At 40.3% G+C, this 144,179-nt stretch overlaps 2 protein-coding genes across 2 annotated transcripts; one reads left to right on the top strand and one right to left on the bottom strand.

Moving 5' to 3' along the window:
• The first annotated feature begins 36,445 nt into the window (after positions 1-36,445).
• On the top strand, positions 36,446-136,688 carry CHRNA7 (cholinergic receptor nicotinic alpha 7 subunit). Its single transcript, XM_037835321.1, is given in 12 exon segments — positions 36,446-36,517; positions 36,520-36,556; positions 36,559-36,594; positions 36,763-36,902; positions 85,779-85,823; positions 94,961-95,070; positions 122,275-122,354; positions 126,460-126,627; positions 127,202-127,396; positions 128,385-128,471; positions 130,657-130,766; positions 135,566-136,688. Coding segments are annotated over 12 exon segments (1,599 nt in total). The 3' UTR covers positions 136,085-136,688.
• LOC119533239 (thymosin beta-4-like) lies at positions 51,650-51,892 on the bottom strand. The gene has a single exon (XM_037835322.1). The coding sequence runs from the start codon at positions 51,837-51,839 to the stop codon at positions 51,705-51,707; it is 135 nt and encodes a 44-aa protein (XP_037691250.1). The 5' UTR covers positions 51,840-51,892; the 3' UTR covers positions 51,650-51,704.
• Positions 136,689-144,179: the final 7,491 nt, after the last annotated feature.

The following is a 144,179-nucleotide window of genomic DNA, read 5'->3' as shown; positions in this document are numbered from 1 at the left end:
GAGCTAGAGTCCCATGAATGAAGGGAAGGCTGGGTCCCCTTGGGGAAGGATTCCATTACACTGCCCAAAATTTATACAGGTAATCTTCCTCCCAACCTTCCCCCAAGAGACTTATGGCCTTTTACCAGGTAACTGTGCATTAGGTAAAAGGAAATGATCAGATATTTTGGGGATTATTAGACACTGGCTCAGAAGTGACATTAATTCCATGTCATTGTGGCCCACCAGTTAGAATTGGGGTTTATTTAGACAAAGTGATCACTGGAATTTCAACTCAGGTCCATCTCACAGTGGGTGCACTGTGGCCCTGGACCCTCTCTTTGATTGTTTCTCTAGTGCCAGAATGCATAATTGGACTAGACATACTCAGTAAGTGCCAGAATCCCTCCATTGGTTTCCTGACTTGTGGAATGAAGGCTATTATAGTAGGAAAGGCCAAGTGGAAGCCACTAGAACTGCCCCTACATAGAAAAATAGTAAATCAAAAGCAATGACTGATTCCAGGAAGATGGCAGAGACTAGGGCTAACATCAAGGACTTGAAGTATGCAGGGGTGGTGACTCCTGCCACATCCCCATTCAACTCTCCTATTTGGCCTGTGCAGAAAACAGATGGGTCTTGGAGGATGACAGTGGATTATTGTAAATTTAACCAGGTGGTGACTCCAATTGCAGCTGCTGTCCCAGATGTGGTATCATTGCTTGAGCAAATCAACACATCCCTTGGTACCTGGTATGCAGCTATTGATCTGGCAAATGCTTTTTTTCTCAATGGAGAAATTGTCCTACCTCAGGAGTATATCAACTCTCCATCTCTATGTCATAATCTTGTCTGCAGGGAACTTGATCATTTTTCCCTCCCACAAGACATCACACTGGTCCATTACATTGATGATATCATGTTGATTGGACCTAGCGAGCAAGAAGTAGCAACTACTCTAGATTTATTGGTAAGGCATTTGCATGTCAGAGTATGAGGTACAAATCCAACAAAAATACAGGAGTCTTCCACATCAGTGAAATTTTAGGTGTTCAGTGGTCTGGGGCATGTTGAGATATCCCTTCTAAGGTGCAGGATAAGCTGTTGCATCTGGCCCCACCAGCAACCAAAAAAGAGACACAATTCCTCTACAGATTTTGAAGACAACATATTCCTTATTTGGGTGTGCTACTCCAGCCCATTTGCTGAGTTACCAGAAAAGCTACTATTTTGAGTGGAGATGGAGTAGGCTTTGCAGCAGTTCCAGACTACTGTGTAAGCTACTTTTCCATTTGGGCCATATGATCTAGCAGATCCAACAATGTTGGAAGTGTCAGTGGCAAATACAGGTGCTATAGGGAGCCTTTGACAGGCCCCTATAGGAGAATCACAACACAGACCCTTAGGATTTTGGAGCAAAGTAATGCCATCCTGTGCAAATACATACTCTCCTTTTGAGAAACAGCTTTTGGCCTGCTACCGGGCCTTAGTAGAGACTGAACACTTAGCCATGGGCCACCAAGTTACCATCGGAACTGAATTACCTATCATGAACTGGGTGTTGTCTGACCACAAAGCCGTGAAGTAGGGTGTGCACAGCAGCACTCCATCATCATAAGATGAAAATGGTATACATGAGGTACGGCTTGAGTGGTCCTGAAGGCACAAGTAAGTTACAAAAGGAAGCAGCCCAATTGTCCATGGCCCCCATGGAGTTCCTTACAATCAGTTGACTGAGGAAGAGAAAATTTGGGCCTGCATGGTAAGAGGTATACTACCTGAAAGGGGACAGCTACAGCATTGCAGCCCCTTTCTGGGACAGCCATAAAGGACAGTGGTGAAGAGAAATCCTCCCAGTGGGCAGGACTTCGAGCAGTGCACCTGGTTGTTCATTTTGCTTGGAAGGAGAAATGGCCAGAGTGCATTTGTAAACTGACTCATGGGCTGTCACCAATGGTTTTGCTGGATGGTCAGGGACATAGAGGAATATGATTGGAAAATTGGTGACAAAGAGGTCTGGGAAAGAGGTATGTGGAAAGACCTTTTGAGTGGGGAAAAAAACCATGAAGATATTTGTATCTCACATGAATGTTCATCAGAGGGTGATTTCAGCACAGGAAGATTTTAATAACCAAGTGGATAATATGACCAGTTGGCATCTTTCCCCACTTAGGCCTGTCATTGCCCAATGGGGTCATGAACAAAGTGGTCATGGTGGTAGGGATGGAGGTTATGCCTGGGCTCAGCAACATGGACTTCCACTCACCAAGGCTGAACTAGCCACAGTCACTGCTGAGTGCCCAATCTGCCAGCAGCAGAGACCCTCACTCAGTCCCTGATATGGCACCATTTCCCGAGGTGATAAGCCTGCTACCTGGTGGCAGGTTGGTTACGTTGCACCACTTCCATCATGAGAGAGACAGTATTTTGTTCTAACTGGAATAGTTAGACTGCAAATGGGTTTTCCTTCCCTGCCTACAATGCTTCTGCCAAAACCACCATCCATGGACTTACAGAATGTCTTGTTTACTTTCATGGTATTCCACACAGAATTGCTTCTGATAGAGGAAACCACTTTAAGAAAATGAAGTATAGGAATGGGAACATGCTTATGGAATTCACTGCACTTACCATGTAACCCATCACCCATTCAAAGCAGCTGAATTGATAGAGTGGTGGAATGGCCTTTTTCCCATGCATGTCTTTATTTTATTACTCATCCAACCATACACTGCATAAAGGGGGCATCAGATACAAAGTTTTTTACAATCACATGGTCACAAGATCAAAGTTATATAGTTATACAATCATCAACAAAGATCAAGCTTACTGGGTTACAATTCAACAATTTCACGTATTTCCTTCTGGCTATTCTAATACACTAGAAAGTAAAATGAAATAGCTATATAATGATTCAGTAGTCATAATCATTTTTTAAATCCTAACTTCTCAATTACATTTCCTTCTTCTCATTTGATCATTCACTCAATCTTCAGGGATATCTGGGCAATGACCATTCTACCTTCTTCATACTGAAAAGGGATGTCAGCATTATGAGGTAGCTGAATGAAACTGGTTGATGTTTTAGGAGAGACTGGTACCTCTGGGTTTCAGGGCTTATCTGGCATAGGATCAATCTGGAGGCCTAAAGTTTCTGAAAAAACAAAAACTTACTATGTAAGACTTTTATAGAGTATTAGATAGAGCTCAGGGTATTCTTTAGGGTTTCCAGGTATACTGCTGGTTGTGGCTTGGCATACTATGGCAATTTGCAATATCTGGCTGAATCTTGCTAACAGCAACCTCCATAATGACCTCTCAACTCTATTTGAAATCTTTTTAGCCACTGAAACTTTATTTCATTTCATTTATTTTCCACCTTTTGGTCAAGAAAACATTCTCAATCCCAAGATGTCAGGGCCAGGCTCATCCCTGGGAGTCATGTCCCACTTTGCCAGACAGACTTACACTCCTGGACATCATGTCCCACAGGGGGGAGGGGGCAGTTACTGAGTTTATTTGCAGTTTGGCTTAGAGAGAAAGGTGACAAATAAATAGTTTCTCTGGGGGTAATCATAAAGGTATAATTATAAGTAGGCTTAGCTTCACCATTACAGAAATAAGTTCCAAAAGGACATGCCTCAAGATCAAGGACTAGGCTTATTAAATTGGGAGTCCCTAATGCTTGACAGAATATCAGGAATTTCCCAGGTGGGGAAGTTTAATAGTTCCACATTTTCCCCCAGTCCCTCAAAGAACTTTGCAAATACTTTTTATTTTCTGCCCCAAATACTCTGGAATGTATCAGCATATTACATTAAGCTATACAGAATAACAAGCTCTCAGTCCCTGTTCTAGGTTCCACATATTTAGGTTGTTTAAATAAACCAACCAGGCAGGTTAAGTTAGGGTGCTACAGAAAATTTAAATTTTGGACAAAATATACTTCTCTTGCTCTTTTCCCACACAGAAGATGAAGTTTTAAAATACAGACTATGTCATCCTTTACCTTGTATCTGATTTACCTTAGTCCTAACCAGACCAGCTTCCTTCATTTCTCTAATTTAAGTCCGATCTCTTTTCCAGCTTCTTTAACAAGTTGCTGTATAGAGTGATGTGACTTTCAGAACTGCAGAAACCTAACTCTGAGTCTCAGGTTTCACACACATACCCAAAATTCCAGGGAACTACCAGTTATACACAAAGAACAGAGTATCTCAGAATTTAGAAATAACAACTAAAACTCAGGAATAAATGTGACAGCTAGAAGAACTTATAATCTAGACCCTAATTTTCTTATAAGCCTTTTCTAAATGAGACCATACAATATTTATCCTTTTGTTTCTGGCTTGTTTCGTTCAACATAATGTCCTCAATTTCATTCACCTCACTGCATGCCTCACGACTTCATGGAATGGCCTTTTGAAGACTCAGTTAAGACACTGACTAGATGGTGATAACTTGCAGGATTGGAGCAATGTTCTCCAGGAGGCTGTGTATACTCTAAATCAGTGTCCACTCTATAGTGATTTTTATTCTAAAGCCAGAATTCACAAGTCCAGGAATCAAGGGGCAGAAATGGAAGTAGTACCACTCACTGTCACTCCTAGTGACCCACTAGAAAAATTTTTGCTTCCTGTCCCTGCAACCTTAAGCTCTGATGGTCTACAGGCTAAGTTCCAAAAGGAAGAGTGCTTCCACCAGGAGACACAACAATGATTCCATTGAGCTGGAAGATTGCCACTGCCCACTTAGGGCTTCTCACAACTCTGATTCAACAAGCAAAGGAGGGAACTACTGTATTGGCTTGGATGATTGATCCTATCAAGGGGAAATAGAAGTGCAACTACACGATGGAGGTAAAGAAGAGTTTTCCTGGAATTCAGGAGTTCCCCTAGGGCATCTCTTAGAACTAGCATGCCTGTGATTAAAGTCAATGGAAAATTGAAACAACCCATCCAGGTGGAACTACCAATGGCTCAGAAACTTCAGGAATAAAGGTTTGGGTCACCCCACTAGGCAAAGAATCATGGCCAGTTGAGGTGCTTGCTGAGGGTAAAGGGATTATGGAATGGGTAGTGAAAGAAGGTAGTGATAAATAGGAGCTCTGTCCGTGTGACCAGTAACAGAAATGAGAACTTGTAATGGTTGTGAATATTTCTTCCTTGTTTTGTTGTATGTTTGTTTGTGCATAAAGGAAATATCATTGTTTTCTTCTTCATCTTATCCCCTTATCATATGACATGTTGTACTAGCTTCATGTTGTAGTAATTATGTCATAGGATATCAAGTTTAAAAGTGGATATTACCCAAGGGCTTGTACCTTTTTCTGGGGAGAGTTAGTACATTTCTGTTTATACTGCAGGACAGTTGAGTATTGTTAGGTGAAAATACATCTGTTATTATTTTTATTTAGAGATTAATTATGGTTTGAGGAGACGTTTATTGGTGCCAAGTTGACAGGAGTGGACTGTGATGTTTAAGTTCATATTTCAATTTGGCCAGGTTTTGGTGACTAGTTGTTTTGTCAAGCAAGTACTGGCCCAATTTTTACTGTGAGGACAATCTGTGGACTTTAATAATCAATTAGTTGTTTGTATTTATGGCTGATTATATCTACATTCAACTGAGGAGACTGCCTTCAACAATGAGAGAAGTCTCATCCAATCACTTGACAGTTTTAAAAATGGAGAAATGATTTCATCAGTCAGAAGAGAGAATTTCCATCTCTACTTTTGCCAGCCAGCTTCTCAGAAATTCATTGAAAACTTTCATTGGAATTCCCAGCTTGCAACCTGCCTATGGAATTTGGGTTTGCACATCCCCACAATCATGTGAGACAATTATTATAAAAATCTCACAGTATTTACAGATATTCCTGTAAATTTACAGATATCTTCTGTTTCCCTAGAGAACCCTGATTAAGTGGTTAAGGGACATTTCATCTTATAATAAAACATTACATGGGACATTTTCCTTAAGCTGTTTTCTATATTTATATTGCTTAAACAATAAAAAGTGTTCAAAATTTTGATGAGGAAATAAGGACCTTTATAGTTGTATCACAACTGGGAATTTACCACATTAGGACACTGACTAAAATAAATACTAAAGATGTATATCCACAATAATAATAAACATAGAATGAAGGCAAGGGAAATAAGAAGAAATATGTTGATAAAGTTAGCTAAATATTAACTTTATAAATTATATTGTTAATTTTAAGTAAATAGTAAGTGTAAAAGGTAACATTTTTAGTTCCAGTTCCAGCTAATATTCTTATCCCACTGAATTAAACTATAAAATGTGAACAGAATGCACAAGTGGCAATTTGAAAACTTGGAAAAGGAATTATCAGGAGGCACATCAGAAAGAAATACCAGATCAGTACTCCCAAGCTGTCAGGGAGTTTATCATTTTTTTCCTTTGATATCCTCTAGCCCAAACCCATCACAGTCAGAAAATCAGAAGTGAGCACTGTGGTGCAGAAAGGGAGAGATCAAAATGTGGTTCTGGTACAAGGATCAGAAAGAAAAGCTCAGAGAGAGTAGTGGAAATACACATTTTTTTCCCTTTTATCTATAGCTGCAGCTCTACAAGGACAGAATCAATCTCAATTTTATTTTCTTCTTTTCCTCCACTGCTTGGGCCTTGTTTGTCATGGAATTGTGGAACTTGGCGGTTTCCAGAAAAGCAATGAAAAAGGGAATTGCAGGGAACCAGGAAGTACTGGGGAGATAGCAGAGAGACAACTCATAGAAGGGACTTTATAAAGCTTTTTATGAAGTCCTTGACTCACCTCCAACTTACACATGAATGGATCTGATCCTAACCAGCATTCTAAAGGCTTTGAAAACTGAGCTAACCAATGTAATTATGCCCAGGTCCCAGGCTGATCACTGGGTGTCATAGATGCAGATCAGATCTTAATAGCACTGTAAAGGCTTGGAAAACTAAACTGATATTAAAACCACAGCTGAGAGAAGGCTAAAACACAAATACCAACGTTCTCTATAGGAGTAAACAAGACCCAAAGTCTTATCACGTAATTCAAATTGTGTCATACACAATACAAAATTATTCAGCATATGAAGAAGTACAAAAAGTCAACTCTTAGAAAAGACAATCAACAGACATCGATGATGAGATCACATAGATGTTGGAATTATCTGACAAATTTTGAAGTGCATATTGAAACCTGTCTGAATGAGCAATCATGACAACTCTTGGAACAAAAATTAAGATAAAAGCCTTGGCAAATAAATAGAAGACACAAAGAGGAACAACCAAATGGAAGTTTTAGAACTGAAAAATATAACTGGAATTAACAAAAAAAACTTGGAATGACTTTGTTCCAATTTGCTAATGCTGCCATTAAGCAAAATATCAGAAATGGAATGGCTTTTATAAAGGGGGTTTATTTTGTTACAAAGTTACAGTGTTAAGGCCATAAAGTGTCTAAGGTAAGGCATCAACAATTGGGTACCTTCACTGGAGGATGGCCAATGGTGTCCGGAAAACCTTTGTTAGCTGTGAAGGCATGTGGCTGGTGTCTGCTCCAAGTTCTGGTTTCAAAATGGCTTTCTCCCAGAATGTTACTCTCTAGGCTGCAGCTCCTCCAAAATGTCACTCTTAGTTGCTATTGGGGTGTTTGTCCTCTCTTAACTTCTCCACAGCAAAAGTCTGCTTCCAAAGGCCATCTCCAAAATGTCTCTGTAAGCTGCAACTCCTCTCTCAGCTCCTGTGTATTCTTCAAAGTGTCCCTCTTGGCTGTAGCAAGCTCGCTCCTTCTGTCTGAGCTTATGTAGTGCCCTAGTAAACTAATCAAGGCCCAGGCTGAATGGGTAGGGCCACACCTCCATGGAAATTATCTAATAAGAGTTATCACCTATAGTTGAGTGGGTCATATCTCCATGGAAACACTCAATCAAAGAATTACAACCCAATCAACACTAATATGTGTGCCCACAAAAGATTGCATCAAAGATAATAGCATTTGGGGGGACATAATACATTCAAACTGGCACATTCCACCCCCTGGACCCTGAAATGCCATGGTCTTTCCATATACAAAATACATTCATCCCATCACAATATTACAAAAACTTAAATCATTTCAGTAACAATAAGTAAGTACAAGATCCCATTGAAATCAGTTACAGATGTGGTCGGTCCCAAGGCATAATTCCTCTCTAGTTGTGGACTTGTGAAACTTAAAACAAGTTATCTCCTGCCAATATACAAAGGAGGGGCAGTCATAGGGTAAACATTTCCATTTCCATAAGGAGAAACTGAAAGGAAAACAGGGTTTAAGGGACCAAAACAATTCCTAAAATCTGCAGGGTGAACTCCATTAGATTGCAAAGTCTGAGAGTCATGTATAGAATGATGTTGCATCCTTGGGGCTTGGGAGAGCCAGAGTCTAACCATTCCTAGTGGCCTTTGTGGCAGCCCTTTTCTCTCCAAATGCAGGGGTGAGTGCTCCAACATATCCACACATTGGGGAGACCACTTTCTTCTTGGCCCCATCCTCAGCCCAACATTGGGGTGTCACCTGGACTCTGCCTTTCTGGGGCAAAAGCCTTCCTGTCTCTGAACAGTAGGGTGGTGGCCAGGATCTCCCCAGTCCCTGGGGGATGTGCTCCACCCTCTCTGGGGCCTGGGGTAGCAGCACTCTTCCTGAACATTGAGGCAGAAGGCCTGTGCTCTGCCTCTGGGGCAAACTCACCTTTCCCATGTGCGTGGGCCACTATGCTCTCCCAGTCTGAGACCTCTTGACTCCAGACCTCAACCTCCATGGCTCTGTCTTTGAAGAAGCTTTTCCTTCAATTTGTCCCTTTTCTGTGTCTCCAGTCCAGGCCTGCAGTGTCTCCATATAAATAGAGCTCGCAAAAATCTTGTTGGCTTGGCTTGAAGTACATAGGGATCAAAACCATCAGACCACAGGAGTTTCCACAAATCACTTCTGGATAACTCCATCTCCCATCTTGGCTTGTACTGAAATGGCAGTCAGATTCCATGCTTGTTTAAATCCTCAAGTGGGACTGTAGCCTCTGGGGTTTTACTTTCTGGAAGTCCAGAATCTTCCAAATCATCAATTTTTGGTTTATTTGTACTTGAGTGTTCATTTCTCAGCTTATCTCTGTTCTGTCAATTTCACTATAAGCTGCACATAGAAACCAGGCTACATCCTCCACACATAGTCTGCAGATCTCCTCAGCTAAGTAGCCCAGCTGTTCACCTTCCATCCAACACCAGGATACAATTTTGCCAAATTCTCCACCACTTTAAAACAAGGATCACCTTCCTTCCAGTTGACAATGGTAAATCCATCATTTCTGCTCAAGTCCTCTTCAGAAGTATCCTTAGAGTCCATATTCCCACAAACAGTCTCTTCAAAGCAATCTAGGCATTTTCTCTCAAGCTCCTCACAATTCTTCCAGAATCTTCTCCTTATCCATTTAAAAAGCCATTCCAACATATTTGGTATTTGCAAATATAGCAGCACCCACTTCTCAGGTACCAAAATCTGTTCTAGTTTGCTAATGCTGCTGTTAAGCAAAATACCAGAAATGGATTGGCTTTTATAAAGGGGGTTTATTTGACTATGAAGTTAAGGCCATAAAATTTCCAAGGTAAGGGGTTACCTTCACTGGAGGATGGCCAATGGCATCCAGAAAACCTCTGTTAGCTGAGAAAGCACATGGCTGGTATCTGCTCCAGAGTTCTGGTTTCAAAATGGCTTTCTCCTAGGATGTTCCTCTCTAGGCTGCAGTTCCTCAAAAATGTCACTATTCATTACTCTTGGGGCATTTGACCTTTCTTAGCTTCTCTGCAGCAAAAGGCTGCTTTCAAAGGCCATCTCCAAAATGTCTCTGTAAGCTGCAGTTCTTCTCTCAGCTCCTGTGCACTCTTCAAAGTGTCCCTCTTAGCTGTAGCAAGCTTGCTCCTTCTGTCTGAGCTTATATAGTCCTCCAGTAAACTAATCAAGGTCCATGCTGAATGGGTGTGGCCACACCTCCATGGAAATTATCTAATCAGAGTCATCACCTACAGTTGGGTGGGTCGCATCTCCATGGAAACACTCAAAGAATTACAATCTAATTAACACTAATATGTCTGCCCACACAAGATTGCATCAAAGATAATGGCATTTTTGGGGACATAATACATTCAAGCCAGCACAGATTCCATAGCAGAATAGAGATGACAGAGGAAAGAGTCATTGAACTTGAAGATATAACAATAGAAATAATACAATCTTAACCATAAAAAATAAAAAGATTGAAAAATGAACAGAATCTAAGAGATCAGTTGGGTAATAACAAAAAGTCTAACTTATATCAACAGAGTCCAAGAAAGAGAGGAGAAAGAGGGTGGTATTGAAAAATATTTGAATAAATAATGAGTTAAAACTTTCTGAATTTGGCAAAAATAATAAACTATAGATTCAAGAAGCTCAGCAAGGATAAATTCAAAGAAATCCATGAGACATAGCATAACCAAACTTGAGTAAATAACAAAATCAAAAAAAAGTCCTGAAAACAACCACAGAAAAATGAAACATAACTTGTAAGGAAACAATTTTTTGAATGACAGAAGATTTCTGTTCAGAAACCACAGAGGCCAAGGAAATGACAATATTTTTTAAATACTGAAATGAAAGAACCAGCAATACAGAATTCTTTATGCAATGAAAGCATTTTTTAAAAATAGAAGGGTGTCAAAAATAGCCTTTTTTCCCCTGTTAGCAAATTATGTTTTCACTGGGTATAGGATTATTGAATTACAGTTCCTTTATTTCAGTAGATGTCAGATGATCCTTCTTAGAGGTACCATTTAAGATAGGAGCAATTCACTATGTATAATATACCGCAATTAAAAAACAAAAAACAAAAATATATACTAGCAGATACTTTTGTGGAAATATACAAGCTCTTTCTAAAACTTATATGTAAAGAAAATCCCAGGAGAAAGGACATGTACCTAAAATATGCAAAGGATCCTTAAAACCCAACAATAAGAAAAGTAATGACCAAATTTTAAAATTGCAAAAGATGTGAACAGACACATCACCAAAGGAGATATATGGATGGCAAATGAGCACATGAAAATATGCTCAGAAACATATGTCACTAGGGAATTGAAAAATAAAACAACAATGAGATACCACTACATGCCTAATAGAATGACTAAAATCCAAACCACTAACAACACCAAAGCCTGTTGAAGTTGTGGAGCAACAGAAACTCTCATTCATTGCTGGTGGGAATGCAAAATGGCAAGCCAATTTGGAACACTGACAGTTTCTTACAAAGCTAAGCAGGCTTACCGTATGATCTACCAACCACAGTCCTAGATATTGATCCAAATGAGTTGATAACTGATATCCACTTGAAAATCTCCAGATGAACATTTGTATCATCTTTATTTATAATTGCCCCAAACTGGAAGCAACCAAGATGTCCTATAGGTGAATGGATGGATAAACAAACTGTGGGACATTCAGCAGCAATAGACTTATACAGCAATAAGAAGAAATGAGCTGTCAGGCCATGAAAAGCCATAAAGTAGCCTTGAATTCATACTGCTTAGTGAAAGAAGCCAGACTGAAAAGGCTACATATTGTATGATTCCAAATCTGACATATTGGAATGGAAAAACTAAAGACAGTAAGAAAATCAGCAGTTGCCAGGAGCTCCAGGGGTGGGTGGGGGGAGGGGAGGAAGGGAAAGATGAACAGGTGGAGATGGGGGGTTCTTAGGTCAGTGAAACTATTCTGCCAATATGATAATAGTGCATAATTTATGTTATGCATTTACCAAAACCCACAGTACTGCATAATGCAGAGAGTGAACCCTAATGTAAATGATGCACTTTATTAATAACAATGTGTCAATATTGGTTCAACAATTATACAGATGTACCATAGTAATACAAAAAGTTAATAATTAGGTAAAACTGTTGGTGGGGAGGTGAGTATATAGAACTCTCTGCCCTTTCATTGTGATTTTTCTATAAATAGAAAAGTTCCCTAAAAATAAAGCCTATTAATAAAAAAATCTAACAAAGAATGTTTTATGACGTGTGAAAATTAAATGAAATTCAAATTTCTGTGTTCATAAGTATTTTTGGAGCTTCTCCAAAAGAAAAAAAAAGGAAATGGTATGTTTAAAATAAAAAGATAAATGTTCCAGTTTGGATGTATTATGTCCCCCAAAATGCCATTATCTTTGATGTAATTTTGTGGGGGCAGATGTATTAGTGTTGATGAGGTTGGAACCTATTGGTTCAGTGTTTCCATGGAGATGTGACTCAGTCAACTGTGGGTGAGACCTTTCATTGGATTATTTCCATGGAGGTGCCCCACCCATTCAGGGTGGGTGTTTATTGGATCACTGCAGTACTTTAAAAAGAGCCACGCAGGCCCAGACTCAGAGCAACTGAGAGTGACACTTTGAAGAGGAGCTGCAGCTAAGAGAGGACAAATGCCACAAGAGCAACATTTTGGAGAATGCCATTTTGAAACACAACCTGGGAGCAAGCAGAGGCTAGCCATGTGCCTTCCCAGCTAACAGATGTTTTCTGGATGCCAATGGCCTTTTTCCAGTGAAGGTACCCTATTGTGGATGCCTTACCTTGGACACTTTATGACCTTAAGACTGTAACTGTGTAACCAAATAAATCTCCTTTATAAAAGCCCATCCATTTCTGGTGTTTTGCATAATTGCAGCATTAGCAAACCAGAATGGTAAGCATAGGGGAAATTTTAAAATACTGACTAAAACAGCAGCAATGAAATAATATCAAAACAATAACAATAATGCTTAATTTCAGGGATAAATAGGCAAGAAAGAAACAAAACTTTCAATAATAATAACATGTAATATTAAAAGAGTGCAATCATTTTAAAAGTTTCCTAAGCTCCTTGTATTTAGTCGGAGAAGGGTACAGATAATGCTCAGTTTTAGAATTTGTAATGTTAAATATTTATTTTTAAATGTTAAGGGTAGGAAAATTAACTGCTTCAAACCATGAAGGAGTAAATGGCACCAGACAAGGTATATCATCATAAACAACCATAAAACTGGATAAGCTACATCATGCAACTGTTTTTAGGTGATGGAAAACAGGAAGTGTGGGACTGTGATCCCAGGAGAGAAACACAAACATGAGCTCTGTTCTCACCTTTTCTTTATGCGTGGGGTAACTTTTGGGACCTTGGAATGGGGAGACAGAGCTGAAGTAGAGGAAAGTGGTGTTGCAGAGGTGAGGAGACAGAGATGGGGTTTCTAGGCTACAGAATGTGGTTGGAATTTGTGTCAACATACCTAAGATGAGGAAGAAATGATGCAGTGGGTGGTGGTATAGAAATTTGTTTGTGAGTTAATTATGGATCTTTGGCCAAGTACTGGGATACTTGTGCACAGTAGAAGCTCCACAAGGCCTAAGAGAGATTGCCTGCTGTGGGGATAAAACCTGAACACTAATGCCAAGTGTTGCCCTGTGCTGAGTAATGTTGGTATTCTGGACCAGGTAGAGAGATCTTGCTGAGTACCATGGCTATCCAGTTGAGATCCCAGAAAAGCCAAGACTTAGGAACAAGGGCAAGACCATAGAGTAAGGGCAAGACCCCAGACCAAGGTCACAACCAAAATATATACACCAAGTGAATAATAAAACCAAACTGAACAGGATCAGAACAATCACCCACTAATAACTGCTTGCCTGAACAAAACACAATACCCTTTAAAAGACTCACTACAATGCACCATCTGCAGTTTCCATCATAAAACAAAAAGTGACTAGACACATGGAGAAGCAGAAAAATGTGACCCATAATTAAGGGGGGAAATGCAGTCAATAGAAACAGAATCTGGTGGGGCCCAAATATTGGCATTAACAAACAAGGACTTCAAAGTAATTATTTTGAGTTCCTTCTAAAATATAATGAAAAACATGGTCAGAATGAGTGATAATATGGAGAACCTCAGTAGTGAAATTGAAAAGCATAAAATAGAGCTTAAAATTTAGAGCTTAAAATTGTAATATTTGATATGAAAAATTCACTGGATAAAGTAAACACCAGATTGGAACCTTCAGAGAAAAGGATTATGGAATGTAAGGACAGATGAATAGAAATTATACAATCTGAAGAACAGAAAGAAAAAATTGAAAAAAATGGACAGAGCCTCAGTAATATATGAAACAAAATCAAGAAGCCTAACATATATTCAATTGGAGTTCTAGAAGAAAAGGAGAGAGAGAATGGGTAGAAAATATTTTTTAAGTGGACTTTTCCCCAAATTTAGTAAAAAATATAAACTTGAAGATCCATTAAGTTCAGCAAATCCCAAGTAAGATGAAAAAAAGAGAACCATATCTAGATACAGCATATTTATACATATGAAAAACAAAATTGAAAAAATTATAAAAGCAGCCAGAATTGAAAAGGTGCATTACATTTTTGAGGGGGGGGGGGGAATGGCAAAAAATGAACATCAGCTGATTTCTTACTGGAAACAGTGGAAGGTAAATAACAATGGAACAATGCATATAAAGTGCTTAAAAATCCTAACAATCCAGAATTTAATACCCAACAAAACAACCAGGAATTAAAATGTAATAGTATATACAAATTTGATTAACAAAAACAAGGCATTAAATGAAGAATAGAAATACAAACAAACAAAACAAACAAACACACAAAAAAACAGATTGGACTTCCAATTTCCACCCTGACATGTAAAGAGGTTGTAAGTCATCACTTCCATCATCAAAAAAGAAAAAAGCTGAAGAAACTGAAAATCAACAACTCTTCTTAGACCCATAATTGAGGTCACAGGGCACACCGCTATCCATAGAACTGGAGAGACAGGCAAATACAGAGAATCACAACTTACTGGAAGCAGAAGCTACCACTGGAATCAGCAACTGGTAAGAACACAGAAGATAACTGCCTAATTGTTAGAGATTGAGCATGGACTATCATGTGAGACACAAACAAAGCTCAGTATTGGGGAGGTTCCTCACTTTCACTAGTTTTACCTCCAGAAGTTTCTCATAGAATAAATCAGAGAGAAATGTCCTGTGCTTCCAGCAAGGAGAGGGTGAAAAGAAACTATTTTGAAATATGCCTAGTGTGTACTGTTCTCCTTACCAAAGGAGTGTCACAAAGGGAAACTACTTTTCTAGAGATGAACTGATGTGGGAGTAGGGAATCATTGACTCCATTCCTGTCTAGCTTTTGATGAGGGGGAAGGGAAATATACAACTCCAGTCCTCTCTAGACATTCTGCCTCACTTTATGTGGGGGAGCACAGTAACAGCAAAACACTGAGAACTGATAATAATAACATGGAGTGCTTTCTCCCTCCCATTGTCACCACATCAACAGAAATCCTACATAATAACAGGATTCTGATAATATTCCTTTTCTTGTGTCTACTTTGATATCAATATAGCCACACTAGCTTTTTATGCTTATTGTTTGCATGGTGTACCTTTTTTATTATAATATTTTACTTTTAATAGGTCTTCAAAGTATAACTTGGAGATAGCATACATTTGGAAATGTATGCAGAAAGAACATACATTGAGCTAAAAGAACATAAATGTGGGCTAAAAGACAACATAATCTGATGAGACAAAACAAACATGAGAATGAGATTAAGAAATGACAGAGATTTTGGAGTTATCATACCAGGAATTTAAAATAAGTATGACCATTAGGCTAAGGTATATAATGGGAAAAGTGGACAACATAAAGAACAAATGAGTAATGTAATCAGAGAGATGGAAACTCTAAGAAAGAATCAAAAGGAAATTCTAGAAACAAACTAACATGCACTAACAGAAATGAAGTATGCCTTTGATAAGCTCAGCAGCAGACTACACATGGCCAAGAAAACAATCCAAGATCTTGAAGATAAGTCAATTGAAACTTCTCAAACTGAAAGGCAGAGAGGAAAAAGAATTAAAAAAACAGAACAGACTATCCAAGAATTGTGGGACAAATTTAAAAAGGTGTAAAATACATGTAATGGAATATAAAAAGTAGAAGACAGAGAGAATGGAAAAGAAATATTTAAAATATTTGCAATGGTTCAGGATTTTCTAAAATTATTGACAGGCACCAAAGCACAAAATCAGAAATCTCAGAGCACACCAAAAGGTTAAATACCAAAAAATCTACACCTAGGCATATCATATTCAAACTTCAAAAACTGGTTGGACAACTAGAAAGCATAAAGCCAAATGATAGCCATAAGCCTAAAGAAACAATTATGCTAAATGTAAATGGGCTAAACATTCCAAATAATATCCAAGATATTAAGAATAGACAGAAAGCAATTTCCAAATGTATGCTATCTCCAAGTTATACTTTAAAGACCTGTTAAAAGTAAAATATATAAAAAAAAGATACACCATGCAAACAATAAGCATAAAAAGTTAGTGTGGCTATACTGATATCAAAGTAGACTCAAGAAAAGGAGTATTATCAGAATTCAAGAGGAATATCCCATAATGCTAAAAGTGTCAATTCTTGAGCAAGTCATAACAAACATTAATGTGTATTTACTTAATAACAAGGATTCAAAATGTGTGAAACAAAAATTGACAGAATTAGACAGAGAAGTAGAATAATCAGCAATAAAATCCTTTTTTCAAAATTTAAAAAAACCTGTAAGGATATTGTGCCAGTTTGGGTATATTATGACCCCCAAAGCCATATTCTTTAATGCAATCTTGTGTGGGCAGACATATTAGGGTTGTTAGGTTTGAATCTTTTGATTGAGTGTTTCCATGGAGATGTGACTCAGTCAACTGTGGGTGAAACATTTGATTAAATTATTTCTGTAGAGATATGGACTCCACCCATTGAGGTGGGTCTTGATTTAATCACTGGTGTCCTATAAAAGAGCTGACAAACAGAAGGAGCTCAGAGCAGCTTAGAGGGACATTTTGGAAAGAAGTTAAGAGCTGACACTGACACTGGCACTTGGAGATGCTTGGAGACACTTGGAGATGCTAGCTCAGAATTTGCTCAGGAGAAACTAAGAGAGGACTCCCAGATGGTTAGATGCACAGGAGCTGGAGAGGCTAAGATGGACACGGACATTTTGCAAAATGCCATTTTGAAGTGCAACCTGGGAGCAAAGAAACACAACCTGGTAGCAGATGCCAGCCATATCCCTTTCCTGCTAACAGAGTTGTTCTGGATGCCATTGGCCTTTCTTCAGTGAAGGTATGCTATTGTTGATGCCTTGGTTTGGACACTTTTATGGCCTTTGGACTGTAACTTTGTAACCAAATAAACCCCCTTTATAAAAGCTAATCTATTTGCATAACAGCAGCATTAGAAAACCTGAACAGATATAGAATTTATGAACAACCTTATGAACTCACTTGCTTAAGGGACACTTATAAGAACTCCACCCAACAACTGGAGAATGCATTTTCTTTACAATTGCACATGGGATATTCACCAATATAGAACATTTACCATATAGTAGGTCAAAAAATAAGTCAAACGCAGTCAAGGATTGAAATCATGCTTAGCATATGCACTGAACACAGAGGAATTAAATTAGAAATCTATAGAAGTAATGTATCTAGAAAAGCCACAAATATTAGGAAATGAGACAACACACTTTGAAGTAAACTATTAGACAAAGAAGACATCACAGGGATATTAAATATTTTGAACTGCAGATAATGTACATAGAACATAACTAAATTAGTGGGAGGCAACTAACTAAGGTAATACTTAGAGGACATTTTTATTTTTAATGCTTACATTTGAAGGGAATAAATATCTCAACTCAATTATCTCAGTTTATACCTCATTTATTGTGTAAAAGGTGAGCAAATTAAATCCAAATTTGAAGGAAATAATGGAAATAATAAATCTAAGAGGAGAAATGAATGAAGTAAAAATAAAAAGGAGTTGAAAAAATTAGCACAGCCAAATGTTGATTCTTGGAAAGACTAATGTGGATAAATCTTATAAAAAGTAAACAGTAATAAAAAAATGAAAACACAAATTACTGGAAAGAAGAATGAAGATGAAAAATATCACTACCTGCCCTACAAACACAAACACAGGGCAATAGAGAAATATAATAAGCAATTTATGCCAAAAAAAACCAATAACTTAGGTGAGACAAATTCCTTGAAAAATGCAACTTAGAAACTTATCCAAGAAGAAACTCTGAATTGTAATATATAATAAAATTTGAGTTTATATACTTTTAAAAACCTTCCCACAAAGAAAATCCTGGGCACAGATAGTTTCAGTAGGCAGTGTCAGCAAACATTTAAGGAAGAAATAATATAAATCTTGCACAAACTCTTTCAGAAAATAGATGAGGAGGAAGATTTTCCCAATTTATTTTATAAGTACCTCACAATTCTACCAAAATTAGACTATAAAATTATAAGAAAATCATGTTACAAAGCAATATTGTAGATACATTGGATATAGATGAAAAACTCCTTAACAATCTACTGACAAATCAAATCCTGCATTAATGAGATCCATGATCAAATGAATCTGCAGTTTGATGTCTTTCATCGGTATTGAAAAGTTCCCAGAATTTCTCCTGTGAGTGTGACTTTAGTGTCCCCCTACTCTGCCCCAGCATTCCCTCTCCTCTTCTACTTGGATAATAGACACATGAAAGTTAAACCCGATGTTTGTATTCTCCATTTCTGTTTCTTTCTCTTCTGTATTTGTCCACTTTTTGTCCTTCCTTGCTTCAGTCTGTTTTCTTTTGCCTTATCTTCTAGTTCATTAAGTTCATTCTTAATGTGTGTCCCATCTGCTATTAACTCCATCCATTTATACATTCTTCTCTGTCTTTTTATTTTTTGTTTGCTGTTTAAATATGAAATTCCTGGGTGTTGTTCTTGTGTTTTGGTCTTGCTCAGTGTTCTTTGAGCTTTCTGGATTTGTGATTTGTTTGTCATTAATTCTGGAAATTTCTCAACTATTTTTACTTCAAATATTTTTCTGTTTTTGGTGTGTAGCCTTCACAAATGTTTTTTTTTCCCCCTCTTCCAGTGGTATAGCTTTTTCTCTCCTGCCTTCTATTCCCTTCCCTGGCTGTAGCATTTCCAATCTATTTTCAGGAATCTTTGTTGACTATGATTTATTTTCTTAGGTGAGATAGGAAGACTGAAGCAGGCTGGAGAGAGGTGATAGTCCCTTCCTATTGCTGGGATAAAGTTTCAGTATTGCCCTCTGTTAAAGGCCTCCCTGGACAGTAGGCCTTTTGGGGGAAAGGGGTCTGAGAAGGATCCCCAATAGCTACTCTTTCCTTCCTTCTCTCAGGACCACATGGGACTATTTCCTGATCTTCATCTTGAGAACCTGATATCCTGGAGGGGAAGCACACATAAATGTTGGGGACCCTTTAAGAATGCAACCCCCAGGAGTTGCCCACTTTCAAGCTAGTCTTCACTCATGAAATTTCATGAAAATTACTAGTTCAGTAAATATTCCTACTAGCATATGGCATCCAGCAGTTTCTGCTCCAGCTAAACAAATCCCAATTTGTGTATATCTCTAGTAGTGCATGACTTTCAGATATTGGGGAGCAGTTTGCTGTATAATCTCAGTTATTTTTGATAGGTCCAAGAAAAGTCACAGATTTTCAGTCTGCCCAGCTTTTCCTTATTGTAAGGACAGAGGTGATAACTATCAAGCTCTTTAAAGGTAGGAGATGAGATGAAAGCAAAAGTCACTATTGAGTGAATTCTTAGTCTAGGGTTATTTTTTCAGTTCTACAATTTCATTTGATTCTTTTTACAGTTTTAATTTTCCACTAATATCTTGATTTTGTCTTTAATTTCTTTTGAATATATTAATTACAGTCATTTTAAGTCTATGATTGTTAATTCCACCCTCTTCAGCTCCACTGACAGTCCGTTTCTATTGACTACTCATTGCCCCTGGTTGTTTTTAACTGGTCTTGTCTCCTCATGTTCCTGGTTACTTTTTTTAAATAAACTTTTTATTTTAGAGTAAGTTTAGATTTACAGAAAATTTGCAAAGCTAGTATAGCAAGTTCCTAAATACCCCTCACCCAATTTCCCTAGTGTTAACATTTTACATTACCAAGGCACAATTGTCATAAAAGGAATTAATATTGGTATATTACTGTGAATTAAACACTACACTGTATTCAGATTTCACCACTTTTACCCTAATATTTTATTCTCTTCTAGGATATCATCCAGGAGACTAAATTATATTTAGTTTTCTTTTCTCCTTAACCTCCTCTGGTCTCTGACAGTTCTTAAACTTTCCTTATTGTTGTTGGCCTTGACAGATTTGAGGAGTGCTGGCCACCTATTAATACAATGGTGCTTGGTTACTATTTATTATATCTGCATTATATTTGAAAAACTGTTAGTAAAAATAATTGGAGGCTTATAATGATAATATCATCCTTTATAAAGGATTTACATTTGCCTCTGCCCAGAACCCGAGAGCAGTAGTAATCTGGATGCATTTCGATCTAATTTCCAAGATTGAGATGATTCAAAGCTGAGTGGCATCCCCCGGGAGGTCCTGTCCTGTGAATCACACTTATTTCTATGGTTCAGCCAATACAAATGCTAGCCTTCTGCTCTTGTTTGGCCTTCCATTAATTCCTGTCTTTCTAGCCCCCATAAGGCTGTCAGGTCAATCTCTCCAGTTATGTCTTCTGTCAATGGTAGATACCACCAGGGAACAACTACTAACTGTGGTATTAGGTTTCCTGAGTCTCTGTCCTTTTGTGGAACCCTGTCCTCACTGGATGCTGTCTTGTTGTTCTGTCTTGTTGTTCACTATCTTTTTTAACTCTCTGACATCTTTAAACAGAATTTTCAAAACCAAATTTATTGAGTAATAACTTACATATAATAAAATACAGTAAAGTTTGAATCCTCATGGCAACTGTATAAATTCTTTATAAGCACAATTAGAATATGAAATATTTCCATCACCACAAAAGTGCCCTTATGCTCCTTTAAACTCAACAAATCCCTCAGCTCCTGACAGTACTGATCTGCTTCCTTTCACTGAAGATTGTTTTTACCTTTACTAGAATTTCACAGAAATGAGATCATACAGGATATATGCTTTGGGTATGACTTCTTTTATAAGCATAATATCAAACAGATTTTTAAGACACATTTTAAACAATTTTTTCTAGTTCTTAAGGGGAGAGTTTTTTTTTGAATTATCAATTCTGCCATTACAAGAACTGAAAGTTCCTTGCTTCTTTCCACATCCATAGGAAATTTGGGATCAGATCATAAAGCTTGACAACATAATCTTTTAGTATTTTGATTATTTATAATTTATATGTTATTGATAATTGATAATTTATATATTAACCAGTCCACCAAGGTGGCAGAATAAGATGTTTCAGGGTGCTCTTCTCCTACAGAATCTTTGAATATGTACCAAAATCTGGCAAAGTCATCTTTTTAAAAAGTCCAGAAAAGAGCTTGGGTTGGCAGCAACTTGGAAAATGCTGAATTAAGAAAACGAACCTGTAGAAACTGTAGAAGAAGTCTGTCACCCCTTTACTGGCCCCTCCTCCAATCCCTCTCTGGCACTGTGTGGAGACAGCCTGTACTCCCATTGCAGGTCTCTGGTTACTTCCAGGGGGAGAGAAGAAACCTTTATGCACAAGTGGGGTGCCTGCTTGTTGGTGCCAATCTATTGTATGTCATCCTGAACCAGGAACCAGGAAAGTCCTCTCAGTCTCACCCTCCCAGAACTTGTACTGCAGCTTGCAGACAGTTAAATCAATGTAAGAAACAATTTAAGTGTCAGTGGCCTGGAGCAAAGGATTATCTGCTTTAAGTCATGCAGTAGAGCACTTAAGAGAGGGAACAAGTTTATTTCATAAGGAGTAGAGGGGGCATTCAACTTCCTGTAAATAGCAGAATTCCTAAAGTCATGAGCAACCACAAGCACAGGATAAGATGCAGGCTCACAAAAGACAGAGAGGAACCTGCACTTCACACTTGCCTCAGGCTGATCTTTTGATAGGAGAGCTAAAATCTGAAGAACACTAGTCAAAACAGAGACAATTTGCAAAGAGTATGAAAGGCATTTTTGTGCCACAGTTTGTTGTTCTTAGGTCCTGGGCCTTAAGAAAATCTCTGTCATAGCACTAGCTGTATACAAGTGTAAGGAACAGACAGCTCAAGGACTAAATCCCAGAGTTAACACTTTAAAGTATTAAAAAAGTGCAGTGTGAAACAAAAGATTACAAGACAAACAGAGAAACAGGAAATGATAGCTTATCCAAAGGACAAAAGGTAAAAATACAGAAACCATGAATGAAGAAGATGAGACTTTTGGCATATTGGACTACCTTTAAAAAATGATCTGTAATATACCCAAGGAGATAAAGGAAAGCACAGAGAAAGAACTATAGGCTATCAGGAAAACAATGAAGGAACAATAGAGATTAACAATAAAGAGATATAAATTTTAAAAGGGAATCAAATAGAAATCCTAGAGTTGAAGACCACAATAAAAAAATGAAAAATTCCATTAGAAGGTTTCAAGAGCAGATTTGAGCTGGCAGAACAAAGAATAAGTGACCTTGAGAACAATAAAATTGAAATGATTGAGGCTGAGGAACAGAAACAAAAAAGAGTTTTTAGAAAAGGAAAAAGTGCCTAAGAGACCTGTAGGGCACCATCAAGTGTGTCAATTTGCACATTATGGGAGTCCCAGATGAAGAAAGAGAGAAAGAGGCAGAAGGATTATTCAAAAGAAAAAATGCCAGCAAGAGAGTTCTGAAAGATGAAAGAAGAAAGAAACATGTTATGTACAAAGGAGTCTCAATAAGATTAAGTTCCATTTCTCATAAGCAATCATGGGGGCAAGAAGGCTATGGAATGAAATAGTTAAAGTGATGGAAGAAAACAGTTGTTAACCAAGAATTTTATATCCAGTGAGACTGTCCTTCAAAAATAAGGAGGAGATTAAGACATTCCCCGATAAACAAAATCTGAGGGAGTTTATCACCACTAGAACTGCCCTACAAGGAATACTAAAGGAAGGCCTCCACACTGAAAGGAAAGGACATTAGACAGTGAATTGAAGCAGCATAAATAAGAACTCTGGTTATGGTAAATGTATGGGTAATTATAAACTTCAATGTTATTTTATTGTATTTTTTGCCTTGTAACTCCACTTTATAATTCTTACCAATTATAAAATGTGAATTAATAAAAAGTAATGATAAATCTATGGTTTTGATATACATGTATAGGATATAATTTGTAACAAGGAAAACAAAAATTGGGGGGACAGAGCAGTATAGGATATATGTATAATTATGTTATTGAAGTTAAGCTGTAAAGTCAAATATGATTTTTACAGATTTAGGATGTTAAATTTAAGCCCCATTTTAAATACAATGTAAATATATGAAAAACAAATATAAAAGAAATGACAAGGGAAGAAAAATGGTACAGCATAAAAAAAAGTCAAATAAATATGAAAGTAGGAATTCAGGGAGGAAATTAGGGACAAAAAGTGAACGATAAGATTTATTTCTACTTCAAAGTGTGATACTGTGATATTTAGGCACTAAAGCAGGGCTAGCAGTTCTTTTCTCCTTTCATGTTGGGTTATTTTAACTGATAAAGGTAATATTTGTAGTTAAGATGTATATAACCTAATGTTAACTTTGTGGTCTCAAGTGTTTAGCTAGCAAGCAGATTCCTTAGTAGTCCAAATCTATTGCTGAAGTGTGTACTCTGAGGCATATATCTTGATGTTTAAAAGAAGTCTTTAATGACTTGAGTTTCATCTTAGAGGATCTACTTTTTAAACCTGCCATCCCCTGTAGTTAACAACTCTGCAGGTACTATGTTGAAAAATCAGCTCAATGGGAGCAAATATCCACAGAGCTTGTTTCCCAAAGAAAAACTTTGCTTAGAGTAGCACAATTATAAGACTGCCTGTGCTGTTGTAAAGCAGTGAAGAGACTCAGCTGAGACTGTGAGTGGAAATGTAGTGCCAAAATCCTGTTCTGCTTTAAAGAGGTAGCAACAAATACCAGTGTATAAAAAGAAAGGTTGTATGGAAAAAAAAAAATGACTTAAAAAGACCAAATAGCAAAATGGCAGAATAAAGTCCTGTATTATCAGTACTTACTTTAAATGTAAATGTATTAAACACTCCAGTCAAAAGGCAGAGTGTCAGAATTCATGACCAAGTGTGACCCAACCATATACTGTTTAGAAGAGTCTCACCTTAAATTCAAAAACATATGTATGTTGAAAAGGAAAAGGTGGGAAAATATGCCATACCAATAGTAAAGAAAAGTGAGAGAGGGTACCTATACTAATATCAGATAAAATAGACTTTATGTCAAAAAATGTTCCAAAGAACAGAGAAGTCACTATATTCAGATAAAAGGGTCAACTCAACAAGGAGACATAACAATTATAAATCTATATGCACTTATCAACAGAGCCCCACATATATGAAGAAAATATTGAGAGATATGAAGGGAGAAATAAATGGTTATACATTAATAGTAGGAGACATCAATATACCACTTTCATTAGTGGACAGAATATGTAGACAGAAGTTACATAAGGAAATGGAAAACTAGAATAATGTAAACCATCTAGACCTAACAGATAAATATAGGTCCATACATTTCACTCACTGCAGCAGAATTACACATTCTGCTGTGTATGTTAGGTCATAAAACAAGTCTAAATAATTTTAAAATATTGAAATCATACCATGTGTCTTCTCTGAACTCAATAGAATGAAATTATAAATCAATAACTGAGTGAGAACTGGGAAATTCAAAGATACACAAAATTAAACAAGACACTTTTAAACAATTGGTTAAAGAAGAATTCACAATGGAAATGAAGCAAATAAAAACAAATGCACAACATACCAAGACTTATGGGATGCAGCAAAGGCCATGCTGAGAGGACAATTTTTATCTCTAAATGCGTAAATTAAAAAACAACACAAGTCTCTTTTCAGAGACCTAACTCCACAACTGAGGGATCTAGGAAAAGATGAGCAAACTTAACTGAAGCCAAGCAGAAGAAGGAAATAACAAAGTTTTGAGCAGAGATAATTGAAACAGAATTAAAAAACAATAGACAGAACCAATAAAAGCAAAATTTGGTGCTTTGAAAAGATCAATAAAATTGGTAAACCTTTAGTTAAATTGACACAATTAAAAAGAGAGAGGATGCATATAGCTAAAATCAGTAATGAAAGGGGGAACATTGCTACCAACCCCAAAGGAATAAAAAAGATTATAAAAGGATACTGTGAGCAACTGTATGCCAACAAATTAGATAACCTTGATAAACTGGACAAGTTCTTAGAAACACACAAACTACCTCCACTGAATGAAGAAGAAATAGAAGATCTTCATAGACCAATAACAAGTAAAGAGAATGTATTAGTAATAAAAAACCTCCCAACACAGAAAAGTCCAGGACCAGATGCTTCACTGGTAACTTTTTACAAACATTCCAAAAGAATTAATACCAATCCTGCTCAAATTCTTCCAAATGATTGAAGAGGGGCCATTCCCTAACTCCTTCTATGAGGCTATCACCCTAACACTAAAGCCAGATAAAGATACACAAGAAAAGACTACAGATCAATATCCTGATGAATGTAGATGCAAAAATCCTCATCAAAATACTAGCAAACTGTATCCAACAGTGCATTAAAATAATTATAAACCATGATCAAGTGGGATTTTTCTAGCTTATGCAAGGGTGGTTCAACATAAGAAAATCAAAGTAATACAGCTCTTTAATAGTACAAAGGAAAGAAACACATGATCATTGCAATTAATACAGAAATGTCATTTTAGAAAATCCAACACTCCTTGATAAACCACTTGAACACTAGGAAGAGAAGGGACTTTCCTCAATAAGATAAAGGCATATATGAAAATCCCATAGCTAATATCAACACCATAATGTAAATCCTAGTTAATGCAATAAGAGAGGAAAAAGAAATGAAAGACATACCAAATAGAAAGATTGAAATAACGCTGTCTTTGTTGTCGGATAACGTGATTTTCTGTGTAGTAAATGTCAAAGAATATGCAAAAAAAAAAAATCTTCAAAAACTTTTGAAACAAATGAGTAAGGATAGCATGGGTGCAGATGAAAAATCAATACACCATCAATGAACTGAAATTTATAATTCAAAAAAAGTTATGCTACTTCCAATAGTACCCCAAAAATGAAATACTAAGGTGTATATGTAACAAAATATACACAGAATCCACATGTTGAAAATTACAAAAATGATGAAAGAAATCACAGAATATGTAAATAAGTGAAGAAATACTTCTTATTCATGGCTTTGAAGAATCAGTATTCTTAAGATGCAAATTCTTCCCAAGCTGTTCTATAGATTCGACACAATACTAATCAAAATCTCAGCAAATTATTTTGTATGTATCAACAAAGTGATTCTAAAGTTCATATGGAAAGGCAAAAGAGCTAAAATAGCCAATACAATACTGAAGAAGGAAAACATAATTTAATAATGTGCATACCCAATTTTAAGATTTATGTAAGATACAATAATCAAGACAGTGTGTCTTTGGCAAAAGACTGGATGCATAGATCGATAGAACAGAATAGAGGGCTCATAAATAGATCACACAAATATATTCAACTTTGACAAGTGAGCAAAGGTAGAATCATGGTAGAATTCAGGGGAGGATGGAGGGTCTTTTCAACAAATGATTCTGGAACAATTTGGTATCCATATACAGACAAATGAACCTATACACAGACCTTACACATTAAAGAGAAAATGACTTAAAATAGATCATAGTCTTAAATTTAATATGGAAAATGATAAAACTTCTAGAAGATAACATAGGAGAAAATCTGCATGACCTTTGGTTTGGTGATGATATTTCAGATACAATACCAAAAGAATTTTCTGTGGAAGAAAAATATTGGTATGTTGAGCAATATTTTAAAAATTTGCTTGTCAAAAGACGATTGATAAGAGAATGAAAAGACAAATAACTGACAAGGAGAAAAAATTTGCTAATCACATATCTGATAAAGGATATGTATCCAAAAAAGGAAAAGAAGTCTTATAATTTAATAATAAAAAACCAAACAACTCAATTAATAAATGGGCAAAAGATGTAAACAAAAGAAAATATACAGATGGGAAATAAGCATATAATAAGATGCTCAACATTGTTTTTCACTCAGGAAAATTTAATTAAAACAATAATGAGATACTACTAGTAGGATGGCATAAATCAAAAACAATAAAACAAACAAACAAAAACCTGGCAACAATAATTGTTGGCAATAATGTGAATGTAAAGCAACATGAATTCTTATTGATTGTGAGTAGGGATGCAAAATCTTACAGCCATATTGTATATATAATATAGTCATATAATCTAGCAATCAAGTCTCTAGTGTTTAGACAACCTATTTGAAACCTTATGTCCACATAAAAACCTGTATGTAAACATTTATAGCAAATTTATAAATCACCAAAAACTGGAAGCAAACAAAGATGTCCTAAATAGGTGAAGGGCAAAGAAATTATGCTACATCCATATACAATGGACTACTATTCAGCAGTAAAAAGGAATGATCTATCAAGCCATGCAAAAGTATGGAGGAAGAATGCATATTGTAAGGTGAAAGAAGCCAGTTTGAAAGGGCTAAATACTGTATGATTCCATTTGTATGACATTTTGGAAAAGTCAAAACTCTAAGGTTGATAAATGGATGAGTGGTTGCCAGAGATTTGGGAAGTTGGGGTGAATAAGTGATGTACAGGGAGTTTATAGGGCAGAGAAACTTAATTGTATAATACTTTAATAATATATATGCAACACTATGCATTTGTCAAAACCCATTGGACTTTACAGAAAACAAATTGAATCTCAATGGATGCAGACTTAAAAAAAAAAAACACATCATTTACAAGGCCAGGGGATCCCATGGTGAAATAAAGAACGGGATAAAAGAATCTAACTGCATTATGAATGTGAGAAATGGTCTCAGTGAAGGGGGTGGGGGTAAAGGTGCTGAACTAAGTAACTTTGGGAATGAGTGGAAACTGTAAGACCAAATAGACCTACACAAAACTCATTCTATTTATACTTTCATATCAAGGTAGAGGTCAACAATTCTGAAATCTTAATACATTTATACTGCAGTTGAACAACTAAGTAAGTACATGCCAGATGGTGGGAACCAGGTTTCTCCTTATTGGAGTGAGAGAAGGCTTGAAGAGTACATATGGTGCTAGATTAGAGCTTGAGAATTCAGTATAAACTCATGTTTTGCTTAATATGGATATAGATGGATCTATATAGAATTATTTTTAGATATGTATATATACATGGGTTAGTAAACACAGACATCTTTTTCCTCTGTTAACATGAGAGGGCCTAGAAGCAACCTCTTTCCAGTAACAAAAAGCAAACCCAGCCCATATCTTCATTTCTGAATACCATTTTTCAATAAAAGGAGTGTGCCAGTTTGGATGTATTGTGTCCCCCCAAATGCCATTATCTTTGATGTAATCTTGTGTGGGCAGACCTATCAGTGTTAATTAGATTATAATTCTAAGTAATGGAGATGTGCCCCACCCAACTGTGGGTGATGACTCTGATTGGATAATTTCCATGGAGGTGTTGGCCCGTCCATTCAGGGTGGGTCTGAATTAAATTACTGGAGCACTATATAAGATCAGACAGAAGGAGCAAGCTGCTACAGCCAAGAGGGACACTTTGAAGAAAGCACAGGAGTTGCAGATGAGAGATAGTTTGAAGACTGCCATAGAAAGCAGACTCTTGCTCCGGAGAAGCTAAGAGAGGACAGATACCCCAAGTGCAACTAAGAGTGACATTTTTGAGGAACTGGAGCCTAGAGAGGAATGTCCTGAGAGAAAGCCATTCTGAAACCAGAACTTTGGAGCTGACACCAGCCACATGCCTTCCCAGCTAACAGGTTTTCCGGACACCATTGGCCGTCCTCCAGTGAAGGTACCCAATTGCTGATTTGTTACCTTGGACACTTTATGGCCTTCAGACTGTAACTGTGTAACCAAATAAACCTCCTTTTATAAAAGCCAATCCATCTCTGGTGTTTTGCATTCTGGCAGCATTAGTAAACTAGAATAAGGAGACAGGGATCCTTGGAGAAATTTCTGATTCTAATGTTGTAGCAGGAAACCTACAAGATGAGCTGGAGGTTGAAAACTAATGACAGAAAGTAAGGAAGTGCTTAAAAAAAACAAACCTACATATATGGTGATATGTCAAAAGGCAACAGGAGCCAGCTGAAAGAGCTCCCAATGACCAAAGCCGAAAAAATGTGAGCAGGAAAATAAAATAAAATAATGTAGTATTGAATTGTATTCCAAATTATAAAATAAATATCTGTGTGCCCATGATGATATAAATAAATGATCTAATAAATAACTAAAGAGTCAAATCTGTGCAGAAGAATTTCAAATAATTTATGTAGATACTCTATCCTTAAGGAGATGGTGCTTAACTCCCTACTCTTTGTGTGCTGCACAGAGTGACTTTCTTCCAAAAACTACGGTATGGAAAGAGAGAAATAAAGAGCAACATTAAAGTGGAGAAATCTGACAAGCACTACTTCAAACCAGGTGATTAAGGTGAAAATCAACAATAAGTCATATTGATGGTATGTACCCTTGGAACAATGTGATGTCTTCCCAAAACCCATAAAGCCTATCTAATCATGAGAAAAGCATCAGACAAATCTGATTTGACAGATGTACTGCGAAATACCTGATCAGTATTCCTCAAAACTGTCTTGGTCATCAAAACAAGGAAAGTTTGAGAAAATATCACAGTCAAGAAGAACATAAGGAGATATGATTAGTTAATGTAATGTATCCTGGATGAAACCCTGGAAGAGAAAAAGAAAATTAGAAAAAAACCTAAGGTAATATGAATAAAATATGAACTTCAGTTGCTAGTAATGCCTCAATGTATTTCATTTGTTGTGAAAAATGTACCATATTAAGGTTAAATGTTAACAATAGTGGATATGGGTATTGACTATATAGAGACTGTTCTGGTTTCCTAAAGTGGCTGTTAAGAAAAATACCAGAAATGTACTGGCTTATATAAATCCCCTTATATAAAGGGGATTTATTAGGTTACAAATTTACAGTTCTAAGGCCATAAAAGTGTCCAAACTAAGACATCAATAAGAGGATACCTTCGCTGAAGAAAGGCTGATGGCATCTGGAAAACCTCTGTTAGCTGGGAAGGCACATGGCTGGCATCTGCTGGTCTTTGCTGCTGGGTTGTGTTTCAGAATGGCTTTCTCCAAAATGTCTCTGGGCTTTTGTATTAGCTCCTCTCTCTGAGCTCCTGTAAATCCTTGCTTCTTTCTTCCAAGGCATTTCTCTCTAAACATCTGGGGTTCCACACTTAGCTTCTCCAGGACAAACTCTGGGTCTCATCTCTTAGCTTAGCATCTCCAAACATCTTTCTGTCTGCATCTCCAAGTGCCTGGGTCTGTCAGCTCTTAGCTTCTCCTGGGGGTAAACTCTGGATTACATATCTTAGCTTCTCTCCAAAATGTCTCTCTTAGCTTCTCTGAGCTCTTTCTCTCCAGGATCTCTCTTAAATGACTCCAGCAAACTAATCAAGACCCATCCTGAATGGAAAGGCTCACACCTCCATGGAAATAATTTAATCAAAGTCTTACCTACAGTTGGTTAGGTCACATGTCCATGGAAACAACCTAATCAAAAGGTTCCACCCTAATCAAAGGACTAATAATTCTGTCCCCACAAAATTGCATTAAAATACATGGCTTTTGTGGCAGACATAATAGATTCAAATCAGCACCAAGACTTTTGCACTGTCTTCCCAACTTTTATGAAAGTCTAAAGTTATGCTATATTTAAAAATTTGTTTAAAGACTCAACAAAAATAGTATATGCTACTGTAGGTTTTTAAGGGATATACTTGATCAAATTATGACAGTTTTCCTCTAATACTAGCTTGTTTGATTTTTAATCTTGGATGGGCATTGAAATTTATTGAGTATATATTTTATTCAATGGATACTGACATAGCAATATTTTCTCATAGTCGGTTAATGTGGTGAATTATTGATGAGCATTTTTACCTTCCTTTTGTATTACTTTTTAATCATGAATTTTTTACTTTATGGATTTGCTTTGCTAATTTTAAATGTGATTTTTGCATTTAATTCTATAAGTTGCATTTCATGTAATTTTTCTTTCTCATGGAATATACTAGCTTTAATACTTTGGTCAAATTGATCTATTAGACAAGAAGAAAATTAAAAATTAATGAGATAAGTATTTAACCTAAGATGTTAGAATAGAAATAAAATAAACTGAAAGAACATAGGCAGGAGAGAATTAGTAAAGATAAGATTTGAATTTAACAAAAATAATCAAACATTTAGTAAAGTGGATTGACAAAATGTATGTTTATTTAAAAGACTAATAAAATAATCAAGAAAAAATAAAAGAAGATACAAAAACTATTAAAAATGAAGAGTGGGAACCTTTTGTAAATATTTCATTTGCTTAAGAAGAAGGTTATTTGTTAATCATTGGATGAATATGATTTTTAAAATGCTCATTATGTCAAATTCATTAAGACTATTTTATCAATCTTCAGTATACTTTGTAATTTTTTCTAGTTGGCTATATATATATATTAGGGATTTTGTGGGTTTATAGAATAATCATGCATAAAATAAGGGTTCCTATATACCACCATATTATTGAAACCTTGCATTGGTGTGGAACATTTGTTACAATTGATGACAGCACATTTTTATAATTGTAATATTAACTGTAGTTCATGGTATAACTTGGGGTTCACTGTCTAGTGTAGTTCCATGGATTTTTTTTTAATTTTTTATTCTGTTACTATGTATACAATCTAACTTTTCCCCTTTTAACCACATTCAGATATACATTTCAGTGCTGTTAATTACATTCACAATGTTGTGCTACTGTAACCACCATCTATTAAGAAAACATTTCCATTATTCCAAATAGGAACTCTATACATTTTAAGCCTTAACTTCTGATTCCCTATCCTCACCTCATCCCCTGGTAATCAATATTCTAGATTCTGGCTCCATAATTTAGCTTATTCTAATTATTTCACATCAGTGAGATCATACAATAGTTGTCCTTTTGTGTCTTTATTTTTGTAGTGGGAGATTTTCCCTGACACCTGACCTTGGAATCTTGCCAGAACCAGAAATATCCTCCTTGATTACAAGTTTTCCCCTCCCAAATTCTGCTTATTATTTCTTAACAGTTATTGATAGTTTATATAAGCTTATCATTCTTTCTCCAATGCTTCTTACTACCCAGGTTTTCCTTCTGTGTTAAATTTCCTTCTGCCTGAAGTACAAATTTTAGTTGTTTTAGTGACTGTTTGTGAATGATGCTATCTCTCAGTCTTTATTAGTCTGAAAATGCATATATGTCACCATCCATCTCAAGCAATAATTTGGCTGACAGTATCACTGAGCACTTTGAGGCTAATCACCCACTTTTGGGGGCTGCCGTCATTGCTTGTGAGTAGTCTGCTGTCAGTAGGTTTTCTGTCGCTCTTGAGATCTGCTTTGTGTCTTTGCTGTTTTCCATTTCCCAAGCTTTACTATCTAATTATGAATGTTTCACTTGCTTACCATGTTTGTTACTTATTGAGCATCCTCACTTTGAAAGTTACATTTATTTTTCAATTCAGAAAATTTCTTAGACATTTCTTTTTAAATAATTCCTCTTTCTCTATTAACAGTTTCTAGAACTCCTGTTAGATGAATTCTCATTCTATCCTTCTTGTCCCTTAAACTTTTATCTGTCCTGTTTTCTGGGTAACTTTTACAGCTCTCTCTGTCAGAGTACTAATTTTCTCTTTATCATTATCTAACTTTCTCTTTAAGAAATTTGCTAAGTTTCCTGTTTTAATTAGCATAGGTTTTATTTTCTAGATGTTCTGTGTCTTCATTTACCTATTTGTGTGTTTTATTTCCTCTGTGTTTTTTCTCTTCTATGCTGTCAATTTCTAATTTTGGTCCTTCTTGGAGTAGATACTGCTCATCCTTTGTTTTCTCTTTCTGGTTCAGATAGGAAGACTGTATTTTACAGCTTCTCTTACACTGAGATTGGAACAAAGTGAGTGAATGTGGATAGAAGTGATACAATCCACTTGAAGCCTGACCATAACATATCCAGGCACATTCCTGTTTGCTCTTTTTCCCTTCAAGTTGCTTAAATGTGGAGACTTCTGCAGAGGGCTTAGGTTAGACTATCCCTTCTCAACTCAAGAAGACAGTGGATCCACTTGATGCAAGAATCTTATATCTCTGAAATACTTCTGAGAGTGTAGCCACCTAGGAAAGTCACCTGAACTTTTTTATTATGGCATGAGAGAGACATAAACTTTGTATTAAGTCAATAGAATTTGGGGGTTATTACTGAAGCTAACATTACTCACCATAATCAATACATTTAGCAGTAATATATTTATTTTATAGTTTATTTCAAATTTCATTATTATCTCAGATTTGTGGGGCATTAATTTTTCTGTTTATTATGTCTGTGGACTTTATTTTTCCCTTGTATTGTTTCCTTATGTGTTTTATTATTTTTAATTTTGAGCTCATTTTCATGAACATTGTGATTTTGTCTTGGAATACCATGCATGGGAAGTTATGGATGTTTTCCTCCAGAGGGATTCTTGAATTCTAAACCATGTAAATAGTATATAGTTGGGCTCCACACCTCAGATTAATGTACTTTTGGGTTTTTAAGTGCCTGATTTCCTTTTCTCCCCCATCCAGAGCACAAGTTCAAGGCATGTTTCCTCCCACTTTCTTATGTAGGAGTTGTAGTTTCTGGTCTCTTCTTCATGCAAGGGGAGATTTTCCAGCCCTGTCTTTATAAGGACATCTCTGTTCCAGCTTCCCGCTCTCAGAGGCCACAGTGTGGATTGCCTCAATGGGGCGTGTCAAAATTTTAAACTCTGCTTTTTTGGGGATCCCATATCTAGGTTTGACCTTCCCTTGGAACACAGAAGCAAATCAGTTTGTGGGTAACTACTCTGGATTTGTTTCTACTGTGGTTTTGTAGCCTCAGGTATATATTATTTCTTTGCTATATTTAATTTATCATTTCTTTATTCAGAAATGGGAAAGGAGTGGGGACTGCACTAGCTTAGTTGGCTCTACTCCCAGAATTTCCTCCTCCCTTTTTCATTTAATAAATGAAGAAATAGAGTTCTACAAATGAAAATATCTGATTTGCATAGATGACATGTGTATAGAGCCAAATTTACAGACTTATTTATTTGCACAGTGAATTTATTTTTCCATACTCACGTCAGCTGTAAATTATAAGCTGAGTGTGTGGGTTGTACTTGCAGGTCCACCAGTTGCCTTGCAGAACATAAAGCATAAATATTCATTGATTGGTTGTCCAATCTGAAAATAGTTTATTTCTAGGTTTTCTAACACTATGGAGTGTGATGGATGTAAGGAAGAAGTGCTGGCTTTGAGAATATGACCCCAATTGCCATACTCAACATATATGAATTCCCAAGGCCCTCATCGGCTCATTTTTCTTTAGAATGGACGGCTGAACTTTCAGCACTTTCAGGAAGTGTTGCATTCACATGACCATTCTAGGTCGGCATGCCTGTGAGAATCTCCTAGTTTGGCACGGGTCTCCTCTATTCTGCTGGGATTTACTTTCCTTCTCTGATTCCGTTTTTCCTAGCAGCCAATAACCTTCAGCTCATTCCTTCACCATGTGCTTGCTCTGTAAGTCTCTGGAGTGCGGCTCCAGCAGTGGGAACTCAGGAGCCAGATGAAGGTAAGAGCATACCTGTCTGCTTACCTGGGACCTCTATGCCTATGTCCCGTTCTTCTGTTGAACATCTGCTCATCCTCTAAGGCAAGACCAGGCCATTTGTGACCTCTTTTACCAACCTTTCTCCAGAATAGATTCATCCTTCCTTATTCTATGCTCGTTTTGCAGTTATCAAAGCCTATAGTGATTACTTGATTGTACATGTATCAGTTAACAGGTATGGATTTGCATTAGAACACTCTATTTCTTTATTTTTTCCTTTATTTTTCAGTTCCCCATTCCTGCCACTGGGGTAAATTCAAGCTCAGTCACTTTTGGTGTCATACAAGAAACCCCTAGTCTTTTGCGTTCCAGAAAAGTGGGCAGGGTATCTGAAGCCTGGTGCACAGTGGCGGTCGCTCCCGGCATATTCAGACACTCTGGCACCCGTGGCAGTACCTCCTTCGTGGGCGCAGGGACCCTTGTTGCACTCAACCTTCTTCAAACTGCTTGCTGTGAGCAAACGGACAGAGCTTCCCACCACTCTTAAAGCCCCGCCTGGGTTCCAACCTCCTTTCCCTCGCTCCTTCCAGAAGCCACGCCCCCTCCAACGTCAAGGACCCGCCCTGCTCCTGACCCCTCTGGCTGGAGTCCTCTTCTGAGCCTTGCCTTGCTGGTTAACTCTCCCTCGGGCCCAATAAAGACCTAGATAGAACACCAAGTTTCGGCAGTCCTTCTAGCAAGGAGCCGGGGAGTTAACTCTGCATTCTTTTGAATCTCTTTTAAAAGAGGCTGAAGCATAAATTAGGATATCTATGGGGAACTCCATTACATGTTTGCAAGTTTCTCTTTCCCCATAGAATGCATCCAGGCAAAGGCCTTGCCTTCCTGTCGGCACTTCCAGAACCTTACAGATAATCCTGTAGGCGATGCCTAGTAAATGATTGCTGGCAAAAATAAACAAATAAACAAACAAACACAAAAAACCAAAACACTCGGGTCTGGCTGGGGAAAGCAGGGCTGGGGAAGGTTTGTATGGTTGGGGAGACTTCTGAGCCTGGACAGTCGCTGTGGGCGGGGGGCAGGAAGGGCGCAGGAGGACTGGAACCCACGATCGCCCCTGCTTTCTCCCAGCGGCCCAGCGCAGCTTCTGGCTGAGAGCAGAAGCGCGCGGAAAGGGAACAAAGGACCAAAGGGATACGGCTGAGGCCCGAGACGCAGAGCTGAGTGCTCGCTCGATGGAGACGGGGGTGCGGACGCCCCAAGATACCAACCCGGAGACCGGCTGTATTTCCCACTTACACCCGGGGGCTGCAGTTCCCCAGGCGGCCGCGGGTTCCGGCAGCTCCGGCAGCCGCGCCGCCAGGGCCCTCCCCGGCGGGCTAGGGTGGGGCGGGGCTCCGTCACGTGGAGGGGCGCGCGGGGACCCGGGGCGGCGCAGCTCTTTAAAGGCGCGCGAACCGGGCTGGGCGAGCGGGCTCGGCGGCTGGAGGCGCAGGCCCGGGCGAGAGCCGGGACGCTGGGCGCCTGCCTGCGGCAGCTCCGGCTCTCAACATGCGCGGCTCCCGGGGAGGCGTGTGGCTGGCGGTGTTCGCGTCGCTCCTTCACGGTAAAGCCGCCACCGCCGGGTCTCCCCTCCCTTCGCTCCTGCGCGAGATCCCGGGCAGCTCCGGACGGCTCCGTGCGCCCCGCGCCGGGGCGGAGCGCGGTTTGGCAAAGCCGGCTCGGGGCCCGGTGCGGTCTTTCCCCGCGCGCGGGGGGCAGCCGGGGCGCTGCCGGGGGCGGCCGGCGGGGGGCGCGGGCAAGTGGGCGTGGGGCTCACCGCCGCCGGCCTTCTCTGAGCAGCCTGGCGGACCCTCCCTCTCTTTAAGTGTCCCTGCAAGGCGAGTTCCAGAGGAAGCTCTACAAGGAGCTGGTCAAGAACTACAACCCCTTGGAGAGGCCCGTGGCCAACGACTCGCAGCCTCTCACTGTCTACTTCTCGCTGAGCCTCCTGCAGATCATGGACGTGGTGAGTCCCCGCTGTGTCCGCCGGGGTTCCCCGCTCCTTCCCGCGAGTGCGGGCGCTGGGACCGCAGCCGGCGGCGGGTTCTAAGGGTTCCTGAAAGGTTGGGGTGGCCGGGCGGTGGACCGCTGGCCGGGAGGCTGCCCTGGCCTTGAGTGAGGTGGGCCCGCGCTCTGACCCCCGGCCCGGCCTGCCTCCGCGGTGTGCCTCGGTGTCCCCGCCCGAGGAGGAACAGGGTGAAACTGTGCCACCGCCCCGACCACCTGTGCGTGGGGGTACTTCAGTCCTCCCTTTCCCTCAGCTCAGAAACTCAGGGCAAACTATCCCGATGCAGCAATCAGTAGCAAGAACGGGGTGTGAATGCCAGACTGTGTCTTCTGTATAGTGGATATTGTCATTCGGTGTTACCCATTTATAGACTTTGCTGCTGCTCATGGTACATAGCTTCTTTGGATGGGGCCTTGGCTCTGAGCTCTGTGGCTGGTGAATCTGGCCAGCCAGGGGGGCAGCTGTGGGATTGTAAGAGCCTCCCGTCCCATAATTCCAGTAATTTTTTTTTTCCTTCCTTCCTGGTGAGGGCAGGTGCTGTAGCCCTTCTCTTACCGTGAGCAAGGCTCTTCACCACAGGGATGGGGTGTGTGTCTGCTCCAAGAGCCTCTTGCCTGTAGCCTTAGCAGAGCCAACTTAGACTAGCATAATTTGTGAAATAGCTATGTGTTTGTTCTTTTGCCCTTCTAGACTGTTTTAGGTGCACAATTTGCATATCTTTCATACAATATAAATATTTAACTGAACTGCTGACTTCATTAAAAATGGGTTTGTTCACTGTGTACAAGGCATTGGATTCTGTCCTGGGGAGGCATGGGGTGGGGTAGGGGTGTGCAAAAGGGGGAGGTGTTCAGTAAGAAGGAAAAATGCCATTGGAAAGGTGTGAAAGCAGCCACAACTTGAGGTAGAAAGTACTAAAAACCACCAGAGGGGTTTTAGATAAAGTGGGGTTAAGAAGCTAGGTGATATTTCATAATCCTGCATGGAAAGGTTGCCCACGTTAATTGTTGATTCATATTACATCACTTATCCTAGTTAAAACTGCTGTGATGAATGGCTTCTTTTCCCATATCATGCCTGTGTTAATTGTGTACTTCCTCCCATAGGCAGAGTCATGCCTGAAAATATAGAATGTATATGTGGTGACTTGAGGAAGTTATGAGAGAAGAGCTGTAAAGGAACACAGGTGCTGTCGTGTGGGGCACAAAAAAGCAAAAGTTCTGTGTACAGAGCTTGGAATACAGGAAAGGAGAGAGGAACAGAAACTGAAAAGAAAGCTCTAGAAGTTGACCCAAGCTAGGACAGTGAGAAATGGAAGTGGGAGGCAGGGAGGTCAGGGAGAGGAGGGAGCACAAGTCTCTTCTTGTTACTATCAGGAGCTCAGAACTTGTCACAGCCGAGCTCTGGTGAGTTCTGGAGCCCTGCTGGGTTCTGGTTCTGTTGGTTTCTAGATGGTTGAGTTAGTTTCTTAAGTGTTGTGAATCTTGGATTTTCTGTTAATGAAGTGGACACAGTCCTTGCAGTAAGCTAAAGAGATTGATGATTAAATGAACACAAAGCTAGACACTGGACATTGGTCATTTTTATACAAGAAACGCATGTGAAAGGCCCAGACAGCTGAGCTAACACACTCTATAAGTGGAGCAAAATAGGGTAAGAAAGTGAGGCCAACCTCCTCTGTCCCCCACACACTCACTGCCCAGGGTCTGCTCCAGCCAGCCAGATTGCCTGTTTCAAAGCTGTCTCTCTGGGAGTGGGTCCTTCTGCTGGATGGGAAGTAATGGTGCAGTGGAGTGAGTCCAAGAAACAATCTCCTAAGGCTGTGGTAGTACTATCTGGAGAGGAGACCACTCATTAAGAAGCTGCAAGCTTCTTCATGGACACCTCTGCCTCTTTAAGAGTGCCTTAAGGAATCAGATTAATATGAGGGATTATGGGTTTTATGAGAAGGTTAAGCATAAGCTTGGGTTATACAGTGTGGATATTAGAAGGAAAAAACTTTCATCAAATTATAAAATTAAAAAAAAAAAAAACTAAAAAGTCATAAGCACTATGTATCATAAACATTGCAGTATTAGGAGAAACCCATGTAAAGACCATGGCTAGCAGCCAGAGGTCAGCAGGGTGGGGGGAAAGGGGAGAAAGTTTGGTCTCAGCTTGACTGTGGGACTAGTGAGGAATTCATCGGACTTCCCAGTAAGGCAATGCTGCTTGTTTGTGGGTGGCCTTGCACAAATTACTTTACCTTTCTATGTCCTGTTTGCTCATGTGTAAAATGAGAATAATAATTCCCACTTCACAGGGCTTTGAGAGAATTAACCAAGAGAAAATGCTTGCCACACAGTGGTTATTCAAAGGTTTGCTCAATCTTAATTATCTAGCTGCTCAACTGAAAAGTAAGGAAGTTGATGCCTTAAAAGGTGTGGTCACTTGCCCAAGGTCACTGAGTGATCAGAGTCCTGGCTGCAAGGAGAATCCACATCTCCTGATTTCAAAGTCCTTTGCTCTGAATCTACTGCCTCCTTTAGAGTTTATAATGTTCTTCTACAGAACAAAGCTTAATCTATTTAAACTGGCTGAACTGTAACTGAGTGAATGTGACTGTGCTGAGATCCTGGGTGAAAAGGCAGTCTCTATACCAGAAATAATGAAATATGCAAACATTTGTATTCCAGCCGGACTTGGCCATGTCTGGTTTTGAAGCTGAGCCAGGTCTTTCCAGCTGGAATATCAGCACCACGGACAGCGGCATTTAGGCTCTCATAAATGATTCATGTGTGCAAAGTCTTGACTGGTCCGAATTCCTTTTACAAATTCAGTTGGAGTGGTCGTTTGCTCATTCTTACTGGGCCATTCTAGAGATCATAGTTTTATCCCAAGCTTCATAATTGTTCCTCCTTTATGTCAGCAGATATTTCCTGGCTGGAGCTATAGGGAAATGGCATATTGTGAAATATCATTTACTTTGTCATCAGTTTATTCCACAAATACTCATTGAGTTCCTTTGTTGAACTTTTCTAGAGTCTGTGAATTCATATATGAATAAGAGATGGCTTCTACTTCCAGATAGCTCACTCTCTGGCTCAAGAGACTGACATGTAAATTTAAGGCCACCACATGTCATGAAATTTACCACTAAGGTCTGTCCAAAGTGGTACAGATACATACAAGAAGAAAACATTGATTTCTAAGTAGGGTAACCAGAGATAGTTTCAAGGGGCGGGGGGTAGACTTTTAAAACTGGGTAGGAGTTTGGCCATTGGAGAACATAGGAAAGGCTGTCCAGATAATGGAAACTGGGGGAGGAACAGCTGGAAGTGCAGGTGGAGGACGACACAGCTTTCAACAGGGTATGTTGAGGAACATCTGTTCCCATTTGATCTCGGTAGGCTTTACTGAAAAAATCTCAGAAAATTTAATGTGCTTGTTCTATTGAGAATCTCTAAGAGAAATTTGCCAAACATTTTTATTTTTTACTGACCCTTTTTGTAAGAATTATGTTACAAAAATGGAGGATATAATTTTCCCTGATAGGAGGTACCAGATGGGTCCATGGACAGTAGGGGCAGTAGATTGTGGGGGATCTTAAATGCCTATTTTAGTTTGACAAATGTGTGACAAATACCACTAAATGACTTGGCTTAACAACAGGAATTCATTGGCTCATGGTTTAGAAGGTAGAAGTCCAGAATCAAGGTGTTGGCAAGGCATTGCTTTCTCCTCAAATCTGTGGAATTCTGGTGTTGGCTTGTCACGGTCCTCGGGGTACATTGGCTTGCATCTCTGCCTTTTGTCATACGGTGATCGCTCTCTCCTTGTATAGGCTCTTCCGGTTTCTGCTGACTTCCAGCTCTTCCTGTGGTTTTCTCTAACTCCTTGTTCTGGTTTCTTCTCTTTATAAGGTCTCCAGTAATAGGGAGATCCAGTTGGCCACACCTTGGAAGATCCTGTTAACAGATGAGTCCACACCCTGACTCACCTTCACATATTCAAAGATACTATTTAATATTATTTACAAATTGTTTCATGCCCACAGGAATGTGGATTAAGGCCAAGAACCTGGCTCTTCATGGGGTACATAACTCAATCTATCTCAGTGCCCCTGCAAACATTACATTTTGTCCTGAGCCCCAGTCTGGAAGTGTTCTGCTAGGAGTTTCCTGAAGTTGCAAGCTCAGCTCGCCATAACTTATTTTCCTAGAAATGGAAGCAATCTAAATCATGATACTTGCATTAAACCCAGTAAGTGTAAATTATAGACTAGAATGCGGAAATGTGCACACATATTAAAGACAGAGCATGGGTCTTTGGAGGAAATGTTTTCCTTGCTGTGTTCTGTTACAGCTATTCAAAAGCCCCCCTGGTGAAGCATGAGATATAAGTTGGGAAGGTATGGTGGATTTTTAAACAGGGAGGGATGTACCTAGATTTGTGTTTAGATAGTGTGTGTGGGTGTGAGTGTGGGTGGTATATTAAAGAGGAGGGAATGTGGAGGCAAAGGACAGGGAAGCCTAAACTTCGAGGGCTGCTGTAGGGACATGAGAAGGGGACAGATTAAAGAGACATTTTGGATATATGGTCTCTGATAGATAACTGTGTAAATAAACTCCATATAGCTATGTAGATGAATTTGCTAAGTGAAAGTGTGTAGATTATTCCTAAATGCATACTCTGACTTGTGCTTACTAACTTACTTCGTAAACTTGTAACTGGACAGGAAATGAGACACTACATAAAAAATCGTTTTGAAGTGATGCAAATGTAAGGTTAAAAACTGCCAAAAGTTTCCATGATATTTGTCCTTTATTCATGAAATCTATCAGCTGCCTCTGCACATACACCTAAAAGCTGTATCAGTGCTGATATGCATAGAATAAATGTGTCCAGAAAGCAAGGTGTTTAAATTGAATAATATGAATTAACAGATAATTATATGCCATTGTAAAACAAATAATTTAATCATGCTTCAAGGATTTTTGGTATTATCTTATAGGTTTCATTGGATTGCAATTTCCACTATTTTAGACACTTTAGTCACAAGAGAGTGGAACTAAATAGTTGGGCATTTGGGATTTGCTACTGTAGATGGCAGCCATGGAATCTAATATCCTCAGGGCTCACGTGTTATTTGAAATTCCTGTGGTGACTATTGGCTCAGGTTCATCAGATTGATGAATTTCCATCTACTAGACATTATTTAAAATACTCAAACTTGAATTTAAATTCTATTATAAAATATTAACTATTATTATAAAATATTAATTATAAAAAAAGATACACATAGGACACATTCTGTAAAGAAATGCTCAAGGTATAATTAGGTAATTATCCTAAGTAATTTTTTCAGAAATGTTATTTCTTAAAACTATAAAAGTAATATATATTTGGGGAAGAAAACCAAATTAAAATGGAGAAGAGACATAGGGGAAAAAAATCACCCAAATCACCATTACCCAAAGAACTCTGGTGTCATTCACATCATCTTTTCTTTATGTTTATTATAGGTGTATAGAGATGTATTTAAAAATTATAATGGTATCACACCATGTATGGTGCCATAGGCAATATTAACAAGTATTCATTTTAAAGGGATACAAATAGGCTAAATGAGTTTTAAAATACAATTTTATTCTATCCCCACTATTATGTAACCATCACTGCATATTCAATCCCTATTCCTATTTTATTTTAGAAATTATTTTTAAAGTTTTATGAAATGAGTTATGATGTCTATTGTAAGCAACACAGTTTTTTTTTTTTAAATCAAATATGACTGTTTTTGTCTTTTATCTTTAATGTGATTACTGATATGTTTGTGTTCAAATCTCTCCCTTGCTATTTGCTTTCTATTTGTCCTACCTCTTCTGCATTCCTTCTTCTCTCCTTGCATGCACTCTTTTGGATTTGATGATGTATTTTACACTATTCCAATCTTCCCTTTCTTTTGTTGTTAGTTTTACACCCTTACTTTTCTTGTTATAGTGGTTGACCTGGAGATTACAGCATGAATCCTTGACTAATTAAAGTCTAATTAAAGTCATATATATACCTTCCCGTACAGGGGAAGACTTTAGAATACCGTAATTCTGTTCATATTTTAACTCCATAATTCCAACGTACATGCTATTACTGTCATATATTTTATATCTATATTTTTTAAACTCCAGAAGATTGTCATTATTTTCTAGTCAATCTTTTTCTGATTCATCTACATTTTGACCTTTCTATTACTTTTCACTCTCTCCTGCATCTCCTAGCTTCCAGATGAGATTATTTAGTGTTTTCTTTCATATGGGTCCACCAGTGACAGAATCTCTCCATGTTCACTTCTCTGAAAATATTTTTATATTGCTTTCATTTCTGAATGATAATCCAGAAGATATGGAATTTTGGTTGGCAGTTAGTTTCTTTAGGCACCTTGAACAAATCATTCAGTTGCTCCTGACTTTTATTTCTTGTCTTAAGAAGTAAGGTGTCAGTCTTGTTGTTCCTTTGAGCACACTCTGTTCTTTTTTATGGCTGCTTTTAAAATGTTTTCTATTTTTGGTTTTCAGCGCTTTTACAATAATGTATATAGTTTTTTGTTTGTTTTGTTTTACGTGCTTGGGATTCAGTCTGCTCCTTGAATCTGCTACTTGGTATCTTTCATATGTTTTGGAAAATTGTCACCAGTTATTTCTTTAACTATGACTTTTGCTCTATTTTCTCTCACTTCTCCTTTTGGGTCTGCAATTAAGTGTTTGCCACAGCTTTGTACTTTTTCTGAGTTGCTCTCCACCAGGGGCAGTTTTGTCCCATAGGAGGTATTTGACAGTATCTAGAGATTTTTAGTTATCATACTGGCAGAAGAGTGCTACCTGCCAAACATCCCACAATATAGAATACAGAGGACACCTTCTCACAACAAGGAAATGTCCAGCCCCAAATGTCGATAGTACTGATTAAAAAATCCTGCTTTTTACTTTATGTATCATATTCTTTTCTATAATTCCCAGTATTTTGTGCCTCCATGCTTTATTCAGGCTATTTTTGGTTGACCTATATTCAATCCACAAATTCTTTCTTCATTGTGTTTATCCATTGTTGGTCCCATATATTGACTTGTTTTTAAAATATCCAATATTGCATTTTTTACTTTTTTACTTTTCTGTTGGCTTTTGTTACATTTTCTAGATCTTCATCTTGTTTTGTAGTTCCTGAAATAAATTAATAAGAATTATTTTACACCTCCTGTCTGATAACTCCATTCTTTAGGTACTTTTGTGCATCTCTTTCTATTATCTGTTTTCATTTTTGATTTTCAGTCATGTGATCTATGCTACTTCTAAGCCTGGTTGTTTTTTTTATTTTTTCTCAGCCATAATATGTGAAACACTGTGGAGATAATTTGAGGGTCTTGAGGATATTATCTTGGTCTAACAATCCCAGATTCCTTACCCCAGTTTAAGGGACTGAGAAATTGAGAAGTGGGCTTTAATTCCTAGAAGGCTAGTCTGTTTCTGGTTTTTGCATATATGCTCTAGGGTATAAATGTAGGACATTTACTAGGGTTTTCCTTTATTTGGTGGACCCTGATTCATAATTTATTCCCCTAGCTCTTGAGTGTATCATGGTCTGCTCTAAATTTAAGCCTCTTAGACATCACTTTAGAAATCACCATATGGCTCTGTAATGTGACCCCCACACCTGTTATCCTCTCAGTCTCCGTCCCCTCTTGGTTCTTGGCCCTGCAATTTCTCAAGCTCTGTTGGTTCTGTGGTGCCTTTAAGCACATGATTTTTGCATTTTGTCTAGCTTTTCTAATTGCTCTCATTGGAGGATTAGTGAGAATCACCTAGTTTGTCATTGCTGGTAGCAAAACTGAAATTATACATTAAACTTGTGTACAGTGCACCTTTCTAATTGATCAAGATTTATTATGGTAGAAATTTTATTTCCCTCCAGCCTCTTTATGGCTCTGGGACATTAGCTTGCAAAATTCTTTTGGCTTTATAGACTGGGAGTTATGGACAGTTTTACTAGTGTAATCTTTCCTATAAATGTTGCCTGCAGGTCTACCACTGAAGATATTCCCCGAAGGGTTCAGCTCTCTCAGAGCTCCTGTTTCATCCCTGACATGCCGTTGAAGGGAGAGGAATCATCTTACCATGGAGGGATGCTGCTGAAAATCCCTGCTATTTTATTGATTTATTTTTAAAATCAGGATTAGGTAGTGTTTTACTCTTCCTCAGAGAAGACGCAAGTCATTTGGTACCTTCTGATAGCAATTTCCATTTGGTACCTTCTGATAGCAATTTCCGTTTTGTTTATTACGGTGATTTCCTTATTCACAGTCGACTTCCACTATAAACTATGTTAGCAAAAAAAATGTCATAACTGTTGTAAAATAGTGTGCATAAGTGCATATTCATATGTGTGTATAAACACTCTTTTGTGTGTGTGTACACACCCCCCTCCCCCACATATACCCATTTTACCCTGGTGTTAGCTCTCTTTCTTGAATATTTTTTGATACCTTAAAGCATCAAAAAATATGTTTATTAAGTTTCTAAGACATAAAGCTAGAAGTTATAGCAAAAGCCTTGGAGTCACAGTGTCAGTCAAGCCAAAATAATTGATTAAAATGAACATGAAATTAAATAGGGAATTATATAAAATACTGCACTGTGGGTTAAAAATCACTGCAGGATTACAGGCTGTGGGAAGTGCCTGGATGGATAACTAACTGCAGGCTCTGTGTCAGCTGGAAGATGAAGGGACTGACCTGTCCCAAATGCAGGTGGTAAGAGGCAGAGGGATAGAAGATTCTAGATGTCATGGTTAATGAATACAAACTGTGAGATGATTCTGAAAATGGTAAGTTAACCTAAGATCACTGAAAGTAAATTGTATGTAAAAAATCCTGTCTTGGGATAAAAGGTGCTATCTCTATTCCAAGGAGAAGAATATAGAGGAAGGAAAACTTGTTCATTTTATAGAGAAGGCAGATGTGAGGGTAGCTCTCAAGTTGGTTTGGAATTTCACAATTGTAAAAGGGTTCCTTGATCTCCTGTGTCTGTTAAAGAAGGGCACACATGCAGTGTATTATGTTTTGGGACTTAGATTAAGCAAATTAGGCTAAGGCTGCTCACTGATTGCCAAGATAGATTCGATGAAGCTCAAACTGATAAAATTTACAATTGTAATTACAGTCAGGAAGCATTAGTTATTTCACTGTTCTCTATTAAGATGTTTTATTGATGTTTGAAATAACCTTTAACACACCAGTTAGCTCACAGAGAGATGCAAGTTTCACTGCTTAAATCTATTTTCAACATTTGAATTGATGTATAATAGACACAAATGTGACACAATATCAAAACCAACTCAGTGAATTGTCACAAAGTGAACCCATTCAAGTAACCATCACACAACACAGCTCTTTCCCCATTCAGAGGAAATTTATTAACCTGACTTCTACCACCAGAGTTTAGTTTTGCCCTATGTCAGAACTCTATGTAAATGGAATCACACAGTGTGCATGCTTTGTGTATGGTGACTGTTCTGGTTTGCTAATGCTGCCATTATGCAAAATACCAGAAATGGACTGGCTTTTATAAAGGGGGTATATTTGGTAAAAAATTTATAGCCCTAAGGCCATGAAAGTATCCAAACTAAGTCATTAACAATAGGATACCTTCACTGAAGGATGGCTGATGGCATCCGGAAACCTCTGCTAGCTGGGAAGGCACGTGGCTGGCATCTGCTGATCTCAGGTTGTGTTCCAGCTCCTCTCTCAGCTCCTGTGCATTCTTGGTTCTTTCTCCCAGGTCGTTTCTCTCTAAGCACCTGGGGGTTCTGTCTTAGCATATCCCGGGGCAGACTCTGGACTTCATCTATTAGCTTAGCATCTCCAGATGTCCTTCTGTCTACTTCTCCAAACGTCTCCAAGTGTCAGCATCAGCCAGCTAGCATCTGGGCCTGGGCCAGCATTTTTAAAGGACTCCAGTAAACTAATCAAGACCCATGCTGAATGGGCGGGGCCACACCTCCATGGGAATAATCTAATCAAAAGTTTCAGCCTAATCAATGCTAATATGTCTGCCCACAAGATTGTGTTAAAGAACATGGCATTTTGGGGGACATAATGTATCCAAACTGGTACAGTTGCTTTCCTAAATTTTGTTTTCATGAGATCCTCCCAGGTTGTTATCTGCAGCTGTAGTTTATTAGTTTTTATTGTATGTATATAACATGATTTATTATTTTATTATTAACAGATATTTAGATTGTTTCTAGATTTCAACTATTGTGAATAACATTGCTATGGATATTCTTATTTTACATGTCTTGATGCACATGTGCATGCATTTCTGTTTGGTATAGACGTAGGACTGGAATTACGAGATCATAGGGTGGCATATCTTTAACTTTTACAGGTGATGCCAAATGATTTTCAAAGTGGGTCCACCAATGAACATTCCAATCAGCAGTGTGTGAAAATTCTTGTTCCACATTCTCACCAACAATTGGTATTTTCAGTCTTTTTATTATAACCCTTCAGGTGGATGCGAAGGGATACTTTCTTGTGCTTTTAATTAGCATTTCTCTGATTACTAATAAATTTGAGAATATTTCCAGTTCTAACTATCTCTTTGGATATCTTCTTTGTGAATTGTCTATTTATTCTAATTGCTATATTTCTCTTGGGTTTTCTGTTTTTTATTTTGTTTTATTTTGTTTTTCCTTGATTTGTAAGAGTTTTTCCATTTTATTTTAAATAGACCCTTATTCAATAAAACATTTTGCAAATATCTTAACTTTTCAGTTTGCTTTTTTGCTCTTTTAATGTTCTTTCTTTCTCTCTTTTTTATTTTTTTAAACTTTTGATTGAAGTATAATTTATTTCCTTTTTTGGCAAGTGGCACAAATAATGTCTTTTGATGAATGGAAATTCTCGATTTTAATGTGATCCTATTTATAAATCCTTCTATATTTAATGGTTACTGTGTCATGTATAGAAAGGCTTTCCCTTTCTCAAGCTCATGAAGATGTTTTCCTATAATTTCATTTAGGGCCTTGTTTTTTGTTTTACCATTCACATTTATATCTACAATCCACCTAGAATTGATTTCTGTATATGGTTTAAAGATAATCAATTTTAAGCACCTTTATGGTAATCTTGACTGATGATTATTTTATTTTATTTTTCAATGGCAAGTAAAGGGTTGTTAGTGTAATTGTTGCATGATTGTTGAACCATGTCCCATTTGGACATCATATTATCCATTATGTCTGTCCCTAAATGGACTTTTAAGTTATTAAATATGTCTATAATTGGGACAAAACATATGAACTCTGGCATTTTTTAATATTTAAAAATGTCAAAATGGCATACATATGTGATTTACAGAGCCAGTTTAAGTAAAGTAAGGTTTATGAGAAGCCACGGCCCCTTGCCCCAGTTTTGCTCTTGCCATCCCATTTTCCCCAAAGATAGACACCATTAACAGTCTTCTATTTCTGGCCATCACACCCATTTTTCAATCTGCTGCTCATATTTCCACTCCTTGATTTATCAAGTTTACTCATTTTCTGTTAATTTCTTGTTATGATGGATATGAAATTGGCCCCTCTCATCCTTCCAATCATGTCATACTTCTCACTTCTTCCTCTAGTCACTTTTGCATCTTTAAAGTTATTTCTGTTAATCCTAAGAAGCATCCCTGGAGTTCTCTTTCTGTAAGCTCACCACATGCTGCCCCTACTTTTCTATACCTCCTTCCACCTCTGTGTTGGTAGTATTCAAATTCTATTCTGTTGCCACATATAATTTATCTTTAATTTGACTATGGCTTACTCTAAAAATGAAAAATAATCGGCCCTTACCATTTTATGACAATGTAAACACTGTTCTATGCATAGCCATGATTCTGGGATTATGTTTCCTTCTCTATGGGTCTGTTAATACAGTTCATGTGCTATTAAATGTGGCTGGGGGTTCCTATTGTCAGTTCAAATGATTTTTACACTTTATACCAAATCTTACCACACATTTATGTTTTATTCAAGTCTTCAGTCATGTGATATATTCTATGGACCCTCCTTCTTTATTCTCTCAGCTCATTTCACAGCTTTCCTCCTTTCATTCGCTGCTCTCTGCGTTGAATTCATCATTTCCTGGAGCCTGTGTCTCCCTATATGTTGCTTCATTGCCTAGTTTTGCTAGAGTGCATGCTCAAGATCCCCAGAGAAGGGTGGTGTAAAAGTTGTTTTCATTTTGTATGTCTGAAAATACATGTATTCTGGTTTCATATATCATTGGCAGTCTGACCAGTTTCTGGTTGAACAATGATTTAAAAAATTAATTTTTAGATTTGTGCAGCATTACTCTATTTTTCTTTTCGTCTAACATTGCTGCTATTTCTGAAGTCATTCTGTTCTTGTTTCTTTATAGTTGGATCTAGTTTATCATTTTGTTGATGCATTTTATTTTTTGAATTCCTCAAACTTTAGGGCCTTCTTTATCTCTTTCACATTCTATATTACCCAGTATTGTGCCTAAGTGTGGCTGTCTTTCTAGTCATTGATTGGGGCACACATTGAGGCCCTTTAGTGAGAAGGTTTGCATATTAAGGTCTGGGAAATTCTTTTCTGTCATTTCTTTCTCTCGCACGTTTCATATATTTTTTGAATTCCTATTAGGTGGTGTGCTGGTTTGAAATGTATTATGTCCCCTAGAAAAAGCCATATTCTTTGATGCAATCTTGTGGGGCAGACATTTTAGTGCTGATTAGATTGGAATTCTTTGAGTGTTTCCATGGAGATGTGCCCCACCCAAGTGTAGGTGATAACTCTGATGAGATAATTTCCATGGAGGTGTGGCCCCACCCATTCAGCATCGGCCTTGATTACTGGAGCAGTATATAAGCTGAGACAGCAGGAGCAAGTTGACACAGCCAAGAGGGACATTTGGAAGAAAGCACAGGAGCTGCAGATGAGAGAGAGTTTGAAGACGGCCATTGAAAGCAGACTCTTGCTCCAGAGAAGCTAAGAGAGGACACATACACCAAGTGTAACTAAGAGTGACATTTTTGAGGAACTGCAGCCTAGAGAGGAACGTCCTGGGGGAAAGCCATTTTGAAACCAGAACTTTGGAGCAGATGCCAGCCACGTGCCTTCCCAGCTAACAGAGGTTTTCCGCACACCATCGGCCATCCTCCAGTGATGGTACCCAATTGTGATGTGTTACCTTGGACACTTTATGGCCTTAAGACTGTAACTGTGTAACCAAATAAACCCCCTTTTATAAAAGCCATTCTATTTCTGGTGTTTTGCATTCCAGCAGCGTTAGCAAACTAGAACAGGTGGATATTGGGGTGTATTCGTTTTCAAATTTCTTTCCTTTCATTTTGTTCTGTAGCTGGAAAATGTTTCTCTTTTTTGTTTTCCAAGCTTCTATTGGGTTCTTTCATAGCAATTATATTTTTTGAATTCCTATTAGGTGGTGTGCCAGTTTGAATGTGTTATGTCCCCCAGAAAAAGCCATATTCTTTTTGCAGGACTCTTTTCTTGTTCTCTTCTTTTTATAGCTTTCTATTTGTGCCTTATAAATAAAGTATTTTCTTGAATTTCTCTGAGGATACAAATTGCAGGGTATTGTTTATTTGTTCATTTTTTCCAGTTCTTTCTTAACTAAATAACATTTCTTCTAGGGTTAGTATTTTTATTTCTTTCCATTTTATTTGTATTTATCTATTGTTCCATTTATTTTTACTTTTTGTTTTTTGCAGGCTTTCCTAAAATGCTTCTGGTTCATAGCGTTCTCTTCATATTTTTAAATTAGGGAACAGGAAAGTTGGCTGAGAGTGCTACATTTGAGTGTGGGGCTTAGTGTCTTCCAGCTGTAGGGTTAATCCTTTAGGGTTAAGGGAGTTTATGGTTAGGGGGTTTTGTTTCTAGAGGATTTGGGAGTTTGGAGGTTAGGGGGTTTTGGAGTTTGAGGATTAGCGGGGTTTAGGGCTAAGGCTTTTGAGGACCGTTAATACAAAAGGGCTGTCTGCTTTGCTCAGGGACATCTCTTTGTACTAGCTTCTTTATTCTCTAATCCAGAGTTTTCTGATAAAAATACAATATGTGAGCTATAGATTTTTTGGTGACCACATTTAAAAAGGGCACTTCTGTTCTGACACTGCAGCCCTCCACCAACATCCTAGGGGATGGCTTCCTTCACTTTCTTTTAGCATTCACACTCTGCCTGCATGTGTCTTCTCCTTTCCTGAAATTTGCTGCTTTATCTTGTATTCTGATGAACCCCATTGTTTTGGGGAGTTTATACTGGTTTACCTCCTTTAATTTATTTTTTTTTCAGGTTTTAAAACTTTTAATTTGCATACTAAAAAAATTGTGCATTCCAATAATTAAAATCATTTGAACCAAAAAAAAAAAAAAATGGCACTCTGATTAAACTGCATTTTACAGCCTGTAGGGCATCTTGGACTAGCTTTGCTTTTACTCTAGATTCACTGTCGTCCCACCCAGCTTCTTCCTTCCCCAACATGCAAGTTCTTTTCCTACCCTGCCAGCCAGACAGGCAGATGGGGGAGGCAGGCGTGACCTTCCTTGTCAGTAGTTCTCGATTCTTTGAAGTGAAAAGGGGCAGCATAGTCATTTAAACTTGATCCAACCTCTTTGCATTTTACAAAGTTAACAGCTAAAAGAAGTAAAATAAGAAGGCAATGCTTATGGAATGTACCGTGCATATTGGCGGCGCACACCTCGTTACGATTCGCCTGCCTGCTTCTCCTGTTCGATCGTTTCTTTGGAAGGCAGTGGATTTTTCTCTTGCGTTTCTGTCTTCTTCAATTTCGACTTATCGAATTTCTCAATCTCAGCCATACCGGGTTTGTCAGACATGGTTGTAGAGGAAGCCGAGCGATGCGCGCGAGCGAGAGGAGTCCGATCTGCACAGTGGCCGCCGAGTGTCCTACCTCCTTTAATTTTAATGGAGTTGAAGGAAAGCAGAAATGGATGTGTTGAAGCTACATCTTGAATTAGAAACCTACGGGATATTTTTGTCAGAAATTAAGCTAGTAGGCAAAATATAGTGATTTGTATTTTAATCTGTTATTTAATTCACAAATCCACGTTGAGATATAACCCACAATATCTCCTTGATATTTATTGGGCTCCTGTAAACTGACTGAGCACTGATTACCTTTAGATAAAGTAGTTTCTGTCATTTTCTTCAGTCAGTGGGGTGCTTTGGAATGTTTTGTGATTATGCACTTCAGATGGCCTTTGTGAACTATTTAAAATATTTTTGAAAAGGTATTGTCTCATAAATAGAAGTTGTGATCCCCTATTCCATTGTGACACCTTTGACATGAATTTATGAAGAATGAGTTAATAAACTCTTTTACATACTTATTACATAAATGATATTTTATGTAAATATAAATGAGTTTCTTTTGAAGCAGTCACCATAAAAGATGATGTATTTATCTAAAAGAATTACTAAAATATCAGATATTTTGGAACTCATCCAGGGATTCAAGTGCTATTATTTGAATAATTTTCAATAGGGATATTTTTATTCTTAGGATGGATTTGTGACTTAGGAAAAGCAGGGTGTCTCTCAAGGCATTATCTGATGATAGTGGCTCAGAAATGAGATGGAAATGGAGTTTTTGTTTTTATTTTTGTTTGGGGTGTTTGTTGTCTTGACTTGGAAGGAAAATCAAAGCACAATTCCCCAAAGTTTCCTATGCAAATTAAAACCTTTTACACTGACTGTATTCAAACACAGTCCTTAAGTAGGTAATTAGCTTTTTGGTAGGTTTGCTTGGAAAATCCTGACTTTAGATTCATGGCTTATATATTAACTATAACATTGTATGGGCTTTAAAAATAAAAGCTTATAAAAGCCAACCTTTTAATTAATTAATTAATTAATTAATTAATTAATTTAATTTTGCCCCCATTTTTCTACTCAGCCATCCATACACTGGACAAAGAGAAGTGTGGTCCATATGGGTTTCCCAATCATGTTGTCACCTCTCATAAGCTACCTTGTTATACAATCGTCTTCAAGATTCAAGGGTTCTGGGTTATAATTTGATAGTTTCAGGTATTTACTGCTAGCTATTCCAATTCATTAGAACCTAAAAAGGGTTGTCTATATTGTGCTTAAGAGTGCCCACCAGAGTGACCTCTCGGCTCCTTTTGGAATCTCTCAGCCACCGAAGCTTATTTTATTTCATTTCACATCCCCCTTTTGGTCAAGAAGATGTTCTCCATCTCACGATGCCGGTTCTACATTCCTCCCCGGGAGTCATATTCCATGTTGCTAGGGAGATTCACTCCCCTGGGTGTCTGATCCCACGTAGGGGGGAGGGCAGTGATTTCATCTGCCAAGTTGAAAGCCAACCTTTTCAAAAATAAGTTTTGAAAACATATTTAAAAAGGTTTTCTTTTTAAAATAACAAGTGTTAATCTTTAAATTTTTCATCAAATGTTGTAAAGTTGCTCAATAAATTTGTGACTGGATCATTTGGGTCAGTATTTTACAGTTTCGTCAAATATCTGTATAGTAAAGATAATTAAATTTTTTGATGAAATCTTAAGAATATCAGGTATGTTTATAAAAATGGATGAAGTCAATTAACCCTGATATTTGCAAATATTCAGGTGTTTGTGGTTATTCTTCAGAAACATACCCTGTAGGCAATTGAAGTCAGGAGAATTTTTTTTTTTTTTAATTTGGTAAATTTTAGGCAGTCTGGACCATTTTTTTGCAGGAGAGTCCCTCCATATGTGGGTGTGTTGACCTAGCTTTAATCTAATGGGTCTGTTAGTGGTTTGGGGGTTTACAACTCCAAGCTAAGTAGGAACTGAGTTGGAGGCTTTCACTACAGACTGGTGGGTCCAAGAACAAAAGGGGCATTGTATTCAGCCATCTGTACCCTGGGTCAGAGTTATATGCACCCTGAAGGAGGCACACAGCTATAGAAAGTTCCTCCTTGCCTCCTTTCCCACGGTATCAGTCACAGTTCCGCGGAGAAACAAAACCAAAAGGATATATGTACATATACATTAAGAGATTTAATTTAAGGAATTGGTTCATGTAAGTCTGATATCTGTACAGCAAGCCAGCTGGCTGGAAACTCAGGAGCTGATATTGTAGTCTTGAAGCAGAATTTCTTCATCTCTAGGAAACCTCATTCTTTGCTCCTAAGATAGCCAACTAATTAGATGAGGCCCACACATGTTATGGAGGGTAAGCTCCTTAACTTGAAGTTGACTGATTAGAGGCTAATCATATCTACTGAGGACCATCACAGCAGCATCTCAACCAATGTTTGACCAAACAACTGGACACCTTTGCCTAGCCAAGTTGACTCAAAATTCACTATCACACCCTCTGAAGGAGTCAGGGTGGTTTGTACCTTCCATCTTGATTACCGGTGTATGTGGCACTGAGTCTGATGGCTGTGGTCTGACGATAACCGTCTGGCATGCAATAAGTGTTCTGATGGCACCCCTGTTGTTTGGGGCCTGGAAAATTATGGACAGTGGATTAAAATTAAAAACAAAATATATTCATGGCAGGAAATGTGTTTTCTTTCCAGTGGTGTTTTGCATCTTCTGGAAGCAGCTGGTGATGGATGTGAAGTCACAAGGCCAGCAGACAACAATTGTAACTCTTTTCCTTTCCACTGGGTTACTGGATGTTTCCAAATATCACTTAAAAAGTACAGGGAATTAGATAGAAGCACTTTTAAAGTTCTTGAAACTTATTCTCAAACAGAGAAAATGAACAGCAAAATGGATACAATCTATAGGTTTAACTAAATTTGAAGAGATTGCATCTATTTTAGATGCAATGCCACTTTTTTGGAGGAAAGAAAGTCTCCTTCTGACTCAATCATTAAATCTCTGTGCAGAAATCTGCAGAGAGCTGTGGCTGAGGATCTGGGGTGGCTCGGGATTGGGGGCCTGTCTCTCCACTATTAAATAGCTTTGATTGTATGATTTTGGGTGAATTATTTGTATTCAATTTCTGTATTTGAAAAGAGACTTAAAATAACATCATCTCTCTGTATATAACGTTTAAGTTTTCAAAGCACGTTCACCTTGCTATTTTTGTCCCTCTAATGACCATGTGGGGTAGGTATTATTATTATAATGATTATTTGTGTCATCTTGAACCCAGATCTGCTTTGTATTTTTTGTTTTCAGGACATACTAGTTTGCTTGTTTATTTTTAAATGTATTATGAATATATATATCCAAGATATTTAAATAGGGGACCTACGAAGCTTTACTTTTTACTATCATTTTGAATTAGTGAAATTATTTTGTATTTGCTATGTTTTAATCCACTGCAGTTATAATTCTTTCTGATGCTCCTGTTGTCGTGTTGGCTTCTGCATTCATTGGTGTGTTACTTGTGATTTCTGATAATTTCTTTTGTTTTCTGGCCAAAAATAAAATGAGGTGCTCTGGGTCTATCTCAAGTACTTGCCACCTCATACCTGATATTTGCCTTTATTAAGGAGGCTTTACTGGGAAAACTGTGTTTAGAAACCATTGATTTACAGTAGATATTGTAATAAATTCTGACCTGAGTCTAATAGATACATTAGAAAGAGGCAACTAAAGAAATGGAAAAGACACAAATGTAAATACAATGGGAAAATAAAGCTTCTAGAGTTGAAGGGACACATAAATCCTTAGATGTAAAAGATCCGCTGGGTACTTAAATTTCAGTACACCAAAATTAAGAAAAAAAATTTTAAATCCTCCAGGAAGGCAGAGTAAAATTATCCACCAAAGAATGAGTTCCATATAATACCTGTCTTCTTACCAGAAAATCTGGGATTTTAGAAGATAGTGGGGGAAATAATGTCAAACCCAGAGGAGAAACTGATTACAATTGTAAAAATCTCTGCAAAGTCAATTAGAAAAAAAAAGAAAAAAAAAAAACTTCAAAGATGTAAACTCCCAAAGTTTACCACCCACAAACTATCTGGAAGAATTACTAGATATTGTATTCCAGTTATGCAAAAACGGACACACACTCAGCTGAATTGTGAGGCATAAGAAGTACAAATGGTCAAAGACCAGAAAAATTTGTCATTAAGCCTAATTAAGTTTCAATTTTCAAACAGCAACAATCACTGAAACATTAATAGCAATCTGTAACCCAAATTGTAGCGTTTCTCACCATAAAAGCCCTGCTGAAATGTTGAAAGTTGGAGGGGGAAGTGGTATATCAGATGAGGGAAAAGCAGGAAAAAATGCATTCTGAGGTCTTTCTCTCTCTGTCTCGTCTATGTGTGTATGTATAATGTATATGTCTGTATAGATGAAGGCAGGTGTGTACATATATGTACATATGTATGTGTGTGTATGATTTATCCAGGCATAGACAGAAAAAATACATGTCAAGGTATGTGTTTCAATTGTTTTACTCTAAGAATTGGAATAGGATGTAAAATTTTCAAAACTTAAAGAAGAAATATGGAACAAAGAAACTTGAACAATCCAATAAAGTTAAGAAATGTTTTTAGAAAATACAGTAAAAAAAACTCTGGTAAATAAGCAACGCATTATGATGCCAGAAACAAGCCCAATCTTACCTGCAACTACCATGTTATGAGTGGGATAGAAACACTACTTAAAAATAGAGGGAGTTCCAATCATGAAGATGGTGGAGTAAGCCATTCTAGGGCTCTGATCCCCCACAGAAGGTTTAAGTAACAAACAAGAATGGCAGAACTGTTTTTCTCAAAGCTCCAGAGAACAGCTAAAGGGTAGAGAAAAGCAGAAACAGGGCAAGTGCTAAAATTTTAAAAAAAGGCAACTTGAAAATGGTGGGAAATCTGACTTGTGGTGCCCTGGCTGCCCCTCCCCCATCTTTATGCAGACCCAGCACAGACCTCTGCTGCAGATCCCTGGTCCCACCTCTGGAGACAGCAGAATAACCCTAGTGCACATCCTGGGATCACGCAAGCCTGTGCAATCTGTCTGAGAGACTGAACCTGCGAACTCATCACAGGCTTGCCATTCCAGAATTTGCCTCGCATGTGGCTCCTACAGAGCAATGTGGGAGAGCAGGCAAATCACAGCTGCCCGGCGCAAAAGTTTGCTGGCTGTGGCACACACAGTGCAGGGCCCAGGACTCTGAGGAAGCCCTAATTCCTGGGGAACAGGTGACACTTGGCTCTGTGTAAATGTGTGATTTCCTCGGACTACATGTGTATGCCCAGGAAAAGACACTTGTGCTGCAAAGACCACGGTGGACCATATGCTTCTGCCTCAGGCTGTTCTCTAAATTTATTGTTAAGATAGCTGTGCTCTGGAGAAGAGCACTAGAGCACTTGCACTGGCCAACCTGAAAAAAAACTGAGGTGGTAAAGTGGTTTTTCTTTTTCTTTTCTTTTCTTTCTTCTTCTTCTTCTTCTTCTTTTTTTTTTTTTTTTCTGGTCAACTCCTGGCTTTCAATGAAATCTCTGTTGTAACATTAGTGGGTATACAAGCTTAAGAAACAGATGCCTAAGTGTCTTAAATTTCAGAGATAACATATGTGCTGTTTGGATATATTATGTCCCCCCAAATGTCATGTTCTTTAATGTGATCTTTTGGGGGCAGAAGTTTAAGTGTGATTAGGTTGGAATCCTTTGACTGAGTCATCAACTGTGAGTGAAACATTTGATTGAACTATTTCCATGGAGATATGGATACCACCCATTCAGGGTGGGTCTTGATTTAATCACTGGAGTCCTATAAAAGAGCTCACAAACAGAACAACCTAAGAGCAGCTGAGAGTGACATTTTGCAGAGCAGCTCATGGACATTTTGGAGATGGCTGTTGAAAGCAGACTTTTGCTGACACTTTGGAGATGCTAGCCCAGTGTTTGTTCCGGAGAAGCTAAGACAGGAAAAATGCCTGAAGAACAACATTTTGAAGAATGCACAGGAGCTGAGAGAGGAGCTGGAACACAACCCAGGATAAGCAGATGTCAGCCACATGTCTTACCAGCTAACAAATGTTTTCTGGATGCCATTGGCCTTCCTTCACTGAAGATATACTCGAGTTGAAGCCTTAATTTGAATATTTTTATGGCCTTAAGGTGTAAATTTGTAACCAAACAAACCCCCTTTATAAAAGCCAATCCATTTCTGGTATTTTGCGTAATGGCAGCATTAGCAAACCAGAACAATATATTAAAATAGCAGCAAAAAATTAGAAAACATGCAAAGAAACAGGAAATGATGGCTCATGTAATGGAGCAGAATACAGAATTAGAAACCATCAATGAGGAAGACCAGAGATTGAATTTACCAGACACTTTTAGAAAATGGTTCTAAATATGCTCAAGAGCTAAAGGAAAATATGGACAAAATTTTAAAGGAAATCCAGAAAACAACAGATCAACACACAAAGAATGTCAGTAAAGAGATAGACATCATTAAAAGGAACCAAACAGAGCTGAAGATCACAGTAACAGAAATAATTTTTTAAAATTCCCTAGGGGGTTTCAACAGCCAATGGGAGCTGGCAGAAGAAAGAATTAGTGAACTTGAAGATAAGAATGTTGAAATTATTCAGCATGAGGATCAAAAAGATAAAAGAAGATGGAAGGTTAACACAGCCTGAGAGATTCGTGGCACACCGTCGAGCAATATATAAAACCAATATACACGTTGTGGGAGTCCTAGAGGAAAGGAGAAAGACAAAAAGGGGGAGAAGAATATTTGTAGAAATAATGGCCAAAAACTTCCCAAATTTAATGAAAGACTTAAATATATACATCCAAAAGCTGAAAAACTCCAAACAAGATAAATCCAAATAGATTATCACGAGATATATGATAATCAGTCTGTCAAATGCCAAAGATAAAGAGAGAATTCTGAAAGCCATAAGAGGAAAAAAAAAGTGTCACAAACAGGGAACCTCAATAAGACTAAGTGTCAATTTCTCACGGGAAACCATGGATAGAAAAAGGCAGTGGGATAACATATTGAAAGTGCTGAAAGCAAAATAATTCCTAGTCAAGAATTCTGTATCCAGCAAAACTGCCTTTCAAAATTGACAGAAAGATTAAGGTATTCCAAGGTAAACAAAAGCTGAGAGAGTTTGTTATCACTAGATCAGCCATATAAGAAGTGTTAAAGAGAGTTCTTCAGGTTGAAAGAGTAGGGCACTAGACAACAGATCAAAGTTCCATGAAGAAATAAATATCTCTGGTAAGGGTAACAGCAAGTGTAAATATAAATGCCAGCAAAGTTGTATTTTTAGTTTGTAAATCCTCTTTTTACTTCCTGTAGGATTTAAAATGCAAATGTATAAAAAGTCATGATAAACCATTGGTTTTGGATATATAGTGTATAAATATTTAATTTGTTCCAAGAACTACATAAAGGTGGGGTAATGGAGGGCTACAGAAACATAGAGTATGTATGATACTGAAGTTAAGTTTGTATCAGACCAAATGAGCTTGCTATAGATTTACGATGTTACAAAGAAAATATTAGAAAAGTATGCATGGAAAGAAATGGGAAGAAATTCTAAAGGTTTCACTAAAAAATGGGCAAAGGTCGTGTTTTCCAGAGAAGCTGTACAAATTGCTAATAAACACATGAAAAGATGCTCAATATTGTTAGGCATTAGGGAAATGTGAATCAAAACAATAATAAGATACCACCAAGCCTATTAGAATGGCTATTGTTTCAAAAAATGGAAAGTAGCAAGTGCTGACAAGGATATATAGAAATAGGAACCTTTGTACCCTGTTGGTGGGAATGTAAAATGTTGCATCCACCATGGAAATTAATTTGGTAGTTCCTCAAATAGATATGTAGAACTACCATATGACCCAGCAATCCCACTTCTAGGTATAAAGCCAAAAGAATTGAAAGCTGGGACTGAGTCAGAGATCTTTACAGCAATATTTAGCAGCATTATTCACAATAGCCAAAAAGTGGAAGCAACCCAAAGGTTTATCAGCAGATAAAGAGATAAAACATGAAGTACATACACAATAGAATATTATTCAAGCCTAAAAAGGAATGAAGTTCTGATACTTGACACTACATGGGTGAACCTGTAATATATATAATGTTGAGTGCAATATGCCAGACACAAAAGTTTAAATAGTGAATTCAACTTATATGAAATAGCTCGAATATGCAAATTCATAGTTACGGAAAGTAGACTATAGGTTGCTGCAGTGGGGGAGGAGGAAAAGGGGAAGTTCGTACATAATGGGTATGAAAAATGTTGCTAATGGATTCTGGTGAGAGTTGCACAACATTGTGTGATTAATCCTACCGAATTGAATGCTTAGGAATGGTAGGGATGGCAAAGTTCTTGTTGTTTGTATGTTTCCAAACTCTAAGTGATGAAGGGATATATAACAATAGCAATTCAAGGAAATACATGATCCTGGACTGGATCTAATAATGGAGGAGAAAATTCCTAGAAATTCATTTTTGGGACATATGAAAAAAATGTACTTTATGACCATAAGCTTTATATCAATCTTACATTTCCCAAACTTAATAACTATACTTAAGTGAATATCCTTGTTTTTAGGAAAGGTACATGGAAGTGTTCAAGGAACATGATGTTTACAATCTACTCTCAAATATTTAGAAAATAGATAAAAAGATATATAGATAGATGATAGATATATAGACACACAGAATGATATGGAAACTGTGACAAAATGTTAAAAGTTGCTTGATCTAGATGTCTGGGTAGGGGTTATCTTAGAGTTCTATGTATGGAGTTGGTGTTAATTTAAACTGACCTGTAAGTTTGAAATTATTTAAGGATAAAAATTTAAAAAGAAACTCAGGAAAATAATCCAGGGACCCTAGGTTCAGTATGAAAATTCCAGCTACATGCCATTTTCAAGAAATGGACTTAACTCAATAGTCTGCAGAGAGTAAGAGTAGTTAAATAGCCAGGTGCTAGACAGGGAAAGCTGCACCAGGTGGATATTAGCAATAAACATGGCAATGTGTCTTGCACTAATGGAGCCTCATGGAGGAAAGCCACCTGCAGGAGGCCCAGGAGGCAAGGGGGCTTCATTGAGGGCACAGGGGATTGAGGGCCACTTCATTCTTCTGGGAGGGGGAGTGCACATGTTAAGGAGTGGTAGGCAGGGCGGTGTTTCCCCAGCATTGTGAGTCATGAGAATCAGAGGCCACTTAGACTCCCAGCTCTGGGGTAAGCGTGCTATCTCGTATAACCCTTACAACAACCTTGTTGGATGTGCTGTTATTAGTCTCCTTATTTTGTTGATTGGACACCACAACTGGCCCAAATTCATGGAACTCATGCAAGTGGAGCTACCATGTACTAAGGAACTACCCACAGCTTCCAAACAGTTGTGTGCCCAGGAAATCCATGTGTCAGAAGTCGTGCAGTGGATTGCACTTAGGTCCATCTTCTAACCCAGCCCAAACCTGGAGGAAGTCAAATAATGGCAGCAGGAGAGAAGGGAAGAAATAAGTCCTGATACTTTCCCTGCTTGTAAAGGGCAACACGAGATCATTCAAGGCCTATTCCCAATGATGCTTTCTATAAAGGCACTTATGGATCTCTTTCAGTCAGAATTGATTTTTTCCACTCCCATGATATTGAAACACTGTACTTATTTACAAGCTGCTACTGGAATAAGATTCAGGGAAAAGCACAGCATTTAGGACCATAAGAACAATGCTGAAAACCTGCATCAGACCCTCAGTAATTCTGTGAGCTGGGGAAAGCAGCCTCACCTCTTGGAATCCATTATACAGAGTCTGTCTGGTATGTCTTCTCTAGAAAGTAAAATTCCAGTTTTCTCTTGGAGCAGGGCAGAGCAGTTGTGTGAGAACATTTTGGGGTTTAACTCATGCTTATTCAGCCATTCATCCAGTTGCACCATTTTCTTGGCATCGACTTTTGCAGGTATCTTCTGTCTCCAATTTGGGAGTTGTATTAATTTGGGTTCTCTAGGGAAAAAGAACCAACAGGAGAGATCTGTAAATATAAGATTTTATAAAAGTGTCTCATGCAACTGTGGGGATGCACAAGTCCAAATTCAGTCGGGCAGGATGCATGAGTCCAATTTCTGTAGGGCAGGAAGCAAACTGGCAACTCTGATGAAGGTGTTCGATGAACTCCTCAGGAGATGCTGGCTAGCCAAAGAAGAAGTGAAGGTTCTCCCTCTTTCTCCCTTAAAAGTCTTCAACTGATTGGATTAAATCCAGCTGACTGAATTCTCTCATTGTGGAAGACACGCCCTTCATTGATGTAATCAGTCAGAGGTGTAGTCAATTGACTGATGATTTAATAAACCAGCCTTCTGGTTCATTAACCAGCCACAAATGTCCTTGCACTAATGGTTAGACCAGTGCTTACTTGACCAATCACCTGGAAACCATCACCTGGCCAAGATGACACATGAACCTAACCATCACAGGAGTCATGTGGGGGTTTTGTCTCAGCTTGTGACATGACGACTTAGATTTATACCTTGCACAAAAAGTCTTTTGAAGCATTGCAAGGTTGCTTGAAAGTAAGTATGTACCAGTTAATACACTGACCCCCAGTGATGGAAGCAGCCAGTATGACTGTACCCTCAGCAGCGATGAGGTGCATCATTTTAAAATTCTGATTTGATAAGTAATTTAATCTGCTTTACATGCACATACACCCCTCTGTGTCTAAGTATGCATTTAAGGAAATGGTCTGCAGATATGGAAGCCAGTCCTTCTCTGAGGATCATTTCCTGCTTTCTCCGATGAAAAGGCCACGAGCCCACAGCCAGAGGATGGAGTCCAGTGTGTGTGTAGAAATGTAGCAGTATCTGGGAATTGTGCCCATTATTTACAAATTTGGTGTCAGAATTAATACAGTGAAATATGAGAAGGCAAATATATTACATGGCAGTCTGTCACTTCTTTTCTCATTTGTATGCCTTGGGAAGCTTTGTTTTGCCTTCCCAGAGGAGAAATACATACCCATAACCTTTGTGGTATTATTCCTTTCCTCTTCATTTATGAGTTCTTTGGGGGGCAAGAGTTTCATTCTTGGTGGTGTGTTTAGTTCACAAGAGCCAGGTGAGGAATCGTGTCCTCTCCATCATCTTGACATCCTTCTCCCCATGCATTGCCTTTCTGATGGAGTTATTCTCTCAGAGATCTTGGGAACATGCAGGAACAGAGGAGTGACTTTAATCTCTAGCAGGAACTACTTAGATTGGATCTTGAGGAGCTCCTCCTGATGGGGTATGTGAGTCACTGTGGCTTGGAGGTGTAGTGAGTCAGGGTGGTTTAAGGCTAATAAGAAAAGGGCAGAGACCGATTTCTGTCTGGCAGGTTCCTGAAGGTACTCAGACCAGATTACAGAGTTTTGTGTGGGTATTTCCTTCCCTGGGAATATCTCCTTATTTCGTCACCTAATCCTCTCTCATAACCTGACTGTCTGTGGAATCTGACTTAGGGCAAATGCATTTTTTTGTTGTTGTTGTTAAATTGAAACAAAACTAATTATTGCTGATTGTTGTGGTAGTTTATAATGAATATAAACATAGGTGTAAACGTATTTCAGTCTACATGAGAAGGAATGGTTAAAGATATCGTGGGAAGGTGGGGAGTTGTGTTACAGGAATTCAGCAGCAACTATTGTGTCTATTTAAACTTGGTCATTCTTTACACTGAGCACATTTCTTCCTAGATAGTTCAGGGTTTATAAATTAAAAAAAAAAAAAAATCCAGACATAATAACTAGCTCATGCATAGCAAAAGGTTATCTCTGAGGGAAAAAAATTACTTTGGAACTTTTTCATAATTCAGGTGATTAAATTATTTGCATAGTGGAGATTACTTCCTTTCCTGATCCTATGATGGAACATTTTTCTTAGTAATTGATGTAGTGTGCCTTATGGCATGCGTCACTTCATTGTACTTTTCAGAAGAAGAAGGAGAGCTGTGAATAGTGTGAATTTGGTTTATTTAGCTGCTTATTGTTGCATATAAAAAGGACATCAGAATATGCTCTGGATTAGACGGGAAGTGGAATTTTGAGCTGGGGAAGGGAGAGTTATAGAATGTTTCTTAGTGTTAGAGCTCTGTAGTGATTAGTTAGAATGGGTTGCAAAGTTATTTCTGGGCTCCAGTAATTTATTAGTTTTTTTGCAAGTCCTTAACTCACTATTTATAGATTTTACAGGACAAAAAATAGGATTCTTTAAATACATTTGAGAACTGCAGGCTTGATCATGTTCTCTGGGGCATCTTAGAATCCTCAGGATAACAATGTGACCTGGGAATCTGCATAAAGGGATTGTATTGCTGCTTCTTCATTTCTTCCTTGATGTAAGTGATTTGGGTAGCCTTCCTCCAGCCTGCAGATTTCCAAGGCAACCACGCCTGGCTTCACAGGGGTAGTACTTTAAATGCAGACGCCCCTGCCACCACCTGCACTGTGTTCCTATGTCTGGAATTCAGCTCTGAGGGCTGCGTGTAGCAGCATGCATGAGGACATAATGGCAGAACAACCACCTGGGACAGGGGCAGAACCTCTTTAGGTCAGGGGTGGATGAATGGGGCTCCCTCGGGGATGGAAGTATTGCCAGATAAAGGTCAGAGCTCCTACCACTCCCTCAGTATTTTTATTTCAGCGGAGGGAGGTGCGTCCTTAGTAAAATTGAATCATCAGTAGCAGGCAGAGGAAGGCACTTTGGGTCACCTGCTGTGGGAAACTCTTGGACTGCTTTGGGTGAGTTCAGCACTGCTGACCCCTCATGCTGGTGCCTCAGAAAAGCTTCTGCCATCCTGTCCTTGCCATGAAAGAGGGCCTGGCCTCCACCTCACACTCGCAGCTGTCTGCTGTCCTCTGACTCCAGACAAAACCTAATGATGCTGACTCATCTTCCTGCAGGAGCCCCCACAACCTGGCCCCTCCCTTAATATACCTTTGATGCAGTATTTGAGAGAGGGAAATATTTCTATTTTGTTCTGCATATCCTTTTCAATGAGGTATGCAGGGTTTCAATCACTCTGATTCAGTTTTTGGTATCCCACTGTTTTCTTCCAAATTCAATTTATTTTTCTTCCAGGAGTACACCTGATACTAATTCCTTCAACAAGGGGGTGTCAGTAATTAAATCTTTGTTTGTATGAAAACTGTCTTTATTTTAACCTTACTCCTGGATGCCAGTTTAGCTAGACATTGAATTCAAAGTTCAAGTCCATATTTACTTTGCACAGATTTGAAACTGTTCTTTTGATGATTTGTCTCCTATTGCTATGCTTTGCCTTGTGCTCTGAGGCCAGTTGTCATTCCCTTGTAGGTCAACTGTCTTTCACTCTGTGTTTTTAGGATCTTCTTTTTCACATTCTATAGTTTCATATTGGCTCCTGTATCCTTTTGACATACCTTATCATTGTTAGTGTAATTTAATTTTTTTATTCCTTTCTTATGATGTATGTTAACCAGTATATTTCTATATGTGTGTGTGTGTATATATATATATACTTACCTGCAAATTTTCTATATGTAACAATCTATATGTGTAAATACATATATTTATATATACATATATATATTAAGCTAAGCATGAATTCATCCTGATACCTCCAACTCTAATCTATTACCATATAAATCATTCTATCTGCTTGCCCTTGCTTATCTGTGACTCCCAATTCCAATAATGAGAAACCCTGCTCCCATCAGCTGCCACTCATTTACTTAATTGTTAACCATTATACATGTATATTGGTTTCAGAATTGTTAACCTCTATCTCCATGAAGAATATTTTCATCATCTGGGTCATAGAGCTTATATACAGTTCTTTGGCTTTGTTCTTACAGGTTCCACCCATTTTCAGTCACTTTAGTCTGTTTCTTTTTTTCCAAACCCCATCAGTGAGGTTGTTTCCTACGTTTGGAATACATTTTGGTTCTCTCATCACGTTCTGCATTTCATCCTGCGGTGCACCAACTATTGTTTTATTTTGCATGCCTTAAGGTTGCTCTTTGTGCTGTAAAGCTGTATGGATTTTGACAAATACTTTATGTCTAAACAAATCCCCTCTGCTTCACCTATCCAACCTATCACTGATTGGTCTACATTCTATACATTTTTACCTTTTCCAGAATGTCTTACAATTGGAATCATACACTCTGTAGACTTTTCAGACTGGCTTCTTTCACCTAGCAATATGTATATAAGATTCATCCATGTCATTCATGGCTTGATAGGTCATTTCATTTTATCCATGAATAATCTTCCATTGTATAAATGTACCAGAGTTTGTTTATCCATTCACCTATTTTAGATGTTTTCAGTTTGGGGCTGTTATGAATGATTGGGTCATAAACATTCATGTGTCATTTTTTTATGTGAAAATAAATTTTCAAATCATTGAGTAAATACCTAGAAACATGACTGCTGAATTGTATTGTAAGACTACGTTTAGTTTGCAAGAAACTGCCGAATGTTTTCTAAAGTGACTGTACTAATTTACATACTCACCAGCAATGAATAAGAGTTCCTGTAGCTCCATGTTCTTGCTAGCATTTGGTTTTGTCAGTTTTATATATATAGCCACGAATATATATATATGGTATCTTATTGTTGCTTTAATTTGCAATTCCATTATGACAAATGATATTAAACATGTTTTTATATGTTTATTTGCCTTCTGCATATTTTTGGCGAGTTGTCTTTTCAGATCTTTTGCCCACTTTTAAAATGGGTTGTTTGTTTTGTTATTGTTGAATTTTAGGAGTACTTTGTATATTTTGTATATAAGTCCTTTATCAGATACTTGTTTTGAAAAATTTTCTCGGTGTCGAAGTTTGTCATCATTCCTGTAACAGTGTCTTTTTCAGAGCAGTTTTTAAAAACCTTTAATAAAGTCCAATTTAGCAATTTTTTTCTTGCACGTGTTGTGCTTTCAGTGGTGTATTCAAAAACTCATCACCAAACCCAAGGTCACATAGGTTTAATCCTATGTTTCTTTCCATTTTATAGTTTTCCATTTTCCATTTAGGCCTATGATTCATTTTGATTTAATTTTTGTGATAGATGTAAGGTCTGTGTCTAGTTTTTTGGATATTTATTCTGCAGAGTGTTCTCTCAGCTTCCTGTATCTGACCTTAATTTCGGAAAGTCCTCAGAGATTATTACTTCAAATATACCTTCTGTTCTGTTCTCTCTTTCCTCTTCTGATAATCCAATTACATGTATGTACACCTTCTGAAATTGTCCCACAGTTCTTGGATGATTTGTTCCCCTCCCTTCCCCTTTCCTTCAGTTCCCTCTCTTTGTTTCTTTTCTTCTTTTTGCATTTCAGTTAGAAAAGTTTCAAATGACCTATTTTCTCACTACTGACTCCTTGGCCACGTCCAGTCTACTGTTGAGCCCACCAAAGGCACTTTCACCAAAGGCATCAGGTTTTTTATTTCTAGCCTTTCCTTTTGGTCCTTAGAGATTGCATCTCACTGCTGACATTACACATCTATTATTTTTTTTCAGTTTTTATTATGGAATATAACATATATACTCAAAAGTAATAACTTTTCAAAGTGCAATTTAACAAGTAGGTAGAGAGCGAATTTCAAAGAATGTTAGGGGTTATAGTTCCAGTTTCAGTTATTTCCTTATTGTGAAATTTAACATATATACAGAAAGGTGATAGCTTTCAATGTACAAGTTAACAAGTAGTTGTGAAATTTAACATATATACAGGATTTTCTTTTATATCAATAGCTCTCTCCTAAAATGAGTTTTCTTGAATTTCATCAAAAATATCTTAATAATGCATGCCCTGGATTTTCTGTACCTTTCTCCAGTTAGGAAACTGTTTGTGTCTTGGATTGCATACATCTCATTCTTGAGGTATTTTTTCCATGATATGACATTTTCCATGTACAATTTAATAAGTAGTTGTGAAATTTAACATATATACAGAAAGATGATAACTTTCAATGTACAATTTAACAAGTAGTTACATAGGAAACTTTAAAGAATGTTGTGGGTTACAGTACCATAGTTTTAGTTGTCTCCTTATTATGAGATGTAACATATGTACAGAAAGGTGTTAACCCTCCAAGTACAATTTAACAAGAAGCTATAGAACAAATTTCAGAGTGTCATACCCATCTATTCTTGCATGATGTCTGTTGTTTCCATCAGAGCTCTTAACATATTTATTATAGATTTGTTAAATTCTATGATAATTCCAACATCTGTCTTGTCTGAGTCTTTTTCTGATGTTTGCTTTCTGTCTCTCTTCAGCCTGTGTTTTTTTTTTTTTTTTTTTTTTTTTTTTTTTTTTTTTTTTTGCTTTTTATCATGCCTTGTAAACCAGAAATGGTGTATTGGGTATTAGGAGAGAAATTTATGTTCATCTGGCTATTAGTTGGGCTTTGGTGTTTGTTGCAGCTTCAGGGGTCCTTCCTTTGCTCCCCTCTTGACTTTGGCTTTCTATAGGAACTCCTCCCCAGAGAGAGTGCATCTTGCAGCTTTTTCTAATATTATCCATTATTGTCCTGGAGCCCTGCTCTATGGTGGTAAAGTGTGGGTGAGGGGCAGCATCCTCTAATCTTATGATTAAATCTCAATATTTCAGTGGGCCTATGTTACCAAGTGTTTCTCCAATGGTACAGCTTCTTTCCCTCCTTGGGTAAGATAGGAAGGCTGTAGGGTGCTGGAGTGAGGAGAATGCCCCTTTCTCCAACTGGGATAAGACCCCTGCAAAGTCCTTTCACCTCGAGAGTAGGTCTTTGTTATGGAGAAGTCTCTGAGCTATTTCTCTGAGATAACTCTTTCCCTGCCCCTGCCAGAACCATAAAAGGATACTTCTTGCAAATGCATCATGAGAATTTGGTGGGATTCATGGAGACAAAAGCCTAAACCCTGGAAAGGGTGGGAGCATTCCCAAAAAGCTGGGCTTTTTTACTCTTACTCTAATTCACACCCAGTAGCCAGCAGTTCATCAAAATTACCATTTATGTGTTCCTGCCAGTTGATGGCTCCAGGGGCTTCTGCCCCAGGTAAGCAGATCTGGGCTGTAATTCCTTAGATTCTCCATTTTCTCTAGATTTCTGATTGGTGGCTTACCCTGCCACCTCATTCTCTCATGGGTCCAAAAAAATATTTTCAGTTTGTTCAGTTTTTTTTTTGTTGTAAGTACAGGGTTTCCAATCTCTTTACATGCCAGAACTGAAAAATGATTGAGCTGTTATTAGTTTTTGTTCATACCTCTTTATCTCTTGGAGGGACTTATAGTCCCTTGATCTGAGGATTAGAGTGTTCATCAATTCTGAACATTTCTCAGCCATTATTTCTGTAAATTTTCTCCTTCTGGAACCTTTTTATATGCATAATGGATCTCTCCTTGTAACCTTCATTTCTTTTAACCTCTTATTCATATTTGCATCTCTTTTTCTTCATTCCGAGCTGCATTATAGGTCATTAACTGAAGCCTACCTTCAGCTTACTTTATCTTTTCAGTTATTTCTAAACTGTTGTTTAGCCCACCAATTGAGTTTTTTACTTCATAGACTATTGTTTTCGTTTTAGGAAGCCCTTGTTCTTTTTTCCTGTATTTAACTTCCAGAGTATATTGTTCTTCTGCTGTGTTCTTGATATCTTTAATATGTTCATCCATTTTTAGCATACTTATTCAGTGTTATCCTTCTGATATTTCTTGCATCTGAATTTTTTCTGTTTAATCTTGCTGATAAGGTTCCCTGTCTTTCACACATGGAAGGTTTTTCACTTATTTATTTTATATTTTGCATCAGGAGGACATAATCTTTGTTGTGGTTTCTGGGCAAAAACTTTTATTTGTTTTCTTATTTATTTGTTCTCTTTGTGTCAATATGGTGCCTCAGAAGTTTTACTGATCTGGAAAAACTTTTATACTTCCTTCATTGCTTGTGAGGTTTCCAGGCATTATGGGCAGTTTAAATCTGAAATCACAATCAAAATGAAGACAGATGAGTGAATGGATTAATTAATGAATAAATAAGCAAATAATTTGGTGGGATTCATGGAGACAAAAGCCTAAACCCTGGAAAGGGTGGGAGCATTCCCAAAAAGCTGGGCTTTTTTACTCTTTTTTTTTTTTTTAAGGATTTATAACTACACCTTTATTTCCTCCCTTTCAACACAGATTGAGGCAGACAAACTTCCTTTCAGCTTCGCTCTTGTAGTGGGATCCTCAAGCCTCAAGATCAGGGCATCATGTGGCTGTGTGTGTGGGGTGGGGGTGGGCGGGACTTGCTTCGACTCCCCTCCACCTGTGCAGTCAAAGCCTCACATTCAGTCCCATTTAAGCATCAGTCAAGCTCTCTCAAGATGAGTGGCAGCCTCTGTCCCTGTCCCCTGGCTCTGGCATAGTGTCAACTCACGCTTTTCTTATGGTGTTTCCTTCAGTGTCCTTTGCAATTTTTTGTTTTTGATAATTTCCCCTCCTCTCTTGTGAGCTTAGGTTAAAGGGTGTTTGATTTCATCCAGCATTTCTAGGTGTTTTGTTGCTGGGTGATGTGTTCAGTTTATGGAGTCTATTATTTTGCTAGAACCAGCAGTAGGTCTCCTGAGTGTTATCCCGGAATACTTATTATTTTCCATGTGTGTGTTCTCCTCTCATCCGTGGTTGTATCATCTTTGTTTCACCTCGATCTCCAACCTCTTCTCTAATTGACTTAATCTCTTTGTGTTTTTCCTCTGCACAAACTCTGATTATCTCATGCCTTGCCTTCATGCCAGTAACTCAGTTTTCAGCTGTGTCTGTTTTGTTCCTTCCATTTCTAATTTATTTATTAGCTATTTAATAGTGTTGTTTTGATTCTCAATTTATTTATTTAGCTCTGCAATCCTCCCTTTTATTTCACTTTGATAGTTTATAATGCTATCTTTGGGATCATGTTTTATTGATCCAAGGCTTTTTTTTTTTTTAAGTTTTATAGTATAAAGAACTTTTGGGAAACATATCTTTCTTGTTTTAGTTTTTTTCCCCAGGGTGTATTTTATCTGTGCTTTAGTGCTACCTGCCTGCCTGTCTTCCTGCCTTCCTTCATTGCATTTGCTTGCTTTGTTTATTCGCTTATTTATTCATTAATTAATCCATTCACTCATTCATTCAGCCTTAATATGTTCATGGAGCTGTCATTCCAATTTTTTTTTCATCTTGCCCATGCCCTTTGAGGATCTGCCCACTCACAATGTTCATTTTCTGCGCAATAATGGGAGTAAATTATTTTTCATATCCTTCCCTCCTTATCTGTGGCCCAATTTATTCTTTCTCATTTTCATCAAATGATGAAAAAAAGAGAAAGTTACCGCTTTTAAATCTTGCTCCTACCTTAGATTCTCATGTCACATCCCCTTCCCCTCACATTGTTTTCTGAACCCACCATTGCACCAGCTCCACACTAAGGCTATGCCAGGATCTCTTTAACTACAGTGATGTGTTTAGAGGACTCCAATCTGATGGGATTTGTGACACTTATTCTACTTTTATAAACAAAATAAAACCTCTCAGTAGATGGGTGAGCTCTGGTGTCAGAATAGAGACCATTCATATTCCATGAATATAAGAGCAAGAAGACACTTTGGGCATTGTGATGGTTAGGTTCATGTGTCAACTTGGCCAGGTGATGGTACCCAGCTGTCTGGTCAAGCAAGCACTGGCCTAACTGTTGCTGCGAGGACATTTGTGGCTGGTTAATAAACCAACAGGCTTGTTTATTAAATCATCAGTCAATTGGCTGCAGCTGTGACTGATGACGTCGGTGAAGGGTGTGTCTTTCACAATGAGAGAGTGCAGTTAGCTGGATTTAATCCAATCAATCAATTGAAGACTTTTTAAGCGAGACAAATAGAGGACCTTCACTTTTTCTTCGGCTTACCAGCGAAATGTTTCCGGAGGAGTTCATTGAAGTTGCCAGTTTGTTTCCTGAGTAATTCATCGAGCACGTTTGTCGAAGTTGCCAGTTCATTGCCTGAGGAGTTCATTGAACACGTTCGTTGAAGTTGCCAGTTCGTTTCCTGAGTTCATTGAACACCTTCATTGGAGTTGCCAGTTTGCTGACTGCCCTATGGAATTTGGACTCATGCATACCCACAGTAGCGTGAGTCACTTTTATAAATCTTATATTCATAGATATCTCTCATTGATTCTGTTTCCCTAGAGAGCCCTAACTAATATAGGCATGTTCTGTTAGAATGGAGTGATCCATGGGAATTTCAAGAGCTCTCTTGGCAAAGCAGGAATGGGATCCCCAGTATGTGCTGCAACCAGTTTCCTTGCAGAGTTCGCTGAGGAAGCCTGATACTAAAGCTACGTGAATTTCTGTAACTGAGGCACTTGGTGGAGGGCATCTCTGTGTGTGCAGTTGTTTCTTTTAGTCTAGTCAGATATACTTTGTTCCATGTTCTGTGTTTGCTGTAAACAGTGAAGGAAATGCTTGGTTAGGATGGCAGATGAAGCATAAAGGAAATTTGTTGTTTCTTTCCAGGGATATTGTAGCTGAGGTTTGATTCATGGTTCACCCAGTAGGGCTGGAACCTGGTATCTCTGTCCTCCATTCTACCATCTTCCCTCTCCCAAGTCCTCTGAACCCTCCCTCTCCCCACCTAACTCAGGGTGGGTTCTGTTTCCATGATTCCAGGGTGGCTGCTTCCACTTCCCAGGCTTCCTGGCTGCAGGGCCATTTGGGAGATAGATAGAGAGGCCCTTCCTTTTACAGAAGTGGAAAGAAAGTCTTTCAGTCCCAGGAGCCCTGTGGTTGTTTTAAGAGTGTATGCTGGAATTACCCCCACCCCTGCACTGGGACAGGGTTCACCTGGAAGGAACCAAATGGCTACAGTGGGGAAGGGGTGATTTCCCCTTGGGAATCCCTTTCTCTTCCAATATGAAATCATGCACTGGGTTTCACAGAAGAAAGAATAATTACTTTGGCATTGCCCAGATCAAGGATCTAAGCTTAGGAGACACATCTACTCCTTGTGCCGTGGCTAGGCCAGGCTCACTGCCCAATGCACATAACAGCCAATCTAGAGAAAGAGTTGAGTTTAATCTATTTTATTTACTTTATTTATTTTTAATGTAATTTTATTGAGATATATTTGCCCACCATATAATTCATCCAAAGAATACAATCAGTGGCTCACAGTATCATCATATAGTTGTGAATTCATCACCAAAATCAATTTTAGAACATTTTCATTACTCAAAAATAAAAATAAAAAAGAATACCCAAGACATCCCGTACCCCATATCCCCACCTGTTATTTATTTATTTTTGGTTTTATTTTATTACTCGTCTGTCCATACACTGGATAAAGGGAGTGTCAGTCACAAGGTTTTCACAATCCAATGGTCACCCCACAAAAGCTATATAGTTATACAGTCATCATCAAGAATCAAGGCTACTGGATTACAGTTCAACAGATTCAGGTATTTCCTCCTATTCTAATATACTTGAAACTAAAAAGTAATATCTATATGATGTATAGGAATAACTTCCAGAATGACCTCTTAACTCTATTTGAAATCTCAGGAAGAACTCTTATTGCAAAGTGCAATGCCAGGAGAACAATTGGCTTGAGGTCTCAGACCTGTCTCCCCCAACTGGGGAGCTTCTGAGAGTTTTATGGCACCTTGGCCAAGGTTGGCTTATGATAATGAATAAAGTGGTTTGAGACGATGAGGTTAGAGATTGTCTAAGGATGAAGCATACAGTTTACATACTTGATCATAGGACATATAAAGGAAAATGGCAGCTTAATATGGTTATTAAGTGTGATTTTTAATAGTTCAATGAGGCACAGGTTACTATAGGTCCGAGTTTTGTGTTACTGGGCACGTCAGGTGGGCCAACTTTGATTAGAACTGGCCCCTCCAGGTGATATGGTAGGAATTGTGGTGGGTTGGCTCGGGTCTCTTCATTAATAAACATTAAGAAGGCCATTAATGGAATCACAAGGCATTTATGTTAAAAAACAAGATAAACACAGGGTCCATAGATTATCATGGGGCTATTCGGTTACTATGAAAAAGCAAAGCCTCAAGGTCTCTGGGCTACAGTTCAGTGAGTTATAATGGTTACAAGTATTTGCCTTTTGGCTACATTACAATATATCTAAAGGTTAATAAACATCTAAGTAAAGTTCAGTAAGCTATAATTATATTTGTTAATTCTTGGTTACGGTTACAGTCCAACTGACATTTATACTTCTCATAGAAGTCACTTGGTTGGTCAACTTTCCACCACTTGTAATGAGGTGTCTTTACTATACTCGATGTCAGTAAGGAATTACATACTCCCTTATTGGGAGGAAAAAAAAAGTGCTATATTGTGGTCTGAATTTTTTTAAATCCCTTAAGCCTTTCTCTTTGCATGGTTCCTAAAATCAACCTACCAAATTCTAGAACTGATCAGGATTAACTTTGGTAGTTAAAAATAGAGTTAAGTTCAATAATCACTTTACTTAGAGAGCTGTAGATGCAGAAATTTTCCAAGGAGTGTAATTTCTGCCTCAGTAGACCTTTGGAGCCATGTCTACAGTGTTAGGGATTCTCAGCATGCTGTGTTTTAAAGGGTTGTGGCATAACATGTTTCCTTAAGTTGTAGGTATTTTACAGTGTGGTTAGAAATAAGTACATATCTGTTAACAGTTATGTGATTAAGGATTTCCAGAATCTTAGTAGGAAAATAGCAAAGTTCCGTGGAGAACCCCTCTGCCAGGATGGATAGTTAGTGGTAACAGACCAGTATTCAAAGCTTGAATGAAGTCACCCTGGACAACACACCTTTTGAAAAGATTCACATCTGTGCATTCATATATCACAGAATAACCATTAACCCACTGTGGTGGTTTGGAGCTGTGCATACCCCAGAAAAACATGTTCTTAAATTTAACCATTCCCATGGGTGCGAACACACTGTATGATGAGGTTAGTTCAGTTAAGGTGTGGCCCACCTCATTCAGCATGGGTCTTAATCCTATACTCTAGTCCTTTATAAGGGAATCAAATTCAGACTCACAGAGAGAAAGCCACTGGAAGCAAGAAGCTGAAACAGGACCTGGAGGAAAAGGAAGAAACCAGAAGATACCGCCATGTGATAGAGAAGCCAGCCTCAGAGCACCACTGTCTTTGGGGAGAAAGCATCACCTTGATGATGCCTTGATTTGAACATTTTCCCGGACTCAAACCATGAGCGAATAAATTACCATTGTTTAACCTGACCCATTTCATAGTATTTGCTTAAGCAACCTAGGAAACTAAAGCACCCATTAACAAAGTTAAATGTTGACAACTGGACTCATAATTTTTAAGCCTTGATTTCAGTAAGAATAAATAGGAATTTTCTTTTCCTAACACATGAACATTTTTTATCTGAAATCAACATAATTATGTGACACCCCCAAAAGGAGGCAGTCAGAGAGAGAGAGAGAGAAGAGATGTTTCCAGTTTCAACCAATTCTCTAGGCCTTTTCAGTACTTTGGCATCTCATGGACTTTTTATTCTGATACTTGAAATATAGAGAACCTTGCTGTGTTCCTAGCACTTTAACTTGTGCTATTTAATCCTTGCAATATTCCAGAAAGATAGGCATTACTCCCATTTATATAAATAAGGTAATGGGGTCTCAGAAAATTTCAGGGATCTCTCGAGCCACCCAGCTAGTGAGTAGCAGAGCCCCATTCTGCTGGCAACCTCTAACTTCACATTGTATCCCCAAGACATAGATCCTGAGCAACCAGAAAATGACACAGAGATGAAGCAGGACTCGGCATCCTGAAACAGCCAAGCCCTGAGGTGCAAGGATCTGGATGTTTAGTAATGCCAAGCCTTATACAACCAGCTCTCAAACATTTGATTTCAGGACACTTTACTCTCTTGAAACTTATTAAGGATCCCCCATATGAGTTATATCCATCAATGCATTTAAACTTACTGCTGATATCATGTTATACAGCCTCTGGAATGCTCTACTGAATATTTGTAAGGAAATGAGGGTGAAAATGCAACTGGCTTCTAACTCTTAAGACAAAGTTTTTTTTTTAAACCTTTTAGCTTTTTTTAAAAATTCAATTTTATTGTGATATATTCACCTATCATACAATCATCCGAAGTGTACAATCAGTTGTTCACAGTACCATCATATAGTTGTGCATTCATCACCCCAATTTTTTGAACATTTTCATTGTACCAGAAAAAGTAAAAATAAGACAAAAAAATTAAAGTAAAAAGGACACCAAAATCATCCCCCCTCCACCCTATTTTTTGTTAAGTTTTTTGCCCCATTTTTCTGCTCATCCATCCATATGCTGGATAAAGGGAGTGTGATCCACAAGACTTTCACAATCACACTGCCACCCCTTGTAAGCTACATTGCTATATAGTCATTAAGACAGAGTTTTGATCTCACTGATTCCTTGAAAGAATCAAAGAGATCCCAAGGATTCCCGGACTGTACTTTGAGAACTTCTGTCCTATACAAATACCAAAGCGAACTATTTTCTGTTATCCTCACCAAGGGGCTTCATGTTTCCAAGTATCTAAGTAGTCTTTGTTACAGTATTGGGGTGAGGATCATGTGGTGATTTGAAACACAGATGTATTGGTTTGCCAAGGCTGCTGAGACAAATACCACATAGTGGGTTGGCTTAAACAACAGGTGTTTATGGTCTCATGTATTGGTTTGGAGGTGGGGCATTGGCAGGGCTTGCTTTCTTCTGGGGTCTGCAGTGTTCTAGCAATCCTCCCTCACCTTGCAATCTTTCTCTCTCCTTGGATCTGCTCCTCTGGTTTCCGCTGACTTCTGGCTTCTATTTCTTATCCAATTTCCTTTATGTATAAGGAATTAAGGCATATTGGATTAAGTTCTGCTCTCATTTGGTTTGGCCTCACCTTGACTAATGTTATCTTCAAAGGTCCTATTTACAAATGGGTTCACACCGACAGGACAGGGGATTAGTACTGGAACATGTCTTTTGGGGGGGCCTGATTCAATCCCCAACACAGGTATAGAGCTAAACAGATAAGGGCTTGGATCTCAGCTTTCACATTTAGCTATGAGACCTAGGGCCAAGAGCTCATTTTGTTTGGTTCTCAATTGGTATCTTTATGTCCCCCCATTATGTGCACCGCAAAACATGCAAGCAAATCAGAGACAAGTAAAGTTAAATTTGGAAGTCCCCTACTAATCCCCATAATTAAATGAGAATAATAATAGTGCTAACTTTGCTGGCTTGCTATCACAAGGCCTAAATGGGTTAAAATATGTGTGGGTGTGTATGTGTGTGTTTACATATGTGTGTGCTTGACTTTGAAAGAATGCAAACTCTATTTAAGGGTTAGCTATTTAATTATCAGATATATCACTTACTGATATCCTCTGTGGTGAAGAGCTGGTTCATCTTTTGCCCATTTTTCTATTGGATTGTCTGTCCTTTTCTTATTGATTTTGTAGTGGTTTATTTCTTATTCTGAATATGAGTCTTTTGTCAGACCTGTTATCTGGCTGACTCATGGAAAATCACAGACCAACTAGGCTAATAATATGGTTGGCATGAAGACTAAATTAAACAATAGAAGTAATCTCCGTTATAACCTATAGTGTGCTGCATAAATATGAATTTATATTATCCAGGGATTTTTTCTGCAAACATGAATTTAGGCACATTTGAATCTGTTCTTATCTGTTTATTTTTCTCAGCATCTGTACAAAAGCAAAGAATGTGTGATGGGAGTTCAGTCAAATAATATTGAATAATAATATTGTGCTGTAACTTCCAAAAGAACCACTGCTGTAGGAATGCAAGATAGTGCTTACTTATCATCAGAACAATTGTACTCCAACATGGATAAGTAATGATTCTGAGAGGTTGATTTTTTTAAATAAAATTCAGTTTTATTGAGATATATTCACATACCACTCGGTCATCCATAGTGTACAATCAACTGTTCACAGTAACATTATATAGTTCTGCATTCATCACCCCAATCTACTTTTGAACATTTTCCTTATACCAGAAAGAATAAAAGTAAGAATAAAAACTAAAAGTAAAAAAGATCTGTCAAATCATCCCTCCCCATCCCACCCTATTTTTCATTTAGTTTTTATACAATTTTTCTACTCATCCATCCATTCACTAGATAAAGGGAGTGCGATCCATAGGGTTTTCACAATCACACTGTCACCCCTTGTAAGCTACATTGTTATACAGTTGTCTTCAAGAGTCAGGGCTACTAGGTTGGAGTTTGATAGTTTCAGATATTTACTTCTAGCTATTCCAGTACATTAAAACCTAAAAAGTGGTATCTATATAGTGAATAAGAATGTCCACCAGAGTGACCTCTCGACTCCATTTGAAATCTCTCAGCCACTGAAGCTTTATTTTGTCTCATTTTGCATCCCTCTTTTGGTCAAGAAGATGTTCTCAATCCCACGATTTTGCCCCCAGATTCATCCCCGGGAGTCATATCCTGCGTTGCCAGGGAGATTTACACCCCTGGGTGCCTGATCCCACGTAGGGGGGAGGTCAGCAAGATCACCTGCTGAGTTGGCTTAGTTAGAGAGAGAAGGCCACATGTGAGCAACAAAGAGGCACTCAGGGGGGAGACTCTTAGGGACAATTATATGCAAGTTTAGCCTGAGAGATTGATTTTTAAAAGTTTAGTCACTTAAATCAGTGTATTCTTAACTGAAGTATTCAGATTAAAAACCACAACAGACCACTTCCTGTGGACTTCCCTTTTCTGTAAAAATGAGGGCTGGTAGACCAGTTGACTTTGGGGTGCCTTGCTGCCCTGGACACCCTGGACACTGTGATTCCATTAAACATGTGATTTCTGTCTCCTCTGTCTTAGCTCCAGAGGCAGAAAGTGGCTTAGGCCGTGCGGGAAGCTCTGTGTGTATGTGCAATGCATGTGTATGCATGTGTACCTGTGTGTGCAAGCAGCCACACAGCAACAGCTTCTGGCCATGACCACATTTCATGGCTTGTGTAACTGCTCCTCACGCCACCAGCTCTAGAAAGTGGTCAGGGCAGCTGCTATCATCCCCATTTCCCTAATGAGAAACTTGAAACCAAAAGAAGCAATATGCCTGAGGATTGAGAAGCTGTGATTGGAGCCTGGCAGGCCTTCTGCTGACATGGACACTGCTCCTTCTCTCTGTCCTGATATCTTGGGTCAGGGCAGTTAATTGCCGGGCCAGTTTTGTACTCCGTTGTCTATTCAGTGACCCTGGGGCCAGGGTTTAGATTTCATCTCCTTGCCCCCCCCCCCCCCAGCCAATGATCCCAATTTTGGACTTGTGAGCAAAATGTTGAATTCCACTTCATCTGTAGGGGTCATGAATTTGAACAAGTTCAAGTGGTGCACAGGAGGTTGGTGGTGTTAGTCAGGGGAGGAGAGTTAGAACAAGAAAGGAAATTCCCTTTGGGGTGAGGAACTAGAGGATGTTTCCTCAGTGGATTGGGAGCCATGGGAATGTGCTGCAACAGCTGTCAAGCACAGCCGTACCTGTAGACTTTCCAAACCTCAGTCCTCTTAATTCACTCCCAGTGTGCACTGCAGTTTGCAAACCCTGACTCCAAGAAGGTGAATGCAGAGTTGAAATAGTGCCTTCAGGCTTCTGAAAAGAAAGCTTCACCAAGAAGCAATGTGTGCACAATGGGTGTGCCAGGTGGCAGGAAGGGCAGGTGTGCAGGACAAATGGGGGGCATGGGATTGGGCACTGGTGTGTGGGAGGCAATCTGGCCACCTGCCAATTGCACTGACTTACTAAGACTTCACCATTGGATCGCATGACTGCAGATTGCAAGGAGGGGTTAAGTGTCCAGCCTTTACCATCCTTTCCACGCAGAGACTCCTGATCGTTGGGTCCTGTCCACTGTTTCAGCAACTCTGGGAACTGGTTACGAGGTCTCAGTGAAGCAGACTGGACTAAAGTTGGACAGGAAGGTCCTTCCTCATGTTGAACTCACATCTGCCTCCCTGCTGCTTCTCCTCTTTGCTCCTGGTCCTGCTGTCCGAAGCCCCAGGTCTGTCCTCTCCTCCACAGGAGTCTTTCAGAATCATGTAACCAGCTCCAAGGTTCTCCTTAAGCTTTACTCCTTTATGCAGAAAACTCCTAAGTTTCTGGGTCCCTTCTGCCTTCTGGGGAGCCCTTTGTGAGTCAGGAGAGAGCTCCATCCCAGCGTGGACCACCTGGCCCTGGGCTTGAGCAGAAGTGCATGGGGCAGGGCAAGTCCCTTCAAAAGAAAGAAAAAAATGCACTGACAGTGTGAAACACACAAGTATGAGATTGTTCATAGCTGCCATAGTAGGGGAGAAAGAGGAGAACTCAACTGTTGAATCAAAGGACAGTGAGCTTTTAAGAGTTGGGAGGGGCTTGGAGGATAGTGGGGTGGGGTTGATCTCTGGGATGGGTGAGTGACTTAGAGGTTGCAATTAGGACCTCTTGGTTCTGAATATTTTCCTGTGCTGTAATTAGACCACCTGGAGTCTGTAAGGGCTAGGAATGAGGAAGAGGGAGATAAGGAACTACAAGCAGACTATTTTCATTGCACTTTGCAGTAAAAATATCCTGTACTTTATAGATAATGTGTTTTTTACAAATTGAAGGTTTGTGGCAACTCTGCATCAAACAAGTTTATTGGCACAGTTTTTCCAACAGCGTGTGCTCACTTCATGTCTCTGTGTCATGTTGTGGTAATTCTCGCAATATTTCAAGTTTTTCATTATTATTATTGTATCTGTTATGGTGATATAAAAACAGATTCCCTTAAGCCAACGCCTAATCCAGAGCAAGGCGCTAACTCTCTTTAATTCTGTGAAGTCTGAGAGAGTGAGAAAGCTGAAGAAGAAAAGTTTGAAGTAAACAGAAGTTGGTTCCTGAAGTTTAAGGAAAACAGCTGTCTCCATAACATTAAAGTGCAAGGTGAAGCAGCAAGTTATGCCGAAGCTCTAGCTAAGATCTTTGATAAAGGGGGCTACACTAACCAACAGATTTGCAATGTAGATAAAACAACCTTCTGTTGGAAGAAGATGCCATCTAGGATTTTGCTAAGTAGAGGGGAGAAGTCAATGCCCAGCTTCAAAGCTTCAAAGGACAGGCCGACTCCCTTGTTAGGAGCTATTGCGGCTGGTGACTTTAAGTTGAATCCAGTGCTCGCTTATCATTCTGAAGATCCAAGAGCCCTTAAGAGTTATGGTAAATCTATTCTTCCTGTGTTCTATAAATGTAACAAAAAGCCTGCATGACAGCACATATGTTTACAACATGATTTACTGAAAATTTTAAGTCCACTATTGAGACCTACTGCTCAGAATAAAAGATTCCTTTCAAAATATTACTGCTCATTGACGATGCACCTGGTCACCCACGAGCTCTGATGGAGATGTACAACATAATGAATGTTGTTTTCATGCCTGATAACACATCATGCACTCTGTAGCCCATGGATCAAGCTGTCACTTTGATTTTCAAGTCTTAATGTTTAAGAGATACTTTTCATAAGGCTATAGCTTCCATAGATGATTCCACTGATGGATCTGGGCAAAGTCAATTGGAAATCCCCTGGAAAGGAGTCACCATTCTAGATGCGTTAAGAACATTCATGATTCATGGGAGGAGGTAAAAATATCAACCTTAGCAGGGGTTTGGAAGAAGTTGATTTCACCCCTCATGGATGACTTTGAGGAGTTCAGGACTTTGATGGAGGACGTCACTGCAGATGTGGTAGAAATAACAAGAGGGCTAGTTTAGAAGCGGAACCTGAAGATGGGACTGAATTGCTGCAATCTCATGGTAAAACTTTATGGATGAGGAGTTGATACCTATGGATGAGTAAAAAAAGTGGTTTCATGAGAAGGAATCTACATCTGGTGAAGATGCTGCAAACATTGTTGAAATGACAACAGAGGATTTAGACGATTACATAAATGTAATTGATACAGCAGAGGCAGGATTTGAGAGGACTGACTCCAATTTTGAAAGAAATTCTACTGCTATTAAACAACATCAAGTGTTACCAGGAAATCTTTCATGAAAAGGAGCCAATCAGTGCTGCAAACTTCATTGTTGTCTTATTTTAAGAAATTGCCACAGCCACCCCAACCTTCAGCAACTACCCACCCTGATCAGTCAGCAGCCAGCAACATCGGGCAAGACCCTCCACCCGCAAACAGATTACAACTTGCTGAAGGCTTAGATGACGGTTACCATTTTTTCATAATAAAGCATTTTTTTCCTTATGTTTTTTCAGGCATAATGCTATTGCACACTTAATAGACTACAGTATAGTGTGAACAGAACTTATATGCACTGGGAAGCCAAAAAATTAGTGTGACTCACTTTACTGCAATATTGGCTTTATTGAGGTGATCTGCAACTGCACCCACAGTATACCGAGGTATGCCTGTAACTAGTAAGGAGCCTCCCAGGGAGTGTAAGGGCCAGGGTGAGAGGAAGGTCAGAGGCTTGTAGTCAGGGAGGAGGCTGTCTGCAGGAAAGGAGAAGGAGCCAAACTAAAGGAAAGTTAAGGCTGAGAGGGTTCTGAAGGCCAGGAGTCTGCAGAGGAAGGTGGAAGAGTGTTTGGACAGGCTCGCTAGCAAAGGCATCCGAGCCCAGGGAGCCATGGGCACCTGGAAGGGGCTCATGGATGGGCATGACCCACAACCAGGCAGCAAAGGCAGGGAAGCCTTTTTGAGCCTTTCCAGGGACACATTTTATTCTGAATCAATGAGGAGGCATTTGAGGAGTTTAGAGGGGGCGGGGTTATTGTCCGATTGAACTTTTGGAGATCATTCTGGAAGGAGTGTGGAGAAGGGAAAGACTGGAGGGCCAGCAGCCAGTTAGGAGACTGTCCCAGCAGCCCAGGGGAAAAGAACCAGGGAGGGTGTGAGCTCGGGGTTAGTGGGTTGCATGTAGGGGTGGCTGGGAGAGGGACGGGGGAAAGAGCATCTACGGGATCCTCTGCAGAAGCAGAAGGGGATGGGAGGAGGGGAGGAGAGATGCAGCACTCAGCTGCTTGTGGAATAAGGAGAAGGAGAGGGAGAAGGAGAGGCTGTGAAGGAGAGATGACCGCTGCAGACCCTTCACAGCCGGAGCACCTCTTAGGATTCCCAGGAGACCCCTGTGAGGGGCTGCTGGCTGTGAACCATTTTGCAGGTGAGGGGATGGGGCCTGGAGACGTCTCCCCACCCCTGTGGTTACATGCAAGGAAGGCCTGGATGAAGCCCCGACAAGCAGAGTGCAAGCACCCCCTGCATTGGGGGCCGGGGACCAAGCCTGAGGGTGTGTGGGACGAGTCATGTCTTTTGAGCATTATAAGGCCACACAGGGTACCAGCGGATGCCTGTCCTCTGCAGAGTGTGCCCCCAACACTCTGGGTAAAATCTGCTGGCTCATTTTCCTTTCCGACGGTGCCCTGTCCATTCTCTCACTAACCCTTTTCACCATTTGTAATCATAGATGCATTATTGTCATAGATGTATTATGATGGTTGATGTCATACTACATCCCCCTGTTTTATGTTCTCCAAACTCACGGGCAAGGTCTGTTCAGTTCCCTCTGTGCATACGGGGTCCTGCCTTGTGCCTGGAACAGGAAGTGCTCCATAAATGTTTGTTGATTGACTAAATGACTGGAAATTTGGCTGTACTAGATTGTCCTAAGAAGGGCTTACATGCTTCATTGAAGGGCTTTTGCCTTGATTCTTCGCACAGTGGAGAACCATCAAAATGTTAAAAACAGGAAAGTGATAGGACGTTGGTGGCCAGAAAGCCAAATGTGGGGACAGGGTAGAGTATAGACTCTGCACAGTGATGGTGGGAAGCAGGAGGGGGATCTCTTGTCACAGGGCAGACCATGAGAAATTACAGCAGCCTGCTTGACCTTGACCGGTGCTTTTCTTCTGGGGGAGGGCAGCTTATCGGCCCTTTGGTGTCCCTGCACCTTCAGGCTGGTGGCTAGCTGCATCTCATCGCTTATTACAGTTTGCAACACCATGCTTCAGTCCCATGCTGCCACACACGAGAGAAATTCAGGTTCACTGCAATGAGGTTTTAGTTAGAACATTGGAAAGAAGGAAGCCTTTTAATTAGATCGGTAGTAATTGAGATCCCAAACCACAGAAGCCTGTCTCTCAGAAGATGAAGACAAATGCAATTAAAAGAAGGCAAAGCATCTAAATGGAACACCTGTGGATTTGAAGTTCATTAAAACAACAACTCCTTGATAAGTTGAGGTAACAGATATATATCCTGAAATAGTTTAACAGTGCCTTCAAATGGTGTCGGCGATTGAACTGGAAACAGAGCACTTGTGCTATTTAAATTTATGGCCCTGCCAAGGATCATTTGCTCTGGACAGAGAAATGTGAGCTCCAGAACTGAAAAAAAAAAAATACTGGTGGTTTCATTTTGGAAAACGGGATGTATTTTTCCTGTCACTGAATTGGCAGCATCTTTAAGACATTGGTTCACGGTCTGCATTGTCCCATATCTTTTCCCAGGCAGTTTATCTTCTCTTTAGGACTTGCTTCCCAACAGTCACTCCCCAAAGTTGCCCAGGGGTGAGCGGGTGGGGGAGGGTCAGCTCCTTACATGTTTAACATACTTTTTTATTTTAATGGGAGGCAACCTTTATTTTTATTTGCATCTCCTCGCTCTACACACTCCGCAGCAGGTGCTGTGTTCCTTCTGCCAGGGGGACTTTTTTTTTGTGACTGTTAGTACCAGGCAGACTCATTCTTGCTGGAGGAGCTGGTGATTCCAGCTCCAGGGCACGGCTTCCTAGGGGCATTGATAAATACTTCTCCCTGAAGAGGGTGGCAATTGCTAATGTGCAGAGTCCTTTAGATCGGTGTTGAATATTAAACACTGAATAACAGTGCTCTCGGACCTATTGCACAAAACTGGCCCATCTGTCTCCTTGAACGCTGGTTTTTGCTGAGCCCTCTTGGGCGTGGTCAGCCATGATAAAACCCCTGCTGTGTTCCAGCCGGAAGACTGATTTTGACTCGCATCTTTTTTTTAGATGTCCTGGGCCTGGGCAAAGCCACAGTTGTGTGATTTCCCAAGCTCCTTGCTCAGAACATAGGGTTCGGTGTCCTGTTGGATCCTACACTTATTTTGGAAGAGTGGGAAGATGGACTCCGGAGTCAGAGAGATCCAAACTTGAATCCCAGGTTCTTGACTCAGTGGTTCTCTGTCCTTGGAAAAGTTATTTCATCTGTCTCACCTGGACAGGTCTTTCATTGCAGGGTGTCATGTGTCGAGGGGCTAGCAGGCTGCCTGTAGATAGTGAGGGGGGGGGGGGAGAAAAGATAACAGGGATCGGCAGGAATGAATCAGAGTGGGACCCACGTAGCACTGTCAGCACCGGACGATCTGCCCAAAGCAGGGCTTTGCATTCAAAATTATATAAACTCTAGTCATAAACCGGCCTTTAAAAAATTGGAATATGTGCTCAGTTTTCTGGGATTTTTAAAGTATATAGAACTTATAAAAAATGTAAAAAGAAATATGCTTAAACATGAACAGATATCATCTCTGGATGATGAGGTTGCAGGATTTTAAATTTTCTTCCCTGTGTTTTTCTGTCTTTTGTAAATGCTCTACAATAAATGTGTATGCCTTTCAGAAAATTTTTTAAAAAGCAGGGGAAATGCTACTTGCATGTATTTGGAAGTATTTGGTGCATTTTCATTTCTGCACACACCAGCCATCCTGACAATCAATTTCCTACATGAATAACCGTAGTGTTCCTTTTTTTGTAAACCATGCACATCATATTTATGCTTTTTTTCTTTTAGGATGAGAAGAACCAAGTTTTAACCACTAACATTTGGCTGCAAATGGTAAGTGAAGATGGCCATCTTCCCCCACTTGTCTTCCTTCTCTTGCTCCTGAGATGCTGGTGTTTGATTTACAGGAAAGCAGAGGTCCCCTGACAAAAGCTGGGTCTAGCTATCGCCCCTGACTCTACAAATGCCAACAATGGTGCAGAACCTTCAGCCTTCACCACATCCTGCAGTGCTCAGCATGTTTGTATTTTACAACAGGGTTATTTGGGGCAATTTCAAAAATACTTCAGACAAGACTAGTCATAAGACACAGGGCTGCATTTAGAAGTTCATAACCTGCAATGTAATTTCTTCGTGTCAGTCCTGATCTCCAGTGCTGTGGAGTGCCCGTCTTTCCCTCTTCCCGTAGCGAGGGGCTCTTTAGAATAAGATGGAGCCCCACTTTAGTGAGAGGCCAAACACTTCCTGCTCTAGTAACCCCTAAAAAAATTCTGAAACAGTCTGTTCCATTCACAGATTTTTAATTTGACATCTAAAATACTAATCTAAATTTAATTAATTGCAAATGACGTAGTGTCCAGCAAATTATCAATACTGGCATTTAAACATAGAACTGTTAATTTCTCTTTTAAGTGAAATCTAAATTCTATAGTAATTTGATGCCCAGATCATTCATTTAAAAAAGACAGGAAGTCTTTCTTTGTCAGGTATTTTACATAGTTTTCCTCCTTGCACTTGGATTTGAATTCCACTTTCCGCACATTTCATCCTGATTGAATGTAATTTCATATTTGAAAGTCTTTGATTCATCATTCCATCTTGGTTCTCTTAAATGCAAATATTTACATAAAAATTATTCCTTCAGACCATCAGTGTTAAAGTTTTTTCTGCTGGATTGACTTAGGATGATAATGATTATTAGTACATAATTCATCAAGGTGACATAGGTTATAAATTTTGACAAAATAATTTTCAAACATAAAGAATAGTAGAAATTCATCTCTTTGGGAAAAAGATGGGCTTTGTTTTAAATTAACTTATGTATCCATGGATGAGTATTTCTTACTTCTAGAACTGAGAAAAAGGTTTCATCATCAATTCTATAATTGTTTTTAAAAATTCATGTAGAATGATGTGCAGTGAGTAATGAAAGTCATTTTGTTATAGTAATATTTTGTTCTTTGGACTTTCAAATTATATGCCAAAAATAATGTCATTTTTATCAAGATGTATCAGCTGAGAACTTGATTCATTTCTGCTTCAATTTTGTTGAAAGCAAAGAATTAAAAGGATTAAACTCACCTGACTTCTGAAAGTGTATGCCACCCATCATTAGCATAATTCCCACAGACACTGAAACCAATTTCTTGAATTACCCTTTGTTTGGTTCTTGGAGCAATGTCCCAAAATAAGATTTGGGATAAAGGAGAGCTGTGTTTCTTTGTAAAGTGGGGGAATGGGGAGCATAAGAGTGGTGTAAAGGACCTTCCTAGGCAGTTTTTGGGCAGGTTTGTTTTAGTGGGAATACATCACGAGTTGAGGGACAGTAAATGGATTCACTCACAGCTATCAGCTGTTTGTCCCTGAGTTGTGCTTGGCTGCTGTGAAGACCGTGTGCAGAACTTACCCATAGTCAATAAGGTAGGAACCTTTGGGGGTTTTCCCCTTGCAGGAGTTTAAAATGACATTCTTCACTGTATGCCCCAGCCCCATATCTGTCCTTCCTGCATTTGTGCATGGGTACGCTAGCTTCTCCCCTTTTGCCATGGATTGGTCATCTAAGATCTCGTTCTCTGCCAACCCATCCTTCTGTAGACAAGGTCCTATCCCCTCATGCCTGCTGAAAACCTCCTTTTAACAGGTGACCACTTTCTTGCCTCTTACACTGTTGACAGTCTTTGTGATGATTCTCAATAACATACAGGCTTGCTACTCTATCTCCCCATTGTCTTCTTTATCACCTTTATAGCAAACTTCCTCCAAAGCATTGCCACTTTGCTGTGCCCATTTTCCATTTCTTGTGTTCTCCATCATCTGGCTTTTGTTTCTGCCACTCCATTAAAATATGAGCAAACCAAGAACTCCCAGGTTGATAAATGCAATAAATATTTTTTCCCAAAATGTTTGATGAGGATTTTCAAACATACCAACAAGCTGAAAGAATTTTGCAGTGCACTCCCATCTGTCCTCTCCAGAGTCTGTAATTAGTTTTTTTGCCTTTCTTGCTTTATCACGCATCTCTCCATCCATCCTGCTTTCTGTTGATCTCTCTTATTTTTGAATACCACCCTTTGCCCAAGCACATTATCAGATCAGTGACTAGAGTTCATATTTGTCTATGTTTGTTTTCTTTCCTTTGAGGTAGACTTTACAGACAATGAAATATGCAAATCTTCAGTATACCATTCAGTGAATTTCCAGGAGTGCCTTCAGCTCTGCTACCCAACTCCCTTGCAGCAGGTCGAACTTTGCCATCAGCCCAAGGTGATTCTCCAGATCCCTCACCAATTAGTACCTGGCAGGAGCCAATATTGCTCTGCATTTTTCAGTGATTATTTTTTTTCCACTTACCTTACTCACCCCTTCATGGGCATTCAATAGAGCTGATTGTTGTTCTTCCTTGAAACACTTCCTCCACCTAGTATCGAAGATAACTCTCCTTTTAGGTTTTCCTCCTAACTCACTCTCTACTATTTCTGGCTTAAAACACCAAATTTATAACTTTATCTATCTAGCCCAACTTGGGTATCCAGTAGGCCCTTGAGAACGTGTTATGCTCCAAGCCAGCTCCTCCAGTCCTTTCCAGCCTTTGCCATGTGGGTAAATGGCAACACCATTTGCCCATTTGCTCAGACCCAAAACCTCAGAGTCACTGTAAACTCTTGTCTTTTATACCCCACCTCTGATCATCCACAAGTTCTGCCAGATTTGCCTTCAAAATAGGCCCAGGATGGAGTCACTTCACATCACCTCCCCTGCCTCCATCCTTGTGTAATCCAACATCCTCTCTCACCCTGAGTATCGCAGGAGCCTCCCAACCAGTCCTCTTATTTCAGCCCTTTCCTCCCCTGATGGGGTCTTTTCTCAACACAAAAGAAAACGAAGGTCTACTCACATTCCTCCCTGCTCTGTTCTCATTCAGTCTTTGATGCCATCCCTGCCTGCCCCCTGCCTTCTGTCCCACTCATCCCAGCCCTTTTCTCTTTGCTCACTGTGCTCACTGCCCTCCTGATGTTCTGCACCCATCACCCAAGCACCCGCTGACCTCAGGACGTTTGCATCCGCTACTCCCCCAGCCAGGATGGCTCTTTCCCCAAAGCCATTTGATTTGCTCCCTCACTTCCCACTGTTCCTGTCCTAAATATCACCCTTTAGTGACATCTTCCCTGACTCCCTGTGTATTGTCCCAAAACCTCCCTGCCTCTACCCTGCTATTTTCTTCTCCCTACCTTGCCTCATTTTTCACCCAAAGAATTTCTCACTGTCTGGCATTCTTCATATTGACTTGCCTATTTTTCATTGACTCCAAGCTGAATCTCTGGCTCCATGCACTCCTCCCTGTGATCAGGAAGGCAGGGCTGCAGTTTGATTTGTTCATGCTGCATTGCCAGGGCCTGGTTCCCTGCCTCCCTAATAGAAGGCACTGCAAAGCTGTTTGTTGAATGAGTGACTGAAACAAAAACCCATGGAGAATCTAGGAGGGCCTAAGATAATATGCTACAAAATAAAACCCATTCCCAAATAACAATTGGACACTTGTATATAAGATGAAACTCTGGGAACTCTGGGGAATGATGCAAATGTTTACCTTTTTACACAAAACTGTACATTCCCCATGCCTTCTAAGTCAAAGAGCTGCTGATGACATTTTTCTTACAGAGAGAGAGGCATGTGTCGTAGACAGGTCTGTCTCCCAGGCACCGAGATTCCCTAACCCTTGCTAAGTGATTAATTTTCAACAACATAGATGATTTGGCAAGTTTTTAATTTTTTCAAAGGCTGTTAATTTCCAGGAAAAATGTAACTGGATTATTATTTACTGTATCAAGTTCAGCTGCTCTCTAAATAAAATACCTTCAGGTTGGCGGATGTCACCAGACACCTCTAAAGTTCATTCAAACACAGCTTATTTCTAATTAAAACTTGCACTTGCAGAAACACCTGCAGCTTTGTTTGTTTCGAAAGTCACCTTTTTATCTCCTTTGTCTTTATCGAACATGTCTTTTTCAGCATCTACCATGTGGAAGGCACTGAACTAGGCCATGTAAATGGAGCCAGAGGAGACCCAGTTTCCATCTATTCCTAAGCCATTGACACTCATGCTGTGTGATTTACACATTTTAAAAACATTAAACTAACAGGACGGGGTATGTAACTCCCCCAGAGATGCCGCAGGAAGGGGTTAGTGGTGTGGGCAGTGGAGCTCACAGGTGGAGCCCCAGATTCTCTGCTTTTGGCATCTTGCATGGGCCCTTATAAATCTGGGGTGACACATTTATCTGGAAAGTGGCATCTTTAGCTCATATCAGTGGTAACACTGTCTCCCAACTGAATTTTTAAGGGATCCCAAGAATCTTGGTTTTAAAATAGACCTTCAGAGTTATCTCGTCAAAACCTGGTCCACCCTGGGCTCCCCCTCCCTGCTCAGTGTTTCAGCATTTCAGCATGGATGTGGGGGAAGCAGAATGAGCAGACAAACTGCGTGTGACAACGACAGGTTCTGGGAAGCCAACCCAGGGCCACTTATTAAACAACCCTCACACAGACTCCTGCCCTTTGTGTTCCTACCCCTGACCACCCTGTCTGACCTTGGCCAGATAATGGATGTATATAGTGAGGCGAAGCCCAATATTGAAGGCTAACAGGGCCATAATTCTGAGCACAGAGCAGAAGTGTGGACAGGAGGTTGGGAGTGAGCCAAGAAAATTGCTCTCAGCATTTGGTTCTACTCTCCCAGAGAGTTTCATGTTGTTGGATTCCTGTTCTGAAAATCTGTGAATCCGTGTAATCCTTTCCTTCAGGGAATTTAAATGTTGAGGTCAATTCCCTGCAAATTATAGATATTCTATTCATTCAAAATAGAAGAGACAGAAAAGCAAAAATAAATAAATAAATAAATAAATAAATAAATAAATTTAAAATTCTCTGTGATTTGCTTTTGGTTGATTCTGTTTTCCTTCCTCCCATTGCCCTTGATTTTGTAGAACTTTTAGACGATTGAGCTAACCTGAAGGAAAGGAAGGTCACTGATCTTTTTACCTCTTTCCATTCTGAAGAGGAAGCGGTTAGCATATTTTCTCTGCCAATTAGTTTTATGATTTGGGGAGGCCCGTCGGGCGTAATCTGATTTTATACATGATAAGCAGTGACAGAAATCATTTCAGTTTCTGAAGAGACATTAGAGCTCTCCAGAGACTTACATTTGCTTTTAAAAATTCCATCTTGACTTATTTTGGAATCTTGACTATTGTTCTGATTTGGATTTTCAAGCCTTTTTATATTTATTCTCTATTTTTGTGCCTTCTGATGCTAATTGTGGGACTAACAGCATTCACACCATAGAATCTTAGATTCTAAATCATATTTATTTTTAAAATGTCTACCTTTTGATTTCTGCATTCTATATCACTTTGTCTCTGACACAGAGAAATGCCACATATTATGCTCATAGCCAAGCCAGTGGCGTTCCTGGGGCCCTAGGAGCATCCCCTGATGAAGGATGATGTCACAATCATGATGTCTCTTGGAGGGGGTGGATGTACAGGGGGCTGAAGGAGGCCCGCTTTCCTCCTCTGAGATCAGAATAGTTGACTGGGAAAATTTCTGAAGAATGTATTTTTTGGAAACAAAGAAAACTTCTTTCTCTTCTTTTTTCCTTAATCATATTCATTGATATTCTCTCTCTCCCAATCTCTCTCTCTCTCTCTCTCTCTCTCTCTCTCTCTCTCCCCCCCCCTCCTGCTTTCCCTGCTCTCTTTGTTCCCTTCCTTCCCCTTCCTTCCCTCCTTCTCTGTCTCTGTCTCTCTCTCCCTCTCCTCTATTTTACTATTTTACTATAGATACTTCCGTGTGTGTGTGTGTGTGTGTGTGTGTGTGTGTGTGTGTGCGCGCGCGCGCGCGCGCGCGCGCGTATGTGCAGGCTGCGTTGAGTTTCCTTTGGGCTCCACGCAGGCTTTGAAGGGGCCCCCATGGAAGAAATTGGGATTCCCAGTGTATATTCTTGCTCCATGGCCCCTCTTTCCCTTGTGTGTCCCCCTGACAACCTCCCACACTCCTCTCTTGGAGGTTTAATGAGAAGGAATCACACAGAAATGGAAGGGAGAGGAGGGAAGGCACAGACTCTTCTAAAGGTGAAGATCTGGGAGCATTGGTGCTTCTTCATTAATTAGTACTTATTTTCAGGTGCCTACCATAGGGAAAACATGGTGGGTGCCATCTGTACAAAGATTTTATCCAGTGTTTTTGCTCCCAAGGGACCTACAGTCTTGGAGGAGCAAGTACTTTGAGAGGCTAGACAACCTCTTTCCAGAACTTGATAATTTACAGATTCTTTTCTCCATTGATTGCTGGAGATTCTTATGGATGCCTAGGGAGGGGAGGGGTGGGTAACTGACAGGACCCCAGGGCTCAGTGAGCTCTGATGGGGGTGTGAAGGAGTGGGGTGCATAGCCTGTGCTTCCTTCCATGGCGTTCATGTCAGCGAAGAGGCTGCTCTTTTTACTCCACCCTTTGGCTGCAGGTCAGTTATGACAGCTCTCACATCTGACAAGATTTTGTAAAATGGAGGAATCCCTCATTTTTTTAGGCCATCATTCATTGCATGCCATGCTACTGTCACCTACCGCTCTATACGTAATCTCATTTCTTCCATACGGTGTTGCCCTTTGAGTAAACTGTGACTCAGAGAGGGTAATTTACCTATTCAGGCTCACACAGCTAGCTCTGCTAGAGCCTCGGTACAGACCCATACCTGTCTGATTCCAAAGTTCTCCACAGTCCATGTTTCTTCCCCGAGCATGGGGAGAGACCCAACTTGGCTCTGGCGTCAGGGAACACGCTGTGAGCAGCTGGGCAGCACCCTGGGGAGGACATGCTTCCCAAATGGTCATGTTGGATGGTCTGTAAGTGCAAAGATCACTCTGCTTAAAGCTAAATAATGTGACTCTGAGTCTGGACCCAGTGACTTACTGTAGAGATCTAGCTTCTCGGTGCCCCCATTTCCTCTTGGAAATAGGAACAGTGATAGATTTATGCGCAGTAGTTTTATACACAGTACTGAGCAAGCAAAGTGGCCGTGATGCTGGTCTGCATGGTACAGGCAGCTGTGCAGGGACACTGGTCATGAAAAAAGGCAGAGGTGTGAAATTGTTGGGGAAGCACGCTACAGCTGGGACGCGGTGCAATTAAAAAGGGCTTAAGCTTGAACTGACTGAGCCCTCCCATGCCGGTGCCTTCCCACCTTCTTCTGCATGGCATTTCAGCAAGCAAGAAGAGAGAGCTTCTGTGCACTACACCCCATTCACAGGCAGTTCTTAGAACTTAGGGCTCTAATCAGGAGGATAGTACCGGTGAAACTGACAGGCTCTGGGATCCTGAGTTCCCAAACCCTGCAGATCCTGCAGGAGCTGTGGAAGGGATCTGTGCCCAGAGATAGAAAAACAAAAAGAAGGGAGAATGAGGTAAATGGTGTGGAGGTAGCAGGCGGAAACAAAGACAGTTTGGATAGTTTCCAGGCATTCCTTGGAAATAATCAGAACTAGACTGGCCCCTTCTCGACACTGTCCCCCCCTCGCCCTTCCCCCAGCCACACATCTAATTAGAGACCTCGGTGGGTCAGGTCTCCCTTCTAGATGCCTGAGACGGTACAGTAGCCCATCCTTATTTCCAGAGGGCCGTGGCTGTAAGGTGTACCCACTTGGATGGTCCCTTTTGTCCAGCTTCAGATATTCCCAGAACTGACAGCTTTTTGGGGGTGCTTTTCTCCCCTCCTTGGAGGAAGGCTGTGTGTCCAAAACATGCCCTTTGACTTCTCCATGGCAGTTTCAATAGCTTTTGCCCCACAACCCCTGCTCTGCAATCCTAAATCTCTACCTCTCTGAAAATTAACATTTTATTTTTCTTTGACTGCTGTAAATTTTCATCATGCTCATTTGGTGTAAAATCAACCTGAATTGACATGAAATCAAGGCATTTACTTGTCTTGTTTAGTGCAAATATTCATGTTTTGCTGCAGAGATGATAATGTGTTTGGTCTTGGGATACTGAACTGGTCCCAGTGGAGGGTGTTGCATCTTATTCCTTCTGAATCTGAGACACACTGGGTTCTGGAATAGAGTGGCCCCCAGGGAATTGGATATGGAGGGGGCCCCTCCCTGGTCCACCCTGATTATGATGCATGGGTGGGAGCTAATTCCAGCCTCTTGGTCCAGACCCCAGCTAGGGGGTGCCAGTTCTGCACAGCCTTTGGGATGATCCCACCAAGCAGACCCCACGCAGTGTGTGCTTCCTGGAAGGGTTGGTGGGCGAGGGCCTGGCCTTTCTCTGGCAAAGTCCACTTGGGAACCTGGATCAGAACCTGGCGCCAAAGAGCTTCACCCTTGCTCCTGGGTTTGTGCACCCTTCTTGGGTCCTCATTCAGTGTTAGACCACCAAGGCCGAGGGTTTGTACTGTCAAGTTTTGGCATCAGAACCCCAGCAACAAAATAAAAATTCAAATCTAAAAGCTTTTCCTTAGAAGCTTTTGAGAGGTTCCCATGCAATTGTGCAGTATTGTTTCATGGAGATAAATCATCTACATTTCTCTACTCTGTCTCTTATTCTAACTGAAGTAAGCAATTTTTTTTAAGTCTCCTTACAATGGAAATGTTGAAAGCAAAACAGTTATTCATTTGGCCAGATCAAACCCATCAGCTGCAGGAATGGAAGCCTTGGGAGCATGTGGTGGCCAGAATTGATGAATGCTACACTCTGGATGTGGTCGTGGTATCAGCAGGGCCTTAAATATGATTTTTATGTTATTCACAGTCATTTTGGAAGGGATTATAATTCCCAGTTTCCTTATATTTTATAGACGGCAACTCAGTTGTATGAAAAAGTATCTGGAACTTGTTTTGGCTTAAACTTAGCTAATAATCTCTTACAAGAAATATTAATAGCAAAGTGCCACTAACGACCTTGTCTGTGTATGTCAGTCTTGGACAGATCACTACTTACAATGGAACACGTCGGAATACCCAGGCGTGAAGAGCGTTCGTTTCCCGGATGGTCAGATTTGGAAGCCAGATATTCTTCTCTATAACAGGTAAGCACCCTGGACAGTAGGGAAAATAACTGTATGCTTACATACATTTAGCAGTCAAGAGTATTAGAATCCAGAAGTGCTGGATAAGTGATCTATTATTTGGGGCCATTACTCCCCATGGGGCTAAGTGGCCAGGCCTTTGGGAAGCAGCTTGTCCCTCTGTGCCAGTGTTCTCTGCCCTGCCTGTCACCCAGCACCCTGCCTAAAACCACGTATCCATAGGGTTGTGCATTAAAGGTGCATAGAATTGTCTCTCTGCATCTTGGCACTCCAGGCGTTCTTGCATATGATGGTAATTATGCTCACAGAATGCCATTGATTGCAATCACCAGCACTAGAAGTTGCCAGCACATGGGATGTGCTCTGGCATCCACTGCTGGGTACAGATCCACATTTGATATGTTTCCTATTGTGCATGTGGAGATTTCTGCAGAAAAGGGAGTGAGTGCATGAGGATTGTCATCTCTATCTAGCTTCATGTGGAAGCCTGCAGTGCGGATTGTATGCCTTCAGAGAAAGAATAGATGAGGGATATGTTCTAATAATGCTTCTCCTGGGGTCAAGAAATGAGAGACTAATCAGTAAACCAGACTCCCAAAAGGCAAGTATATAGGCAGGGCAAACGTCTAGAAATAGTAAAATCCTTTGTCAAACCACATACTCAAATAAGGGAGTCCAGTACATCACCTTCCAACGAGGGCTAAAATGAGATAAGCAGCTTGATGTAGAAGCAAGTTATTTCCTAATGATGATCGCTGCCTCTGCTGACCCCATCCAGGGAAGAGAAGGAAGCCCTGTGCCTTCCTGATTCGGTGAAACAGTACAACAATCAGCAATGGCCCTTGATGGTCACCCAGTGACCCCACTCTTTCCCTCCCCCTCTTGAACAAGTTGACATGTTTGTCCTACACTGCAGATACAATTTTGGGTATTGGCTTTTCATTCTTTGTCTGCCCTTGCTGCTAGTGGCCTCATTTCACTGGAATTCTTGGGCCTATCTCTAGAAGAATATCCCCTTGTGATTTGCTGCCACTCTTCTTCTTAAATTAGTTCAGACAGACAAGCTTTGGTAAATGATGTCTAATGTAAGAGTAATTGGTCCCTGAGTGACTATGTGAAGCAACAGGCATGCCTGGACTTTGGGTCATATTTCCTGGAGGCATTACACTTAACTGTGCGAAGGCAGAAGATTAAGGTTGAACAAGTCTGGGTGTAAATCTTAACCATAATATTTGTTGTCTCTGTAATTTTTACAGAATGGGGGAAATACCAACTTTACAGAGTTTTGGAGGATACCTGTGCAGACGTATGCAGCCTGCTTAGCGAGGTGATAGGTAGAGAGTAAACATCCAGAAGGGAAGTTGTGTGTTTATGGGCATGATCATGAGGACTTCTGCTTAGAGTAGGACAATTTAAAAAGAAATAGCAAGAACATATTTCATAGTTCCCTATGGTAATTTGGAGCTATGCACCCCAGAAAAACATGTTCTTAAACTTGATCCATTCCTGTGGGTGTGAGTAGGACCTTTAGATGAGGTTACTTCAGTTAAGGCATGGCCCACCTCAATCAGATTGAGCCTTCCTCATATTACTAGAGTCCTTTATAAGCAGAGTGAAATTCAGATAGAGAAAGAGAAAGCCCCAGAGGGGGCAGCCAGAAGCTGAACATCAGTGGAACCTGGAAGAGCTTATCCCTTTTGGGAGAGGCCGCCATGTGCATTGCCATGTGGTAAGCTAAGGACTAAGGATCACCAGCAGCCAGCCCCAGAATGCCACATTCTTTGGGGAGAAGGCATTGCCTTGATGATGTCATCATTTGGACTTTTTCCTAGCTATAAAACCATGAACTAATAAACTCCCATTGTTTAAACCAACCCATTGCATGGTATTTGCTTGAGCAGCCAAGGAAACTAAAACATTGTGGTACCATAAGTGGGGTGCTGCTATTGCAAATACCTAAAACTGTGGAAACAAGCTTTGGAATTGGGTAAAGGGTGGAGGCTAGAATTCTGAGCTGCTTAATCGGAAAAACCTAGATTGCTTTGAAGAGACCATTGGTAGAAATCTGGATGCTAAAGATAAGGTTCTTTCAATGAGGACTTAGAAGGAAATGATGAATGTGTTATTGGAAACTGGAGGAGGGGCAATGGTTGTTTGAAAGTGGGGGAAAACTTGGTGAAATCGAGTTCTGATGTTGCATTGAAAGTGATGAACTTGGATATTTAGGAGAGGAGATTTCCAAGCTAAGTGTGGAAGGTGCAGCCTGGTTTCTCCTTGCAGCATATAGTAAAATGAGAGAGGAAAGGGATAAGCTGAGAAATGAACTCTTAAACACAAAGAAACCAGAAATTGATGGTTTGGAAAATTCTGAGCCTATCCAAACAGTGTGCTCTGAGACTAGAGCCAGAAGTGGCTCTGTCAGGGACTTCACCGAGCTTCCAGCAGATCCCCTGAGAATAGAGCCACATGTGAGGGTTTAACTGAAGATGAATCCCTCAGCCATTTCAATGGAAGTCAGGATTGGAAATACAGTTATGCAGGAAGGATCTGTGGAAAGTTCTATTGTCTGATGGTTTGGACCCCTGTGAACTGCTTGCAAAGAAGACAAGTTTCTGTGAAATTTGTATGAGCCAAGTCACTGCCAGCCTGGGCTGAAATGGACAGAGAAGGTTCAAATTAAAGGAAGAATGACTTCCAGGGCAGAACCATAGAAGCCGTGTTCTGGACCAAAAATACCTCTCGGGACAAGAGAACGGGACCACCTGTGTGTGTGGAAAGGACAGATTCACCTTTGTTCTTGGAGGGGGCAGAAGTTCTGCCCCATTGTTCAGGGATAGTACTGCTACACCGATGCTCGGAAAGGGTGGGGCCTTTACCCCAGGGTTGGTGGAGGGCCTGGCCACCACTCCACTGCTCAGACAGGATGGAGGCTGTTTCACAGGGTTTGTAGGGAGCCTGGCTGCCATCCTGGTGCTCAGAAGGATGAAGCCTTTACCCCATTGTTCAGGGAAGGGGTGGGGCTGCCTGTCCATCAGCCCAGAGGACAAAGCATTGGTCCATAGATGACTCTCAGACCTTAAATCTAATGGAGTGTTCCCTGCTGGGTTTCAGAATTGTTTGGCAACCTTGACCTCTGTTTTCCTTCCAAGTTCTCCCTAATGGAATGGAGATGTTTTTCCTATGCCTGTTCCTTTGTTGTATATTGGAATCAGATAACTTTCTTTCTAGATTTCACAGATCTTCAGAGGGAAATTGTGCCTCACTATAGACCACACCCATAATTGATTGTGATTAGACTTTGTGCTGAGCATTGTTTCTGAAATGACCTAAGGCTTTTGGGACGTTGTGATGGAATGGATGTATTTTGTTTGTAGAAAGAACATGGTGGTTTGGAGCTATGTACCCCAGAAAAACATGTTATTAAACTTAATTCATTCCTGCGGGTGTGAACCCATTATAAATACAACCTTTTGTAGAGGTTACTGCAGGTAACGTTTGACCCACCTCAATCAGGATGGGTCTTAATCCTGTTACTAGGTTCCTTTATAAGCCAAATGGAATTCAGACAGTTAGAGAAAGCCACAGAAGGAGCAGCCAGAAACTGAGCATGAACGAACAGAACCTGGAAGAGAACAGAGAGGCCAGGAGAAGCCGCCACATCCATTGCTGTGTGGCAGAGGAGCCCAGGGCCAAGGATCGCTGGCAGGCAGCCCCAGAATGCCACAGTCTTAGGGGAGAAAGCATCACTGTGATGATGCCTTGATTTGCACTTTTAACAAAAACAAAACTTGTGAGCTAATACATTTCTGTTGTTTAAGCCAATCCATTGCATTATGTTTACTTGAGCAGCCAAAGAAACTAAAACATTATGATTTGGTTTTTTTATCTGAAATAAAGAATAAATGTTATTAAAATGGTCACTTTTAATAGAGAGGCTGTAAGAGATGGCTTTTATGGAGTAAGTGTAAATAAATAAAATGTTCTGACTAATTAAAAATTCAGAAGTATTCTATGTATAATTTAATTTCAAGGAGCAAAGATATACCAGTCTCTGCCTGACAAATGTCACCAGGAACCAGGCCGATTGGAATAGCATCGCTTCCTCCACCCTAGCTCAACTGATGGCTGCAGACCCCTTTCCTCTCATGTTACTCCTGGGCTCTACTTATCCTTCTCCTCTTTGCATTTCGCACCATATCCCTGTGGACCAGGTCCACCAGACTGCATAGTGGGTTTATAGGGCTGCCTCATTTTCTGCTTTAGTTTTTCTGAGAAATGGGATGCAGGACTTCCTTTCTGAATAAACTGTTAAATAGTTGGCTTGCATGTCCACAGGAGCTCAGCTTGTAGTAAATTACATTACAGAAAAGATCGGTGCCAGTCATGCACAGTGTTGGTTCTCTATTGCTGCGTATCAAACAGCTCCAAACTGAGTGCCTTAAAATACAGCAAAATTACTATTACTGTTACTGGAGCTCCTTTGCCAATGGAGCTGCTGTTTGAGGCTTGAGGTCTCATTGTGAGAAGGAATTCAAGGGTGATACAAGCGGGTATAAGCAAGTGAGAAAAGTTTATTGAAGAGAAAGAGAGTACACGCTTAAGAGGGTAACCCAGGTGTGCTCAAGAGTCACACCCCAGGCTGTTTGTCACATGAGTTTTATTAGATTAAACAAAGAGATGGAAGGTTTGAGACATTGGCACATTGTGATCGGTTCGTACACATTCAGATTTAGGGATTGTCAGTTGGCCTTTGCAACTGGTTACATATAAATTTGAATTGAGGATTTTAAGTGGCCTATTAAGCTTCTGAACTAATTGGGCAAGCTTTGGGCAAGGTTTTGAGGCTGAAATTTTCCATTCCCCTGTTTCTTGCCCTCCTTGTTACTCTTTATCTTGAGCAACCTGCTGCTTTTTGAGAACTTATGATCCATGACTTATAGTTAAGAAATGTGTCCTGTTTTGCTTAACTGCTCTGGGTTTCAGGAGAATTTTGGGTTATCTCCAGATGCCTCCACCTTGCACCAGGCCCTGAAGGTGTCTCAGGGTCTGCAAGATGTTTTCCTTCGTCTAACCTACCTCATTACCATCTCATGACTGTGTGGATCAAAAGGGCCATATGGTGTCTCTCTGTCTGGTAGTGCTTCCCCCACTACCGCTAAGCCTAGGAAGCATTTCTCTGCCACGTGTCCCATAGAAAGGGGTGTTCCGGTTTGCTAAAGCTGCCAGAATGCAATATACCAGAAATGGCTTGGCTTATAAAAAGGGGATTATTAGTTTACAAATTTACTGTTCTAAGGCCATAAAAGTGCCCAAACTAAGGCATCAACAAGAGGACAACTTCACTAAGGAAAGGTTGATGATATCCAGAACACCTCTGTCAGCTGGGAAGGCATGTGGCTGGCATCTGCTGGTCCTTTGCTCCCGGGTTGCATTGCTTTCAGCTTTTGATTCCAGTGGCTTTCTCTCTAAGCATCTGGGGGTCCTCACTTAGCTTCTCCGGGGCAACCTCTGGGCTTCATCTCTTACTTCAGCATGTCCAGATGTCTTTCTGTCTGCATCTCCAGTCATCTGGGTCTGTGTCAGCTCTGAGCTCTCTCTCTCCCTGAGCTCTCTTAAGGACTCCAGTAAACTAATCAAGACCTATCTTGAATGGGCAGGATTACATCTAATCAAATAAAATAATCTAATCAAAAGGTCCCACCCACAATTGGTATGTCATATCTCCATGGAAACAACCTAATTGAAAGATCCCACCCACAGTAGGTCTGCCCCCACAAGAGGGGATTAAAAGGAACTAGTCTTTTATGGGGTACATAACAGATTCAAACCAGCACAAGGGGTTTCTGTCCTTCATGGCATTTGATGTCTGTCTCCATCATAGGTGCCTAGCACTTGATAAATAATCTGAGGCAGACAGGTTAGTTGGGCTCACAGTAGGTTCAGGGATTTGGAGAAGTAAGATCAGTGGAATACCAAATGCTGCTAAGAATAGCAAGGGGAGAACGAAATGAAAGGAAAAACATACTGCTAACATAGAAAACACTCAAATAAGCAGTGACTGATCCAAAAAGTTGACATGGGAATTAGCAAAAACAGATTTGAATGTAGTGAGATCCTGACCTTCTGATATTCATTATTGGTAATTTTGAGAGGTACTGAGCTTAGAAATTTCTGCCAGCTTCTAGGCACTCAAAGTGATATGTTATTCTCAGTAGGTTCAGTAATGTGTGGATGGGGGGAATCTTCTTTAACGAGGTGGAAATGTTATTCTGTATAAATCATGTTGTTTTTTATTTTCTTTTAAGGAGCACTGGTTTTAGGGTTGGAGAAAGCATCGCAACCATGCCTGTCTTATTTCTCACTCTATTCCAGTTTGATTCTGGAGTCCATGTGTGAGCCACTAATGGTTTTTGAGATATGATACATTTCCTGTGCTTTGAAGAGACCGGGTCATTGCAAAACAGCCTTGTCTGCATCCTTTCTGGGACGGGCCGCTTTGTTTCTTGATGGATGGTGAACAAGTTACAGTGTTGTGGCCAGCTGGCCTTAGTGCTCTAAAGAGAAGATGGGGCTCTAATAAAAGCATCGCTGCCTTAACACTGACCCCAGCACTTTCTTGGTTGCTTTATTCTGCTTTACTCTAAAGCCTTCAGTTCAAGGATCCTTCTGAACACAATCATGCTCAGAGTGAGTAGCAATTATGGATGGCTTGTCACAATTTTTCCCTTTGGATGGAATTAAAGGCCTTGCTTGTATCAGCAGTCTGCTTGCAGAAGGAAAAGCCAAACCCTAGTTCTGTAGCTGCCTCTCCTGCACTGTGCAACTGTGGGCAAGTGCCTTAGCTTTGGAAATCCCATAACAATAATGAAGTCTTTTCTGATGGATATATTTATTGGCTCTGGAGTTTTAGGACAGCCTAAGTGTCAGTCATCCCCCTTTTTTTTACAGACTCAGAAGTTACATTTGCATGTCTGCAGGCTGGCAGATGGCTCTGGAGCTGCAGTTTTCTAGCTACAACCCTCTCTCTTTTGCAGGTATCCATGGCTGTGTGGCTGATGGCAAAGCCTGGGGACAAGGCGGGGTGGGGCGGGGGATGAGTGCACAACACACGTGGGTGGATGTGATTCAGCCTGTCAGGGCTCATAATTGTGTTAATCAATGAATAGCCGACGGAATATCATGTATTCCCTCCTACATGTCTTAGGTTAGGTTCCTCTAGAAGTCAACCCCAAGACAAGGGGTCATTTATTTGGGAGGGGATCTAGGAAGTATTATTAGAGGATGGAGAAATGAGACAAGGAAGGGAAGGGAGCCAGTATAGGGTATGTTCAAATGCGAGTTACCACTGTGGGCAGGTGGTGCCTGCTCCAATGGGAGAGACCTCTGGGAGACTGCCTGCAGCATGCCGCAGACTTGTCCCGAGCACCCTGGACGTTCTCTACCAACCTCCTCGGTCATAGTTAGGAAGCTCCTCCCAGGGCTGTTAGCTCCCCAGCACCTGGGGCTTTCCTGCCCCACACATAGCCCGAATGCACTCCCATGGACAGAGCCTCACATGGGGTCACAGATGCTTGGGATAGAAAGCTGCCAGGGCCTGGGGCCTGGGGAGGATGATTTGTTGACATGGTCTGCTACTTCACAGATGAGCAATTTCCAGCCGTTTTCACCTTGGCATGATTGTAGGTCCCCTCCCAGCCTCCGGTGGGGAAGACAGCTGCAATGTGCATGGTGGGGAGAACATCCTTAGAACTCAGGGACTTTCTCAACCGGAGCAGCAGAGGCAGGGAAGGTAGCATCACAGACGATCACAGGGCCGCCTCCTTGTGAATGGGCAGTGGTGGGTCTATGGTGGTATCACACCAGTGCTCACGTGGAATGGGATCATAGGGAGTGAATCTCTTAGATTTAGTGTTGTTACACTTAACAGCTGCTAGAATTGTGGCTAAGATTGGCACATTGGTGCTCAAAGACCCCTAATGCAGGCATGGCCATCTTGGGGTCTTGGAAGGGCATCCCTGAGAGGAAATCAGTGTGAGTTCTTGGATGTGGCAGGGATCTTCAGGTGAGCAAAGGTAATTTTGCTGCTGTGGATCTCTGAGAAGGAGGTTTTAGGATGTGCTGTTTTTGCATGTGCATTATCAAACATTCAGACCTAAATCTGGAGAGTGGCTGTTTCTAAATAATGAAGAGGAGGTGATGTGGTAAGTAGCCTGTTTTCAAAAATTGAGTGGAGCCAACCAATCTATGTTTGCATCTCCAAAGTGCTCCTCTGAACTATTCATCAAAACCTCCTCTTTCCCACTCCTGTGCTGTCACTGTTTGTTTTTAATTTGTTCCTTCACTGAACCAATATTTGGTGAAGGCTCACACAGTTAGTCCATGCTGTTCTAGGATCTGAGGATACATCAGTGATTAAACCCTCTAGAGAAAGGGACAAAAAGAAGAGAGGAGAGGGAGAGAGTGATTGGGATGGTTTGATTGATTGATCATAGAAGCTCTAAGAAAAATAAAGCAGGAAAGGAGACTAGGGAGTGCTAGAGCCAGAGGAAGGGGATGAAATTAACAGAATACCTCAAAAGAACAAGGCATGTAGTATCTGCAAGGCAAGTGGTGTGGACAAAAAGAGCAATCAGTGCAGAAGATCTGCCAGGAAACATTGTGAAAGACTGACAAGCAAAAACAAACAAGAAAGCAAAGACTCCTGGGCATCCCCTGAAAAGCCAGGTATGGTTGTGTGTGCCTTTCTGGTTGTCTGATTCTATAACAGGCTGTGTCTGTGTCTTTTATTGTCTTCAAATTGTTTTTCAAACTCTGTGGATCCTAGAAAACTAATAGGAATGCCCAGGATTCTAGGTCCATAGAGAAATGGTTGTTTTCTGCTGGGCTGATTCCTCTGTGGGCAGAGTCAGCTCAGCGTTCCTGGTGACACTGTTTTTGGATGCTCCTCTGAACTGGTTTTTAGCAATTAATTAATTAATGACTTAAATAAAATCTTTGGCATGAGTTCATTTTATATTTGTGCAAACATCCTGATTTTATCTTTTGAAGAATCATTCTCTTTCTCTTCTAGGTAAAGAGGAAGCCAGTGTGGCTGGAGTGTGGGTGGGGGGCAGTCAGAGTTGTGAAGGGGGCTGCAGACCAAGTCTTGGAGGTCTTGGCTTTGACCATGATGTGGATGGGAGAGGCTCTGATTCTTTTCTTAGAACTGTGTTTCCTTTCTTTTTGGCTTTTAATAATTGTAAAGGTATTTATTTCTATCCTCTGCCTGACTTTCTGTCAACTGAGCCCATCAGTTGAAATTATCCTCCATTCCTCTCTGCCCACCCACTCTTCCCCATTTATGGTAGTGGATGCATTTTTCATTATTTCCTCTAGCATCCCAATTAAATTTGGGGAGGGAGGACAAGTGGGTGTGCGTCATCAGGCAGCCCTTGTGAGCCCAACTCATTTGTCTGCCTTAGATTAACTCAGAGCCTGTCTGTGCTGGAGCAGACTGTCCGGATCCCCCCTCCTTCCAGTCTTTTTGCAGAGGGCACAAAGGCTGCCTGCATTCGGCACAGCTCTTGCTGGTTTGGCAAATCGGAGGCAAACTTCCTCTGCTGAGCACCCTGAGTGCCTGGTCCCTGCTAGTTGGGCGTTCTTCCTAGACTTGGTGGTGTTAGCATGCAGGGGAGGAAACTGGTGCTCAGAGAGGCTAAGTTGCTTACCTGAGGCCATCAGCCCAGATCACCTGAGACCAGGTTGGGATTTATCCCCAGAAAGGCTGCCTCTGCTCACTACTAAAGGGTGCTTGCACTTGTAGAGAACCTGCATTTTATTTTTCTACAAGTTAAACAAAGCTCACTGCCTGCAAAATTCCTCTCTTCCTCTTGCTTACTTGTCCCATTTCCAGACCATTGCTGGGCCATTCCACCTCTCCGTCTCATTTTTCCACTTTCTGGAAGAGGGGAGCTTGTCACTTCTCTCCTTTCAGAGCTGCCGTGGGATTTCCGTAACTTTAGTTCATGTCAGCATCTGACATCCAGCTTTTCTTTGAGCAAATCCCTGGCCAGTGAGGGCCCACAGAGTGCTCTTGTGACTGAGCGTAGAATCACAAATTCTAAACCACTTGGGCAAGAGTTTGAGCAGCATTTCAAACAGAGGAGCAGGCGCTGCAGCAAGTGGAGTTCTCTGATGACAGCTTTGCACCTGAGGTGGCCGGACGGGACTGTCCTCCGCCTGCATTTAGCACCAGGTCATCCACTGGGCAGCCCCCTTCACCCCCCACACCCTAGAGGCCAGGAAACCAATCTTGCCTAGGAGGATGGCTTTTGGAGATGAGCTTATTGATCTTTACTGCATCAAACACAGCCGACATGATTCTAAGTGTCTGTGTAATAAATATCTGAGACAAAAATTCGATGGGAAATTCAATCATTTCTGTGAACTGCCTGAGGGAAGGGGAGGGCGAGGAAGACACTGCTGTGGTGGGGGTCCCTGTGTATTTCCACTGCCCATCAAGGGCTAAGCTCACAGGCCCCCCACCACAAGAGGGAAACAGAGAATTGTGTTTCACAAGGAAGAGACGTCTGAGAAGGGAAACTTCCAAGGGGCTGTCATGGATGGTCCCTAGTGGAACACACACCATGGTGTGTATTAAAAACTGGGGAAAGTGGAACTTAATTTGTTGGGGTAAGGGCCATGGGCTGGCGTGGCCGATGCTGTCAGCTCAGCACAGGGGTATTTATTGAGGACCTACTATGTGAATCAGGACATTGTGTTTCCAAGAGGAAGACAGAGATTCACTGCCCTCAAGGAGTTTATAATCCGTCACAAATCACTTGACCCTGGGCAATCTCATTTGTCAGATTTCGTAGGGGTCAGTGAAATGATCTGAAATGATTATCCCTAGTTCACAGTTGAAGAAATTGTTTCTGGAGGAGATTAAAGGGCTTGTTTACACAAGCCCTAATGCCTTGACTCAAACCCTTCTTACTTTTCCCAGTGCTTGATGACTTACTGGCTATAAGACCAGGGCACAAAAAAACATCTCAAAGAGTGGAAGATGATGTGTGTCAGGGCTGTTGCATATTTTAAAGATCTGGAAAAGAGAAATCCAGATCCAGTGGGATGTAGGGAGTTTTTCTTGGCAGGGTGGCCATGCATCTTGATTTGCCTGAAACATTCCTGGTTTATTCCTGTTGATGTGGCATGATTGCTAATAGTGATCTGGTTAACTAGTATGTATGTGGTTCCCTTGCTTTAGGGCAGGCCAGGCTCTGGGAAGGGACCAAGCAGATGAAGGCCTGGGGACCAGAAAGGGTAGGGCAAATTCGTGGGAAAGCAGTAAGTTAGGATATGACTCAGGGCTCTCAGAGGGGGTAGCTGCAGAAAATGTTGGAAGGGGCCAAATGTTGTACGCCTCTCAAAATATTTGCTTTTAAGTCAAGATGGGAGAGATAAACAGTTGATAAAACTGATCGAAGTGATAGTTTGTACCCAATGAATAAACATTACTTTTACACACACTTTAAACATTCATGAACAAAAATTATTTTTTGAACCACAGATAATATCTACTGTATTCCAAAAAGTAGATGTGCCACTTTGGATACATTATGTCCCCCCAAAAGCCATATTCTTTAATGCAGTCTTGTGGGGGCAGATATATTAGTGTTGATTAGGTTGGAATCTTTTGATTGAGTGTCTCCATGGAGATGTAAGTCAATCAACTGTGGGCGAAACATTGATTAAATTATTTCCGTGGAGCTATGGACCCAACCCATTCTGGGTGGGTCTTTATTTGATCACTGGAGTCCTATAAAAGAGCTCACAAACAGAAGGAGGTCACAGCAGCTGAGGGGGACATTTTGGAGAGAAGCTAACAGCTGAAGATGATGCTGACACTTGGAGATGCTTGGAGATATTTGGAGATGCTAGCCTAGAGTTTGCTCCGGAGAAGCTAAGAGAGGATCCCGATGCTTAGATGCACAGTAGCTGAAGAAGCTAAGAGAGTCCCAGAGACATTTTGCAGAAAGCCATTTTGAAACACAACCTGGGAGCAAAGGAACAGCAGACGCCAGCCAAGTGCCTTCCCAGCTGACAGAGGTATTCGCGACACCATAGGCCATGCTTTAGTGAAGGTATCCTCTTGTGGATGCCTTAGTTTGGACACTTTCATGGCATTAGGACTCTAAATTTGTACCTGAATAACCCCCCTTTATAAAAGCCAACCCATTTCTGGTATTTTGCATAACAGCAGCATCAGCAAACTAGAACAGTAAATTTCATATAACTCATTTTCTGGCCACATGCTATAAAAGTAGAAATTAACAATGAAAAGATAGTAATAACTTAATATGTGAGTATGTGTATCTAATCTATAAGCTCCACTTGAAAGTTTAACAAAACACTCTAGACTTCATTTCAGCTTAAAAAGAAACATGAGACTAATATTCTAGGAAACAAGAGATTTTGAAATTTGGCTAATTAACCCTATATCTCAGAAAGCTAGAAAATAAATAAGAAAATAAAATAAATAGGTGGAAGGAATTAGTAAAGACACAAATGTAAATAGTTTTACAAAGGAACAAAAATGCATACTCACTTTAAAAACAAGGAAATCAAAAATTAACATCTGACTCTTCATAAACATCAAAAATCTAAATGAAAAAGTGAAGGAATAAACATATAAATGAAACACCTACTGGGAATGGATAATTTTCTAGGGAAATAAAATTTATTAAAATATACCCAAGAAGAGGTAGATGATCAAAATAAATTAAAAAAAACACTTTACAAAATGAAAAAGATAGGCAAAGATTTATATTTTAAAAGGTACATGTTTACATATAAATCTTACCGTAACTTCAAGGGATTGATAAATTTGTATTATATGAATTATCTAGAACATGGATAAAAGACAAAAAATTAATTTTATAAAGGAAAGATAACACTCTAACATGGCAGGGATATTTCAGTATCAACAATCTTCCATTTAAAAATGGATGCAGATATCCTAAATAAAATACTAGCAGATAAAATCCAATGGATGCATTAAAGGAGAAATACCAAATAAGGTTTATTCCAGCTGGGAAAGGATGGATTAACTTGGCAGATTTTATTAATGGAATTCACTACATATCCATGTTAAACAAGGAAACAGACAAAATCTCAATAGACACTGGAAAATTATGAAATTCAGTGACAATTCTTGATCCAAACATGTTATAAACTAAGAATAGAAGAAAACTTCCTAATTGAATAGTTATTATCCACAAGAAAGCTACAGCAAAATAAAACTACTGGAAAGTTAGAGGATTCCCCATCAGTCAAAGATTCAGCAAAGATGACTGATAAATCCCTGCCCCTTGACTCTGGTGGAGAGAGCAAATTAAAAACCAGAGACAGAAATATTACAGAGGAAGAGATGACACTGTCATTATGTCTTGCTGATTATTTACCTAAAATAGAATCAACTGGCACACTTTGAACTAATAAGAGCGTTGATTGAGTGAGGAACACGAGATAATGGAGTTTAAAAAAATGGCTGTTACACATCAGTGAATAAGAGTCAAGTAGAAAAAAGGCTCTCATTTCCAATAGGCATGATAACCATGCAATGCCTAGGAATGAACCTGATACAACACTACTAGATCATGGTGGGTAGCGCTACAGAAATTCACCAAAGCACTGAAAGGAATGTGAAAGGGATCCAAAGCAGCGTGTGTTCCTTCTGCTGTGGCCAGCCCGTATGTTGGAAGGAGTTTCCCGGTCAGGGCTCCAGAACCAGCTCTGGCTGGGTGCCACGTAGGAGACTTTTCAGCAGGTCACCCTGCAGTCCTTCTGCTCTGGGTCAGAAAACTCTCATCCTGAAGCTGCTGGGAGGTTTCACTGGTGATCCTTGGAGGCCTTGCAGCCCATGTGGCTTCTTCAGATTCCATTGCCCACATTGAATTTCCACCTTGATTTTCTCACTCTGCGGTGCTCACAAAGCTCCTGGGCCTTTGTCAACAGTAGTGACTTTCTCTGCATCTCCAAGGTCTGATTCAGCAGCAGACTTGGAGCAGGGCTCAGGAATCTGCCTTGCATGTTCCACGGGCCAAACTTTGAAAGACTTTCCCTGCTGGCCACGGATACCAGCTTGTGTTCCTTTAATCAGGTAGAAATTGGGAAGGATTTGGTGCCTGGAAGTCATAAATTTCAGCCCATACATTCTTGTCTCTCTCCTGCTGTCCAGAAAAACATCAACTGAATGATGGTCTCTCACCACCGGTGCCTTTTGGCAAAAGTACAAGGGGGAATTTGGTTTTAACTGTTTGAATGCTTCTCCCTGGTATTACCTAGTTAGTACTTCTAATATTTCCCAGGGATTCATTAATCCTAGGCAACTTTAGTGACGCATAACAGGATTCCTTATACATTTTGTTATCAACAGGCAAGATGTGTGATTCATGCAACGTGGTTTCTTTGATTAGTTTTAGTTAACGGTACATGGTATGTGTTCCATTTTGTAGACTTCTGGATGGTGCCTGTAAAGACTATTATTATGAACGAGTTAAGTGTTTTGTACCAACTGATACAAATAATAAACACAAGAAGATGTCATGCATTACTGAGGTTTGGGATCTGTGGTGGTTAGCATCTGGGTTTGAAGGTTATAGTTCCTTCTGACCTTCCAGTGGACATTGTCACACACGTTTTGTCTTGGCTTTGTCCAACCTTACCTCATTTACTTATGAAAAGTTGACTTCAGACTGAGGGCAAGACAAAGAAATGAGCCTTCATAGTTCAAAGACCAAGTCGAGGACCATGGCAAAATCATATTGCTCATTTCTCTCCTTCCTTCAATAACTAAATTTAATTTTCTATATTTCCCTTCAGTTCATCCATTTAATACATCTTTCTGGTCATAATGACTGTATTTTTTAGTCACCATAAATGTTTCCATGAGTTTTTCCTAATCATCACTTTAATGGTGACATAATACTCCACTGAGAATTTATGTTCTAATTTGCCATTGCTTGATATTTGGTAAAGTTTTTCATTTTTTTAACTTTTTATTTTGAAACAATTATGAATTCAAAGGGAGCTGAAATCCTTCCCAATTTCCTTCAATAGTGACATCTTGCATAACTACAGTACGATGTCAAAACCAGGAAATTGGCATTGGTATTATACATAGAACTTATTCTAATTGTGTGAGTTTTACATGTGTGCATTTGCATAACTCTGTGTATGTGTGTGTGTAATTCTATGTGATAACGTTTATTGCATGTATAAATTTGTATTACTACCACGACAAGGAACATACAGAACTGTTTCATCACCACAAACATCTCCCTTATGCCCCTCCTTTATGGCTGTAAATGTCCTCTCAGCCCTCCCTAAACCCTGGCAACCACTAATCTGTTCTCAGTCTCTATAATTTTGTCATTTCAAAAATGGAAGTGGAATCATACGGTATGTAACCTTTTGAAATGGACGGAATAGTATTTCAAGGTTTGGATGTACTAGTTTGTTTAGCCATTCATCTATTGAAGAACATTTGGGTGTTTCTTGGCTACTACAAATAAAGCTCCTATGAAAATTCTTTTATAGGTTTTAATGTGAACATAAGTTTTCATTTCTCTGGAAAAAATACCCAAGAGTAAAATTCCTGGGTTGTTTAATAAGCATATGTTTAGTATTATAAGAAACTACCATACTTTTACCCAGAGTGACTGTATCATTTTATCTTCCCACCAGAAATGTTAAAAATGATCAATTTCTCTGCATCCCCACAAACATTTGATGTTATCACTATTTTTTTTATTTTGGCCATTCTGAAGTGATATCAGATATTTCATTGTTGTTTTAATTTATATTTCCCAAATGGCTAATGATGTTAAATATCTTTTCATTGTGCTTATTGGACACTGATGTATCATCTTTGATGAAATACCTGTTCATGTTTTGCCCATTTTCTAATTGGATTGGTTTTTTTGTTTCTTTGCTGTTGAGTTTTAAGAGTTCTTCGTATATTTTACACACTAGTACATTGTTGAACGTGTGTTTTGAAAACATTTTCTCTCCTTCTGTAGCTTCTCTTTTCATTCTTTTATCAGGATCTTTCACAGAGCAAGTTTGTTGTTTTGTTTTTTTAAAATTTGATGAAGTACAGTTTATCAAATTTTGCTTTTGTGGTGTCAAGTCTAAGAACTATTTGCATAGACCTAAGTCCAGAATATTTTCTCCTATCTTTTCTTCTAAAACTTTTATAGACTTGTATTTTACATTTAAGTCTGTGATTCATCTTGAGTTAATTGTTTTTAATGATTACATAAGTTGTGAGGTTTAGGTTGAAGTTAATATTTTTGCCTACAAATGTCCAATTGCTCCAGATTCATTTGTTGAAAGGCTAAATTCCTCTGTTAAAATGATCTGGGTCTACTTTGGGGTTCTCTATTCAGTTCCATAGATCTATTCCATTCCTCCCTCTCCTAATATCATACTGGCTTGACTACTGTAGTTATATAATAAGGCTCCGACTTTATTCTTATTTTTCAAATTATTTCAGCTACTCTAATTCCTTTACATCAGCATTTCAGAATGAGCTTGTCTATGTCTACAAAAAACCTTGCTGAAATTTTGATAGGAATTTTCTTAAACCTACACATCATTTTGGGGAGACCTGACATCTTTTCTTTTTGATTCTTCCAATCCACTTATTTAAATCTTCTATGGTTTCTTTTATCAGCAGTCTATAATTTTCAGCATGCATGTCCTGTCCATGTTTTGCTAGATTTGTATTTAAGTAATTAATTTTGGGGTGATTGTAAAAGGTATTGTATTTTTAATTTCCATTTCCACATGTTCACTTCTAGTATAGATAGATACAATTGATTTTAACACTGATTTTGTATCCTGTGATACTCCTGAATTATTTATTAGTCATAGGAGTTTTTTGGTAGAGTCCTTGGGATTTTCTGTCTTGACAGTCATGTCATGTGCAGACAGGGCAGTTTATTTATTTCTGATCTCTATTCCTTTTATTTCCTTTTCTTACCTGACTAGAACTTCCAGTATAATGTTGAATAAGAGAGTCAAAAGTGGAAATCCTTGCTTTGTCCCTGCTTTAGGGGGAAAACATTTAGTCTTTCACTGTTACATATGATGTTAACTGTAGGTGTTTTGTGGATGTTCTTTATCAAGTTGAAACGTTACCCACTATTCCAGTTTTCTGAGTGTTTTCGTCATGGGTAAGTGCTGAATATTTTCAGAGGCTTTTTCTGAATCAATTGATAGAATCATATGCTTTCTATCCTTTAGTCTGTAAATGTGGAAGATTATTGTTATCGATTGAATTGTGTTCTGAAGAGACATGTTCAAGTTGAAGATCAAATCCCAGCTCCCCACATGGCTTTCTGTGACTCATCCCAGCCAGGAGTGGTGGGGGGGTCTCCCTACAGCCCATCTAGGATGGAAGTTTGGGGTCCTCATTCAATATTTACTAGTAGGGTTGGGGGTGGAGCTGTGGTTTGTTTTTTCCACACCTCTTTGGTGTTTAGCTGGGTAGGGGTGTTGTCCAAAAGTTTTCTGTCTGCCAGGCTGCCTCTCTCCTGGCCCTGTGACTAGAGAAATCAGGCTTTTCTTGGGCTTTCTTTTTGTCCGTACCTGTTACTATTCACAGGTTGCCAGCTTCTCCAGCACCCAGTTTGAGAGAAAAAGAAAACCCAGGAAACTCACCGTAGTATTTTTCCTTGGGTCTTGATTTCACTAACTGGTCTTTCTTCCTTTCTCCACTTTTCAAAGTCTTCTTTATGCTTATTTATATCCGTTGTCCTTGTTTTTTATTGTATTTAACAGGAGGAATAAGGAAAAGTATGTCATTTCTATTTTTCTATGACCGAAAGTCTGAGCCTAATTTTTATTACCTCAGAAATTGTACCAGTATGTTTGTGACTGTAATTGTTTTACTCAAATAGTTTTCCAGGGAAAACATGGGATTATACCAAATTGGTTTACTCATAAAAAAAATTTGGTCCTGGATGATATGTTCCACAAACTAAACCATGTTAAATTTCTTATGATTCATTGTTAACCTTTCTGCTTTGGTTTTTGGTGGATCTATTTAGTATAATTTAGTGGAATTCTTGAGGTTGGCTTCTTGAGGACAGAAAGAATGTTTTTGTCCTATCATTTTTTTAATTTACGCTGTCACACTAAGTGTTATTTTTCTCAAAGCATATGCTTAGTTTATTTAGACTGTAATCAGATTAATGTTGATTAATTTCTTTAACTATACTCAACTAAAGGGAAAAGTTGCCTTTAAAGTGTCATTAGTTTGGTCACTTTTTAGGTAGTTACTGACAAGCTTCAGGGCATGGGCTTTGAACCCCAATTAAGTTGGAGGATTTCAAGGTTGCCCAAGTGATGGGTCAGCGTCTTCACATGGGGACATGGACGGGGTGCATAAGTCCCAGAGGACATTTGCCTTTTTATTTTCAAGGCTCATTTACTCATGCACACGCATGTCCATATATTAGGGGCAGTCTTCATTTTCGTAGTAGCCCTACTGCCAGTGGTGATTAGCTTTCTCTATTTTCTTTGTGTCACAGATTTAGAGCCAAAAGTTGCATAATGGACCACATACTTTAGGAATGGAAATAATTTTTTATTTTATGAACCTCTTCACATCAATTTGTATAGGCTACCTAAAAACCCTGAATTGGAAGGAATGAGGAGGCTACCAGTGGGGTTCAGGGGGATAGTGTGCAGCTCTCTCCTTGGACCTCAAACCATTCCTGCAGAGTTGAATGAACTGAGCTGGATCACAAAACTGTTTACCCTCCAAGGCACGATGGAAAGCTCTGTTTTCCTCTGCTTGACCCCATAGAAGGTGGTGCATGGGAGCTGAGAAAGTGGGAGCCCTTGAAATGGTACACTCAGTGAAAAAGTTGGACTAGAAAAAAAAAAAAAAAAACTCTTCAGCACAGCAAGCTGAATATGAAGATTGACTCTTTTAGTCTGTGCTAGGAGACGGAAAATGTCCCCCCTGAGAATTCATTACAATGGGCATGCCCACTTGGTTTTCATTTTATACAACCAGCATTACCCAGGAGACTCTAGCTCAATAGACAGTTGCACAAAAAGGGGTTTAGTTCTGTGCTGCCCTGGAAGTGGAGGGCAGAAACGAGCAGAGGGCATGCTGGAGAGAAGAGCCTCCAAGCTGGCTCACCAGATTCCCACTGAAAACTGCAACATCCACCTGGGCTTACAGAGATGGAAGATGCATTCCAGTGTGTCCAGTCAGTAAGATTCAACATGCCATGTGCAGGGTCTTTGGGTGATGAGTGTTCTGCTGCCTGGCAGGAAGTGCTAACACATGTCCATGCACAATGTGTCCCCGCGCGAGGGCTCTGCAGCTGCGAGAGGAAAACCACCAGGTTCTGCTCCTTTCTCCTGAGTCCCTCTTTCCCTTTCTCTCCTTCCACATACCCACCATCGTTAATGCATTTGTGTCTTTTAAGCGCTTGCTCTGGGTAGGCTGTCATTAGATTTTACATACAATGCTACAGGTGAAGACTATTAGAAATGAATCAGGGATGAGGCAGCTCAGTTTTGAAAAAAAGCTGCAAGATAGAAGCTCATAACTAAAATTACAAAACTTATTTTAAAAACCAACTCATGAGCAAACATCAGCGAAGGGCAAATTTGGACCTCTAAACACTTATGGTGGAGAAACTAGTAAATAATTCTAATGTAATTAAAGTAATGTCGGAATTGAAAACATCAGGGAAGAGCAAGCACCCTTTAAAAAGCACCTTTGAAAAATCCAAGTAAAATTAACAGAGATGAGATATATTGTCTTTGAAATGATAAAACTCAATGGAAGGGTTAGAGTCAGGGGAAGGAATGGAGTCAATTTCCTGGATGAATCATGGAAAGCTGAATAGATGGAAAATATGCAAAAATGGCCTACAACAGTAGTCATAATATAGAACACAAATTATAGTGCTTCTGTGTGACAGGTGCTGTTCCAAATGAGCTATAGAGCACTTAATTAAGTTGGATTTTAAATCTGGGTCCGGGTGGTCAGGAATGGCACAATGGGAAACTGGGGCCATCATGCATGAGAAAAGATAATCTGTTACTGCCAGGTCCCAGAAAGAGAGAGGGGTGGCTTGAGGGCTTGATGTGAAGTGTGATCGAAAGGGGTGGCTCAACTAGTGGGTGGGAGCACACAGGGAGGGCATTGGGACCTGTGGGTTTATGCCTTTATTGAGGTCTAGTGGTAGAAAGGAACTGAGCGTCCGAGGGCAGTGAGGATGGTGAGCTTATCATTTGGGACCACCTCTGGATTTGGGGTGATGGGTGTGGGCGGGGTGGGTGGTGGGCACAGATGCGGGTTTGGGCTCTGGGGGAGTTTATGTGCCAGGGCTGGAGAGCTGCTTATTAACCCAGGCCAAAGGTCAGGATGTATGTATATGTGTGTGTATGTATGTATAAACAATCTTTTAGGTACTGTACTATTATTACTCAAATTTTGCAGGCAAGGTAGCTGCAGCAGGGAGTGTCTGAGTCACACAGGTGGGACCATGCTCCTTTCGTCACTACACGGAGGATAGATTCCTCTCAAACATAGGACAGGTTGTGTCACATATGTTTGCTAGTAATTGTAGGAGGAAATAATTAGAGAAAATGCAGGAGAAGTGCAAGAAATTAAAAGATCAATTTGAGAAAAAGGTAAAATTGCGATTTGCATACAGATACAAAAATGAACATGTGGCAGAGAATCTGTTTTACACATATGATATGAGGGAATCAGACATGTTATTACTGGTGCAAGGGAAAAGACGAAACCGTACAAAATTGTGATGGGGTAAAAAAATGATGAGCTGTCTTGTAAATGGAGACAAAACTTGTTTATCCACAGGGGGCCGGAAGAAAATTAAATCACTACCACACAGCACAGAATTTACACATCTGTCAGTTACTTAAGAATTGCAAAATAGCTTGAAGACAATAAACAGGGCTAGAAGAGGGTAACTCTCAAGAGTCTGTATAGAGAATACAGGGCTTTCCATTGAAACACATTTTTTTCCCCTGCGAAAGCTGTGTTCCAAACGAATGGCTGAGAATTTAATAAAATTGATGGAGAGCATCAGGTGATGCGACAAATTTTAGGAGTGAGATACAACAAGAAATGAAACCCTAGACATACTGTGCTAAAAGCTCCAAAATATCCAAAGCCCAAGGAGATCCTAGAAACCATTGAAAGAGATAGATGACTAAAAAAGGATGACAATTAGACTACAGACCATTTAAAGGCAACAATAGAAGCCAGAATAAAAATAAAATATCCAATTTATACACACAGATATAAAGATACAGGTATAGACATAGTTATACCCTTGTTCCACTAAAAAGTAAATATCTGGAGAACTGAATATCCAAATTTGGAATAAAAAACCAACTTATGTGTGTTTATTTAGCTGAGAGAGAGAGTGCCTTAAATGGTTATATTAGAAAAGATTTAAGATTGTGAGTTAATTACCAATCTCAAGAAGTTAGAAAATATACAGCATTAAATCCAAAGGAAATAAAAGGAAGGAAAAATAAAGATAAGAGTAGAAGTGTATTCAATAAGAAAAATAAAATAGAGACGATCAATAAAGGAGAAGTAGGTTTAAAAAGAACTAATAAAATGAACACACCTCAGGGAGTAATTATCAAGAAGATAAAGCTCAAACAAACATTTATTAGATAAAAGAGGGATTTATAACTACAGACAGATTTTTAAATAGTGAGAAAATTATGGACCACTTTATGCCAATAAATGTGGAAATTTAGATAGAATTGAACGTTTTCTAGAAACATATAAGGTGGCTGTAGACAAAATAGACAAATTTAAACAAACTAAATTTATAAGTTTTAAAAATGAAATTCTAAAAGGTGGGTTTACAGGCAAGTTCACCCAGCATACAACCACACTTACGAACATGCATGTACAAATCTTAACTAAAATACTAGCAAATCAAATTTAGCAATAATTTAAAAACAAATTCTAAAAAATTTAGGTTTTTATTAGGAGTGCAAGTTTTGTTTAACTCTAGAAAACTCCATTAATATAATTGATCTTATTAACAGAGTAAAGGAGAAAAACATGTCTATCTTAGAATTTGGAGATAAACCAATTTATGGCATTTGATGCCCATTTGTGATTAGAAATTCTTCACAAACTAGAAATAGAAGAAAGCTCTCTTAGCCTGACATAGGGTCTTCACAAAATCTCACTTAATGATGACAGATTGGAAGTTTCCTAATATGTAGGAACAACAAAAAAAGGATATATGTTGTCATCACTTTTCAAAAATATTTTAATGATGGTACCAGTTTAAAAAGTAAGATAAATAAATGAATAAAATATTTAAAGATGAGGAAGTAATAAACTAAACTGTCATCATTTATAGACTATGGAATTTTTTTAAACATAGTAAACCATAGAAACTACGTAGACAAACTCTGTTGGGCACAAGATCATTATTAAAATATCCATTGTGTTTCTATATTCTCGCAACAGACCATTAGAAAATATAATTTAGCAAATTTTCTTTCTAATATCCAAAAATATTAAAAAATACCAATAAGTAAATTAAATATATGTATTATACATATACTATATATAAAACGTGTGAATTAGATCATGTTTATGCATGGGAAAACTCAGCATCATAAAGACATCAAATTTTACCAAACTTCTGTAAATTTAATTTGATGAGATTTCAACCAAAGTCTCGATAGGGTCTTCCTGGGACTGAACAAGTGGATCCTAAAATGATGAACAAATGGTCAAGAACAGCTCAGACGATTTTAGAGAAAAATGAAAAAATAATGGTGTGATGAGTAAGATGATACTGTCCTGGGTAAGGGAGAGACATACAGTTCAAGGAGCAAGCCCGGAAACTCAATACATGTTGTGATAACATTGCCACTGGTAAACTGGTAGATAAAGAAAGGATTTTTTAATGGATTCTTCTAGAAGTCACCTGCTGATTTACTAGACATCTGCTTTGGGATCTCTAAGAAGATACAAGTGATCATGAAAATTTGGTTTTGCTCAAGATTTTTTGGTCATGGATTGTGACGGGCCATGTTTTATTTTGAATGAAATACAGAACTAAATCAAAATATCCATGCTGGGCTTCTTTCTCTTTGATTCAGCAAAATCCCTCTATTCTGTGCAGACTTTTGTTCCCTCTCAGATCTGGGCAGACCTTACTTACATCAGCGTTGTCTTAATGTTATGTTGTGATGAAATGGGCAGTTCTTGTCTTTCTTAAGAGTTTTAAATTAAATGGCACCTTAGATCTGCTGTCTTCATCCTTTACTTTTTGTTTGAGCTTGATGTCATTTTCATCTATTCCCTGTTCCTCTTCTCATCTCTCAGGGATGATTTGAGCTCAGCTGGGAATTGGACAGGTTTCACATGAAACCTTATTAATTAGAGTTATCATGGGCACACACGGTGTCCTCTTTGCAGCAGCACTGAATTATTTTTAATTTTTACTATTTTTTTTAGTAATTCCTCCTCCTTAGTTGGACAGCTTCTCATTCTGGTGACCTGCTGAAGCCTGGGCCACCCAAGGTGCTGACAGCTGGGCCTTTGGGTCAGACGACTCTCCATCTTTGTGGGTGGACAATCATTCTCCCCTTTCCCGGCTTAGTGTTCACTCCCACCCCTGTACTCAGCTTTAGGGCTCAGCTCTACAGAGCCAGCAGAGGTTGGGAACCCCGGGCTCCTGTCCCAGGAGCCCTCCCCAAGGATGGGACCAGGCATTGTGTGGGGGTGGGGAGGAGAGGTCTACACCTACAATAGAAGGGTACACTTGTGCCCTGTGGGCTCTCCCTCCCCGTGTCACCACTGATGTCTGAAAGCACAATGTGTAATCCAATAAACATTGGGTATCTGGGCCCACACCACCCTCGGTCTGTGCCCGAGCCTCACTTTCTAGACTTACTGCCTGGACAACATGTCACTCATTTCATGGGCAGACAGATCAGACCTTCCTGAAGCTTCCCTCACTCCTGTATATCTCCAGGTTTGTGTATGGACCACGCCCTCCGCCACAAATGCACCCACCCTTCACGCCCACCTGCAGGAGTTTTGCCCATTCTTAGAGCCTGCCGGTAGGCCCCTCTTCGAATGCCCAGTTAAGGACCTGTGGCCTGCGTCCTGAACTTGGGGGTTAAATAATTGTCCTCTCCATGGTCTTCAGTGTAAAGGTCTTGACCCTTCTCACTGCTGGTGGTGAGGCTGGGCTCACAGCTCCCCCCGCACCAAGAACCAGCTCTGATGTCCTGGAGACCAGCAGGAATCCCTGACTGGAGAGATTCGGAAGCAGTGAGAGAAAGGCAGTTCTCAAAGGGAGCCAAGGGACCATGCACTGGAGTTATTAGGATCTCTGAGGATATGCTTTACTTTCTGGTAGTCAAGGAAAAATATGTAGCTGACCTTTTATGAAGCTGCCTAATTCAGAAGATCCAAATGCACACAAAAGCAGACAGAAGAGTGAAATGAACCTCCATGGGCCCATCCCAGTTTTAATAGCTATCTATTTGGGGTGCTGAGGTCGTTGCTGGGTGGCAGGCATTGGGCACTTACTGTATACGTTGTGCTAATACTTTGCCACTAAGGTTCCCAGAATGTTTTTAGCCACTCACGGTTTGGGGCAGGGAGTGGGGGTGGGGATCCTGCTTCAGAAATCTGTCTTCAAACTTGGTTTTTAGCAGTTATCTTTTTTCAACCAATCTTTTCTCTGACCCAATAAAGCAGATAAAGAGCTATTTTCTTAGCAGAAATTTATTACAAGAGTTTATGTAAATATAATTAACTTGTAAAATCGATTTGACTGTCAGAGAAATAAACCTGCCAAAATGAACACACAGATTTTTAATTTTGATAGTAGTTGTGTTACAGTGCCATTTATTTCAACATTTGGTTTTGGTTGAAAAATATCACCCAGGTAGGCGGTTGCTAATGGTAACAGTTTTTTATTTTGTTTTGACCCATTTGCTTGTGGCCTCAAGAGTCTCTTCAGATAAATTGATCCAAATGCTTCAAAGAAGAGCTCCAGGAATTTTTTTTATTTTCAGAGTTGAATCACTGATCTAACTGATGTTCACAATCTCTAGTATAAATGTAAAAGTCAGAGAAGAAGAAACCCAAACTTAAGCAAAACGATGTATCATATATATGCATAAAAGCATGCCCACAGCTGTGGCTGCTACTGATGACACTGCAGCCTAGTGTAGGTTGACTGTAGTGTAATCATAGGCCCAAATCTGAGTTTTTAAAATAGCAGTGCAAATCTGCTGTAATCCTAACTGGTGATTCATTTACCAGAGGTTCAAAGTCATGCACATTCATGGCACGATAACGTTTAGTTTAATTTGCACCCGAAAAGGAGTTCATCTAGGCACCATAAATTTCTACATTGGTGGTTTTTTAAGAGTTAAAATTTTGTAAACAGACATTTGAGTGTATTTTGGCTTTTATTACCATTTTAAAATACAAGGAAAAAGAAATATTGGGATTAAACCTTTGCAGAAACCCTGCGTCTCCTCCACAGGCTGTCTCAGAGTTCCACAGAGCCTAGTTTGAAAGGCAGAGTAATATCTGAGTGAGTTTGTGGAGACAAGGGAAGGTCTCTTTTTTACCTATTTTGTTTATTAGAGTCACTGTTTATAAAGTGATTCAGTAAGAGAAACAGATATAGACTACAGTTGAGCAAAGAATATTTACATCTTATTCCTACATCCCTCTCTCTCTTTCCCTCTGTGTGTTTGGAAGTGACGGAGTGCCTGTGTCCCTTTTCATCTCAAAATGCTACCCTTTTATGACAGCTCAGTGTCCCTCCCTGCCTCCTAGCTTCACCACATTTTTGTTTGTTTCCTATGCAAGTCATGACTTTCTTGGACAGTTTCTTCCTAGAGATTCTGGTTGCCTTTCTTTACATTACAAGATTTTTTTTTTTTTTTTACGTTTCTTGTTCTAGTTTGGAACTACTTTTTTCTAGGTCTCCTGGCCAGTTCAAGATGAGAATTCCTTTTACTGATGTCCACATTTAGTCCAGTAATTTGTTTATTCTTTATCAGTTTTACTCTCAGTTTTTTTGATCACATATTCAAGTTCATGCCCAAGAAAGTAACCGAACATGGGAAACAAACTCTCTGAGGCCTTACATGCTTGAAAATGCCTTTCTTTGCCTTTACTCTTTTGTGATTTCTTCCAGCTCAAGGGAATTTCTGTTATTTCTCTGGTGATTTTCTCCCTCCCACTTTCCTTATTATCTCTTGAAAGAGCTTCCATTACTTAAGTGATTTTTCCTGGCTTGGTTTTCTGTGGTGTTCACCATTTCTGTCCTACATTTCATCTCCGTGTCCTGGGACATATCATTGATTCCTAAGAGCCAAGCCTCCTACCAATGTTCACACATCTATTTCATAAATCATTTTAATTTACATATTCCTCTTTCCTAATTGCATCATCCTCTTGTATTTTTCTGAGGATATTAGACAGCACTGTTTTTAGAGGTAAATTTTTATTCCTTGCATTGCCTGTTTATTTTTGGATCCACGTGTGTGTGTGTGTCTCCTTGATTGGGTCTCCTATGCTACAAGCTGTACTCAAATATCTTGTGATTCAGAGTTCCCATTTAGAGGAAATCTGTGGGAGTGACAGGGACTCTAGTTTAGGGTGAGCGGACCCCTGGGTGACCCTGCCCCTAGGAATCCCTAGTTGCCAGGCGTTAGGCCCCATTTGAGAAGATAGAACCAGAGCTGTGAAACATGCGGCTGAATTCCCTGCCTCATGGGGCTGACAGGCTTGTTTTTCTTTCCACTCTTTATCTCCTACAAATCTATTAAAACTCCTCATCTGCTGATGTCTTCCTAAATACTTTTTTGATTTGCTCATTTTTGTTAAGAGCTTTTATTTAAGTACATATGAAAGAAGGCATGGTTCTTACGAATTTGGGGGTGAGGGGGGTGAGGGGTGGTGGAGGTTAGAAATCGGCCCCTTCCAAGCTGTGCTTTGAGAAAATCTCCCAGACGAGCTTCAAAGGTACAAAGTGGGGCCCTGCTGGAACCTGAGCTGATCCCACAGAAATGATGGACTTGAAGGGCTCCGGGAAATCCACTGCCTGGTACCGGTAGCTCATGAAATCCTTTTACTGTTTCTAGTGCAGATGAGCGATTTGATGCCACGTTTCACACCAACGTTCTAGTGAATTCTACCGGGCATTGTCAGTACCTCCCTCCAGGTAAGAGCCATTTCTTCTTGTCCTTCTAAATTTAGAAAATGTAAGCGAGTTCAGGGTGTCAGTCCCACAGTGCTCAAATGAACAGTGACGTAGCGCCAAGCTGTTTCCCTCTGTTTGCACTCATTTCTTCAGTGCTGCTTTCCTCTCCCCTGAGCTTCCACATCTTTCCTGAATTTGAAAATACCATCTTCCTCCTTGTTCTGGTTTGCTAAAGCTGCCATTTTGCAAAACACCAGAGATGGATCGGCTTTTATAAAGGGGGTTTATTTGGTTACACAGTCACAGTCTTAAGGCCATAAAGTATCTAAGGTAACGCATCAACAATCGGGTACCTTCACTGGAGGATGGCCAGTGGTGTCCAGAAAACCTCTGACAGCTGGGAAGGCACATGGCCAGTGTCTGCTCCAAGTTCTGGTTTCACAATGTCTGTCTCCCAGGATGTTCCTCTCTAGGCATCTGCTTGCTCCTAGGTTGTGTTCTCCAAAATGTCTCTGTACGCTGCAGCTTCTCTGCATCTGGACCTGTGTGGCTCTTTTTAAAGTACTCCAGTGATCCAATAAAGACCCCCCCTGAATGGGTGGGGCAGCACCTCCACAGAGAATCCAGTGAAAGGTTTCTCCCACAGCTGATAGTCTTATCCCCATGGAAACACTGAACCGATCGGTTCCAACCTCATCAACACTACTACCTCTGCCTCCACAAGATTGCATCAAAGAACATGGCATTTTTGGGGACATAATACATCCCAACTGGCACAATCCAAGTGACTTATCCCTGAAATTTCTCTCTTCCCTTTCTCAATCCATTCCACTGTTAACCCGTTCCCCAGGATGGATTCTTTTTTCACCAGCTGACCATGGCAGTCAGATCCACAGTTCTGGAGCCCTGGGCTCCTCTACAGCATGGGACTTGGGGTTTATGGCCTCAAGGCACATTTGGGGTGTGTTTCCATGTGAATATTAACAGATTGTTTTTTTTCATCTTTTGGATGATTTTTTAGATATTCTTTTCCAGGATGATCTCCCCCACTGTGCCTCACCTGTTTTCAGAAGGAGGCCTGGTGAACTCTTTGGTTTGTTTACTTTCCTGCTCCTGGGCAATCTACAGCCACCCCCTACACACACACACACACACACACACACACACACACACACGCGCCACCCCCTACACACACACACACACACACACACGCGCGCGCGCGCGCCACCCCCTACACACACACACACACACACACACACACACACGCCACCCCCTACACACACACACACACACACACACACACACCCATATCTGATGTATAAACCCTCCCTGGCTGTCCAGCCCTGTCTCCAGGCTGCTGCCTTCGTATTCATCTCACAACACACTGCAAAGCTGGCTTTGCCTTCTGAGCTTTTGTTTGCATGATCTCCCTGCCTTAGCAAATGATATGCATCCCCGGACAGAATCTGTTTATTTGCCTTAGGCGCCACTACTTCACAACCCTGTGCCTGGCCCAGGGTGGCTGCTCAGGAACCCCTCCCAGTAAATGAATGAATGAGATATCAAATCAGTCAAAGGTAGATACGAACCAATAATGTTTTAATAGAGTGAAGAACCCTGGCCTCCCAGGTTTTCTACATCAGAGTGTCTCCTTTTGGGCACTTCTTCAGGCATGCATTTCCTCCTAACATCTGCAACTTTGCAAACTGGAGCATTAGGGTGAGAGTTCTATCACATGCATGTTCTTTTTCACCCAGACCTATAAGCTGCAGCTTCTAGTAGGAGGGCTATTTTGGGAAATGACATCCAACAGTCATCAATGTAAAGGAGTAAGGTGCTGCAGGTTGTTTTGAGGGCTGAGGCTCTCTGGAGAGTCCAAGAGCTCTGTTCCTGATTCTCAAGCTGCCTGTGTTCAGCGACCCCTGTGGTGCTCCAATCCATGTTCTCGGCCCCAAAGCCCCTGGAGCCCTTCTCTGGAACCTCTGCAAGGTCAGGACTGGATACCCTGTGCTGTGACTATGGCCGTCTCCTTTTATGTTGGCAGGGAAAATACGGCGGTGTCTGCCTTGGGGCAGTGTAGAGCTGGCTCTGGGATGCTGCCCTATTCTGCTTAGCTGCACATGGGTAAAGGGTTGAATGGATAAACAAAATCTGGTATGTGTATGCAATGGAATAGTACTCAGCCTTGAAAAGGAATGGTGTTCTGATCCATGCTACAACACGGATTAATCTTGAAGACATCATGTTGAGTGAAATAAGCCAGACACAAAAAGACAAATGTTTTATGATCTCGCTTATGTGAAAATACCTAGAAACAAATTCATAAAACAGAAAGTAGATTACAGGTTACCAGGGGCTGGGGGTGAGGGAATGGGGAGTCATTGCTTAATGGGTGCACAGTTTCTGTTTGAGGTGATGAAAATGTTTGGGTGATGGTAGCACAATATTATGAATGTAATTATATCACTGACTCGTACACTTGAAAGTCTTTAAAATGGGATATTTTTGAATTGTATATGTGTTACTACCATTGAAAGTTTAAAGAAAGAGTGTTTTGGGTATAAGTTTTCAAATAGAGACCCTGATAATAAAATGACTTGTTTTTTCATTTCATAAGTTTATTTTTTAACAGCCTCATTGAGGTATGATTGACATACCATACAATTTACCCATGACATATATTTAGTTCCATGCAAACCATCACCATAAAACAGTTTTATGTTCACCCCCAAAATATTCTTTTTGCTCATTTACAGTCAGTCCTTACTCATACTGCAGCCCCAGGCAGCCACTGTTCTGCTTTCCATCCCTAGAGTCTCCTCTGGATCTTTTCCTAGAAATGGAATCCTACAGCTATAGAGTTACGTGGTTCTCACTTCCCAACAGGGTGGGTTTTGGGTGATCCAGCCCATTCATGGGAAGGGGTGTCTGTAATGACTTCAGATTCCTCTGCACATTTGGTGCAAGGCTCTCAAATCATACATACAGGGTCTGGAGGGCACAAGAAGTGTACTATCCATTGTTAGCTTGTGGGGGCGGGTATCCAGGTTTGCAAGACCGCTGAGCTCCTTCCCCTGCTGCTTCCCACATTCATTCTATCTTTAATTTGGTAACAGAAATTTACAGAGTACATACCCCCTGTCCACACTAGCCTGGATCATTTATACTATTCATAATTCCAGTGTGTTCAGTCTGTCTGTGGGCAGAGAGGAACACGTTGGCATAAATAACCAATGTGAACGTATCCATTCTCTTCTTGGTGAGCAGGTGGGAAATTCACTTCTAACTTGTCCTTACCTGGAACCAGTCTTTTCAGTGAAAACTCTTCCTTATGTCCAAGCAATATCTCTTCACCTTAATTCCATAGTTCTTGTTTTGTTCTTGAGCTAGGATTTAGGCTAAAATTAGCTTCCACATATATTTCTGGATAACTGAGTATCTTATCATTTCTTAACCTAAGGAAAATGCCACACCACTCCCTACCAAATACACACACACATATTTTGGTTTCTATTTTTAACCCCATCCTCATTATTATTGACCTCTCTGAGACTGTTTCCATTCTCAACTATTCTCTTATTATTTGGAGACTCAAGATACACTTGGTAAATGGAAGTTTACAGAGTGGCCAACGTTTGCATGGAAAGCTGACAGAACTGTCTTCTTCAACAGAGCGCGTCAGGGTTGTGTTTGAATTTTAAAAGACTGTGAAGCTTTAGCCAAGCTGCTTTTCTAGATATGTTTTAAAAAAAAATCCTGCTTGTTCTGGACAAGTTTGGCTGCAGTTTGGAGGGGAGAGGTGGGGCAGAAAGCCTCTGGGTTGCACCCAGCCCAGAGGTCCTGGTTCCCTGAACCTGCCTTCAAGCCACGTCCACTTCACTTTATCTGGAAGGGGGCACTAAATGTTCAGAAAGTCGTGCACAAAGCACTGATTGAAAAGAAATGCAGAGCGTCACACTTCATGTAACCCTTAACTCTCCAGCCCTTTACCAGGCTAGCAAACGGTGGAGTAGGAAATGCATGCAATGAAGAGGGTATAAGGTTGCAGAGCAGAGACTGCTGTGTGTGCAAACCTGGCTTGGGCAGCTTCAGTTCAGTTTTCTGACTGTCTCCATCACTCACTCAGGCATATTCAAGAGCTCTTGCTACATTGATGTGCGCTGGTTCCCCTTCGATGTGCAGCAATGCAAACTGAAGTTTGGCTCCTGGACTTACGGAGGGTGGTCCTTGGATTTGCAGATGCAGGAGGCAGATATCAGTGGCTACATCCCAAACGGAGAATGGGATCTTGTGGGTAAGACCGGATAAGACACACAGCTAGGAGGCTGAAGGAATGCTTTCTTATTCCCATGCTATCTTAAAAAGGTTGTGATTTTTCAATTCTCCATTTCATTGAGATCGTTTATTGAACCTTGGAGTATTCTCCATAATTCATTGACAGCTCTAAGACAGGAAACAAAAAACAGTCAGGGAGCACACTGCTTTCTGTGAGGAATCTACAGTTATGGTAAGAACCAGATTTAAACAAGGCAGTGCTAGTGGAGGCATCCCCATATTATTCAAATCTGCTCCATTCCTAAAATCAGGTTGGAGAGCAAATTTCAGTTGATGGACCCTCTGTCTGATTATTTTTTTAAATGGAAAAACAATAATTATATTTATAATGCTGTGATATTGATAATGTATTCATAAAAACGTTTTTCCAATCTGTCTAAAAGTATTTACCAGTTTGCTCAAGAATTGCTAAAATATTCTTAACTCTATAATAAAACAGCAAGGGCTTATGGAAATACAAACCACCCAGTTTTTTAACACACAGGGGGTAATTTCATTAAAGCCTGGATTTGTGTGTGCTCGTCTGCACCCAGGAATCCCTGGCAAGAGGAGTGAGAGGTTCTACGACTGCTGCAAGGAGCCGTACCCGGACGTCACCTTCACGGTGACCATGCGCCGCCGGACCCTCTACTACGGCCTCAACCTGCTCATCCCCTGCGTGCTCATCTCGGCGCTGGCCCTCCTGGTGTTCCTGCTTCCCGCAGACTCCGGGGAGAAGATCTCCCTGGGTAAGTGCCACCAGGGATAGGAGAGTCCTTCCCTGAGGGGCGTCCATGGGGTCCACTCCAGAGGGGCTCGGCATGAGCAGAGCAGGGGACAGTGGGCCCAGGGCCTCTTGGCTCATCCCGCACTGACCTTCTCCTAGCATGAGGCTTGTGTGGCTTGGCGTCTGTCTCCCTAAGACAGAAACTCCTGCTTTAAGGTCCCGGCTGGGAAGCCACGTTCTCCCCAGAGAAAGTGTCTGACGCTTTGCCGTGGAGGATGGGGACAAACCAGAGTGGAACTAGCTCTATCCTGCCCTGAGAGACCCATCCTTTCTCCCCTCCTGCCACCCCACCCTGTTCCTCGGTGGTGACTCACCAGCAGCTTGGTTTAGTATCAGTGTGCATTTGTATTGGGCCTCACCCGGTGTAATTCCTTACCATAACTGCAACATAAGGGTGAGAAAACTGAGACTGAGAATGGTGGATGAGATTCTCAATATCAGTATCTCAAAGAGTTACTAAAGATCATATTTAGTATATGGTAGAATTCATCCTCCAACCCTTACCTTCTGCGGCTGATACTCAGAAATGCTAAATGACTCAACCACGTCACAGGGCAGCTAGTAAGCAGCAAAGTGCAGACCTGACATCAGGTTGTCTGGCTAAATATTTTCTTTTTTCTGCCACACAAAGCTGCCTCTTAATAATAATGTAACACAGAAAGTGGGAGATAATTGTGCTAAGTTAAATGATTCGTTTTGTGTTGAGTCTTATAAAGATCTGGTTCCTAAGTTTGTCTCCACCAGGGACTAAACTTAGGGTTCTGGTAAATGACACGAACTGTCCCCAGGTAAAAACATGCCTCTGTGAGCAGAAAACTGTGCATATAGTTTCAGGATTTCACAGACTCCCCATATGCTCCAATCTGCTCCCTTGCTCTTTGAATCTCAGGTTGTAACAGAGGCTGTAGCATCTGTTTTGTCTAATGATCTGCGGTGTGTTTATGTTTTAGGTATAACGGTTTTACTGTCTCTTACTGTCTTCATGCTCCTTGTGGCCGAGATCATGCCGGCAACATCAGATTCAGTGCCGCTGATAGGTAAGGCGAGAGCCAGGATTTCCTGTTACAGGCATGAGGTTATTCCCCAGCAAATGCAAGGAGCAGGAACGTGTCCTCCACAGCCATTGAGAAAGGCATTGCCCATTTCCTTCTTTGAGGAGACAACTTGCTGCGACCAGAAGTGTGACCTCTGCCCGTGTCAGAGAAGGAGTCCAGCTTTGTGGTTTGGTTCTGAGGTGTAGGAATGTCCCCTGTCCACCATCCATCTCCCCCGCCCCCTGCCAGGCTTGCTCTGGCACCAGAGATTTTACCATTAGAAATTTGTTATTTCAGCCTGAGACATTGTTTTTTTCCACACAGCCCTTGTTAACTAGATGTCTCCTCGTAAAACAAAAGTGTTTGAGGAAATGTGACATGGGTCAAATTCATTTTGGCCAGGAAAGATACAAGTCATGGCATCTGCCCAGGGAGGGGAGACAGAAACAGGAACCAGCACCAATTGTTACTAAGTACCTTCCAGGATTGGAATAAATAGAAGCCTTCAAAGAGATGCTCAGCAGGCTAGTGGTTTAGGGTTCAGTACACTCGTGCCCACAGTGTGGGTTCTGTGTCTCGTCAGGGAACCAAGACCTCCAAACCAGCCAGGCTCAGTCATGAGGATGGGAAGCCCACGTTCTGCGGTGAGGATTAGGTTTAACGTGAGGGTCGCCACTCCCACTTGGTGGTGGAGGACACAAATGAGAATTGATCGATGCACATGTCTGGTCGGCCTGAGTCTCCTGAATGCCCATCCTCTGGATAGAGAGGGGGAGAGTCGAACACAGATACTGCCCAGCTTAAAGAACCACGAAGCCTGTTGCCTTGCTTTGTGGAACTCCATGTATGTGTAATATTTTGAGCAGAGGAGCTACTATTATGTAAAAGCAGTAACTTGGGGAGTGTCGTATTTCTCTTGGTTCCATCCTGAGAGCAAGATACAATTTTTCTACTTGTCAGATCAGACCCCATTCATTCTACTGTTTAACATGTTGCTTTCAATAGAAGCCTGCAATAGAAGCCACCCTTAATGGTCCAGCTGGCACACATGCACCCCCTGGGACAGACTTGGTTGTTGCACAGCTCACACCTAGAAGGATGTCATGCTGTTGACCTTGGGTGCACTGGCCACCTGTCTTCTGTGGATGGAATTTTAACTGTGGGATCCCTTGACCTTGGGGCCCCCCATGAGTCATTGCCGACTGACTCTCCTTCCCCTTCTGGTAGGAACCTGATACTGGCAGAATCCCTCACAGGTTCCACTTGGTCTCTGCAGGAAGGCATTGAGCTCCTTCCTGGCTGGAGAGCAGTTGTGTTCTAAGCCAGGTGTACGGGCCTTAGACTTAGCCTTCTGTACCAAGATGCTTCTGCTTAGACTTTAGCCTCCTGAAGTGGACAGCTACGCCAGAGGTTTAATTATCATCGTTGCCAGTTATAGAATGTCTCCTCTGTGCCAGGCTCTACTAGAATCCTGGTCCATATAATCTCTAATTCTTGCAACACACCAGCAAGAAATGGGTTTATATCCTGTTTAACTGGTGAAGAATCTGAGGCTGGGAGAGGCTGACTGACTTGCCCAAGCTCGGACATGGCCAGCAGTGGACCAGGGCTGAATCTCTTTCGCATGCGGTGTGCTGCTTCTCAACCGGGATGGGGTTCTTCCACAAGGGTAGGTCTTGTGGAGAGACACGCCCTTGTCCACTGGAGCTGAATCTGATGTCAGTCTGAAAAGTCACTGACGCCGACTTCTTCCTCTGGTCGGACAACTGGTCTCCCCCAGTGTCTCTCAAATGGATGGTGCCAGATCTCAATTTCCGAGACAGATACCCTAAGCATCCAAGGCTGGTGATGTGCGGGTGTGCCCTGCTGCACCCCAGGGAGCCCTTCCATAGCCTCCTGTCATCATGATGGTGACCTCACCACCACCATCCAAGTGTTTTTGGTTCAGAAAACATCCCCTGTGTTTTCTCATGGGAATGATTTTATCCCCGTCCTGCCAGGCACTGTTACCCCTGGCTGACAGAGGGAAGTAGAATTAGTTATCAAGGCCACTCATGGAGGTGGACTTGCCCTGCCTTTGGGCATCACTGCCCCCGGTGGTCAGCAAACACAGTGCAGATCCCTGTCCTGGGGGTTCGTTGCTGCAGGGGCTCCCCGAGGGCCTCACCTGTGCGCCCTCTCTCCACAGCCCAGTACTTCGCCAGCACCATGATCATCGTGGGCCTCTCCGTCGTCGTGACGGTGATTGTGCTGCAGTACCACCACCACGACCCTGACGGCGGCAAGATGCCCAAGTGGGTACGTCCCGGCCCCGCCACTCGGCAGTCAGAGCCCCACTTGGGGATGCCTGCAGGCTGTGAGCACGTCCAGCCCACGCTGGCCGAGTGCCGACTGCGGTCAGATGACTGTTATTATGGTAACGGGGATTGGCTTGTTTCGAGGATTTTGAAAGTAGGAAATAGAATGTTGTATTATTAAAGAAAATGGTTAAATTATCTATTTTTTAAATCACACAAGGACCTGTACTTCCTAAACAAATAGCTGTATTTTAAAAAAAATCTGAGGTCACTTGTCTAAGTATCTTTGCACACATGATAGACATTCTTCTTGGTATATCATGGCACTTTTTTTAATCTAATATTCCAGAGCAGAGCTTAGCAACAAGCTGCTCTGTATATTTTCCTAGCAAAGTGTTTTTCAAACTATTTTTGGGAATGTACACCATGGAATGGTTGGAAGCAACAAATCAGATATGCACATAGCAATGTGGTTGGATCTTCAAAGCACAATAAGGAGTGAAGAGAGTAAGAAACAGAATGAGCTGTATCACAATATGTACAAACATTATATATAGGAATGTGTTTTATTTGGCCTTATAAAATAAATGTTAATAGTCACCAGTGTGGGAGGGACATGGGATAAAAGGCCATCGGTGAATTGAATGAATGAATGAATGAATGAATACCTAATGGGGAAGTTTTTAAAAGTTCAATCTTCTTATGGGGACAGGCCCTGCCAGTTCTTTCCATGTGGTTTCACTTGTCTTCTTGGCCAAGGCCACGTCAAAGCTTCCCAGCATCAGCCGTGCACTCTGCTTTGGTGATGTCTGGTGATGCTGACACATCCATAGGATAAGCAACTTCAAATCCAGTGTCCAAGCTCCCCTCTCACCAGGATAGGCCTCACCTGGAAGTCAGGAAACCTTGATTTGGGCTAAGCTGAAGCCTGAGCTTTCCTCACTTCACCAGGCAAAATCCATGTCAGGGAAGGGCTGCCTGACATCTTTCCCTTACTTGTGCCCTGCAAACCTTCCCAGTCTCCCGGCCCAGAGTGGGTGGCCTAGGGATGGTTGGGAGATAAAGAAAGTCTTATCATCCCCAAATGAGCCTGTCTTTGGTGGTCCATAAACTTGCATTTAAGTTCCAAAGAGAGACTAGGAATCTCCAGCTGTAAGATACATTTAGTTCACTCCCAACTTCAGGAAGTTTCAGGGCCTTCTAAAAATATTCATTGTGAGATCATTTATAGTTATCCAAAAGTTAATTTGGGAAAGATTGCTTTACAAAAAGATTGGGTTCATAAAGTTATTCTCAGCCATCAGATTCTTTTACAAGCAGTCCCTCTCAAATACTCAATAAAGATTCTTTCTTTCAGTTCCGGCAGTTATGTGAACTCCACCTAAATGGCGAAGCCTCACACACATGCAGGCTGTCACTACCTTCCGTGAGACTTGCTTTGAGAAGGTTTATTTCCCCTGTTATAGATAGGATGTATTTGCACACATTCACAGCCTTCTTTGACTTTCTTACAACCATGGCATGCATACACAAAAGGCCACGTGTGAGAGCTGGGGCCTTGTTTATTTTTGAGTCTTTCTTTCTATCCATTTATCAATTTGAAATGGGTAATACATTTACATATTTTGAAAGTCAAAATAAAATCAAAAGTCCTTCCTAAGGAATTCTTGCTCCCACTTCTGCTAACCCCATTTCTACTGTAGGTAACCATTTTGATTAACTCCTTTTTCCTTTCAGTGTTTCTTTATGCAAATATAAAAAATATAAATACATATTCTTATTTCTGATAAATATTTTGGCTGATGTAAAGATAAGGGAATTAAGGCACTAAGAAACAAAACCATTTTGAAGGACCTGTTGGGCTTTACTCTTTCAGAGAAGTCTTAAGTAAATGCTAATTATTCGTCTTTCAACATCAGAGCATGTTGAAATTGATGACTGCAAAGGAAATATGGAGGTTGAACATCTCTTTCATTTTATATGGCACCCCCGCATTTTTCTTTCTTTCCCTGTGTTTCTGCATCATAAACATCCTCTGAGGGACTTTTATTATGATCTGTGGTCTTGAAGAAGATACTGTCAGATGTGGTGGTATTATGTGACATTTGCACAGCCAGAAACAAAACTGTAACCTAAGGAAAGGGTCAAAAGCACAGTTTCGTAAGTACAAAGGAGATAATTTCATCTTTTGAGATGCTTTAGTCTTGAAAGCTAAAGATTCAGGCCGTGAAATTCAAAATAGATGTGGCAGTGTGGATCACATTAACTCGAGATATGCCCAAGGGGGCTGTGCGGACACCCCCCGCCTGAAAGAAGTGCTTCATGGACGCTCAGCTTTCCACATACTCAGCTCCTTCTGGGTTTGGGTTCACATATTGCTAGGATGCTCTCCTTCATGCTTGGGCACTCCCAGTGAGGGCTGGACTGCAATCACAGAAACTTTGAAGAGAACCTCCTGCACATGAGGCTGCCGAAGTCTAAACATGCCAAGTGCCTGAACCACTTATGGTGTGACCATGAGCCTGGTTCTTAACCTCTTTGAGCCTCAGCCTCCTTGTCTAAAATGGAGGGATTACTCCCACTTTGCAGAGCCCTACAGGGGCTAAGACGGCGTGTCTCATGTACCTGGTGTGGAGGGTAGAACTCGCCTGAAGATTCACGGGGACTGTGTGTTCCTTGCACCTTACCCATTGTCTTAGTTTGCTAGGGCAGCTGTATCCAAGTCCCACAGACTAATTGGCTTAAACAACAGGGGTTTGTTGTCTCAAAGTTTTGGAGGCTGGAAGTCCAAAATCAAGGTGTTATAGTGCCATGCTTTCTCTGGAGCCTGTAGCACTCTGGTGGTGGCTTGGTGGCCATCCATAACTCAGTCTGCCTCTGTCATCTGGCTGTGTGTCTCCCTGTCTGTCTCCTCCCTTCCTGTGTTCAAATTTGCTCTACTTATAAGGACTCCAGGAGGCCCACCCACATCTTTAAAGAGCCTATTTACAAATAAATTTATATCCATAGGTCCAGATGTCAGGACTTGAACATGTCTTTTTGGAGAAAATGATTCAATCCGTAACATCCATTATGGAAAATCTTCTAGGGGGTGGCAGACTCAGCCTTTCCAGGTTCTGGGGGTTTAACCATGAGGCAGGTTGTATAGAGCATCATCTGCTCTGCTAAGTGCACTGTCAAACAAAGGGTCATCTTTACAGCAACAATGAAACCAACCTTGCCCTTTCTTATTTTTTCCATTGCCTGTGTCCAGAGCTGTTTACTGCAGCTCTCTTCGATAAGATGTCATAAAAACCGTTACCAAGAATGAAAGTGCTGTCGAGATAAGCTAGACAACTTCCTATCTGTACTTACAGATGGGAAACATGCCTGTCATGCTGCTGATGGAATTTGTCTATAAACATAAAACAAAATTAAAATGAAATTCCTAACTGTGTAATTGCAGGGAAAGAGCCACTTAACACACATATGTGTAGAAATGGCTTGCAAGAATGCTTCTTGGCCTGTCTTGCAGCTCCAGATTTCTCAGTTCTTTCCATTAGAGGCATAAACGATACAGACCATCACGATTATTTCTCTCCAGCCACCTCCATGCATTGTAGGTGCCTTGCATTTATAAAATACTTCAGCTCAGGGGTGTGCAAACTATGGGCCAAGTACAGCCTGCCAATTGTTTGACTAAATCCAGCCTGTCAACTATTTGACTAAATAAAGTTTTATTGGAACACAGCCATGCCCATTCATTTGCATGCTGTCTGCACTTGTATTTGTACTACAACAGGAGAATTGAGTGGTTGCAACACAGATCTTGTGTCCTGCAAAGCCTGAACTATTCAGTAAGTTTGCCAACTCTGGCTTGATACTTTTCAAAGGACTTTCCCAAACATGATCTTAGTCGGTTTTCATTGCAGCGTAGTGAGTTAGGCTAGAGCTTCCTGAACTTTCTCTGTTGATGGCACCTTTAGTATCTCAGAAGTTTTTTCACAGAACTCCTACACCAAAAATAATACCTAACAGTTGTGTTTATTAAATAGGTCAAAACAACTTACCAAGTATTTATGCCCTAACTACTTTGTCTCCCCTGGGCACAACACAAGATCCCAAACTTTGAGTTCAAGACTGGGGATACTACACTCATTTTTTGTTTCATGTTGCCTCGCTTGGGTACTTGGGTTTTATCAAGACTGCCGCATTAATCGGCTTTGGAAACGTGACATGATAGAAGGGGAGGTACAATCTAATGTAGAAACTCTGAACTGGTGGTTCGTATGGTATATGGTCGATGTCACAGCTTTCCCTTGGAAATTTAAAATATCCCTGGGCACCCTGAGAGTTTGGGCACTGTGGGGCACCTCGGCACACAGTTTGGGAATCGGGATTAGGCATTACTATGCCCTAGTTACAGATGAGGAAGAATCAGTGATGGAATGTAACTTGCCAATGCACACAGCCCAGGGGCTCTGGTAGGGCAGTCTTTTCTGAGATGTCAGTGTGCCTTCTGCTATCTGCTGGGCAGTGAGCTCATGAAGGATAACTCAGCTCATTCCAGGGTGAATTTTTGCATCGATTTTATTCTCATCTCACATTTGACTTGGCCATTTTAATGAGAGGGCACTGCTGGGCTGCACAAAATCAGCTGGGAGGGCCATAGAGCCTATTATCCCCCCACCTCAAAGGAAGAAAAGGGTCTTGCCTTGTAGACCATCCCCTCCACATCGGGAGGTTGGCTTCTCTCTCGCTGCCTTTGCCATCAGCTGCTGCTTGCTTCCAGGCACCTCCTAACGCTCTGTTGTTCCCCAGACCAGAATCATCCTCCTGAACTGGTGCGCCTGGTTCCTGCGCATGAAGAGGCCCGGGGAGGACAAGGTGCGGCCCGTCTGCCAGCACAAGCAGCGCCGCTGCAGCCTGGCCAGCGTGGAGATGAACGCGGCCCCGGGGCCGCCTGCCAGCAACGGGAACCTGCTCTACATCGGCTTCCGCGGCCTGGACGGCCTGCACTGCGCCCCGACGCCTGACTCCGGGGTGGTGTGCGGCCGCCTGGCCTGCTCCCCCACGCACGACGAGCACCTCCTGCACGGCGGGCCGCCCTCCGAGGGCGACCCGGACCTGGCCAAGATCCTGGAGGAGGTGCGCTACATCGCCAGCCGCTTCCGCTGCCAGGACGAGAGCGAGGAGGTCTGCAGCGAGTGGAAGTTCGCGGCCTGCGTGGTGGACCGCCTGTGCCTCATGGCCTTCTCCGTCTTCACCGTCATCTGCACCATCGGCATCCTCATGTCCGCTCCCAACTTCGTGGAGGCCGTATCTAAGGACTTCGCTTAGCACCTGCTCGTCCCATACGGGTACTGGAAATGCACAGACAGGAAATGTCTTTGGTTTGGGACAAAAGGGGTGCTAATCCCACTGTAACATGAAATCCACACTTGATAACTCAGATGCACCTTGGTCACCCATGTTCATGTTGCCAACAATGTCACTGATATTTTCAGTAATAAGGTATAGGCAAATTTTCTTTTAATCCTCTCAAATCTGCAAATGGATACCCTTGGAGCAGCCCTAGATTGCTGGACCTCTGAGAAGTCCTATTATCCATTTCCCTTTTCCTGGGGAGCCCCTCAGAGAGGAGCCAGGTAGCTGAAGACTGCCAGGGGAGGCCCATACTGTTAGTTTTGCATGCTTGCATGTCATTTGCCATGACAGCCTAGGAAAACCCAGCATCTGCTTTTGCCTGTGTAAAACCTAAATTGAAAATAACAATACCCCAAACTCACTGAATCCATTCAAATAATCAGCTGGTGAAGGGGGAAAAAGAATTTAAAACTGAAAACTTAACCACTGATGTTCCTGCAAATTCCCGTTTTTTCTCTACCAAAGATAGATGCTAGAGAGAAACAAGTTTATGCTGTTTCTACATTAAAAAAAAAAAAAAAAAAAAAAAGATGTGGCTGGCCTTGCAAACTGTTTTCTGCACACCTACTCACTTGGTCAAGGAATCAGGCACGTCAGTGATTTGTGTGGGTTCAGCTGAGTCAGGATCTTTTTTCTAAGGATGACAGTCATTTCCAGAGCTTTCTGTGCCACCCCTGGACAGTAGAGATTTGAGTGAATCTGTTCTATTCTGTAAAACCTAGAGGACAAATAGAGTCCTATTATAATTACAGCCCAAAATAATAGCTCAAGCTAAATTAACCATTTATATATTTGAAATTAAAAATGCATTAGATGATTCAAATGTTTTGGCACTGATGAGTCTTAGCCATTTTTAGATCCATCCACAACAAAAAGTTGTCAGGGCCAGGGGCCAGGAGCTGGGACTTGCTCTGGCTTCTTGTGTGGCCAATGGCTTTCCTGGATGACAGATCAGTAGCATCCAGTATGGAGGGGCTAGCACAGCCAGTAACCCCAGATCTTGCTTTTGGGGATCTGCCCCCCCCCCCCATAGCCTGCCCACCCCAGCTTCAGCTCAGAAAGCTGGCTCAGGATCAATGGGTGGATTCACTGGAAATGTGTATTTTGAAAGAAAGAGGAACATTAATTTTTATACTTCCAGTGATAACACAGTTCTTGGCCCAGATTATCTTGTCAACAATAGTCACCCTCCCATTCTTATCTTCTAACAAGATCAGAGGGTAATTCCACAAGAAAATCTCTCCTGTTCTATTGTATCATCCAGCAGCAGTTCATAGCTCAAACTGCAGAAGGTTTCTGGACTCCTAAGGGTCTTTAATTTGCTACTAATGCTGAGATGGATACATCATGAGGGAAGATTAGAGTTTCAGTACAGAAGAAATTGCACATGTCTCCAGCCATTTATTTCTCTCATTTCTGGGTCACGTGCATGAATTCCTTTGCACTAAGATGGAGATGGCAATTTGTGTGTGTGTGTGTGTGTGCTCTGTGTATGTGTGAGCACCTGTGTGTGTGTAACTTAAGAGAGGAGACCCTAGAGAGGCCTTGTTTTCAACAAGAAAGTTGATAAAATCAGAGCATTTTAGCATCACACCTGGAGCAGGGTCAGCCTCAGAGTTCACCTCTGCATGATATGGATGAGCAATGCACAATATTTTCTGTGTTTTGTATTTGAGGTGTCTAGGATACAAGTAGAAGCATTTTGATCTATAAAGGGAGTGCTTCATTTCTTATCATTATCTAAAAATGGATTCCTACCACACTGGCTTATAAAAAAAAAATGGAGGTTTTGTATTTTATACAAAAAATAGTATAAAAAGCAAACAAAAGTACATAGTTCATATTTTGATGATCCAAATAACTACTTTAACATTAATAATAATAATAATAATAATAATAAGGAATAGATGCACAGAAGGTTAGCAAAGTGTGAATGGTTACAAACACCAGCCTCCCATTTGCCCTGTATCCTCTCCTCTCTGAGGACCACTGATGACTTCTCCGTTACCCTTCTAGAAAGGATGTAAGAAGAAAGGGAGGGAGGGAGAGGGTGAGGGGAAGACAGGGAGACAGACACAGGTTTCCTAGCACTCACTATCCACAGTGCTCTCCACCTTGTTTTCTTCAGTAAGAGTTTCTTCTTAGAGATCTTTCCATAGTGATATAAAGATCTACCTCATTCCTCTTACTAGTTGCTTAGTGTCTTATAATTTATTTGATTATTCTTTTGTTGGTGAACATACAGAGCACTTCCAGTTTTTATTTTTGTACACAAATCTATAGTTAGCATCCTTGTACATACATATATCTTGGCATATTTTTTGTGACTCTATCTTGGTATAAATTCTAGCACAGAAATGAAATTGTTGGTTTAAGGTTATGTGCATTTAAAATTTTTATAGCTGTTGTAAGATTATTCTCCAAAAATTGATCAATATAATGAAAGGGCCTATTTCTCAAACTTTCTCAGAACTGGATATTATCAAATTAATTTTTTTTTCAATCTGATTGGTGAAAACTGACATTGCAGTGTAAATTGTTCTGATTTTAGTTCCTCTGAGTGAAATTGAATATCTTTTCAAATGTTTTTTGATAATTTCTATGTTTTTTAAATTTATTCCTTTACATAATTTTCAGTTGGGTTATTTGACTTTTTTGTAACTAATTTGCCTTTGTACTTTGGGACCTTTCTGTCTTTTGTCTTGAAAATATTCACCATTTTTCTTTTGGTGTTATTTATTAATTTGCTTATTTATTGGCATACAGAAATTTTAAATTTTTATGTTCATTTATCTGTTTTTCCTTTGTAGATCCTGGGATTTATTTCCAATTTTAAAAGGCCTTCTGCACTCTGAGATTATAAATAAATTTACTCATATTTTCTTCTAAAACTTTCTTGGTTTCATTTGTTTACTTTTATATCTTCTAACTCCGGAATATATTTATTGTAGGAAGTGGAGGTAAAGATCCAATTTTTCCTTGCAAACAATTGTCAGTTGTGCCAACAAAATACGTAATAGTGCATTCCTGCAATACATTTATAATCTCTTCCCTACTCGTACAAAATACAACTTTATTTCTAAAATAATTTCCTTCAGGTGTTTTGGTCTGTTTCTGTTTATTGATTATCTCTCTATGAATGCCCTTAATTATCATAGCTTTATTCATCTTAATTTCGGACATTTTCAAGCATATGTTCCCCTAAACACACACACACACACACACACACACACACACACACACACACACACAATATCACTGTGGGAACCCAAAGCCTGGGCCTTTCTCTAGAATTCTGTGAAACTTAAGCACACAGCAGCCTGAGTGACCCAGAGCAGTTAATCAAAATTTAACCAACCCCCTTCAAAGGGAGGGAGCACACAGATGGTCACTTCTCCCTCCTGTATTAACAAAACCTTTCCAAGGTCCGGCGGTTCCTAGGACCGAGATTGCTACTCCCTTCCTAGTGTGTAGCTAATCTAAATATTATAAGACCCCTTTATCTCATACCCAGTTGAATGTTTTTGTTTTGGGCCTCTATAAGTTTCCTTGCTGATTCCTGCCTAATTGCTGAGTGCTTTCTCACTGAGCTCTGAACTTGCCACCAGTAGAGCAGCTTGACTGACTTCTTGCTTCACTCCTGTAAGTAAGTTCCTATAATAAAGTTTATGTCTCACTTCATTCCTGGTGTTTCCTTTCATCTCTCTGCTGGACCAGTCCCTGCAGGACAGAACAATTGGCGAGCCAGCCAGGAGACTAAGAAAACCCCAGCCACTGATGACATGAACTTAGGAAAGGGAAAGGGGGATTCCCTGGGGGCAGGGGATACTGGGGTGGCCTGTGATGTCTATGTGGAGAGGGGTGGCTACCCTCTAGATGAATGGGGTCTGCTGAGGGAGTATGGAGATGCATATAAATCCCTGGCTGGACTAATAGCCCTCCTGCAACAGGCTGCAGGACTGTTAGGATTTCATAAGAAAAAGGAAAGCTGTCAGGCTGCCACAGCAACATAGCCTGGCCGCTCTTGGAAGCTGTGTGTGCAGCTACAGAAAAGGCCCTAATGGCTGATGCAGCAGTCCGCCACTTGGAAGAAGAATTGAAGTTAGAAAGGGATATGCAGTTGGCCCAAGCAGAATTGACAGATGCTCTGGATGAAAGTTTAGAAATGTTGACATGCCAGTACACTAGAGTAGAGGGCATAAGCTGCCCAAAGGGCGAGTTAAGCATATCCTAGCTCTCCCTGACTGGAACCCTAAAGTGTGGGACCCTGTTGATTTCTCATAAGAAGATGACGGGCCCCAGTCTGACTGGGAAATTGAAACTGAGGAAAGTAAGCATGTTTGTCCCCTGGTCCAACAAAAGGTTAAAACACAGCAAATTCAACACTCCGATTCCCCAACATGGGAAGATGGCATGGCAGCTGCTGCCCAAACAGCCACTCCTGATCAAAAGGTGCCTTTCCCCAGACATACTGTGGAAATGCATCAGTATAAACCACCAGGGAGCTACCAAGAAATAACTGCTGCCATCAAAGAATTAGAGTGGACATTATAATCTCCACTCACAGTCTATTTATTAGCCCTATCTGGCTAATGAAAAACCCTGATGGTACCTGGCAAATGACTATTAATTATAGAGAACTTAATTTTGTAACTCTTCCTTTGTTTGCAGCTGTGACACATATAGCTACTTTGTTGCAGGATACAAGTACTCATTTAGGCCAATTTCACTTTGGGTTAAACCTTGCTAATACTTTAGTATTTCTTTAGATCCCTCCAGCCAGCCTGCATTCACCTTCATGTGGGAAAGACAACAATGGACATTTGCTGTGCTTCCACAAGGATACCTTCATAGTTCCATTATTTGCCATGGTTTAGTAGCTCAAGATTTTAAAATGTGGAAACCTCCAACAGCACCTGAATATTCCATCAAGTTCAGTTCTTGGGTATTGTCTAGTTGGGTAAAACTAAAGTTATTCCTTCAGCTGTTGCTGATAAAATACAGAGTTATCCCACAGCACATATTTCTAAACAAATAATAGCTTTTGCTGGTTTATTAGATTATTGGAGACCATTTATATCCCATTTAGCACAAATACTAAAACCTTTGTACACCATGATTAAAAAAGGAAAAGCATGGGAATGGATTTTTCACAGCAGGCTGCATTTGAAAAAGCTAAAGTGAGCTATCCCACAAGCTCAAACCCTAAGGGGGTTGGAACCCATATGTACCTTATGAATTGGAAGTAGCCAGCACAGAAATTGGCTTTGGGTGGGACTTGTGGAAAGGCAACAGGCAAAATGAGCTCCCATTGGCTTTTGGTCTCAACTTTGGAATGACGCTGAACTGCAATATAGTCCCTTAGAGAAGGAACTATGTGTTTCATATAATCCCTTACTACAAGTTGAAAGACTAACCCAAAGATGTCCTGTGACACTGTGGACAGCCACCTGCATACAGGGTGGGTGTGTGACACTGCCACCAAACCCCATTTAGGAAGTGCTAGGTCTAGCACTCTAACCAAGTGGAAAGCTCACCTACAACCACATAGTGTTTTTAGCAGCAGCCCTTTAAGTGCCAGGATGCGTGATATCTTAAAGGGCCAGTTTGCTATGTGGAACAACAATTGTCCCTCCCTGCTAATCCTCCTGAGGTGGCTATCTCTGTGCCCACCACCCAGTATACTGATGGATCAGTAACTGGGCAGCCCGCCACCTGGATGGTAGTATTCCTCCTAGTATACTGATGGATCAGCAACTTGGGCAGTCTGCCACCTAGATGTGCAGCCTAATATTGACACTATATAGTGGGAAACTGAGACTATGCAAAGTATAAATGGTCATTGCTCACAATCCAGGTGATGCACTAACCATTTATACTGACAAATGGACTGTGTACCAATGCTTAATGGTGTGGATGGCCATGTGGAAACAGGAACAATGGGCCATCATTGGCTGCCCTTTGTGTGGGGAAGAAATGTGGGAAGACATCTGGACTGCCTGCCACAAGTGTAACCAGTGGATCCAGCAACTGTATCCAGCTTTAACCAGCCTCAACCCAAGGCCCCGGGCCACTGCCCCTGCTCCCATTAAAATGATAACTGCGGGGTCCATGCAAGCCCTGTGAATTCAGATAAAAGGACCAGCAAAACTACAACCACAGTGAGGTAATAATAATCACTTGCTCTTGTCTGCTCCACAAGCACTAAAACCTGAGCAAAATAAGGTCTCTTGGCCCTGGTCCTAGCCCGTGCAGCTGTGCTGGTTGAGAAGCCTAAGCCCATGGGGTATTAGAATTACATGAAATGTAAACATTGAGCTGCAGTGTATACATAAAATACCAAAAGTTATTTGTATTATCAATCCAGGACCCCCATCCAACCCCCACGGAATTGTATGCATAGCTTTGTAAACACTCATTATGCCCTAATTGCAATTCTCACCCCAGAGGTCTCCCTGCCACAGCAGAGATAAAAATGTATATACATTTAAACTCCCCACATGGTACCCTATCACCTGGAACTCTTCTATCTACTAATAAAAACTTGGCTTGTATATTATTAAACCACTCAGCCATTGGGTTTAATGTCTACATGTACCATTAATTCTTGTTAAACATTGTATATTACTGTTTCAATAATGCATTGACTGAAGTGTTCTAAGTATTTAACATTATTCTGGCAAGTTTGATTTTGAGGGTAATTGTATGTTGTAAAATGTTTGCTTGAAAACAGAATTATTTTAGTAACTTTAGTATGAAAGATATAAAACTTGTGTTTTTATTAAAGGAAAAAGAAAGTAAATTTGTCCTAAATGACTAGTTGTTACAAAATAAGGAAGAGTAAAATAAAGGACAAAACCTGAATAGATACAGAAAGTTGCAGAAAGTTTGCAGAAAAGAAAATATTTTTCTATGGTCAAAGTTGGGTAAAATAAAATGAGTATCTTACAAAATATTGAATATTTGCCTCATGACCTCTGTCAAATTAGTTTAATTCTTTAACCTGGCCATGGTGCCAATTATTCATAGGATTACTTTATATACTGCTTTGCTTATGCTCTGTTGCTTGTTGTATTGTTGCTGTGAACTAGTGGATGCAACATCTGTCCTGTGGTCAATGCAAACTGCTGCCTGGGGGTGGATTGTAGGATCCCAGGGCCTGGGCCTTCCCTAGAATTCTGTGAAAATTAAGCATGCAGCTGTCTGTGTGACTCAGAGCAGTTAATCAAAATTTAACGAGCTCCCCCCTTAAAGGGGGGAGTGTGCAGATGGCCATTTCCTCTTCCTGTATTAGCTAAACCTTTCCAAGGTCCACCAGTTCCCAGAACTGAGATTGTTACTCCCTTTCTGGCATGTGGCTAATCTAAATGTTACAATGTTACAAGACTCCTTTATCTCATACCCAGTGGAATGTTTTTTGTTTCCGGCCTCTGTAACTGGCCTTGCTGATTCCTGCCTAATTGTGGAGTGCTTTCTCTCTGAGCTCTGAACTGGACACAGTCAGAGCAGCTTGACTGACTTCTTGCTTCACTCCTGTAAGTTCCTGTAATAAAGTTTATGTCTCACTTCATTCCTGGAGTTTCCTTTCATCTCCCTGCTGGACCAGTCCCTGTGGTCCAGAACACTCACACACATTTTTTTAAATTGGGGTCACAATGAATTTATAGGTTAATATGGGGGAGACAGACATCGTCAAATAGTTGAGTCTTCTTACTCAACAACACAGCAATCTAGACTTTTGCAAGTCTAATTTTATATCACTCAGTAGAATTTCATGATTTTGCTCCAGACAAGATGTATACATTTTTTTTTTTGTTAATTTCTAGAAGTTTTATCATTTTGCCTACCATTTTCAGCAGACACATTTTGTAACTGTATGTATAGGAAAATAGTCTATTTTGTATGCTAGTGTCATAATCAGCCACCATAATTGTGGTTTCTTATTGTTTCTGAGATTTTCTTCTTCCTCCTTTCTAATACTTTCCTCATTTCTTTTTCTCAGGCAATT

Source organism: Choloepus didactylus, chromosome 4, assembly GCF_015220235.1.
Source record: "Choloepus didactylus isolate mChoDid1 chromosome 4, mChoDid1.pri, whole genome shotgun sequence".
Lineage (NCBI taxonomy): Eukaryota > Metazoa > Chordata > Mammalia > Pilosa > Megalonychidae > Choloepus > Choloepus didactylus.
This window is presented reverse-complemented; position numbering and strand designations above follow the sequence as displayed.

Bases quoted from the DNA above. Each gene is read 5' to 3' on its own strand.
- LOC119533239 (XM_037835322.1), bottom strand. From the start codon at position 51,839: ATGTCTGACAAACCCGGTATGGCTGAGATTGAGAAATTCGATAAGTCG.